This window comes from Ctenopharyngodon idella, chromosome 17, assembly GCF_019924925.1.
Source record: "Ctenopharyngodon idella isolate HZGC_01 chromosome 17, HZGC01, whole genome shotgun sequence".
Lineage (NCBI taxonomy): Eukaryota > Metazoa > Chordata > Actinopteri > Cypriniformes > Xenocyprididae > Ctenopharyngodon > Ctenopharyngodon idella.
The window spans coordinates 27577195-27721373 of NC_067236.1; the positions used below are offsets into that span (position 1 = coordinate 27577195).

At 37.0% G+C, this 144179-nt stretch overlaps 8 protein-coding genes and 1 pseudogene across 16 annotated transcripts; 7 read left to right on the plus strand and 2 right to left on the minus strand.

Annotated features, from left to right (window-relative positions):
• Nucleotides 1-8144: 8144 nt before the first annotated feature.
• Nucleotides 8145-24078, minus strand: rragd (ras-related GTP binding D). The gene is made up of 7 exons (XM_051869206.1): nucleotides 23672-24078; nucleotides 18779-19074; nucleotides 17890-18089; nucleotides 17675-17789; nucleotides 16034-16176; nucleotides 14781-14929; nucleotides 8145-8719 (listed from the first exon to the last, which is right to left on the minus strand). Exons 1-7 carry the CDS (start codon nucleotides 23796-23798, stop codon nucleotides 8568-8570), a joined length of 1182 nt encoding a protein of 393 aa, XP_051725166.1. The 5' UTR covers nucleotides 23799-24078; the 3' UTR covers nucleotides 8145-8567.
• A 7109-nt stretch (nucleotides 24079-31187) lies between these two features.
• ankrd6a (ankyrin repeat domain 6a) lies at nucleotides 31188-42505 on the plus strand. Of its 2 annotated transcripts, none has more exons than XM_051869279.1 (14): nucleotides 31188-31580; nucleotides 31815-31913; nucleotides 32144-32242; nucleotides 32490-32592; nucleotides 32710-32804; nucleotides 33170-33268; nucleotides 33475-33552; nucleotides 36081-36185; nucleotides 36395-36520; nucleotides 37527-37688; nucleotides 37770-37922; nucleotides 38764-38877; nucleotides 38972-39284; nucleotides 40370-42505. In XM_051869279.1, the coding sequence occupies exons 1-14, from the start codon at nucleotides 31578-31580 to the stop codon at nucleotides 40933-40935; spliced, it is 2115 nt and encodes a 704-aa protein (XP_051725239.1). In that variant the 5' UTR covers nucleotides 31188-31577; the 3' UTR covers nucleotides 40936-42505. The 2 variants fall into 2 exon arrangements, with proteins under 2 accessions (XP_051725239.1, XP_051725240.1); XM_051869280.1 differs by having other exon boundaries at nucleotides 31189-31580; nucleotides 38975-39284; nucleotides 40370-42504.
• Nucleotides 42506-47056: 4551 nt separating this feature from the next.
• gja10a (gap junction protein alpha 10 a) lies at nucleotides 47057-49899 on the plus strand. Its single transcript, XM_051867142.1, is given in 3 exon segments — nucleotides 47057-47801; nucleotides 47804-47822; nucleotides 49857-49899. Coding segments are annotated over 3 exon segments (801 nt in total). The 5' UTR covers nucleotides 47057-47062.
• Nucleotides 49475-78623, minus strand: bach2a (BTB and CNC homology 1, basic leucine zipper transcription factor 2a). 5 transcript variants are annotated; one of them, XM_051868592.1, is made up of 7 exons: nucleotides 78350-78623; nucleotides 64944-65007; nucleotides 62547-62642; nucleotides 60384-60637; nucleotides 56382-57809; nucleotides 51985-52191; nucleotides 49475-51895 (listed from the first exon to the last, which is right to left on the minus strand). In XM_051868592.1, the coding sequence occupies exons 4-7, from the start codon at nucleotides 60621-60623 to the stop codon at nucleotides 51449-51451; spliced, it is 2322 nt and encodes a 773-aa protein (XP_051724552.1). In that variant the 5' UTR covers nucleotides 60624-60637; nucleotides 62547-62642; nucleotides 64944-65007; nucleotides 78350-78623; the 3' UTR covers nucleotides 49475-51448. The 5 variants fall into 5 exon arrangements, with proteins under 5 accessions (XP_051724552.1, XP_051724551.1, XP_051724553.1 ...); XM_051868591.1 differs by having other exon boundaries at nucleotides 64944-65011; XM_051868593.1 differs by lacking the exon at nucleotides 64944-65007.
• A 455-nt stretch (nucleotides 78624-79078) lies between these two features.
• Nucleotides 79079-87484, plus strand: manea (mannosidase, endo-alpha). Of its 3 annotated transcripts, none has more exons than XM_051868631.1 (5): nucleotides 79079-79355; nucleotides 83044-83661; nucleotides 83747-83856; nucleotides 83944-84020; nucleotides 86303-87484. In XM_051868631.1, the coding sequence occupies exons 2-5, from the start codon at nucleotides 83160-83162 to the stop codon at nucleotides 86937-86939; spliced, it is 1326 nt and encodes a 441-aa protein (XP_051724591.1). In that variant the 5' UTR covers nucleotides 79079-79355; nucleotides 83044-83159; the 3' UTR covers nucleotides 86940-87484. The 3 variants fall into 3 exon arrangements, with proteins under 3 accessions (XP_051724591.1, XP_051724590.1, XP_051724592.1); XM_051868630.1 differs by lacking the exon at nucleotides 79079-79355 and adding an exon at nucleotides 82216-82356; XM_051868632.1 differs by lacking the exon at nucleotides 79079-79355 and adding an exon at nucleotides 82268-82376.
• A 2142-nt stretch (nucleotides 87485-89626) lies between these two features.
• fut9a (fucosyltransferase 9a) lies at nucleotides 89627-99544 on the plus strand. The gene is made up of 3 exons (XM_051868633.1): nucleotides 89627-90040; nucleotides 92128-92222; nucleotides 94167-99544. The coding sequence occupies exon 3, from the start codon at nucleotides 94175-94177 to the stop codon at nucleotides 95252-95254; it is 1080 nt and encodes a 359-aa protein (XP_051724593.1). The 5' UTR covers nucleotides 89627-90040; nucleotides 92128-92222; nucleotides 94167-94174; the 3' UTR covers nucleotides 95255-99544.
• Nucleotides 99545-114980: 15436 nt separating this feature from the next.
• fhl5 (four and a half LIM domains 5) lies at nucleotides 114981-118892 on the plus strand. Its single transcript, XM_051868261.1, has 5 exons — nucleotides 114981-115148; nucleotides 115325-115499; nucleotides 115623-115792; nucleotides 117175-117361; nucleotides 117474-118892. Exons 1-5 carry the CDS (start codon nucleotides 114990-114992, stop codon nucleotides 117623-117625), a joined length of 843 nt encoding a protein of 280 aa, XP_051724221.1. The 5' UTR covers nucleotides 114981-114989; the 3' UTR covers nucleotides 117626-118892.
• A 7873-nt stretch (nucleotides 118893-126765) lies between these two features.
• On the plus strand, nucleotides 126766-137503 carry si:ch211-266g18.9 (transforming growth factor-beta receptor-associated protein 1). 2 transcript variants are annotated; one of them, XM_051869024.1, is made up of 11 exons: nucleotides 126766-127417; nucleotides 127801-127995; nucleotides 128674-128828; nucleotides 131259-131341; nucleotides 131649-131993; nucleotides 132082-132139; nucleotides 132223-132366; nucleotides 132745-132885; nucleotides 135575-135731; nucleotides 135988-136409; nucleotides 136512-137503. In XM_051869024.1, exons 1-11 carry the CDS (start codon nucleotides 127045-127047, stop codon nucleotides 136656-136658), a joined length of 2220 nt encoding a protein of 739 aa, XP_051724984.1. In that variant the 5' UTR covers nucleotides 126766-127044; the 3' UTR covers nucleotides 136659-137503. The 2 variants fall into 2 exon arrangements, with proteins under 2 accessions (XP_051724984.1, XP_051724985.1); XM_051869025.1 differs by having other exon boundaries at nucleotides 126766-127995.
• LOC127499236 (uncharacterized) lies at nucleotides 134198-134314 on the plus strand (annotated as a pseudogene).
• Nucleotides 137504-144179: the final 6676 nt, after the last annotated feature.

The following is a 144179-nucleotide window of genomic DNA, read 5'->3' on the forward strand; positions in this document are numbered from 1 at the left end:
TACTATGGGATAATTAATAATTCATGAGCATTTCTAACTCAGGTATAGCAAATAGTGTTTAAAAGTACACTGAATCCCATGCAGAGAATTTTAGAGATTATATATTTATTATGATTAAATTCACATGAGTGTAATGAAACCAGCAAGTATAGCTGCTGCTTCTGAGTAAATAATGTAGATATTTTTACAATGCATATAGTGTATTCAAACATGTTTGAAATGCTTAAAATGAATAAAAAATGTATTAATTATTAAACAGTTCAAAATGAAAACTCTGCATATTATTTTAGTAGGGCTGTTGCTGCCAAAGAAAAAAAAGGCTGACCCAGTTTTTTTGTTTGTTTGTTTGTTTGAGAACCTTTCATGTCCATACGTTTTTTATGTGAGCCTTTGACACAGACACCATAACTAAAGGCTTTTTTAAAGTTGGTGAAAAAAAAAGTATGACATATAAACGACTTCACAATGCAGTCTCTCTATACACTAAGAAATAAAACAGAGAAACACGTGCAATGCTTCACAGAGCTCTATGAAGTGATCTTCAGTTGCCTTCAATAGAAATCCGTTTCCAAGGTGATAAACATCAAGAAAATTATTCAATACCGAAGGTTAAATATAGAGATTTTTTATATGAATGTGCAGTTTGTAACAACTAACTGAAGAACAGCTCACATGTGACGAGTTCTCGTTGTTTTGTGCCTGATGTATGATTACTGATCTGACATTTAATCTAAACTCGAGAAACATGTGACATGCTGCATAACTGAAAAGAACAAAAAAGTAAAACATCTGTTGTCATTAACCTTTAAAATAAAGGCATAAAACATGCAATCTCTGTCAATAAAAGAGAAACTAAGGACTGTTGTTACCATTGCTAATACAAAGGAACATAAAAAATGTAATTGAAAAGTTTTAAAATCATATATAATCTCATTTTAAAATAATTTATTTATGTAGGCATATTGAACTGTGTTTTTTTTTTTTTTAGCACAACCTTCATTTCTTCTTTGCGGGGTTGCAAACAAATTGTGGCATATTAAATTTAAAAATGGGTCACAAAAAATAAGGTTAAATTGTTAAATTGTTAATTTATAATTAAATTAAATGTTTGCCTCGGTTGCTGAAAAATTGAAATGGTTCTTAGATTTGCTGGATGCTGAGAGTCTAAATTATAAGTTATCTTTAATGAGGCACTTCTGAATTGTTAATAATAATATTCGGGCTGCATATTCATGTGTCAGCGGGAGGTAAATTCACAAGTCAGATCTGCTGTTTTTCCTCCAACTTTTTCATTCCGTCGGGGAAATAGCGAGGTCAAAGAAACGCAGGCTGGTTGCTGGGCTGTCCTCACTCGTCACAGAATCTGGGGCTGTTGATCAGGGCCAATAGTTATGCAACAACAAAGATTACTTTTAAGAGAGGTTGAAGCTGAAGAGAGTTCCTCTGGACTTGAAATCATCTCTCGAGCCATATCCGCTCTCAATGACTTTCATTTGAAATCAGAAACTGAAAGAACATTGAGTTAGTTATATGTACGTCTGTGTATGTGTGTGTGTGTGTGTATATATATTATATCTTTTCATGTGACAACACTGAAGAAATGACACTTTGCTACAATGTGAAGTAGTGAGTGTACAGCTTGTATAATAGTGTAAATTTACTGTCCCCTCAAAATAACTCAACACACAGCCATTAATGTCTAAACCGCTGACCACAAAAGTGAGTACACCCCTAAGTGAAAATGTCCAAATTGGGCCCAAAGTGTCAATATTTTGTGTGGCCACCATTATTTTCCAGCACTGCCTTAACCCTCTTGGGCATGGAGTTCACCAGAGCTTCACAGGTTGCCACTGGAGTCCTCTTCCACTCCTCCATGACCACATCACGGAGCTGGTGGATGTTAGAGACCTTGCGCTCCTCCACCTTCCGTTTGAGGATGCCCCACAGATGCTCAATAGGGTTTAGGTCTGGAGACATGCTTGGCCAGTCCATCATCTTTACCCTCAGCTTCTTTAGCAAAGCAGTGGTCATCTTGGAGGTGTGTTTGGGGTCGATATCATGTTGGAATACTGCCCTGCGGCCCAGTTTCCGAAGGGAGGGGATCATGCTCTGCTCATTCATTGTTCACTCAATGAACTGTAGCTCCCCAGTGCCGGCAGCACTCATGCAGCCCCAGACCATGACACTCCCACCACCATGCTTGACTGTAGGCAAGACACACTTGTCTTTGTACTCATCACCTGGTTGCCGCCACACATGCTTGACACCATCTGAACCAAATAAGTTTATCTTGGTCTCATCAGACCACAGGACATGGTTCCTTAGTCTGCTTGTCTTCAGCTAACTGTTTGCGGGCTTTCTTGTGCATCATCTTTAGAAGAGGCTTCCTTCTGGGACGACAGCCATGCAGACCAATTTGATGCAGTGTGCGGCGTATGATCTGAGCACTGACAGGCTGACCCCCCCACCCCTTCAACCTCTGCAGCAATGCTGGCAGCACTCATACATCTATTTCCCAAACACAACCTCTAGATATGATGCTGAGCAAGTGCGGTTTAGACATTAATGGCTGTGTGTTGAGTTATTTTGAGGGGACAGCAAATTTACACTGTTATACAAGCTGTTCACTCACTACTTTACATTGTAGCAAAGTGTCATTTCTTCAGTGTTGTCACATGAAAAGATATAATAAAATATTTACAAAAATGTGAGGGGTGTACTCACTTCTGTGAGATACTGTACATATATAATAACCAAAAGTGATGTCTGGAGGGGAGTGTTTTTTGTTGTTGTTTTTTTTAAAGACCCTACAAGTTCGATTAAGCAATCATCAAAAATAAGAGGAAAATATTTTATATTTTTAAAATATTTTAAATCTAAAGAAAAAACAAAACACTACATTTGGTTCAGGTATTTATCTGACAAAATTATTTGGCAAAAAAAAAAAAAAAAATACAGCTACAGGTTTGATTTTACTATGCAAAAAAAAAAAAAAAAAAAAATCTCACAAGGAAAAAACATTAGACTACAGCATAAAATGTATGACAAAAATTACGTCCACACATTTTGCCATGTTTTTTATATATATAACATGCCAAAATGTGTTGACATATGGGGCATTCTACAGAATTGGTGCAAAGTCAGAGTTGCAAACGTCTTGAAAAAAAAAATTGTCTTTCTCCACAAATTTTGTATGTATGCAAATTGTATAATATCAAAGCTACACATTTCTAGTAATTGTGCAGTTAATTCTCATATTGTCTTTTCAGAAAGTTTTGGAATATATTTCCTCTCCCCAAATTTGTCACTACCGAAACACAATAATAAATCATTTAATAAGAAGGGTTATATTGGCCTATTAACAAAATGTAGTTTTTGCTATTTTTAGAAAAAGTTTTCACAGGTAAATCAATAATAATTACAATTTTAACAGTATTTCAAGTGTAATTTATGAGATTTGTTGTATTTTGAATCTAATTTTTCTTTGTAAAAGGCATAAAGTTAATCATACTGATTTCAAAGTTAAGGATTCATTAGTTTGAATATACATTGAACCAAACACTATAATAACATCTTAGTTGATAATTCAATATACTTTATTTTTGACAAAACATCCCATGTTTCGGTCGTGACTGCACATTTTCGGTAGTGACAGTGTGTTGTTAGCCACCACATCACAACCCAGAATTTTAACTCACACACTAAAACATATTAAAATACTAATGATTTGCATAATTGTACTAAAATTTAGTTTTTTTTCCCCCAAATAAATGATTAATTTATTTTTTTTATTTCTTAATTTATTCCTTTTGTCACTACCAAAACAATTATGACATGTTTCAGTCGTTACTGTTTCGGTAGTGACAATTTTACATATTTTTGAGCCTCGCTCAAAGATGCTAATCAACACATAGTTACCTAGCACAGTTCTGAACATTTGTATACAGAAAACAAACTAAATTTGATCAAATAACACTCAAAAAACAATGATGTCACTACCGAAAATTCACCACATGTTTCGGTAGTGACAATTTTCCATACTTTTGAGCCTATACTCAAAGATGATAATCAGCACATAGTTACCTAGCACAGTTCTGAACAGGTGTACACACATATAAACTAAATTTAATGGAATAACACCCAAAAAAGTTTGCTTAATTGCAGAAAAAAGGTGTTTGGTAGTGACGTTCCTTAAAGTTACACACAGATTTTCAGACTTTTGAACGCAATTAACTCAAAATGATGGTACCCATCTATGAAAGAGAGGCTATGGGAAAGAGGGACACAGGAATATTTCCTGATCAAAAATGTAGAAGTGTGGAATCAGTCTCAGCCAATGGACTAAAACATACACTGTTTCGGTAGTGACATGAAAATGCGGGAGACATTTTTTTACATAAAGTTTCATGGTTTAAAAATAAAATATACTTCACTTTAAAAAATAAAATAAAATAAAAAAAAATAAAAAATATATTTTTAAAAACAACAATGGAAAAAAAAAAAATGCAAAAATTATTTCAATATCTTTTTCACAAGTTGAAATTAAGGGGTTAGGGTTCGGGACAGCCACCTCCCAATGGAAAGTACCCAATAAATGATGATTTTATATATATATTAAGCTTACTGATATTTTAAATATTATTGTGGTATTCAGCAATAGAAGGATCTTAGTAAACATCTAAAATTTGAATACTTAAATGCTTTTTAAATGCACAGTAAAACCTACAGTGTTAAATGTTTTTTGATTGTGGGACAGCAGTTTGCACCAATTCTTTAGAATGGCCTATACTATATATATATATATATATGTATAAAACATGCCAAAATGTGTGAACACTTTTTGCCCAAACAGTGTCCCAATCAACCTGAATTCACCCCTATATTTTGAGTTATATATGCTGATAGTAAAGTATAGTTTACATTCAGAGTGTTAGGAATGTCATCAAAATTTTATTAATATTTATCCAATGTGTACGTTTTAATGACTTATTAATGTTCATTATCATAAAGCATTACTAATGAGTAACTCATTAGTAATGCTCTTCAACTCATCACCAATGAGTGACTTTAAAAAAAAAAGTCAATGTGCTTCACTCATAGTGTTACACAAAAACAAGCAATTTGCAAAAACTAAATTAAGAAGCTTAAATATACATTAAAAATCCATCAACAGTGTTTGTGTACTTGGAAGAACGGGAGCGGAAGTATCCGGATAATTTGACATGTGTCTGGTGTGTACTCCATGTCTAACAGCACGAGTTACATGAAGACTGCTCTCTTTTCACCCAATCACTGAAGACCTTGTGAAGAGCCCATAAAGCCTTTTCTTAATGTGGAGCGACAGCTTAAGTCTTGAAGCAATCTAATCCTCTATGACAGCCTCTGATTGGTACGTTCACTATAGCTACTGACTAGTTGTGACTGAGAACTATGGCTGATAGATTTAATTTACACTCGGTTTGACAGCAATGCTGCGAGGAAAGAGTCTTTCCTAGATTCTAATATGTTCATACTAGGAGAGAGTTCCGACTTTCACTTCAACCTCACTTGTGTGCCTAAACAATGCACAAGCGCAATGGGAAAAGCCCTCAGTCACAGATGCGTCCTTGCTCTCGCTGAGTAAATAGTGCTTGGCCCGCTGATAGAGATTATAATACTAAACATGAAATTGTCTTACATAACACATTGTAGTTTCACTACAGATGATTTAGTGTCCATCCAGAGAGGAGCAGCTCTTGCGTAAGCGGCTCTGACCTCATGAGATTTACCCATCAGCCCTCATTGCTGAAGCAAAGGTATCCCCTGGGATTAGCGCTGGTTCTCTAACCCGCAGCGAGACACTTTCACTGCGTAGGCATTAAAGCCCTGACAACACACACCAACCTCTGAAATCAGTTACATGATATTAGCGGCGGGGCGGAGGCGGGACCATGTACTTCCTGTGGCGCCAAAGAAGTGAATTGTTCCTTGCGAGCAAAAGCTAAGTGTAGATGGCCTGAAAAGGGAAAAGTGTTTGAGAGAGAAGATACAATGCATCTTGCATTAGTCAGAATGAGAACATTTTAGCAACAATACATTTTCAAATATGTTGGATATGTGGGAGTGAAATAAAAGTATTTTTCCATATTGTGAGTGATAAAGTAAGAGACTTTTTATTATATATTATATATATATATATATATATATATATAAAGCACTAATTTTTTTAAACAAAACAAATAACTATTCTGCAAATTACACTTTTTTTTTTACTTTTAATGTAGGCAATCTGCCAACTGTATATGCAAGTGGTTCTCAACCTTTTTGACTGGAAGGCCCCCCACTGTCCGACACAATTTTCAAAGGCCCGTCCATATATGGTAAGATATTTTCTCCAGTTTTTTTGTTTTATTTATGACAAAGCTGCTTGTTTTTCTACTTTCTACATAAACCGGGAAACAAACAGAAACAATAAAAAAAAGAAATAGGTCTTCTTGATTTTATGTATTTTTTTAATATATTTGATATATATTTGATAATATATTCTTCTATATTTTATTTTTTAATTATAATATTAATATTAAAGTCAACATGAAACAGAAGTTGCGATAGTCTTTTCTTCTCTATTGTGATATCCGAGTGAAACGGCTTTTCGTAGAAGAAAAAAAAAAGTAGGGCGGGGCTTGATTTTGTCCATCGAGAATAGATTGGTTCGTTGTAGTTTTATTTCATGGTGACTTTAATTGTATAAATAATATGTTAAAGGGGTGGTATAATGCCACTTTTACAAGATGTCCCCCAGAGTGTGTATGTGAAGTTTTAGCTCAAAATGCCCTACAGATAATTTTTTATAGCATGTTAAATTTCTCACTTTCTGAGGGTGTGCAAAAACACTTCGTTTTTTTTGTGTGTCCCTTTAAATGCAAATGAGCTGCTGCTCCCAAAAAGAGGGCGGAGTTTCAAGAGCTCCTGTTAGCACATAGTACTGTTAGTAGTGCACTCACTGAAAATGTCAGAAACTGTTCAGCCTTTTGTGTTCAAAACTGAGTCGGACATGATGGAGAGACGCGAGAAGAAGTGACAACATTTTGAATGCAACAGGACGTTTCTGAATGGTTAGTTGATGAATTTATGTAGCTGATGTGGAGTTAAATATCTTAAAGTCATTGATTAGCATATTCTGTCATGATAATCTATAAATCGCTCGTGTGGGAACTGTTGTAAGATGCTTACAGAACCAGAGAATATATGCTGCATGAAGATAGAACAGGTATAGTTTAGTTTAATTACGGTTATAACTTGTCATCTTGCTTTTATGACATGCTATTGCATTTGTGTTACGTACTGTAATGCAGTAACATGGCCTCACCCCCTTTGTTGCGTGTTCTCGGGGGCGGGGTTTATGTAAATTCTAGGGTTAGTGATGTCACCAACCTGGGAAGAAACTCGTTGTAGTCCCTACCAGCCCCCTTGGAAGTTTTCTGTGGCCCCCTAGTGGATCCCGGCACCTTAATTGAGAACCACTGATATATGCAAAACAACCAATTATATGCTTGTTCGTTAACTTAAATTTGCTGGCACGCTTTTTACCATTTTAACTAAATAAAAAAAATAAAATAAAATAAAAAAAAGATCAAATCAGATCAAAAATCATCTTCAGGGGTAATAAAAATAAATAATTATGAATTAAAAGGGGAAATACATTTTTAATTTTAAGCAATTAAAAATTATCTAAAGAAGTCATTTTCTTGTTTTACAATGAATCTAAAAGTTAACTGCGATGTTTGTACCCTACATACTGTATGCGACAGTACTGTATGATCTTGAATTTGACTCTGGAAATGGCTTATACCATGTATTTTGTGGGAAACTGTAGCACAATTGATTGATTTTTTTCAGTAAATACAATGTTGCATTCTTTGCAAATAGGTAAAACATGGATGGCTAAGTTAGACGTGCAAGATATTTAATGCACAAAGCAGTCTGTATTGCCATTTTGGATTGCTGAAGAGCAGTAAGCGACCCCAAAGAAGTTTCTGACAAACTTAAATTACAATTTTAAGTTAATAAAGCAACTTATTTATGAAACGGAATAGCCACTCAACTATGAACAAATGACAAAGTAAAAAACATCAGCAGGGATAATAAATATAAATAATTCTGAATTAAAAGGAGGAATTCTTTTTTAATTTTGAGCAATTAAATTTCTTTCTTTTTTTATAGTGCATACAGAAGTTAAATGACATGTTTGTGCCCATCTAAACATGCGATAAATATCTTGCACTAGTGACTTTGGAAATGGCTTTTACCATGTATTTTGTGGGAAGCTGTAGCAAAGTTGATTTTTTTTTTTTTTTCTTCAGTAAAAAAATATTATTGAAAATAAAAAAAGTGTTCTTTGCGAAGTTAAAACAAGGATGGCTAAGTTAGACGTGCAAGATATTTAGTGCACAAAGCAGTCTGTATTGCCATTTTGGATTGCTGAAGAGCAGTACGTGGACCTGAAAAAGACTCAGAGCACAAGCAAAGTCTGTGTGAATCCTTCACACTCGAGTCACTGTAACAGGCTGGATGGCTTTCAATGCTCTTCAATGAGGATGCACCTGAGTCCCGTTTGGCACGGTCTGTCTGCTCCACCTCCTCTGGCTCAGAAGCTTCCGACTCCTCTGCACTTTCAAGCGCACGTCAAAAACCTCCTCTATGGCTTTCTTGAAACAGTGGAAATTGTAGTCGATAAGTCCTGCGTGAGCAAAGTCAAGTGTAACTAGCCTGCGGTACGAAGTCATTCGACCCATTCCCAAATTAGACCACTGCATAAATGCACTTTGAATTAAGACTGTGACACACATAACAAGAGATGTCATTTAGCTTTGATCCAGAGAAAGAAAAAAAATCAACATAAAACATTTACTAACACCTACATGCAGCTATAATATGAAAGCTAGTGTAAAACATTCAGTACCACATGACGGGTACCGACTGGCTTTATTAAATAGCAAATTATTAAATATTCAGTTTGAACCAAAGACTTTAGATATGTAAAACTGGTGAACACATATTACTATGAATGGGAGAAAGTGCAATGCGCAATATGGCAGAAAAAGTCCAGCATTCAAAATAAAAGAGCCAGTCTCCAATTGGTAAAGTCATTGCGTCACTGCAGCTGCTGTTAGAAGCTCTGGTTATTATAGTCAGTTTTCTGAGACACATGTTCATGATTGCATATATGCATTGACTGGTCCAGACTGAAAAATGCAGTTTTTTGTCATGATTTTATGATGAGACAGTTGTTGTCAAATTTCATTTGTTGTCAGTTGTCATTTTCAAAAGAAGAATTGACCAGTTCCCCACATTTTTCTCTTGATAACTGACTTAAAGTATTAATTGAGTGTCTTTTTACACCAAGTGCAAATAGCCCACATTGTTGGCAGAGGATATTTACACTAGCTCCTCCCACCATTGTCTGGTTAAGCCAGACAAATTAACAAAAGGAGCCCATCTGATAACAGGAGCAGTGGTGTGGACAGTAAGGCGGATGGCATTAGCTTCTGACACGACCCAAGTTTGAATGCACCTTTTCCTAAACTCATTCTTCTCTCTTTTCCCATCACATATCAGCTTGGAGAGGTGTTTATTTTAAATAAAAATAAAGAGGTTAGGGTTAGGAGTAGATGTAGGGGTGGGCTTTAGGGATAGGCCTAAGTAATGTCCTAACAAGGAGGCATCCATTTATGATTTTACTAATCACATCTGACATAAAAATTAGTAAATATATAATAAACAGTCATGGCCGGAATTATTGGCACCCTTGGTAAATATGATCAATGATGGCTGTAAAAATAAATCTGCATTGCTTATCCTTTTGATCTTTCATTAAAAAATGCAAAAATATAACCTTTCATTGAAGTAAAAGAATTGAAAGTGGGGGGAAATCACATTATAAAATAAATGTTTTTCTCCAAAACACAATGGCCACAATTATTGGCACCCCTAATATTTTTATGAGTAAAATATCTCTGAAGTATATTCCCATTCATATTTACATTTTTAGCACACCAGGGTGACTAGGAACATGAAATTGTTCAGCCATGAATTCTTGTTTCACAGGAATATAAATATGAGGAAACAAAAAGGCCAAATTCCCTTAATAACTAAAGAATATACATCAATCAGGCATTACATTATGACCACCTTCCTAATATTGTGTTGGTCCCCCTTTTGCTGCCAAAACAGCCCTGACCCGTCGAGGCATGGCACCAAGATGTTAGCAGCAGATCCTTCAAGTCCTGTAAGTTGTGAGGTGGGGCCTCCATGGATCGGACTTGTTTGTTCAGCACATCCCACAGATGCTCGATTGGATTGAAATCTGGGGAATTTGGAGGCCAAGTCAACACCTCAAACTCATTGTGCTCCTCAAACCATTCCTAACCATTTTTGCTTTGTGGCAGGGCGCATTATCCTCCTAAAAGAGGCCACAGCCACCAGGAAATACCATTTCCATGAAAGGGTGTACATGGTCTGCAACAATGCTTAGGTAGGTGGTACATGTCAAAGTAACATCCACATGGATGGCAGGACCCAAGGTTTTCCAGCCGAACATTGCCCAAAGCATCACACTGCCTCTGCCGGCTTGCCTTCTTCCCATAGTGCACCCTTGGTACCATGTGTTCCCCAGGTGAGCGACTCACACACACCCGGCCATCCACGTGATGTAAAAGAAAACGTGATTCATCACACCAGGCCACCTTCTTCCATTGCTTCGTGGTTCAGTTCTGATGTTCACGTGCCCACTGTTGGCACTTTCGGCTGTGGACAGGGGTCAGCATGGGCACCCTGACTGGTCTGCAGCTATGCAGCTCCATACGCAACAAAATGATGCACTGTGTATTCTGACACCTTTCTATCAGAACCAGTATTAGCTTCTTGAGCAATTTGATCTACAGTAGCTCGTCTGTTGGATCAGACCACACGGGCCAGCCTTCGCTCCAAACGTGCATCAGTGAGCCTTGGCCGCCCATGACCCTGTCACCAGTTCATCACTGTTCCTTCCTTGGACCACTTTTGATAGATACTGTACAATTATACTCATACACATACTGCTTCCTAATATAGCCCACCCACAAACAGGTGCCGTGATGAAGAGATCTTCATCAGTGTTATTCACTTCACCTGTCAGTGGTCAAAATGTTATGCCTGATCGGTGTAGTTCTGATGTGCCGCAAAAGATCGTTGAGCTTCACAAAATAGAAAGTGTCTGTAAGAAAATAGCTAAATCAAAAATTCCCATTTCCACCGTCAAGGCAATAATGAAGAAGTTCCAATCAACTAAAGACGTTACAAATCTGCCTGGAAGAGGACATGTGTCTATAGTGTCCTAATGCACGGTGAGAAGGAAAGTTTGAGTGGCCAAAGACTCTCCAAGGATCACAGATGGAGAATTGCAGAGATTAGTTGAGTCTTGGGGTCAGAAAGACTAAAAGAAAAAAAAAAAAAAAAAATCAAACAGCACCTACATCACCACATGTTGTTTGGGAGGGTTTCAAGAAAAATTCTCCTCGCTCATCCAGAAACAAACTCCAGCATATTCAGTTGTCAGACACTACTGGAACTTCAAAAGGGACCGGCTTCTATGGTCAGATGAAACAAAAAAAAAAAAAAAGAGCTTTTTGGCAGCAAATCCACCAGATGGATTTGGTGCAAACAGGGATAAAAAGTACCCCATGCCCACGGTTAAATATAACGCTGGATTTTTAATGTTGTGGGTCTAATTTTCTGCCGGAAATCCTGGACATCTTGTTCAGATACATGGTATCATAGATTCTATCAAATACCAACAGTTAAAAAAATAAAACCTGACCGCTTCTGCTAGATAATGGGCAGTGATTGGATCTTCCATCAGGACAATGATCCAAAACAAACATCAAAACCAACACAAAAATGTGTCACTGAGCACAAAATGAAGCTTCTGCCATGGTCGTCCCAATCCCCTGACCTGAACCCTTAAGAAAATGAGTGGAGTGAACTGAAGACAAGAAGCACCAACATTGAGCTGGGAATCTGAAGGATCTGGAGAGATTCTGCATGAAGGAATGGTCTCTGATCTCTTGTCAGGTGTTCTCCAAACTCATCAGGCATTATAGGTGAAGACTCAGAGCTGTTATCTTGGCAAAAGGAGGTTGAAAAAAGTATTGAATAAAAGTGCGAATAATTGTGGCCAACGTGTTTTGGAGAAAAACATATTTTTCATAAGAATATTTTACTTCAATGAAAGGTTAGATTTTTGTGTGTCGCATACTGTCTTATAATGTACTACAATTCACTGAGGTGCAAATAGTATCTGCCACTATTTGTATAGTATAAACCTAACTACTATTTACACTTAGTGCAAAGAAAATATTGCTGTTTTCACTTAGTGTAAAATAACCTGTGTCAAAAATGTATCAGTTCAGTTAAAGATTAGCGTGAATAAATAACTACAATGTGTATATTACTATGACTCCCTTTAAACGCCAAGTTAAAAGGGATAGTTCACCCAAAAATGAAAATTTGATGTTTATCTGCTTTATACAACTGACATTATATGACTGACAGACCGCAACGGTTGGAGTTAAAAATCATCATTTGTGTTCTACTGAAGAAACAAAGTCACCTACATCTTGGATGCCCTGGGAGTAAGAAGATAAACATCAAATTTTCATTTTTGGGTTAACTATCCCTTTAAGTCATCAAAGAAGTCAGTGCTGTAGGTTTCCTCTGAACAAATCCACGCCTATGTAAGAAGCCTTGTTTTCCCCACTGACTAATATGATTGCTCATGATACTCTCCCTAACCCCCTTAGTAATTCCTAGCATGAATATTTCAAACTTCATTAGCCTCCCAAGGATTTCACTAATTATCTCATTCTCTCATGTGAGAGCAGTTTACACCAGCAGGTTCTTTTTTTTGACTGATTGAAGACAAATGTACTGTAGCTGTAATTGCTAAAAACAGCTTTTAAGGCGAGACACTACAGGTGAATAGGGATTTTTTTTAAATGAGAAGATATCACTGTGAAACTTCTTCAGTTCATTACTGGCATAAACATAAGAAAAAAATGTATTACAAGTTTTGAATAAATTTATGTTTTAATATGCAAATGAGGCCTTATATACTTAAATATATGCTAATTTGCATACATTTCCAAAAACAAAATCTGGAAATTGGAAAGGTCCAGGTTTAAAATTCTTGGTTCTATTTGTTGACATATTAGATGAAAGGGCTTTTACAGAGAGGATTCTGGATATCTTATTTTGTGCTTTAGTAAATTAGAGAATACTGACAATAGCCTTAAAAAATCTATTTTCGCCATGTTTTTTTGAGTAAAAGGACCTATAACTCAGGATAGGAATGATAAATCAACAAATCCCTCTGTAAAAGCCTTCAGAATATAGATAGGAATAAAACTGTAAAGTTTGGTGTATATAAGTTCTGCTGAAGTGGAGATTTCTGACTCAGAGCAGGAGAAAAAACTCATTTTGAGAAAACGGCCTTTAAAGATATTTACTGTAATTGAAATCTATAGACGCAAATAGATAAAGTGCTATAAGATATACACTTAAAAATGTATTTTGGATGTTTTCTTTCCACCAGTCTGAAAAAACACTTTATGAAAAGCCAAAAAGTGCAAAATCTCAAAATTGACAGGTGCCTGAAAAAACAGTGTTTTTGCCTGTAGTGTCTCCCCTTAATAAAAGCTGATCTTTAGGTTATTACTGTTGTCCCTGTTGAATCTATATGTGCTGCATGAGAGAATGGTTAATAAACATATGGCGCATGCTAGTTTTCCTTTCAGCTAGGTCACATTTGATTACACTCAAAGAATGGATATTGGTAGAGCAGTAAAAAGAATAGCTATTGATAACTGGAGAGTGGGACTTGTTGACATTTTTTACTCTAGTGAGTATTTCTGTTTTAATTTTTTAAAAGCCTGTTTGTGTTTGGCTACATATAAAAAAAAAAAAAAAAAATCACATTTCTACCATCATTGCTCAGGAAAGAAAATATTCAGAAAAGTTCAATTAAATACATCTTAACTGTTAATGGAGAATGCCATTATATGTGGCAACTCATCACAATGATGAGTTTTTTTTTTTGAAAGAAATTAATACTTTTATTTAGCACAGATGCTTTAAATTGATCAAAGGTGACAGTTAAGACATTTATAATGTTACAAAATGTTTCTTGAGGACCAAATCAGCATATTTGAATGATTTATGACAGATCATGTGACACTGAAGACTGGAGTAATGGCTACTGAAAATTCAGCTTTGCTATCACAGGAATACATTATATAAAATGTATTAAAATAGAAAACAGTTATTTCAATTTGTAATAGTATTTCACAATATTACATAAGAGACTTCTTTCAAAAACTTTAAAAATCTTACAGACCCTAAACTTTTGAACGGTAGTGTATATGATCATGAGAATTGAAACCTGCCATAAAGCAATTGAACAGGCTTTTCAGTTACATTTAAACAGTAAAATGATTATTCAACACAAAAAGTCATGAACCATCAAAACATTTTGGAGTAAAATGCCTAAGAGGGTTGTGAACTAACTGACTGAAACCCACAAATAAAACCACTGCTAGAGAAAACATCCTTTTTTATCACTGGACTCAAAATCTCAATGTTACTGAGACTCAAAGAAGCCCTTGAGACTACTTGAGACTCCATGTGACAGCCAGATAAATGAAAAAAGGCAGATTTAAACAATAATATTACACTAAACATATTTCTTTGTTGTCCAGAAAGCTCACCTTTCCTCTCAAAACTCTCTTCCCTGAGGAAACACACCAGGGCAAGAAACTTGGTGACTTCTTTTAGGTACATGACTGTAGTGTTGTTCAAGTGGATTATGGCCATGGATTCTTTATCATATGGAGTTCCTGCCTCATCTCCAGTCAATCTATATATGTAGAAAAAAGAACAATTAAAACAAATAACAACCAAAAGCAAAACCACCTCTCATCATGTCTTCATTGTGTTTGGCAGTTCCAGAGGATGGGCGGCTTCCATCAGGAAGACACTTTCCCAATTCAGCTAAAGAACAGACTGTATACAGTTGGAAAAAAAAAATCTATCTGTGTGGAACAGATGTTGATTCATATCATAATTATCAAAACGAACAGATGCCCTGTCATAATCCCCTGCTTTTATAACCAAACAAATTTATGCCATTATGCATGGATATTACAAATATATAAATATTTTCACACAAAAAAAAAAGCACAGAAAAGATGATGAACAAATTGAGTCAACATAATAAAGCGTGTAATTTGAAGCTTCCTGATACTGAGAGCACGGATCAAGGACGTGAACATGATGAATAGGAAACAAATAAGTAGCTTATTAATTTCAATGAGTAATAAACAAGGCTTGCGGAAATTAATTCCACAGCAGCTCGACTAATCTACAAATATAAAAAATAAAAGTCATGTTCTACAAATTAGCCCACAAGCAGGCATGCAAAAATGGGCCGAACTGAATAGAACCATTTTGTGGCTGAAACTCCATGCCTGTCTAAGGCTAAAATTCGCAGGGTTAACAGTCCTGCCTGTTCCCCTATTCATGGGATAGTGCTGAGGTGGCCCATCTGCTCTTGCAAGCCACTGCGAACCGACAGCTGTGTGGCCCCGGGTCAGGCCTGCGTTCCTGTACCTACCCAGACCGCGGTGTCCCGTCAAATTACAAGATAAATAGGGTCAATGGTGCTGGAGGTGCAGCTCTCTACCCTTCCAATGTTTACAGCCAGTGTTTACATATCCCTGAGTTATATGCTGCTAATCCACAAAAGATTAAATCATAGCCTGCAACGGCTATAGGGAAACGAGCCTGCTGCTGATGTAGAATGTTGCATTTTATTGTGTATATTTAGATGTATGGCACAAAAGAATTATAGTGAGGGAAGGTGCAAGGCTTGCCCTGCTGCTTCATGTCTATGGGATAGAACTTGTTCCATAGTGTAATGTGATTGTGGAGGGAACTAGTGGGGAATCTTGGTGTCACTCACCCATAGATGCATGAGATGTCGATAACCACATCTATCATGTCACAACACAACTCGTAGGTCTGCATGTCCACCGGGCTGCTGTCGGTTGCTATGTAAATCTTACTAACCACATCAAAGAGAAAAGCCTTTTCAATCCCTGAATTCTGCAATGAGAGCACAGGATCAGGTTAGGGGTCAGCTGTTATTCTTAAGAAGAAATGCAGCGGAACAGGACATCATATCTAAGAACACTTTGAAGTGGAAATGAATTATGCAACCAAGTAATCAACTGCATTGCAAGTACTGTTGTTAGAAAATGCATCTAATTCTATAAAAGCTGTTGAAAGACTAGAAAGCCTCTTTCCAAGATAAAATGTGACTTTTTTGACTGATAAAAAGCATCACAGTAGGTTTTAAATTGCAGTTAAATTCTTTAAATAAATTAAAAATTAAATTAAATAATTTAAATAATATGTAAAAAAAAACAAAAACAAAAAAAAAACAACTGAAGATTTTTTTTAGATGTTTTGGAAAGATGTCTTTTATGCTCACCAAGTCTGCATATATTTGATCAAAAATACAGAAAAACAGTAATATTGTGAAATAGTATTACAATTTGCATCATTATTGCAGTCTTCAGTGTCACATGATGCTTCAGAAATCATTCTAATATGCTGATTTGGTGCTTAAAATATTTCTTCTTATTATCAATATTGTAAACAGTTGTGCTGCTTAATATTGTTGTGGAAACCATTCTTTGATAAATAGAAAGTTCAAAGGAACAGCATTTATTTAATATGGAAAACTTTTGTAACATTATAAATGAATTTACTGTCACTTTTGATCAATTTAATGCATCCTTGCTGAATAAAAGTATTAACTTCTTTAAAAAAAATCTTACTGAGCCCAAACTTTTGGATGACAATCTATGTACAGTAAAAACGTTTATTTTTAAATATATTCACAGTGTAGACATCAAGGACATGAATCAATCTATCAAACCAGACAATGCATAAAAAACAGATTAATATCACAATGCATTGAATGGCAGATGGTTAAGAGATTTCAATCTCCATAATGTCAAATCTATAAATTGTTCAGCTTCATATTTTGTATATGCAGACTTTTTACCATGTCAATTTACCCTCTGCTGCCACCAGCTGGCTAACTGCTCAAGTATTTATGATTCTGCTAAATGTAATTGCTTTCCTGTTCAACATAAAAATAAAACACAAGCATCATGAAATTATATCATGTCTGAATGAGATCATAAAAAATAATAATGGGTTTTATGATAATCATGTTTGTAGGAATATATTTTCCATTACACTTAAAGTGGCAAATCACAGGGCAGTGCAAATGTACCCATGCTAATGGATGAATGTGACCACTTATTGTACAACATGGTTATGCATCTATACTTGAAAATGATTAGCAAAAAACATCAAATACATAATTTCTTTTGACATGTTTTTGCATGATACTGAAACCACTTTGCAAGTTATAATTAGTGTATCGCACTTTTATTTCTAAGTAAGACTTCCCATGCATCATCATTTACAACCTATGGCATCATAATTGGTCAAATCTCGCTACCTCAGTTCATGATATTAAAACTAGTGAGGTGTGCCACAGAGAACTAAAAGATATTCAGCTACTCACAGATATGAAAATGTTAAGCAGATTCTCAAGGGTGGGAAGTTGAGGGATGAGTTTCTGCACAACTTTACTGAAGGCCTCAAAGATTGAATGATCATAGATGCTTGTCAAGTAGAAACTGAAAGAAATAATAAATTTCACATCACAAATCCAACATCTGAAGACGTCTTTGAACCTGCCACATAATATCTGAGCTGTTACAAAAAAATAATACAAACCTTAAGTGTATTCTTTCTAAGCTGGCGTCGGCTAGATCGTCATTGGCTCGTTTGTGTATGTCCCTCTGTTTCTCAATCTTGTGGTCATCTGACAGCCCATCCACCTTGTGGATGAACACCTCAAAGTTGATGTCTGGATTGACCTTGTAGGCTCTTGTCACAGTGAGGTGAAGTCTGCTCAATGCCTCCACATAATCATCCTATACAGGAAGACATGATAGTGTGTTTTTCAAACAGACAGATACACAGATATACAGATAGACAGATAGACCGATAGACAGACAGATAGATAAACAGACAGACAGACAGACCAATAGATAGACCGACCGACAGACAGAAAGACCGACCGACCGACAGACAGATAGACTGATAGACAGACAGACCAATAGACTGACAGACAGACAGAACGACAGAAAGAGAGACCGGCCGACAGACACACAGACAGACAAGCAGACCGATAGACAGACTGGCCGATAGACAGACAGACAGACCGACCGACAGACAGACCGACAGACCGACCGATAGACAGACAGACAGACCGACTGATAGACAGACTGACAGACCGATAGACAGACAGACAGAACGACAGAAAGAGAGACCGGCCGACAGACACACAGACAGACAAGCAGACCGATAGACAGACTGGCCGATAGACAGACAGACAGACCGACCGATAGGCCGACAGACAGACCGACCGATAGACAGACAGACAGACCGACAAACAGACCGACAGACAGACCGACTGATAGACAGACTGACAGACCGATAGACAGACAGACCGACAGACAAACAGACCGACAGACAGACCGACCGACCGATAGACAGACAGACCGACAGACAGACAGATAGATAGATAGATAGATAGATAGATAGATGATAGCCATTTCACCTGAGAGTCTATGACAAAGATGAGAGCCCCTGTGCCACGAAATATCATCTCATAGTCAAATGTGGGGTCGAAGAAATCAATCTGACCAGGAAAGTCCCAGATTTGGAAGCTGACAAAGGAACTGTTGGAAACATCCTCTCGACAAATCTTATTGGTGCTCTCCAGAAAGAGAGTCTCATTGGGTGACATCTTGTGGAATACAACTTTCTGAATGGAAGACTTGCCACTTCGCCTCAGGCCCATGAGCAGGATCCGAGGTTTCACCTCACTGCTGAACGGATCACTGAACCCCAGCACTGTAAAACAGCCGAACACAGAAACACTGCATGAGAATATGCATCATAAACACATTTTGGTTAATGGTAAACCAAAGGCAGAATTCAAACAACTAAACTAAGCCAAAATAAAATGCTAGTGACAGAAGCTACAATACAACTTATACTAATGTTCAAAAGTTTCCTCAAAAATATTAAACAGCACAACTGTTTTCAACATAGATTATAATAAGAAATGTTAATTGAGCACCAAAGGATTTCTGAAGGATCATTTGACCTTAAGACAGGAGTAATAATGCTGAAAATTCAGCTTTGCTATCACAGGAGTAAATGACATTTTAGAATATATTAAAATAGAAAACAGTATAATAAGGTTTTAAAAACATTACTGGCTTTACTGTATTTTTAATCAAATAATGCAGCCTTGCTGATCATAAAAGACATAAAATCTTACTGACTCCAAATCTTTGAACAGTAGTGTATATAAATTCAATATATAAAACTATATCCTCCTGAGAACCAGAAAAAAAAAAGTTTTTTTTGTTTTGTTTTTTAGGTCAATACATTGTTTGGAGCATAAGAAACAAGTGGAATAAAGACATTTTTGAAAAAATATATGTCCTCTGTACACCAGGATCCATTTATTAAGAAAATTAAAAGACATGAAAAGACATGAATAGACAAAACAATGGGGTTTTCTTTCATTCACCAATCAATTGCATACACTGTATTTAATTTGCATATTAATGTGCTCTTGGGGGAACATGTGGGAGTAATAATTGGGATTATTTTCATAAAAATATCTCATATTTCATAAGAATATTGATATATAATTTCTTTCCCTATTCACATGTTGTGTCTCCAAAATGCCTGATATACCATGATGTAAGTCCTGGTGTCTTCTACGAAATCAATGCCCTGTTTTGTAACAGAAAATCATATTCTGATTTGAAACCCCATAACATTTTCCTGAGATGTTGATTTCTGACCAACAATTTGAAAATGAGTCAGATTTAGTAGACGCTCATGTGGTCAATTTTGTTCGAACAGCCACAAAACACCACCTACTCTCCGCCTACTGACCTAACGTGTAAATATTATGGGAAGCACACTAACCAGACGGGATTTAAACTTTGTTGGCTGGAGACGCATGTTTGGTTTGAAGACAAAAAACATACCAAGCACAATGTTCTCTCACCATTCCTGATTTCTAACACACACTCACAGTGTTCAGCATGGTCTTGCGGCTATCAGAGCAGAAACGAAAGTTGATGCTCTCTATTTGTTTTTCCGTTGTCTCCGTGCGCGTTCATATGTAAACTGTGTAAGCTTATTTTGTCCATTAGCTCGACAGATCTGAAAACCCCCATATATTTACCCACCCATAGACCCTCCCCTTGAAGAAGTCAGGACAGAAGTGGATGAAAGTGTCCAAAAATGACTTAAAACACCAGGTGTAAACAGGTATGTGTCTCAGGCCCGTCGCCAAGGGGGGGCATTGGGGGGCAAATATCAAATATATATACACAGTCAAACCTAAATTTATTCAGACACCTTGAACATTTCATTCATTAATACAGTTTATTCACTATAGTTTAAAAAATGGTAATAAAATATGACAAGATCTCAAAGTTAAACTGTGTCAGAAAAAAATAATCTTCATTATGTCAGATAACACTTAAGCAAAACATGGTCAGGTCAAAGTGTCTGAAGAATTTTTGGTTCCAAATTTTTATCAATTTTACTGTTAGTCCACAGTATGAAGAATTTATGGGTATAATATGTCACAGTTTACTTTATTTTTCCTATCCTCACTTACATAAATGAACTATAGTGTCCTGCACCCACTAGTAAAAATATATAAAAAATATCTGAATAATTTTTGGTTTGACTGTGTATATATTATATATATATATATATATAAACACTATAAAATGTCTAAGATAGATAGATAGATAGTTTCAGTCTCTCTGGCTGTCTTACATGTTTGTCATGTGGTTGGTAACCACAGGTAGCCTGACTTTCAAGAGAGTTGACAGTGAGGACAGTAACATTATGCCCTTGAGGGCAGATGACAACGCTACACAATAACACCTGATTAACATGCTGTCATCAGCCAGCAAAGGTTATTAACCACTTTAGTCAGAAGGTATGCTGCAGATTTTTACTAAACAGTTATGTATAGATAAGTTACTCCCCTGAAGAGAAAATGTATATGATAATAATAACTAGTCCAAAATGAAAGTACACCTAATTTTTAATGATGTTTTATTAAAGTTTGGGAGGAACACGCTCAAATGATCTATCCAATCAGCATGAGAGGAGGCATATATATATATATTCCCCAATGGGAATATATACATGGCCCACTCACCTATGTTCCTCGACAGTCTCCTCACACTTGCCTGGTTACTCTCCTAACCAGAGTTACTCTGGGTTCAGGCCAAAATACTGAGCTCAGAGCCCTCTCCTCGGACAGCACACCAAATACGCATACTACTCTATCTGATTATTTGTAAGTGTGAACTCGGAAAAAGATCTGATTGAAAATAATTTCAACTCAGCTCTAATTTCTACACAACCCTAAAAAACCATATGACAAAACATTTTGACATGAAACATCTTATAGAAAGATTAAAGGTAGCATTAGAATAATTGTCATTTTTATTTATTTTCAAGAGAGTTTCATTCTGCATCATTGAACATACATCAAAATCTAAATAAGGCATGAACATTGCCACAAACTGCCGCTAACAACATCTGCTGGGGACAAGTTCATACACTCTCAATTATGTAGCTAAGGAGTGAAAAGAGAAATGGCACACTAATCCCATCAGTTTAAATCATATTAGCAGGATGACTGGTAGAGGGCATGAGTGTGGATTTGTGGGCACAGCCTACACTGGCATTCCACTCCTTCATATCACATGCTGCAGCTGATTTGATGACTGTGACCTTGCTAGCTCTCAGCTGAGGAATGTCAACTGCATTTGGTGAGACTGAGGGACACTTCTAGTCTCAAAATACAGCCTGCAGTGTTTATCAAAGTGTCTAACTGGGGCACCACATAGTGAGCAGTGTGTTTGTTAAATTGGTAAGCAACTAATTGTAAAAAAGAAAGTCCAGGAAAACTTCAGCTCACTAAGCTGACAATCATAGTTTGCATCTAAAGTTGTGTAGAAACAATGGAATGAACCATAAGAAATGCTTAACTTAAAAATCTAACTGCTTTCTAAGAAACCCTGCCACTAGTTAATTTATACCATGGTCTTTCTAATTGCTTGATTCTGATTGGCTGGAAGGTGTGCAATAAAACCGTTTAATGCACACAGAGATCAGAGATTGTGCTGCGCAAACACAGAAACGCTGCGCACAAGTTGTTGTCAATGCTGCCCTGCGACTTTTATTAATGAATTTACTTCGCTACTGAATCGCTACATTATATTACGCATCAAGGAGGTTGTATCATCACTGTTTTTGAAGTAATTAAACTCACAGCTTCATTGCTTATAGAGAGACGGAAAGAACCGCCCGACGGGAAGCTTACATTTTGGTGTTAATATAGAACTTGGTCTATTTCAGTAATAATATGCTATTGTTTTGGTCAAAGTCCGTTTCGAGAATCATAAAAATGTGTGCCCCCCTATGAATATGTTCTGGCGACGGCCCTGATGTGTCTCCCTCATCAATTTGCGATACGATCGACCAAAACGCATAAATTCACAGCTTCATTGCTAGTAGAGACACAAAGAACCGCTCGACAGGCAGCTTACGTAAAGGTCAAACAGCCAAACTGATCAGAAAATACTCCAAAGTCACAAATCCATACACATGCTTATATAACAGATAATCTAGATGGTCTTTAAATAAATCCAGGTGAGGCAAGAAATGTGTGCACTCATTAATAACCTCTTATAAATATTTACCATAGTATTTCTACCAATTAGTGGTACCAATTTCTAAAGTACCACAGTTACTGCAGTTTGTTGCTACTTTCAAACCCATATTTGTTGTTTCAAGTAGCTACATTTTATATGAAACTGGTGGCTAATGCCAAATCACCACAGTTTTACTGTAGCAACACAGCCCCTTTTTTATAAATCTCTCATAAACATTTACCATGGTAAACAGTTTCAACCAAAACACAAGTTATTAGCAGTACTTTTAAAATCATAATAAATGGGATCTCAAATACAGTAAGCAGCTTACAAAACTGTATTGAATATTTAAATTTAAAATAATATCAAGTTACCAGTTTATTAATAAATCCCTTATAAATATTTACCAACCAAAGTTTCCACCAAAACACCGTAGTTACTTAAATGATTGTTGGTTTCAAAACCATAACAAATTTAAATATGATATCAAACAGTGTAAGAAGCTTACGGAAAATTTAATTGAGTAGCCTATTTATTCTTTAATATTTATTATTTTGGTGGCTAATATCAAGTTACCACTGTTTTGTAACTAGTAGTAACAAATTAACTTGTATTTTAAGAGGGAACTACGGTTACCATGGACGTTTTTTGTATTGGAAATACACTTTGCGCCGGTTTAGAAACATGTAAAATATACACGAGCCCTTATTTATGAGTGCTACATTAAAACTATCCCTAACCTCCTTCATCACAGCAGTCTCCGTCCCCGTCAGTGAATGTGTCGAAATCATCATCGTCGTCATAATAATCAAACGACAGCGCTTCGTTTTCTCCGTCCACTTCAATGTAGTTCCGTTCGCTTGTCATTCTCCGAGTTTAAGAAATTTAATCTGAGGAGACAGCCAAACTTTTCCACATTGTCACCTGATATGGCCAAGCCATGGTGAACTTTCACCTCCCCCCTCTCTCACACACTCAAAGCAGCCCGCCTGCGCGAGGAATCACAGCACACTGAGACTATTCATCACCATCATCACAGAATGAAGAGCTGCAGTGCTGAAAAACTTTGTCAGAGAAGAGTGAGAGGACGCCTCCCGTCCCTTCCCCAAACAAACAGGCTATGCATGGACTCCAACGATGGCTGAGGATCTCGGGAGGTGTAGTTTTACATTCACACTGAGAGAATTGATTTAGTAAACTTCTTCTTGTTATTATTATTGTTGTTGTTTTATTATATTACATAGAAATGCTAAAGTAATAGCAAAACAAACATTAAAATAATATATAATGTAGGCTATAATAATTAAATGTGTAATAATAACACAACAATAATTATAATACAGTTATTTATGTGTATTAAGAATATTTAGTATTTTAGTATTAATATAAATTCGTTATATATATTAATTTATTAAATAAATTAAATATCTTAACAAAATAATACTTTTAATTATTATTATATTTAATTTCTACAATAGATGCTAGTCGAAATTATCTAGGCTACTTCTGTTTTCTAAAATAAAAATATTGATTTCAAAGCCAAGGACAGATGGCCTGTTATTTGATTATGAGCTGTACATCTGTCGCTGGATGGCGCTGTGATGTAGCGCTCAATAACTGTTTAAATGGAGAATGTTCAAGCACGTTTATGAGAGACGAGGCTCATTCTCTCACCATGTTCACCACTGAACATCTGTATAATTAATAATTGTTATATTAAGATGAATTCACTAGTTAATTTTCTAGTTTAGCTCTCTTTCTGTTGGGAGCAAACTTTATTATTGTGCACTATACTTTGTCCTGATGTTTTAATGTGAGCCTTACAACCAATAAAGGGAATATTCAACGCATTGCCTAATATGGACAATTGCATCAGAGAGCTGCATGCTCTTATAGCTGCACAAATATATAAGGTAGTAACATATGCATAGTGACTCCAGATTGAACTTCAGCCCATCATCTATTGAATCATCTCTCAGCTACTTGAAGCTGTCTGCAGTCTCACGTGATTTGCCCTTGCTTCTGTACTGCCACAAATCTAGACTGCCTGCTGATGTTGGTAATTTCCTTTTGGACAGCATGTGGTGAGTGTGGTTAGGTGGTGTAGTGCAGTGTTTCTCAACCAGGGGTCCATGGACCCCTAGTGGTCCTTGACGTAATGCCAGGGGGTCCTTATAAAATATCTGAATATGTATATTTTGACATTTGACATGTTCCCATAAAAGAAGATAATATATGTATAATATAACTGACAATATGAAGTCAGTTAACGTAGTAGTCAAGTAACGTAGTAGTAAATTATATTTGATTGCATTTGGTCGTCACAAAGACATTGATGATACTAATGAGCCAATATTATTCTGGGGTCCTTGAGGACGGTTCTAAATATGACGGGGGTCCCTTACTCAAAAAAGGTTGAGATTCACTGGTGTAGTATGTTTAGTGTGCACTGCTGTAAGTAGGCTATATGAAGAAATCTGGCCTCTGCTTTTTCAGTCACTGATGCTGTGGAACCAGTCATGCCAACAGAACCCAACGCAACCCAAAGGAAACTTTTAAAAATAATAATTTATTAATTTTATTATTACCATTAGTCATCTTTGATTATCGTTTTAGTTGATTTTATGATGATTATTCAATCTTAAAGGGTTAGTTCACCCAAAAATGAAAATAATGTAATTTATTACGCATAAGGTCTATAGACCTTATTTACCAGAGAAACAAGCGCGCCGCCATCTTTAGAATATTGTCTTTGAACTTCCGTTTTTGCGTAGCTTTGTATATTTCTATGGCATCGCTGTTGAAGAATAATTAGCTGGTGAAGTGGATTTACCTGTTGTAGAGTTAATGAAAGTTATCATGAGCGTTGTTATGTTTAAAGCAGATGTCTTAACAAATGTCAGTAGACCGGGAAGATTTTAAAATGAGCAGTTCTTTCATAAATACATAAGATCGCTGTGGAAATACAAGCCGGAAGTCAAAAGACAACGAGCGCAGCGCTGAAAAGGGGCGTGGTATGCACGTGACGTCACCGTCGGCCGTTATGATTGCGGTTACGCCCACAAAGTGGCAAAAAGACTGAGTGGCAGCATTGGTTTTCAGCGTGAATACCGCGAAAAACACACAAAACACATCCAAAATGGGAAAGAGCTTTGCGATTGACTGTACAAATAGCTTTTGGTATATTTTTACAGACTGCCGCAAGCTACAGAAAAAAGAAGCAAATGGATCGCTTAAATTCACAGATATAACTGGACTCCAGGCAGAGAAACATGGATTTGTAGTTATCATTTTGTGTCAAAACGTTGGATTTTGCCGTAGAATCATACCCTGTATATTGTATTGTTATAAATTGTGTTGACAACTCATCAATTAAATACCATCTTATATTCTGCATAATAATAGGATATTTTTAAATAAACACTTACAAAAACTATACAAGTTTTAGGGCTGGACGATATAACGATATATATAACTGATATAAGTGATCACTGTGATTTAGACCTACCTATATTGTAGTTATATAAAGCGTTCACAGGCTGATTTTCTTTATGTATTTCCCCGGCGTCGAAATCAGGCTCACATAAATGTCAGGAAACACGATGGCTGCATGTCAATATCCATGAATTAGGTTTCTTTGACATATTATAAAGAACACTTTCGAGCCCAACGTTTAGTGTAATCGGTTGTTTTACTCGCGTTTTTGCAGTTTCCCCTATTAAATCCAGTCATGCAGCAGGTACTTTTGCCACTCAGTCCAGCTGAGGAAGCGTGTTCCAGCGGGAAAGTGACGTCGATGGATACCCTCTATATCTCAATTTGTGTTCTGAAGATGAACGAAGGTCTTACAAGTGTAGAACGACATGAGGGTGAGTAATAAATTACATTATTTTCATTTTGGGTGAACTAACCCTTTAAGTAGCCTAAGCTCATACAGGAAAGTGTGTTTTCTTTTCAACTGGTTAATGGTAAAAAAGCAAAAAATAAATGAGGGATTAGCTGTGCATGAAACTATTTTGGTGGCAAAGAACCGCCCGACGCCAAGCGGATTATATTAGCGTTTATTTGAATTCATTACTGAGAGAGAGAGATGCATGTGTGATTATACGTCTGATCAGCGTCTCTATTAACAACAAAGCTGTGAGTTGAATTACTTTAAAACCAACGATGTTACCCCCTCGTTGCTGAGAAATACAATGTAGAGATTCAGTAGCAAAGCTATTTTATTAATACAAGTCACGGAACAGCGTTGATAAGTTGTGTGTCTCAACGAAAAGAGCGCATTAAAGGATTAGTTCACTTTAAAATGAAAATTATCTGAAGCTTTACTCACCCTCAAGCCATCCTAGGTGTATTTGATTTTCTTCTTTCAGATAAACACAACTGGAGTTATATTAATAAATATACTGACGCATTCAAGCTTTATAATGACAGTAAACGGGAAACAACGAGTATGAAGCTCAAGAAAGTGCATCCATCCATCATAAATGGACAAGAAGATGATATGCAAGTTATTTATTTTTTTTGTTTAGAGATCATATTTTTTCATTTAGTACTGCCCTTCGGAAGCTATATGCTTTCCAGGAGACACTATTCATCCCGTTCATCCGATTCAAAAAGTTTTCACCCCCTTACTCTTAATGCATCATGTTTCCTTCTGGAGCATCATGAATGATTGAACCTTTTTTAATAGTTGTGTTTGAGTCCCTCAGTTGTCCTCAGTGTGAAAAGATGGACCTCAAAATCATACAGTCACTGCTGGAAAGGGTTCAAATATGCAGAAGATGCTGGAAAATCAAAGAATCTGCAGGACCTGAAGGATTTTTCTGAAGAACAGAGCTCAGTTTAACTGCTCATTAAAACATCTATCACAAAAAACAAACAAAAAAACAGTCGTGGATCATCCAGCCACACAAGAATCAAAGATATGTAAACTCATTTTTATAAATTCAGCTATTTTTTTGTCTTGTGGACTGTATGTAAACATCTGTTATGTGAAATAGCTTATTCAGGACAGTACTAAATAAAACATAACATGCAATTTTCATGATCCTTCTTATTTTGTTAAAACATTGCAGATTCTGCAAGGGCAATGTAAACTTTCGAGCTCAACTGTAAGCTAAACGATATATACTATTTCATAACTATATTGCATTGATATATTATACATGGAACATTGATAGTGACAGCCAGGTAATGAGTGATTTCAACAGCACAATTTGAGCCTGCTATATTTTCGTTTTGTTCTTAGCAGAGTGGGGTTCAGTTTAAGCTTCGAGGTCAGTTGTTTTTTTTATTCAGGATCAGAAATGATCCATGAGGCTTGGGCTATAAGCAGAAAGGCTGCAATAACAGGAGCTGTACATCTGTTCTGATTTCAATTTCCATATAAAATATAGACTATAATATGCTAAAGAACCACAATATATGCTGAAACATTACATGTTATACATAGATTTTAACTGAAGCTGAATTAAAATTATGGTGTACATGTATAAATTAAACTATTAAAACAACACAAATGTTAAGTTTGATATTTATTATTATTATTGGGTCACTTCCTGGTTGTGTTCCTTAGATGTACAATCTGTCAAAGGAAATGCTATGAGCAGAGATTTCATCTTATTCTTAATTATTTTATGACCTAATACTGATCTGCCCTGCAAACACTTTTAATTTTCGTGTAATCTAATATGCATAATTTCCCTGTGGACGAAGTAATGCAATATTCACGAAAACATGAGTGCGGCCTTGAAAACAACAAAAACTGCATGAGCAAAACACACAAATCCATAATTGCTGTGTTCTTATGATTGCATCCAACCCACCTTAAACTCCCAGAAATTGCTTTTACATCATGATGACTTCAAAGGAAATACATTGATAGTAGAAGGTCATTAATGCAGAAGTGCTGTGTTAAGAGCTGACGGATTTATTTTAAGATCTGAGAGATGTTGAGAGACATTGACATCTCTGTCTCCTTATCTGTTTGTTTTATCATTTAAGAGTTGTATCCTTTTATCTCAAGGTAATGTGTTTTTCCATGTGAATGCATAACATACCTCCTTCAAACACCTGCTTTTCTTTGCTTAAAGTGATTTTATTTGACAAATATTTAAGTATATGTTCATGCATAAATCTCAGTATGATATATTCAAGTAGAATGTGAAATCTTCACATCTTTGACATACGTTGTTGTATGATGAGCGAGTGCTGGAATGGATCGATTGTGTTCAAGCAGTATGATCAAGCAGAGGCTTCTGTCAGAATGAATGTGAAGAATTTATCTAAAAGTGTATTATGTATTATTAATTCCAAATTTGTGAGCTATACTTCCAATATGAACAAGTCTGAACTTAAAGAATTTTAAATATTTAAATACTTGTTTCAGTGCAGCATGACATCAATATGCATGAGCTATAGCCTAAAAGAGGTTATTGCACACATGAACTGTTGAGCAGCATGCAACAGTAGTATTCTCTGGGGATTTTTATTATTTCTATTTGACTAGTAAAAGAGACACCAGAGCTCTTCTCCATCTGTCCTACTATGTCCCAGCTGTAGCTCATAGGACTCACATCTGGGACATCTTAAACCCAGATCAAACTCTGCTACTATACAATCTAGGTCTTTTTTTTTTTTTTTTTTTTTTACAGCACATTTGGTCCAGGCATTTAATGTGTCCTTTGTTTAATGCATATTTTAAGCTGTTTTCCCCAGACTTCAGTGCAAATCTCTCTAATGCTGTAATGTTACTGTGTGCAATCCAGATCTCTGTTTAGTGAGAGAATGAGATCATTACATGCTCTTTTCTGAGATACTTATTCTTGAGACACGGGACAAAAATGTTCCATTCTCATTTTGAAATTAATCAGAAAAGTGGTATTTTAGTATTATAGTATTTTAGTATTTATTGTGAAAAAATATTAATAATAACAATATTTTAGTATTTACTGATATTTATTATTAATATTTTAATAAATATTTTAGTATTTATTAATATTTTGAATTTGCTTTTACTTTTATATTTTAGTAATTATAGTACTTAGTTTTTCATATAAATGTTTTCTGCTTTATTTCAATTAATATTTTTAGTTAACAATAACAACAAAATATCATCAAGCCATCAGATATTTATAAAAATATGAATAGATTTATGTTAATTTTAGTGCTGTCAAACGATTAATCGTGATTAATCACATCCAAAATAAAAGTTTGTTTACATAATGTGTGTAGTGTTTATATTTATTATGTATATATAAATACACACAACATACATGTATATATTTAAGAAATATTTACATGTGTGTGTATATATATATATATATATAAAATGGTTAGTTCCTGTTCTTGATTCTGATTGGTGCACTCAAAAAAATGATACGTTGGATTTACTTAATTTTTTTATGTCAACAGTTTCCACGTAATTGGGTAATGTTGCATTTAATTTACATTATATATTTCAGTTAACTTAAATTTATTACATAAGGTTAACTCAATGCCGTTTAGTTGAATCAGGTTAACATTCTTAATTTTGTCCAAAACCATTAAGTTTAATTATCCTAAAATTAAAACAAATAATCCAGTTTAATTGAATAGTTTATTTAGTGGATGCGTTCAAGAACAATTTTCACAACTTTTACAAAATCTTTACTCTGTAAAGACTCTTGTTAGGTGTTAGCCAGAAGATGGTTTTATTCCATCTATGGCATGCCCAAAATAGTTGTTTTTATTATTAAAACAACTTTAATTGTTGTTAGCAGGTCCTCAACCCAAACACACGTTTTTTGAGTGTGTGTTATATTCACGATAAAACACGGCTATGACCACTTCACCCAACGGTTCTGTGTATCACTACACAACACCCTTAGCAACCACTCTTAGCAACGTAAACTGTAAAAAATATAAGTATTTTATATATGAATATAATATGTTTTTGTTAAATATATACAGTACATGCATGTGTGTGTATTTATATATACATAATAAATATACACACTAGACACATATATTATCTAAACACAAACTTTTATTAAAAATTAATTGATTTTCAGTTTGACTGTGGTAACAGTTGAATCATTTACTGATTATTTATTATAAATAAATATTTTCCATAACCATACACATTATTATCCTATGCACTAAATTACAGAAAGGGAAATTTTGTGAAAAAAAAACATAAGTGAATCCTCCGTTTATAAACATTTATTTTCTCATTTCTTGTTCTGTCCCAGTTTAATCAAAAAAGAGGAGCATAATGTCACACAAAATGTACAGAGACAGACCTGAATTTAAAGCAAGAGCTTAAATCATAGAGTTTTATGCTTATCCAGAAATATTCCCTCTTGCCCATGTGCAAGACTTAAAGGAAAGACTACAATGAATCTCTCTCTGTTCCTGTGCAAGGGATTACCCATGTGACTTTTTTAATGTCAGTAAAGCCAGCTGGTCATACACTCTCAATCCTGCGTGCGGGATTGTGGCACATCTGCATGTGATTTCTTTTATGTGAGCATGCGTGACTTGTTTTCCCCAGAACGTTTGCTGTCCAGCTCACCTGGTCTCGCTTAACGGTCACACGAAGGCAGCGCTCACTCCGCAGGGGGCGGTTGGCGGTTACCAAGGCGGCCTGGAAGATGTAAACTCATGGTCTATCTCTTTTGCTTCTCTTTTTGTGTCTGTGTCATTCCATTAATAATGTTTAAGCCCATATTCCTAAGATTTGTTTTTTTGCTAAGTCCACAATTTGCAATCTTCTAGGAAAGTTTAAATGTGGCTGAAATATGACCTCTGGTGGCCTTTAAGCTTAGATGGAAAATAGGCCTACAGAACAGTGCAAAATGTTAACCACAATCAAACTGGATGTGTTTTTCTTTTTTCTAGGGTCATCAAACAGCCCTGCACCGGGCAGCTGTTGTGGGAAACCGTGACACCATCTCTGCCCTCATCCATGGGGGCTGTGCACTTGACCTACAAGACAAGGTCTGCTCATTTGCAATCTGAAAATTGTTACATTATGAATATTGAAATATCAGAACTATGGCATGTTGTTGTAAATTATATAGAAATTTTGCTAGCTGTAAATAAACCTGTTCGACCTACGTAAAAATCCAGACTATAGTACGCTATTGTGCTGGAGTCAATTTTGCCTACTGAAAAATGATTTATTTGTGGTAAAATCAATGCTATAGAATCTGATTTTCTTTCATCAGGAAGGAAACACTGCTTTGCATGAGGTATCATGGCATGGCTTCAGCGAATGTGTAAAGCTACTGGTCAAAGCTGGTGCCGATGTCCAAGTGAAGAACAAAGTAAGTTGAATTAATGTGCATTATTTTCAAGGATTTTTTAAAATGGATATACAGTATCCACTAAAAGTTTATCATTTTACTGTAGATCAACTGAAAGCAATCAGATATGGTCTAAACCTAGTAAAAACTCAACATTTTGAAAACCGGAGATGTTCTGTTAAATCTCTTTTGGTGTATTCTGATTAATGGTCATTATGCAGTCCATGAATGCAACGATTTATTTTGCATTATTATTTTATTTTTAAAGGCAGGAAACACTCCTCTACATTTAGCCTGTCAGAATGGACATTCCCAGACTGCTCGAGTGCTGCTGCTTGGTGGAGCTATGCCTGACAGCAAAAACAATGCATGTGCACTCTTTTAAAATCATTACAATTTATTTTTAACAATTATATATATTGCAATGTGAAAGTAAAAAGTTTTAAAACCTGAAAAACAAGAGGAATCATTTCTTTCCTTCCAGGCAGGTGACACATGTTTGCACATTTCTGCACGCTACAATCACTTGTCCATGATTAAGATCCTCTTGGGTTCTTTCTGCTCTGTGGCTGAGAAAAACCAGGTCAGATCCTCATTCTGATTGTTTTTTATCCAGCACCAATGTGGTTTATTTGTTATGCTACTGCTGTGTCCTAGTTTCAAAATTATTTGTCTATTAAGTTAATAGGCAATTATTTTTTAAGATGTCAAAAGATAACAAAACTACATAAGTGTTTATGAATGATGAATTATATTATACTTCAACAAACCATAAGAAACTGGCACACAACGAAAAATTCAGAGACAAATGAACACAATTAAATAGTCTTTGTCTGCTTTAAACTCCAAGATTGTGGTTTAGATTACAGCAGCATTCCCCTTTTAATTCCATATACAATTACAGATGTTTTTGGTCATAATCTTGAGGAAAATCTACATATTTTTCAGACAGGAGACACTGCGCTCCATGTCGCTGCTGCTCTAAATCACAAGAAAGCTGTCAGTCTGTTACTGGAAGCAGGAGCTGATGCAAACATCAGAAACAATGTAAGTCATGTAATCTCATGATAGGCCTGAATATTGTATGGTCATTATTAAAATTAGTTATAATGTAGGTGTCTGGGGCTGCATAATGCTACAGCTAAACTATCACTATTGCACCCTTGACCATGGCATTTAGCCTGATAGTAAACTGCTTTGGATGACAGCATCTGCTAAATGAAAACTTACTTACATGCCAAAACTATCAACAGACAGGCCACACTGCTCTTGATAAAGCCCAAGACAATAACAACCGAGATTTGGCTATTCTTCTAGCAAAATCTAATCAGGTAAGTAATGTTATGACATTTAAAGATTTTACATTTAGAACCAGTTCATTGTCCCATCAGACATACTCTTTTTTTAGTAAAGCATTACATGAACACTTGATTCGCTCCTGAATAAATCAGCTCTATTGAACGAACCTGTTTAATGAATGATTCAATGACTCATAAAGGCAGTCTCTTGATTCATTTTTGAACAAATCGGTTGACAAATAAATAATTTGACTCACTCATAAATACAGTCATGTGCCACCGCCTAAGGTGCGTTCACGCTATGTTGTAATTCCCATAATAATGAGATTTCAACTTCATGTCCTCAGAGCAAGTAAAGCATAGTTATGCAAGCTTGTTTCTGCCACCGAAAAATTAATTGCAACTTTTTATCTCACAATTCTGAGTTTGCGAGACTTTTTGTAGAATTGCGAGATTTAAACTCAGCAATTGCAAGTTATAAAGTCAGAATTGTGTGATATAAAGTCAGAATCACGAGATATAAATTCACAATTCTTACATTTTTTCTTGCAAATGCGAGTTTTTATCATGACTTTATAACTCGCAATTCTGACTTTTTTCTCACAATTGCGAGTTATAAGGTCAGAATTGTGAGATATAAACTCACAATTGCGTCTTATGAAGAGATATAAACGCAATTCTGACTTTCTAACTTTCAATGCTGACTTTATACTGTCACAGAATGGTTGTATAAAGATGCACATGACGAAGGAGATCCTTTGGAAGACTTTTAATCAAATGAAAATACAACCAGGAGAATAAATTACAACCAAAAACATAGTGACCGAGCCTTGGCCCGGACCCCAGGCTCGGTCACTATGGCCATGGGCATATCCCCCCAAAAAAAAATTCTTGGGGAGATCTAGGCCTCTGTAGGCCAGTAGGGATTCTGGAGAACTTTCTGGAGTGGACTCTGGAGAACTTTCTGGAGCGGACTCTGGGAAACATACGGGACCGGACTCTGGAGAACATATGGGGCGGGCTCTGGAGAACAACCGGACTCTGTAACGTGCTCAAGAGCTGGAGCCATCAATGGGCTCTAGTCAGGGGCTGGAGCAGACACTGGAGCGGACTCAGGGGCTGGAGAAGACACTGGAGCGGACTCAGAGGCTGGAGCAGACACTGGAGTGAACTCAGGGGCTGGAGCCATATCTGGGTTCCAAGACATCTCCTCATACTCCACCAATACTCCTAGGGGTACATTGCTGGCTGCCATGACAGGACGAGACTCAGGAATGGCGGCCATGACGGAACAAGGCTCTGGAATGGCAGCCATGTCGGGACAAGGCTCTGGAATAGCGGCCATTTTGGGACAAGGCTCAGGAATAGCGGCCATGACGGGATGAGGCTCTGGAATAGCGGCCATCTTGAGACGAGGCTCTGGAAGGGTGACCTGCAGGCTAGCGTAAGGTGCAGCCTGCGGGCTAGTTTGAAATGCAGCCTGCATTTTCCCTGGGCTGAGGACTGGGATGGTCTTAGGAGCTGTAGACGGAGGAAGAGAGGCAGACTTCAGCGCTTACCTGACAGATGTAAACGCCGGGTCTGCAACTTTGATTTTTAACTGCCGCAAAATACAGCGTATCACAGATCACATCAGGTCATCTGTAATATATCTGCTTGTTTTACACTTTGACCACCAGGTAGTATTGTGAGCAAATGAAACCTTGAGAAATTAACCCTTTTGTGAACTGTTTGGCTGAAAAGCTTGAGGCTTCATCTCGCTACTACTAGAAGGAGATCCTTTGGAAGACTTTTAATCAAATGAAAACACAACCAGGAGAATAAATTACAACCAAAACCACCATCAAACAACATCAACGCAAGACAAAGAACAGACTGAAACTAAGGGCTTATATACAAAGGAAACAGAGGAGTTAATTAGGCTAATTATTAAGACACACCTGAACTGAGGACACTAATCAAATCAGTAACCTAGGATACAAACAGGCTGGTACTGGTAGCCTATAAGAATGTAACCCATAGGGGCCATTCCCACCAAATGCGTTTTTACGTTGAAAAACACAAGACGTTTTAATTATACTGGGCAAGGTTTGAAGAGGTCTTTTATAAAAGTTAAACTTCTTTTATCTCGAGCACTGAGTTTCAAAAATGCTGTGTCGTGCGTGAGATGCTGCAAAAGTTGTGAGGCGCGAACGAAAGTGTCAAACATGCCTGTTTAGTACATGTTTACATAGAAAACAACGAAAGATTAGCGCAGTGGAATGCAAAAACATTCTGTGTGAATGACCCCTAACCAGTTTCAAAGACCGAAACAAAGTGTTATATAAACTATAATATAATGAAATATATACAATAAAGATTTAGCTTGCAAATAATTTTTATGTAGTCAGAATACACGCTTACTTTTGAATGGCCATTGATGGAAAAAGATGCTTTGTGCCTTCAAATAGTGTAGTTATTGCATCTACCAGCAGGAGCTAACAGAACTATATTTAACCATCCAAACTTCAACCCTATTCTATCAATAGCTTCTCTAACTCAAGTTGTATGTCCCTATTCAGGTCCAGAGGTTTGCTCGTGGAAAGACGGTGAGAAAAAGAAGAGATGTGTTGCAGGCCCAGAAGAGAACTCAGTCCCTCCCCAGAGCTCAACCCTCCCGAGAGAAGGTGGAACATTCAGATAAGATTCACCCATCTAGAATGACATCTGTGCTGCTGCAGATTCATCATTTGTTATATGATTGGGGTCTAGAGGCCAGTGAGAAGAAAATGTCACATGATTACTAAGCTTCCATAACCCTAAAAGAGATCAGAGGTCATGTGATTGTTTTTGCCTAAAAATCCCTCTCACGCTGAGCACTGCCATCATTGTGCAGGACTGTACTGAAGTGGCTGAAGACACAAACAACAGCGATCAAGTATTTCACAGGATACAACCTGAACGGAACACAGCAACTCTGAGCCCCTGCACAAGGAGAAAGATCAGGAGTCCGAGAAGGAAGGTAGTGATATTAAATTCATATCATGATCAATTAATACCTATTATAATATTGAATACTATAATATATCATACTATATACCATGTAAGAGATGATGTAAAGTAATAATATACGGTGATGTTAGAGAGGTTTATTTTGCAATAATGCTGACATGCTGATTGTATAATATTGTCAATTAGATGGCTTAATAACTTAAACAAATGAAGTTATCCTTTATTTTAATATTAATAAAATGAATTTTAATAATATTAATATTAAAACGGTTTACAGATCATTACAAAAATTCCAGAGAGCTATATATTAAACTATATCCACTGTAAATAGTAAAAGAAACCTATTTCTTTATGATCTGAATTACTTTTATTTGGCATAACCTAATATAATCAGGTTAATTCAATATATATATATATATATATATATATATATATATATATATATATAATTAAAGGGTTAGTTCACCCAAAAATGAAATTTCTTTTATTAATTACTCACCCTCATGTCGTCCCAAACCCGCAAGACCTTCATTCATCTTCGGAACACAAATTGAGATATTTTTGATGAAATCCGAGGGTTTCTGAACCACACATAGGCAGCAATGTCATTGCACCTTTTGAGGTCCAGAAAGGTATTAAAGACATTGTTAAAGACATTGTTGTTTTTTGTGTGCAAAAACAAAACTAAAATAAATAAAATAACGACTTATTTAGCAATTTGAACTGTTGTCATACGTAGTGCAGGCTTCCGTGTTTACGTCCAAATACGTTGTTGTGATTCAGAAACCCTTGGATTTCATGAAAAATATCTTAATTTGTGTTCTTATGGGTTTGGGATGGCATGAAAGTGAGAAATTTAATTTTTGGGTGAACAAACCCTTTAAATCCAGTTTTTTAATTACCTGACAAAATATTTTCTATAGCGTACAGTTACGCTATTAAGATCATTCCTGCTCTATTACATGAACACTTAAAAAAGTACAACTGTTCTAAATATGTTTTTCCTGTTAAAAAAGTTGGAACATGTGTCCCGGAGAGAGTATCAGCTCCATGAGAGAGGATCTTCATCCCAGAGAGTGAAACACAGCAGCCCCAGCTCTCAGGAGGAAGATCAAACTCCGGGAAAAGTGTATCAGCTTTATACACTATACAGAGACAAAGATGGACAGATAAAGCAGGTAAACTCTACATTAGAGCTATAGTGCAATGCGTTTGTTTGTTTGTTTTAAACCTCTTAAACAGTGACTGTCTGCTAACAGGCTCCTGCAAATGACTGTCATTGTAAGCCCCTCATTAAAACGCTGGAGAATAAGCTGAAAGCCACAAAGATGGAGATGAGGTCAGAAATTCACACTGTCCAAGAGGAGATGAACTGCAGGCTCGGCAGAATAGAACAAAAACACAAGCATCAGGTTTGTCTTTTTCTGTGGTTTTGTAACTTTTTTTTTTGTTGTTTAATTTTTCCTTTGTAACTCACCTGCCATCTTTTGAGAAGAAGCATATAATATACATACTGTTCAAAAGTATGTTTTTTTTTTAATGTTTTACTCACCAAAGCTACATTTATTTAGTAAAAAAAATACAGTAAAAACTGTAATATTATGAAATAATGTTACAATTTTAAAACAATTGTTTTTTATTCTAATATACTTTAAAATATAAGTTATTCCTGTGTTGGCAAAGCTGAATTTTCAGCATCATTACTTCAGTCTTCAGTGTCACATGATCCTTCAGAAATCTTTATAATATGCTGATTTGATGCTTAAGAATCTTATCATTGTCAGTTTTGAAAACAATTTTGATGCTTAATATTTTTGTGGAAACCTTGATCCTTTTTTTCAGGATTCTTTGATGAATAGAAAGTTCAAAAGAACAGCTTTTATTTGAAATAGAAATATTCTGTATCATTATAAATGTCTTTACTCTCACTTTTGATCAATTTAATGCATCTTTGCTAAATACAAGTATGTATTTTTTTTTTTAAAAAAGTCTTACTGACACCAAACTTGTGAACAGTAGTATAAAAAAGCAACTTATTGTGATTTGGAATGGTTTGAAATTGAATAAAAAATTTAATAGAAAAATTTTGATAAGTAGTACCATTTAATAACTTAGATTAAGAAAGACTTGATCATGGTTGATTTTAGTGCATGGCTCATTATTGTAGATTTCTTTGTAATCCCTATGGATAAAGTAAATTGGAAAAAGCAATGAAAACATGGGTATTAGAGACTTAGATCTCCTTCTGTTCAGATTAAAGTGCTTGAGAAACTCACACAGGAGCGTGTGTCGGCTGAGAGGATGGAGTGTCATTATCGAATCAATCAGAGGGCCACACTGGAACGCATGGAGGGCGAAAGAAAACAGGTACATCAGCTCTAGTGAAGAGATGCAAGACTATTATCGCATCAGTCTAGACATGATTAATCAAGCTGATTTTGCTCTGTTTTTATTTTTCAAGCAGTTAGCTGCTACCAATGCTGTAAAAAGCTGGTGCATGTCTAAGATTCAGGATTTTGAGGTGCAAAAGCCTGTCGAGACACAATACTACAAACTCCTGCGCTCTCCATCGGTGGATCACTCTCTGGTGGACTCAGATCCCGAGGGTCTCCCGCTGCTGTCGCTCGTCTCTGAGGAGAGCTCCAGCTCACTGGCCACCTACGTCAATGTGTTACCCAGTCCAGGAGCAGCTCCTAACACCGATGTGAAAAGTCTTGAGTTTGGGGATGCATTTGGGAGGAGATACTTTGAGATGAAGCTGAATGGTTCTTCAGGTGTAAAAAAAAAAAAAAAAATTGATCAGTATCATTATTTCCAGTAAAATATCTAAACATCCTTAAAGGGTTAGTTCACCCGAAAATGAAAATAATGTCATTTATTACTCACCCTCATGTCGTTCCACACCCGTAAGACCTTCGTTCATCTTCGGAACACAAATTAAGATATTTTTGATGAAATCTGATGGCTCAGGGAGGCCTGCGTAGACAGCAATGCCATTCAAACTCTCAAGGTCCATAAAGGAACTATAAACATATTTGAAACAGTTCATGTGAGTTCAGTGGTTCTAAAAATTATAAAGCGACAAGAATACTTTTTGTGCGCCAAAAAAACAAAGTAATGACTTTTCAACAATGTCTATATGGGCCGATTTCAAAACACTGCTTCATGAAGCTTCTGAGCTTTATGAATCTTTTGTTTCGAATTAGTGATTCGGATCTCCTATCAAACGGCTAAACTGCTCAAATCACGTGACTTTGGCGCTCCGATTCACTGATTCGTAGAACGACATGAGGGTGAGTAATAAATGACATTATTTTCAATTTTGGGTGAACTAACCCTTTAAAGCAATTTGTACATTTAACTAAGAAGCATATTGCATTTATTAAATATAATATAACATAAAAGAAAATTGATCTACAATGCATTTTTTAATTATATGTTTATCTATCTATCTATAAAATTTACAACCCCCCAGTTTAGTTACTGCCATAATATTAAATATTATGAAGAAAAATATAATGAAGAAACATTTTTCTATGAAATAAATAATGAATCATTCATAAAGACCAGAAACATACAGTATCAAAAAAAGTAAATAGGGTTCATTTTTGATGTCATGTTGACTTTAAGCATTAGGCTTTAAATTTATTATTTTAAGTGATTTTTTTCAGTGTGTTTTGTAATATGATGTACTCTAAAATAAGACCATATTTAAATTAGCAAAATGTATTTAATGAGAGTATGACTCTAAACAGTAAAACAAACAAACAAACAGATAGACAGATAGATAGATTGATTGATTGATTGATTGATTGATTGATTGATTTATTGACTAAAATATCTTTCCATATTCACACAGATGATTATCTTAACCTGACAGCTCCTTCCATGGTTAAACACAAGCCTCTTTCACGGAAGCTGGCGACTGCTGACCCCAAGTGGCATCGAGCTGAACTGCAGGAGGTTGATGTCTCAAAGTCGAGGTCAGACAAGGGGGATGAACTCTGTGACAGCAGTGCCAGCAGTAGCCTGTCCACATCCAGCAAGCAATTCAATGACAGCGATACAGAACCAGCGCTCGGCCCAGCCTGGAAACACAGCAGGCACCTGAAGGATAGGATTAAAGCACACCACACTCAAACCCAGCAGCGCGGCACCATGAAGACCCTGGAGTTGTTTTCCCAGCGGCCCGTGGAGGTCACCTTCACTCAAGAGCGGGCAAACTTGCACGCCATGGAGGTGACGCAGCATTTCTTTGAGACGGTCTCCACGCAGCTGGAACACTGGTATGAAAGGAAGATCCAGGAAGCGCAGAAGGTGTCGGAACAGAAAGCTCTGCAGGATAGAGCCAGTCTACTGGAGAAGATCAACACGCTAGAGGAAGAGTTACAGAGGCTTCGCACTAACACTAAAACCGACTGTTGACACATACGGTACAATGACCACATACCTGGATTCCACTTAATATGAAAGTCGTGGCAATATAAACTAGTTAGGGGCTTTGTAAATTGTGGTAGAGTAAACTTTAAAGTAGAGTTTTATTGTACTATAGTAAAACACAGGGGTGCAGAACTTATTTAAAATGTATAGGACTGTCTCCAAATCAAAGTTTCATTTTGACAGGCATCATTATATGTAGCTTGTGGTACTTTTTTGAGACCACAATGCCTTGTTACCTGATTAAGTATATCTTTGCTGAGTGTTTAGTAAAGGAGAAAAAAATGTATGGACTACGTATTTACAGCTTATCAAAGTGAATTCACCTCAGGTCACCCATGGAATAGTGTATTCTGTCATCAGAATAATAAAATTCTGTCATCATTTACTCACCATCTTTGTGACCATCTTTCATAACAGGGTTGATAAAGATTCAGAATTGAAAAATTGGCTTCCTTTCATTGAGCTGGAATGTGAGTTGGATTGGCCACAGCCCACAAGAAGTTCATTTGGGATTTGAATTGGAATGACAGGGAGAAGAAATCAAAACAGGTAATGCATTCTGGGAAATGAAGTGTTGTACCTTTTTGGAGAAATATGTAAAGTAATTTAGTTTTCTATACAATGAAAGTTAATAAGGACTGGTCTATCAAAAAAAAAAAAAAAAAAAAATAGATATAAACATACAAATATAAACAATACAAGTTGTATATATTGAGCACTAAATCAGCATAATGATTTCTAAAGGATCATGTGACACTGAAGACTGGAGTAATGGTGCTAAATATTCAGCTTTCCCATCACAGGAATAAATTATTAATATCTAATTATTAATTAAATTCTAAAATATATATATATAAAAAAAAGATTTTTTTTTTTTAAATCACTAAAATACTTTACAATATTACTGTTTGTACTGTATTTTTGATTAAAGCCTGGATGACCATAAGATACTTTTTTCAAAGACATACTTATCGACCCCGAACAGTAGTGCGCGCGCGCGCGTGTGTGTGTGTGTGTGTAATTTATATATTCATTATACTGGATGGCATCAGGGTGAGTAAAAATGACAAAATTTTCATATTTCACGAGTTGTAGCTTGTGTGGATTGCAATATTGTGAATTAGGAAACCTTTTTTTTTTCAGTCAATTATTAATGGCTAGATAAATAGTTAAGATATATATTTTCTATTTACCCTAGATAGAATTACTGTAAGTTACTTGTTGTTGTAAAGTATGACATATTGTTCATTTCTTCAGTCTGTGTACCTGTACATGCAAAATATAAAAATAAATGTTGTAATTAAATTACAGTGGTAGCAGTTTAACTTGAGAATAAAGAGAAATGTATGCAAAGAATGCAGTATTTTTTGTTGTGATTGATGATACATGTGAAAGCTAAAAAGTTTGGCGAGGCAAATGTTGTATAACAGGTCATGATCCGCCATGACCTCTGCAGCACCACATTTCTGTTTTGCAGGGGTCCAACAGGTCGCATAATCATCCTATATATATCACGTATGATTTCATCAGTTAATCTCCTCGTTTCATACTTTTCATTAAGAATTTATATCTTTTCCACTAAATAATTAACTGTGTCTATAATAAATCTGAGGTTGAAAACTATGTAATACTTTAAAACTCAAGTACAAGAAAATACTAAACTAAACAAATAAATAAATAAAAAATACAATCCTTGAAGTCTAATGTTATTTTTAAATGTTTTCAAGGGAATGCTATTCACGTTCTGTTTGTTACCTCATTCACACCCAAAATCTGTTCTCGGTAAATATCCGCAGGCGTGCTGGAATCTCATTATCTCCAAACAGTCAGATCAGGGCTGCACGAGTCTGTATTGATTGAAATGGATCAGAGTGAAGTAATCTATCAGCATGGTGGACGGCCATCCAACCGCCTCCATCCATTTTCGAACTCCCGCCCCAACAACAAAATGTTTTTACACTTCAGCAAAAACAAAAGGCTGTTACATTGTTACCAATTTAAATATTTTTATTTTTGAATATTTAAATTGGCAGTGAAAAAACTCTAACAAAGGAAAATATATATACTATAAAATTAATGACTTGGCTCTCTGAAATACTTGATTCTGATTGGTCAATATGGAATTCTGCTGACAAATATTTTCTCTAAACTGCATATCAGAGCATTGTGCCTGGCAACCAGTCTTTCACATTGTGCAACCTTGATGTCTCTTGTATAACTCTACATTCTTTTCTTTTTTTTAGAAGCCCTAAGGAGCGAAGGGCCCTATTGTTTTCCTTAGGTAAATTTTTTTTCCCGAACTTTCGGGCACTTTTGGGTCCCTTAACATGCTCAAAAACTCTTGAAACTTGGTACGCATGTTGGAATCATCGGCCATCAGGGCCAGACACAAGTTGTCGTGGGGGTCGTGGGGGGCTCTGTAGCACACCCTTATATATTGTTGTATTTGAGGGGCTCTGCGCACCCCTTTTCACCTACAGTAACCAAACTTCATACAGTTATAGAGCTCATCAGCACAAACAACTTTCGCACTCTGATTTTGACGAAACTTTAGCTGTGTGTTAGTTGTAGTAGGCCGATCACATGAATGTGACTATTGTGAGTTAAAGTAATAGTGCCACCAACTGGCAGCAAGAATTATCACTTTCAAAGTGCTTTGAAATCGCCCTCTTATTTTTGCTTCAGTCTTCATCAGAATAATGTCAAGACACCGCAGATGTAGACCTGTGAAAGTATTCTTGATATCTTGAATACTGTTGTCATGGCAATGCGTCAAACTTTAATATTCTTTTCGGGGTTTTTTGAGACTCTTAGCATTCAAATTGCATGAAACTCAACACACCTAAGAGTTGTCAGCCAGAAGACATGGGAAAAGCCTTAGAAATGGGTGTGGAGGAGGGGCTCTATAGCGCCACCTTTTGACAAAAGTGTTAGTTTTACCTACAGTCACCAAACTCGGCACATATATTGTCCTCATCGAGCCGGACAACTTTCTAATTTAGTCATTAGCTCCAACCAACAGGAAGTCAGCTATTTGTGATTGAATGTGGATTTTTTTAACCAAGCTCTGAATTTTTAACTACTGCCCCAAAGGCTATCATACAATTCACACCAAACTTTCTCAAAATGAGTCCAATATACTGAAGATGCTAAATTGTGAACAGGTATTGGGTATCTTAAAAGGTGTTACCATGGCAAGGGATTAAAGTAATGACAAAGAGTCTCATATCTTGTAAATAATAAATTATACACCATTTATTTCTATATAAAATAATACAAGTATTAGAAATAAACACATTTTATTCTATTTTTTTTATTAAAGCAGCATTTGTAAGATAAAAATAGGCAGATTAGTGCTATCTGGTTAAAATAATTCAATAAATTCACATGTCATACATAGTACAACCACTAGATGGCAGCATATGCCTATTTTTAAACGTGCGCGTGCGTGTTTTTGTGATTGATGAGGACACAAATTTGTATAATGACATGGGTATTACACTGGTATTACGACCTAAACATGAAATATGAGGACATTTCATGAGTCTCATATTTAAAATAGCTTTAAAAAACATACTAAACAATGTTTTATTAAAAATGTAAAAATGCAGAATGTTTTCTGTGATGGGTAGGAGTAGTGTAGGGGGATAGATTGTACAGTTTGTACAGTATAAAAACCATTACGCCTATGGAATGTCCTCACTAAGATAGCAAAACAAACCTGTGTGTTTGTGTGTGTGTGTGTGTGTGTGTCAGTTACACTCTTGATGGTTTAGAGTTGAACCCTTTCATTGCTATGTGCTTTTGCCTGCATTAAAGAATAAGAAATCACATTGACTTTCACTATGCATGCTTGAATCACAAAATAAAGCCATAGAACTATCTGTAGGGCACTGACAACATAGTTTTATAATTAAGGTGGTAACGTCCTTATTTGCATATTTGCGGTGTCAGTGTCACTGATTGGACGAACCCTGCACGCAATATGTTTAAAAGTGCACGTCCTCATATTATATATTGCCGATTGTACTATCAAGTTTACCCTGAAAGGACTTTTCGGACTATAAAGGTAAAAATGAAACACCATCTTCTTCACTCCAATTGTTTTCTGTAGCCGTTTGACACTTTTCCCCTCAAACGCTGAAACTACTGTTAAGCCTACACCGCACAGTGTTTTCGTGACTATCCAAAGGATGTGAATACGAGGCACACTATTGGTTGTCCGTCGCTAAACAATGTAGTATATTATGTACCTTTAAGATACTAATATGCACTGCAGGTAAAAGTAAAAACTAGCTTTTGAAAGGGTTACTTATTTTTTGTTGTTTTATTACTTATTTGATGAGGAGCCACAAGACTGTCAGGGTTTATTTTAGGATAATGACCAGCTGACATAAGGTTTCAGCACATATGACTATTTTTGCACTTTAAGTAGGCTACAATTTTCCCTCAATTGCAATAAAACGGTTCCTCAAAAAGGAATTCACTCTGCACATTTTGGCCCCCATCAAGGCAATTAGATCAAATGAAGCACCACAGAACAAAGACCAATAGATGATGTTCTGCCATTCGCGCTCTCTCTCTTTTTTTTTTTCTTTTTTTTTTTTACAGTCTATGCTTGTTACCGTATGAACTCATTATGTAATGCAACGTCCCTGATGTGACTTCTGGCATTTGCAGTTCAAGCTTCTGCAAGGGAAAATCAAATCAATCCCCCATTGACTCTGTCAGCATGTGATGGAAAGCTAATTAAAGGCCCGGAGGGACGGCTGGTCATTTTATGAAGCATGTAGTGTGATCTGCGAGATGATCCAGTTGTGCAGTGCCTGAGAGGTTTGGGCAGGGACGAATCAGGATAACAAAATCACGTGCACGTGCTGATTGGTGGATCATGGCTTGCCACGTTCCCTCCTGTTATTTCAATATAAAACCATGTTTTGTTTTGTTTTGAATCAATCGCTATTGGATTCACAGGGTAAAAGCACAATATTGTGCAAATATGCTTTTAATGAGATTTGTGGCACATAAAACCAGAAAAAAGAACATGCTAAACAAATCACTGCAGTATTGATGGATTGAGTTTAGGAGGGGGGGCCTGATGCAATCGAGTGCAAGGTCTTTCATTTGACATTGAGTGCTCACAAACGTAAACAACATGGAAAGCTTCAGCACAAACTCAAAGGGGAACACAAAGGAAAATGGTGAAATAGAGTTGATATATTTCACATGTATCGTTTTGTGCTAGGTCCGATAAAAAAGATCAACTTTTGAAAATTCCATATGAAAGACATGCACAATCAATGCAGGTGGCCATGAAACTGGGCTTGACTAATTGGCTAGCTTATTACACGTAAAATTAATGGTTAAATAGGATGAATATGCAAAAGTTTGAGACCCATTTTGTTGTTCGAGTCAACCCGGTATAGTTGAGCCAAAATGAGTGGGATTGCATGAATACGGCTTGCATGATATCTTGATATTTTGTGTGGCAGAACATTGTATTGACTGCATGAGGGACATTCGGTTGGTTGGCATCGCGGCAACTTTTTATGTGTGTGGGGGTGCTGTTTTCAGCAATTGCTTGATAAGATCTGCCATGGGGCATTGTCCCGTCAGCTTCTGATCAATTTCTACATCCTGTGAACTCGCTGCATGCAACAACTGTGGGGAACATTCACTGTAGCCGACATTATGCTGAGAGACTAGCTGCGATTTAATGTGCAAACTCCATGGCTGTAAAATGAAGGAATAATTTTCCTTGTTGGAGAAAACATGCTTGTTTATATACCAAGGAAACTAGACAGCAAATCCCACTGAAATGTAAGTGCGTTTTAGTTTGGTTTTGCGGATAATGCTTTGATTAGCTTAGTTAGTTTGTTTGTGTCTACGAACTATCATTTTGTGCAAAATTAAATACGAGCAGTTTGTTGTTGCATGTGCATGTCTGATAGTCTTGCAATTTATGTCAAACATCCTTTTTTTTGTTTGTCGAATACCTAATGCACGTCGGCTGATGCATAAATGCCAAAAAATAAAGAATAGTCCAACTTGAGAAGTAGGCTAAACTCATATTTTTTTGTCTTAAACTAAGCACTGACATGTGGCGGTGAAGATGGGGGACTGGAACTTGTTGGGGAGCATTTTAGAGGAGGTTCACATTCACTCCACCATCGTGGGTAAAATCTGGCTGACCATCCTGTTCATATTCCGGATGTTGGTTCTCGGCGTGGCGGCCGAGGACGTTTGGGTGGACGAGCAAAGCGAGTTCATCTGCAACACGGACCAGCCGGGATGCAAGAACGTCTGCTACGACCAGGCGTTCCCAATATCGCTCATTCGCTTCTGGGTACTGCAGATCATTTTTGTTTCCTCGCCTTCGTTGGTCTACATGGGACATGCTCTGTACCGGCTGAGGGCTTTGGAGAAAGAACGGCACAGGAGGAAAATCCAGCTGAGAGCCGAGCTGGAAGAGACGGAGCCCCTCTTGGAGGAGCACAAGAAATTGGAGAAGGAACTGAGGAAGCTGGAAGAGCAGAAGAAAATGAAGAAGGCTCCTCTGAGAGGCTCCTTGCTGCGCACATATATTATTCATATCCTTACCAGATCAGTGGTGGAAGTGGCGTTCATTGTGGGGCAGTATATCTTATATGGCATAGGACTGGATCCTTTGTACAAGTGCGAGAGGGTGCCTTGCCCGAACAGCGTGGACTGTTACGTCTCCAGGCCGACGGAGAAGACCATCTTCATGGTTTTCATGATTGTCATTGCAGGGGTTTCGTTGTTCCTCAACCTCATGGAAATATCCCACCTGGGGGTGAGAAAAATTAAACAGACACTAAGCGGACTCAAGTTTGTCGAGGACGACAGTCTTTGCAAACCCAGGCATTCGACCATTCAGCAACTGTGTGTGATGTCGGACTTGTCGCCTCACAAAAACCCGCAGTTGAAAACTTTTATCCCGCCGGGGCAAACGGACCCACCGCTGTTCTTTACCAGCGCTTGCGTCGGCTCGAGCAACGACATGCTGCGGCACAACAGTTTCGCCGCGGCCACCCTCCCGGTGTCCTGCATAACCCAGCAGCCCCGCCAAATGCGCCAGCCTAGCCAGGGAATGATCCATGAACTGCACTCCCAGGCATCCATGGAGCTGCTAGAGGACCGGGAAAACCGAGACCAGCATCTTGAGAGCAGTAACGGCTCAGAAAGGGACGTTAGACCTTTTAACTCGGGTCATCTGGGTTCTGAGAGTCATACCGAAATACCAGCCTGCCTTCGCAACGCTCTGCACAGGCCCAGCCGCTTGCCGGACCTGGGAAACGATACTTTGGAGTCCTCCGAGAGCGACTTTTGTCAACCAAACAGAAAAGCCAGTTTCATGGTCCGTATGCCCTCAGACAGCATGTCTGGCAGTCCGTCCTGTCCCTCCACTAGGAGTTCAGAGTCCGAGCTGGGCTCCCTCAACGACCTGCCCATGAACCCACCACCAGGGGGGGGACGACGGATGTCCATGGCAAGTAGACGCACAGATGGTCAAATAGACATATAAAAGCTTTCATATCCAAAATTATTTTTTTGCGTACACTCTCAGAAAAAAAAAAGGTACGGCACTGTCACTACGGCAGTATCCAAAGGTACAAAAGTGAAAAGGTACATCTTTGTACCTTACTTACCCCTAAATGGTACATATTAGTACCTTAAAAGTGCATATTAGTACCTTAAAAGTACATGTTAGTACCTGAATTAGTTCACTTTTGTATCTTAGGGTACTGCCCCAGTGACAAGCGCCGTACCTTTTTTTTGACAGCGTATATATTTATATATGGCATTTACGTATTTATTTTAGAACAGTAAAATGAATCGATTTTGTGGTTATTAACAAAAGAATTCTGCTAAAACTCTTAGAACTAACAGAAATTGTGTAAATAATGAATAATTATAATATGAATTATTGTTTTTCAAATGTGTGCCTAATTTACTGACATGAAAATGTCCTTTTTTTACAGAGTGTATTCTTGGATATCTCTTCCATCATGAAAAAGTGAAAGTGAGAAGGACAGAAGGACAACAGGAATGTAACAGGCCGTTCATGAGCAGAAATGAATGGAGATATCAACAACAAATGGTTTAACTCTGATCTGCTCTGCTGGGGAAGCACTGGTTTAATGCAGCTTTATTGTGATATAAATAGTGCTTTTTTTTGTACCGTTCGTTTTTTAATTGCAAGCACCTTAATTTACCAGTAAAGCATGGTGTATAGCTTTTCCATGTCTAATTATGGAAGCCAAAATACATCTATGCATATTTATAAAAGCTTCAGACCTTCAGACAGCTGGCAAAAAAAGAGAGAACATTTTAAATCATTTAGCTTACATCCATAAAATGTGATGCAAGCTGATGGATCCTTACATCAAATTACAAAGAAAATAAAAAGTTTTCTTATTTCCAAAAGTGTTTGTGTTTGAATTCAAAGTGAATACAGATCATGCAAATTTTATATTCCTCAGAGCAAATGATGCAAAACACATTCAATCTGCATAAAACATGCTTGGCAATTTATTTAATATCCTAGTAGACAAATTCAATGTGGACACATTCAAGAATGTAACAAATACAGATTATGAACATTGAGGTCACAACTTTTCAAGATTTGATTAACAAAAGAAAGCAAAACAATCGTTTTCGAAGAATCCCACAAATAACTATAAACAGAATATGTACAATACATACAAAATCTACATAAAAGAAATGATTGTAAAACGTCTTTTAAAAAGGTTGTAAACCAGTTCTGCTACAGACCTTGTCCGAGACGAGAGGTATATCGATTTTACAGGTAGATCTGCGAATGTCCAAACTCTCCCTACTGCATGTAAACTAATAATGAATATTCATATTTGCCCTTATCACAGTATTCATATCACAACTGTGGTGCATCAGATAACAAAGGCATGATCCAAATCCAAATTCAAAGGTCATGAGAAAAAAAAAAAAAAATCTGAATATGCACAGAATTCTTAAGAATTTAATCTGGTAATTTGTAAGACATTTGAATTCTTGACAGTGAGTCGTCATTTATGGTGCACAAATTAACCCACATGACTATATGAGATTTTTTTAAGGCCAAAACTGTTTGATTTTTGGCCAATACAAACAAAATATTAAAAACACAGCTTTAATCATGTCTTATCTGTCATTAAAGTCATGCAGTTCACAATAATCTGAAGTAAATAGACTTAATTAAAACAGTAAAACATATACCCCATCTCACCTTTGAACTTTAGTATTGTGACGATACAGATGTGAGTCACTTAAAGCAACAACAATGTAATGCAGCATTGAGATTTTTCCAACTGTTGTCACCTTAAGGCTTGAACTTTCACCTCATGTTATTAAATCAAACATGTAAAAGTGTTATAATTACACTATACTGAAGGAGGGACAGTATTGGAAAGTTTTAATGGTGAAAACATTAGGACTGGGGAAATAATCGAACACCGGAAGTGGAGTGTGGTTAAGTGTACAAACTTTTTAACATTTAAAAAAAAAAAATGATAAAGGTCCGCACCCCACACCAACATATAACCAAAACATAAGACTATTGATTTGCTTAACAACAGTAAAATGTTAATGTGCGTAACACCCTGAAGGAATCAAGTCAGATCGGAGACATCTATATGTGAGCTGCCAAAATAAACAGAATGAGTAATTTACTAAAGTTTGCTTGGAGAGTTTTATATACAACAGACATCCCTGATCAACCATTTTAACAGTCTAGAAAACTGAGCTTCGGAAAAATCTGTAGAAAAAAATCTGGACCGTATCAAATGGTGCTTCATCACAAAATATTGGAGGGGACAATCATATAGGCAGCTAATCGTCATTTATGATCTTTTGTAGAGAGAGAAAGAGATCAGATGTTCATTTCTCTGTGTGGAAAAACAGATTGCTCAGCTTCTTGCAAATCGAGGTGAGCAGCTGTTTGGTTTCTCTGTTATCCTTTTTAGTTTTTTCTTTACGCACATTAGGAATGCTTGAACGCACAATAGGTGCAAAACACTTTCAAACACTCAATATCACACTTGCATATGCTGCTTGATTTGAAGTTGCCTTGCCACAAAAACAAACTCTTCAATTCCTGAGATAAATCTGAGAACCATATTATATATATATATATATATATATATAAAATGTATGTATGTGTGTGTATGTATATGTATGCATGTGTGTGCGTATGAATTCATATATATATATATATATATTATATATATATATATAAATGAATGAAAGTGATAAATGATTTTAGCATCCTATACAGCATGTACGAGAACACATCCATTTTTACACACAAAAACAAATCAGGTGCAACATGTAAACAGAACAGTCACCTAAAATAGCAACAAATAAAACTTAACACTGGGAAAAAAAGAAGAAAAAAAAGTAACATTTGAACACGTACTGAACCAATACTCGTGTTAAAAGATAAAAATGCAGTTTACCAGACTCAGTTTCTCTCAGGGAGCTCTTCTGTCGTACACTTCTCGGTCATTTCCTGGCAAAAATCAATCGTCACACTTGAGCTGCCCGTCTGGGAGGGCCCTGACCTCACAGAGGTGACAGTGTCCTGGGGCGGCACAGCCTCTCTGTCCACTCTAATGTGCGGGTGTGAAGGATTGGCTATGGTGTGACAGTCAGGGGATGACACTACGCTGCCATGTGAGGTGAGGGTGATGTCTATACTGGTTGGACTGGGAGATATTCTAAGGTCTATACCAGCTGAACCAGATAAAACTGGGTCTGGTTGTAGATTATATAGAGATCGAGACTGATCTGGACTCAGTTGTTCCTCCCTGCAGACCTCCTGAGACAGAAAGGAGAAGTTTTCCCACAGCTCCCCCATGCAGGTCTTTAAATGGCTGCGTTCGGTTAGGAGCTTCTGTCTCTCGCAGACCTAACGGAGGAGAAACACACAACAATGAAGGTGGTGCAGAAAAATCTAGATTCTGGTGGAGTGTGCAAGCAAATGCTTGTGTTGCCTACCAGTTTGTGAATCTCACGCTCCAGGTTCTGGATGCAGTCCAGCTTTCTTTTCCTGCAGCGCTGAGCTGCGATGCGGTTTTTACTGCGGCGTCTCATGTCGTGGATGAAGTCTAGCTGATCCGAGGTCAGTTTATGCATCTTTATCATCAGCTGAAAGTCATTGCGTGGAAGCTCTGTGATCTGGTCGACCGAGAAAGGCAGTTTCACCTGTAAGTGTACAGCGCGCATTAGATGCATTTATTGCAACATATGCTACTTTATATACTGGAAAAAGCAAATATAAACAAATTACAAAACTATTATAATATATTTATTTGGCAAATTTCACACATCCTTCACAGAAAATATGGTGCTTCACCACTAGATGACACTGCCATCTAACTTGTATGAAGTGTTTTATTTATTTGCGTTCAGAGCACTGATAGTAAAGGCCTCGTCTCCTCAAATGAGAAAACTTATCAAAGTCATCAAATATAAAACAAAAGTTTAGGAAGAAAATATCAGAATATGAAAAATATCAGAATATATATTAGTTATTAGTAAAATTCTTGACAGATTTTCACATAAATGCTATATGACGATAAAATTATTCAATAACAGATTGAATCGATATTTTTGGTCTTTTACACATGATAAAGGATTTTAGGTATATGATACCATTCAAAAGTTTGGGGTCAGTAAGATTTTATGGATTAAGATTGTTTTGAAATAAATTATCACTTTTATTCAGCAAAAACACATTAAATTGATCAACTGAGTGTCAGATAAAGGCAGAGTAAAGGCATTTATAATGTTCAAAAAATTCTATTTCAAATAAATGCTGTTTTTTTTTACTTTTCTATTCATCAATGAGTCCTGAAAAAATATATCATAGTTTCCACAAAAATATTAATTAGCGCAACTATTTTCAGCAATGATAATAATAAGAAATGTCAGCATATTAGAATGATTTCTGAAGTAACGTTGCTAAAAAAAAATTCACCTTTGCCATCACAGAAATACATATGTTTATGTAATATATTATAATATATTTCATTATATTAACTGTTTTTACTGTATTTTTAATCAAATACATGCAGAAATTCTTGACAGATTTAAATTTCAGATCAACTGTTGGGTCAAAATTTTGTTCTTTATATGTGATGAAGGATTTATGTAGGGTGCTTGTAACAAGTTTCAGAAAAGAGCTTCATTTCACTGTCTTTAGATGGTTCAGCCAATCACAGTAGCTCCGCAAATGTCATGCAAATGAAAATGTACACAGGACACATTATGGATCAATTACAAATTGTTGTTTCAGTGCAATGACAGAGATGAAACCTGACTTAAAACTCTGCCAAGGGAGTCCGTCATAGTGATCACCATGACGAATACTCCCTCTCTCTGCGGTGACCTTGTGCCACTGCTCAGTCTGTGTAAAATGGAGGTCTATATTTAACCACTCTACTACACAGAGCTCTGTAATAAGGCTAGAATGACAGATTAGGCTTCCAGCAGCACAGGCACGTGTTCTCCTCTCCTTCTCTCTGAAGTCAGGTCGTTTCTGGGAGAAGACACTCATACTGTGAAGTAGGGCTCATCTGTTAGCCAGTGAGGTGAAGCGGCCCATCATCAGATGGGAGCCTGGGGGCCGCTGCCCCACTTCTGTCTGGGGACCTGCAGCTGGGAGCTTTGAGCTCCGGCAGAATGAAGGACAGAATAAAGACAGCTATAGAAAGATTGTTTCTGCAGAGATTTCTACGCTATATTGGGTGGAAATTTTGTTATAACCTCATTTTCCTTTTATTTGTGACTAATAAAAAAAAGTGTCTAAAAGTAGCATGGTATTACCCTTGGACATTTACTATTGTTTTCTTACAATTGTTAAATAATAAAATAACATTTATTATTACTGACAATTATAATAAACAATTATTCTGAAATAATATAGCATAAACTGCAAAACAAGTATTTTTGTTTAATTTTTGTTAAAAAAAAAAGCCACATTCCTTAAGATAGTAAGACTTGTCTTCAGAGAATGTCTTTATTTTGTCCTACTTTTATGGAAAGTAATGCGTTATGTTACTTTTGCGTAACTTTTTCTCATCTGGCTTGAGCTAGCTCTTTTGTCAGGCAGAAGGAAATGCGAATTCATGCCTGTACAGTAGAGGGCGCAGCTCAGAGTCCTGCATGCGGGAGAACCACTAATGCGTTGGGTGAACCACTAATATTTGACGTAACGGGTGAAATAATATTTACGTTGTCATTTGCGGTGTGGTTGCGGGTCGGGAATCAATAGGCACGGGCGGACTGCGGGTCCAGTAGCCAAGACTATTTTGACTCAATTCGGTACCCATTGATAGGCAGATGCTTTCAAACGGTCTTGTGCTTATTTGTGTTCACAGTCTGTAGTCTGAAGATCATCAAAAGGTTTCTAATTACAACGCGATTTGCAGCATTTGGCAAAGGCTGTGATTTTTTTATTCGCAACTTGTTAGTGAAGCACAGTTCTGTGATCATTAGTAAATGATGCTCCATCTGAAAGCCAGAGGGCGCTCTCGCGCAGAAACTCCAAATATGCCCCAAAGTACGATAACGCATGTCATTCCATGGTATTTTCATGATAATAAAGTATATTTATAATGAAATGTTAATCGACATAGCCTTTATCACTAATGTTTGGAAAGATGTTTGACGTGTGTTGCTTTTTCAAATGCACGTTATAAGCCACTCAAACTCGCAGTGCTTTCAGATGGAGCAGTACTCTTTGCTTTCTGTATATATAATCTATTTGCAGCTTGAATAAAAGTTTTATTTTTCATGCTGCTAAGAGGACCAATGGCCACATATACACTTGCATTTAAATGCAGAACGAATCTGCTAAAATATCCCCGATATTATATGACAGTAAAGGCTCATATTTGGTTATATGTTCTTTTAATTTATGGAGATCTCTAAGTGTCTGTATAGCCTATGGTGTGCACATTTATGTACATTTGTTCAAAATAGCCTGTATGGGCAGATTGTTCTCATGATGTAGGCAAAAGATTTGTATTGTTTACACAACGGAAGCACATTTTCATCTTTTTTTCTTTTAAATATTACCATGTTGGGCTGCATGTCCATTTTTCTTAAATGCATCAACACAGAATGCCTAATGTTGGTTTGATTGCTGATGTGGCAGATTTAATGTGGGTGCGGTTCGGCTCTTTATGTAAAACAGGACGGGTCGGTACGGAATTAAATTAGTGCTGTTGTCGGATAACTGGTCGGGTGTTTGGTTAAGTACTGCAGGTGCGGGGCGGGTGCGGGTTTATCAAACAGGACCCGTGCAAAACTCTGGCTGGCATTCTGGATTACAGAAGAATAAGATAGAGGAGATGAAACTTCAACACTCTTGCTTCAGCAATAAAAAAGATATTTTATTGTAAATTTAAAAGTATTGCGTTACTTTACTCGCTAATTGAAAAAAAGTAATCTGATTACGTAACTTGCGTTACTTGTATATCTTATTCAGTGTGTCTTCAAGTAAATTTATCTTGTTTTATCTTGTAAATTTAACTTTTTTTTTTGCAACGCATTTCCCTAAGGTCCCTAACTTGGCACATTGAAATAGAACAAATGTTTGATCACAGCTGTGCATATATCAGCTATTTTACAGCAGCTTAGAAGGCAGCTCATCCAATTAGATTGTAGAATCTGAAGCTATCGGTTTCATAAAGCTGCTGTGAAAATATCTGTGATTTATGCAGCTGCTTTCAAAAATCTTTCTGAGAATCCCATAAAAAAAAAAAAAAAAAGCTTGATCTCTGTAGTCACTTGTATACTGACAACATTTCCTCAATTGGGTCATCAAAAATCAAACGAGTCAATGAGACAGCAAATTATCATACACAGATTCTTGAACTGGCAATGTGTCAGTGTTGTTAGGAGGAGGAACAATTATGTCATTGGGACCTAAGGAACAAGAACGGCTCAGAGCTTATTGCCATGGCAACCCTTCAGTGTTTGCCAAGTTCCTGCAGCTTTATTCTCAATCTCAGAAGCTCGGGAATCATGTGGGAATGTTTTGTAATGATTATATTTTTCATATTTATTCATGAAGATTTTGCTTTTAAATGGGATCAAGTACCAGATTTGAATTTGTGGCCATCAAAAGCTCAAATGTCGACAACAAGTGCGCTAACCACTGCAACAGGGTTGCACAATTTTGAGGGATGAAAAAAATTATCAAATTGAGATTTTTCTGATAAAAATTGTGACTGCAATATGAAAAATATGAAATATATTTGGTTTTATTTCGATTAATAGTTGTAATTTCTACTTATTTTTAGTTTCTACTTATTCTTAATTATTTGGGATACAGAATCAACAAAGTGAAAAATCTTTCCAAAAAAGGGACCAAAGTGTATACAAACCTCTTGACTGTGCTCTTTGGTGGGAAACAATTCACTATCTCCATCAGAAAAAGATCCAGATTCATCACTGGAATTAGTGTCATATGACTTCTCACACTTGATTTTTGGTGTCCCCGACGTGCTATTCTCCCGGTGTTCGAACGCCAGGCATCGCGCCATGGTGGAACAAGGAGAGGTAGAGAGCTCAAACTGGGGCAGGCTGGAAGGAGATCCTCCACTTCCATCCTCAGCGTAGGAGTAGGAAGAGCAAGAGCTGGAGGTTCTGATGTGACTTTCGGCACGAGACGAGCGAGGACACATTTTAATGGGCACCGGACAGCTGCTCTTTGGGCGGCGGCGGTAGGGCAACTGGGGCTCTTGAGAGACAGAAGTAGGGGACAGTGTTTGGGAGCAGGGGAATGACTGGCTGGAACCTGCCCATAGGTCTTCCGGGGTTTCCTGCCCCAAACAGTTCTCACCCGGATAAGAGTGCGCAGGTGCCACCAGATGGTAGGAGGTCCGAGAGGAGAAGATGACGCTTTTTCGGTCGCTCTCCTGTTCAGCTTCCTGCGAACAGATCCTCTCGAAGGAAAGTGACTTGAGGGACACCCCATCAGTTAATTTCTCAGCCTTCTTTGAGGACATCACATCAAGTCCCCCAATGAAAGCCTGATAGTCCTTTTGAAAGTCACCCGGAGCAAATTCTTGTTCTCGAATGTGAGAGCTTTTGCTGGCGCGTTGCAGATCAGTGGTAAGATAATCATCTGAAGAAGTGACTTCCTTTTTAACAAGGGAGCTCAGGCACACTGGTGAACTTTTGCTCACAGGCAATTCAGTGGGTGTTGAACTAAGTTGCCTTCCTTCCAACTCCATTTCGATGTCCATCTCTATGTCACAGCCTTTACCCCTGACCAGACAGTCCTGCTCCAACTCAGCCAATTCTAGTGGTACACAGACTTCTCCACTGGCTGGCTCTGCCTTCACCTTTGACAGATCCAGGCCCCGAGCATTGCTGCTGGTGACGGTGTCCTGCAAGGAGCCATGAAAGCTTGAGGTACTGCTGTGTGAGGAGGTGGTTGCGTTGTGCTTAGCATGAACCTGATGGTACTTTCGATATTTGGGATAACGAGGGAGGTCGAAGGTTGGAGAATGGAAGTTGTCGGTGACTTTCAATTGCTCAGCTTCAGGGTGCAGCCTTGATCCGAACAGTTGAGGTTTGGAGTCACTCGGCTGCACGTTTCCGTCTTCTGATGGGGGATTCTGGCTGGTGTGCATGCCTTCAACCTCACCTTTCATCTCGGCCTGTAGGAAATGGAAGCAGGAGTCTTCGAGGTTGTGCATCCCTAGGAATTCTGCACAGCACATGACATCCTGGATGTTGTCCCTGTTGAGTAGCAACTTGGCTGTGTAAGCAAACTGCAACAGTGGGGCAAAGCCTTTCTCCGTGATCTATAGAAAGAAAACGATACAATATTTCAGGGTCATCAGTGGTATTTTAATCATATTAAAAGGGCCACTTTTGTAACATTTTATTTGTTTCCCCAAAGACTACTTATACTGTTACTCAAGGTTTCCTGCCATAATTTCCATACATTCTCTACCCTCTTTATGACCTCTAGAATTACAAAATGCTGTTTTACCTTTAAGACCTTTAAGTAATAGTGATGCACTGATATTTCTAATTAATGGCAGACATAAAAAAAAGTACTACATTGTCTAAATAAATACATTAAAAAAAGAACACAGCAAATGAAAATGATTTTAAATCCTACATGAACATTATAATGTACAGTATGAAAAATAAAACTATTTTGAGATTTGCTAGAGATTAAATAAACAGTGTTATCATTTTGAACAATTAAGTGAGTGTTCAATGATGACAAGTGTAGTTTAAATGTAAAAAAATAAGGAAATGAGCATTAAATGAGCATGAAATATTAATTGATATTTATAGACACAACCTTTTACAAGTTTAAGGTCAGTATAGTTTTTGAAAGAAGTCACTTATACTTACTAAGGATGCACTTATTTGATAAAAAATACAGTAAAAAGTAATATTGTGAAATATTATTAACATTTAAAATAACTGTTTTATATATTAAGATGTAATTTATTTCCAAAACAGAATTTATGGCCGGACGGTCACACCACATGATATTCTGACACTTTAAACAACAGAAAATTATAAATAACTAATGTTTTTTGAAAAGTTAAAGTGAGCACATGCACGGGAGAGGTACTACATGATATCTTTTTCTGCATTTAAACCAAAATGCGGACAGAAAATCTAGGCGTCACGCCATTGACCCATATATTTTTGTAACCTCTTTTCAACAACTTCTTTGAAATAACCTCTATTTCAAAAATTTAAGTGAACCCCTATTATGAACCCTATGATATCTCCTTCATATTCAGAAAAGTTTTCACAATCAAGAGGTATTTTTGAGACTAAAAATGATCTGCTTATCCTCAAATCAAATTTGAAAAATAGTAACTGTGTCTATCAAGTGTGTGAGCTTCCTATCAAGGTCTTACAAGCTTTATGCCTAGTAATAAAATGTAGTGAACCGCATAGTGTCAGGAACAAAAATAAATCGCCCTTCTCATCACTTTCAATCACTCTATCGCTCTCACAGGTTTCCACAAATGCTCGGGGCAGCGCTACTACATCAAGAACATCATCGTTAAAATAGAAAGTCATCCTGCTGAAAATACAGCTCCTCCAGACATTCAGTCAGTCCTCCCAGAGCTGCTAATAAATAGAAAAGCTAGGGGGGGAAAATGCTGAGCATTCTGTGGATCTATTTTCAGCTGGCATCAGCAGCTGCCGCCTGCAGAAGCATGTCTTTATGGAAGCCAAGCGCCATATGAGACTCCTTTAATGTTATAACCAGCAATCCTAATGAGGGCAGCAGGCAGGGACGCATGTACACACACAAAGCAGAAAGCAAAGACTCCACACTATAAAGCAAGACAGAAGCAGCACAGCACGACTCTGAGGAGAGAATGAGATATGAAGCCAATTTCCTGGTCATTACAGAATACAATTTGACATTAAGTGTTTTGAAGATGAACGATAATTAATATATAAGCAGTGGCAAATGGGGGCCTTCTGACGTAACCGGGATATTGTAATATAAGTTTGAGCTTTGAGATCGCAAAGCACCTAAAGTATTACAACACAGAGAATCAGCCATGAATAAATCATACTTCCAAGTTCTGAGAGGGAGCGCTGCTAACACTCCTGGCAAACACAACATCATAAGCAATTATACCAACTCAAAGCTGCAGACGATGAACATGTTTTCTCCATAGACACATTCCTGCCAGACTGCTCGATCTATCAGTGCAATAAAGAAGCACTTGTTGTTGAAACACAACATTCCTAAAATAGAAATCTTTTAAATCACAATTAATATTGTGAAATATTATTAAAATTTAAAAGAACTATTTATTATTTTAATATATTTTAAAATGTAATTTATTCCTGTGATGCAAAGCTGAATTTTCAGCATCATTACTCCAGTCTTCAGTGTCACATGATCCTTCAGAAATCATTCTAATATGCTGATTTGGTGTTCATAAGAACATTTCTTATTACGTTTTTTTCAGAATTCTGAAAAAATCATAAGAAAAGCATTTATTTGTGTGTAACGTTTTAAATGACTTTACCACCACTTTTGATCAATTTAATGTGTCCTTGCTAGATAAAAGTATTCATTTCTAAACTTGAGGTCTTGAATTTCAAGACTTTTTGAGGCCTGGGTATTTTAAAATGACCTAAATATCTTCAATGACAATCGGTACACAAAATTCAGTCAAAAATTCAAAAATTATAAATATTTTAATACATAAAATGTATTGCCTCATGAATAGGCCTTTTAATTTTCATCCAGGTGGACAATGTTATCAGACAATGCCGATTATCTCTGCTAAAAATCGTCAGCACAGGTAATTTAGGTGTATCCTTGCAGGCTGTTAATGTATTCCGATTCTGTACCTCTGCCAAATGAGGACACTCACCTTCTGTGGCAGGCTGATGACCGGCTCATGCTCCGTCTGGCCCCTGAGCAGCAGGGAGAAATACTGGCTACAAGCTGCCAGCACTGCCTTGTGGGCACGGATCTCCCTCCCCTCCACCAGTACTGTCACATCACACAGGACGTCCTGCTTCCGCTGTTCATTCAGGCACAGGAGGATGTTGGCACAATGCACTGTCGACTCATACACATACATGGGAGCTTCAGGCTTCTCCGTAGACATTCCTTGCTCAAAGCCTGGGGATGAAAGCAAACCAACGAGATGCTTTTACAAAACAGGGTTACATGACTTCTCCACATTATTTAGGTTTCAAAAAATTAACGCACACAAACACACTTAAATAATTCTATCACAATTGCTGATACAAGTGCACAGAGCTGATGACCAATTAGCAGCATGTGTCAGCTCCAAAAGTGGACTGATAATTAGTAGAACTTTGATATGCGAATTCCCAAAGTAACACAAGACAGCTAATAGAGTTTCCGCAAAGTGGCCGTAGCAAACAGTACATGTTTTAGCAAGGGCAATAGTCTCAAAAATAATGACAGAATATGTCAAACAAGGACACTGTAGCAGTTGCTACATAGAAAGCCAAAAATGTGTTGCCAACTGTGAAAAATGTGAGTCTATAATAGTATACGCAGCCATCTCAAGGGAGTCTAATGATGGCTCTACATGGCCATATAATGGCAAAAGAATATGAGCCTATTTTGCAAGACCAGGTTGCAATAGTGGTAGCCTCTGTTGCACTATTCCCGCTGTTCCTATTTTCAAGATGATAACATCGACATTGTTAAAAAAAAAAAAAGAAAAGAAAAAAAGTTTCATACACACCAACTTTAAATCAAATGTCTTCTGTGGCCTCCCAAATAATCAGAGCCAAACATCATTGAGGTAAACTGATTTACAGGAAATTTTGAAGTGTAGAAATTAATGTAAATTTTATGTCACTTTTGATCAATTTATTTCATTTTTGTTAAACAAATATATTTCTTTCAACAGCAACAACAACAACAAAAATCTTACTGACCCCAAACTTTTGAATGGTAGTCTATATATAATAATTTTATAAATTCCAGTATTAAAGGATTAGTTCACTTTAAAATGAAAATTACCCCAAGATTTACTCAATCTCAAGCCATCCTAGGTATATATGACTTTCTTCTTTCTGATGAACACAACCGGAAATATCCATATTTAACAAGTTATAAAGTAAAATATCTAGCTTCCGCCAGACTGCTTTCCGTATTCAACTTAGGAAGAAAGTGTAATGCCTCTCGCAGTTCAAAATGCTTACGCTACGTCCTACGCCTTCAGTATTCAACTTACGAAAAAAGCGTAACTGACGCAACTTAAGCTTTTTCCGTTTTTTCTTGAGCTTCATACTCGTTGGTCCCGTTCACTGCCATTATAAAACTTGGATGCGTCAGGATATTTATTAATATAACTCAGATTGTGTTCATCAGAAAGAAGAAAGTCATATACACCTAAGTAAATCTTACCCAGGTAAATCTTGGGGTAATTATCATTTTAAAGTGAACTAATCCTTTAATGTTGACTATGGTGAGCATAAACCTTTTAATGATGGTCAGAAACCATGAAAACATGGAAAAGACAAAATTTAAAATAGAGGAAGAATGTTACATTAGCTAAATATGTTAGAAAACTAATCCAAAGAATAAACTTGCCAAATTTATATTGTGAAATTATATTGTACTATTTATACTCTTTTCTAAGTGAAAGCTAATCTGTAAGACAATACTAGAAATTTCAACAACATGTCCATGTTTATTTGATAAACAGTCATAAGTGGGAATATTTACAGTCAGCCTGTTATTATTGCAAAATAAACCTCTTGAGGATGATAGAAGACCTGATCCAGATTTATTTAGTGATTCTACAACACTAGATATGGTTTCTCTCTGTTACCCCACTTTATTTAGTTCATTCCTAGAGGTATTGAAAAGTTGAAAGGAGGAACTAGGAAGGGGGATATTCCAATTATTTTGAACCAGTCTAGTGAAGATGAGCTGTTGAATCGCAATTGCTCACTCTAACACACAGAATACATCACAACACATTTCTCAGCATCAGCTCGTGAATCATTAACACGTTTCCCAATAAATCACATACAGAGACACTCACACTGACAGAGAAATGTCTGATAGCAGCTGTCATTCGCTTGCTTTGCCCACACTAATGAGATATCACCACCATGTCAATTCATTCAGAGATGTCGCTCTGAAAAGCAAAAATACCATGCAAATAAACACAGGGAATTACAGCATGTTTCATCATCGACACTGATGCATGACTATGTCAGACAACCATGACCATAATGCAGATGAGCGTCTTCACAATGGAGCTCAAACTATGGTGTACTGTGAGTGCTACACGAACAGTACAATGAAATATGTTATCAAAAGACAAATTACTCTGAGAAAAGTGATACACTGAAAACTCATTCAAGTGCAAAACTGGTCGCTGTGGAAACAGATCGTTGTGGTCTCTACTACAGAGCCTATTCTGTTTCTATTCCTCCAGGACTGAATGGAAATATAATTAGAAAGCATTTTTTAAAATGTCCACGATGTTGACCAGCCTTGCAGTCTCCCTAATTTATTAAGCCCCTAATTCCCCGACCTAGATCCACTGCCAAAACCAATATGGCTTTATAATAAGGAGTAATAATTTCTTTGATGGAAAAGAGACTGTAATGAGCATTTAGATAAAATGTAAATCTAAAATGTATAAATCTGAATAATTAAGCTTAATTTATTGAAATTTACAGCACAATTATTTTCAAAAACCACACTCTAAAAAATATAGGGTTAAAAACAACCCAAGTTGGGTTGAAAATGGACAAACCCAGCAACTGGGTTGTTTTAACCCAGCCAATGGGTTGTTTTAGCCCAGCAGTTGGGTTAAATGTTTGCCCAACCTGCTGGGTAGTTTTATTTAACTCAACTATTGTTTAAAAATTACTGTATTGCTTGCTTAAAAAAACCCAAAGTATGTTGGAAATTAACATTTATTAATATGTTTAATAAATAGATGTTCACCTTTTTGATTATTATTGTTGCCTCTAGTAATTGTGTGTCTGATTTTTAATTTCCAACCTATTTTGGGTTCATTTTAAGCTAGCCATATAGTCATTTTTAAACAATAGTTGGGTTAAATAAAACTGCCCGCACATTGGTCAAACATTTAACCGAACCACTGGGTTTTTCCATTTTCAACCCAACTTGGGTTGTTTTTAACCCAGCATTTGTACATTTTACATTTTCTGAAGAAAACGTGAGTGGTGTAAAACATGCCACCACAATGTTAGTGAGTTATGGACGTTTTTAAGCACATTGCTATGTTGTTTCTACTTTATCTAAAAAATGCTGGGTTAAAAACAACCCAAGTTGGGTTGAAAGTGGACAAACTCAGCGATTAGGGCGCTTTAACACAGTGGTTGGGATCAAAAGAATATGAGCCTATTTTAAGCAAGCAATACAGTAATTTTTAAACAATAGTTGAGTTAAATAAAACTACTCAGCACTCTAAAAAAATGCTGGGTTAAAAACAGCCCAAATTGGGTTAAAAATAGCCCAAATTGGGTTAAAAATGGACAAACCTAGCGGTTGGGTTAAATGTTTACCTAACTTGCTGGACAGTTTGATTTAATTCAAATATTGTTTAAAAATTACTATATGGCTGGCTTAAAATTAACCCAAAACAGAAAATTAAACTTAAAAAAAAAATCATTTATTAAACATATTAATAAATGTTAATTTTCAAAATACTTTGGGTTCATTTTAAGCAAGCAATACAGTCATTTTTAAACAATAGTTGAGTTAAATAAAACTAACCAGCAGGTTGGGCAAACATTTAACCCAACCGCTGGGTTAAAACAACCCAGTTGCTGGGTTTGTCCATTTTCAACCCAACTTGGGTTGTTTTTAACCTAGCATTTTTTAAAGTAAGGTTAGGCAAACATTTAACCCAATTGTTGGGTTTGTCCATTTTCAACCCAGCATTTTTTAGAGTGTAGGGTGTTCTGGGTGGTTGCTTATTGGTTCACTTCAAAAGAACCCATCCACAAGTCTCTCTGTTATTCTGGTCCATATAGCTATGGCTCAGATTCCTATACTCAGCATAAGTTTATGGAAATGTTTTAATCGCCCTAGAGACCGATTAAGTCCAATTACTCAGAAAAGTATCAGCAGACCTCTCATCAGCAAGCTGCATGACTTGAGGCATCATTCCATAGCACAAATAGAACAGGCAATGGTTTAATACTTAAGGTTTGTTCAGTGTGCTTTAGTGTTTCCAATTTAAACTAAACAAAAATTAAGTTCAAGAAAAGAAGTCCATTGGATCCCACATGTAAAAACATTAAATAATTGATTACACAGCACAAATGCGGTGACCCCATTTTCCCCACAATCACCAAGACATTAATTAAAAAGTACATATAATTCAAGGCCTCCTTCTTCAGGGGGTAATATGGCCGTTATGACCACCAAGAGAAGCCTGGCCTAATTTCATACTGACCTGATTACAGCGGCTCTTCTTTCAGTTCCAACCATCGAAGAGCTTTCTGAGAATAACAAGAGAGCTGTCTTGTAAAAAAAAAAGAAAAAAAAAAAAGCTTAAACGAGATGGTGAGATGGTTTAACATGTGAAAAAAAGAGAAACGTTCAGTAAATAACTTTAATATAATTTAAATGTTCTTTAGAAACAATTATTGGATAAGGATTTTGCCCCCCAAAATCATTTATAGCGATTGCGATTGCAAATTATTACCATTTGCATTTCAGCTAATAGTCTTTGGATATATGGATGGAGATTTTTACTCTACCCATTAAATACATCAAACAATATATAAATATAGTACTATTTAAAATATAATTATACACAAATTTGTAAAGTACCTACCACCTTTTAGTTAACCAGTACACTGTATCTCATCTTTAGAGAGCTGTCATTGACCTACACATGAACTCTACGCCCGTCTGATGCTCTCGCTCTGAGAACAGTTGATGAATACTTGAGCATATCCTCGTAAAATATATAGGCTAACCGCTATCTGCAGATTCCATGAGCTCATGGTTTCTGTTGCAGGACGTGGCAGAAGCAGAGATCCAGTGCTGCCTGCTGGCTGATGCTTTTAAGCCCACAGGTCAGGAGAGAAACCACACAGAACCAAACAAAATGACACAACACACCTCAGATAAGAGCTCATCTTGGGGGATTTTCCGGCAGGAAATTCAACAATGACATCATTAGTTTCAACAATGGACTATTGTGCTCAAAATAAGGTTAGCTGTCTCTTTTTCAGAGGGTCACTCTCATATTCACAAGCCAGTATAAAGGACGCGAACAAATGGTGTTTGAAAAAAATAGATCTTATTGAAAAATGCAAGCTATTTTTGATACTCCATGGGAAATGTCCCACAATGCATTCACGATTGCCTTCACATCTACCCTGCTTCAGTTCCCGATACAAGTTGGACACAAAATGCCAATGAAAAGTCCTTATTATGGTCAATCTGGAGTAAATGCACTTGTGCCAGTTCACGTACTAGGCCTATTTAAATTAAATACAGTTATGCAAAATATAGTTGTTCATTAAAAGACAATCAGGTGTTAGCTTAACAGCTGAAATATCACTCCTCAAGTCAATCAGGGCATTCCTAAGAAGGCTTTTCAGTGTAAAGATAGGGGGTGACTCCATGCTAGAGTATTTTGGGCACTGGTTGCTGAAACAGAGCTTGAATGAATCATGGTTTCCCAGACTGAAGTGAGAAGTGACTCATAACTGTCTTTAATATGGGCAGAGACAACCGTGACACAAAAACACAGCAAGCAGGCTATAAATATACAGAAGCTCACAGTTAGGTGGATAAACATACTTCAGTACAAGCAGTACATAATACAATAAGCAGATGGTCAGGATCTAGGCATTAAAACATATTATTTTAAACTAAATTAATGAGTCACAAGAGACATTACAATAAATTTACCATAAATAAGGGGTGTTAGGCACACAGACTAACAGTTTACAATGGCTTCAAATGTGATACAGTCATACAATTAAAACAGAGAGTCAGAACTAATTAGAAAGCTAGAAAGAAATATACCATATATTTAAGAGCTAAGTCAGTTTTCAATATCTATTTATTTGCTGTTCGATGGCATAAAACAGTTATTTTAATCCCATCACTTCAACCAAACCACCATCCTATGGTATCCTATAATAAAAACTCCAGTTAAAATAATTAATTTACTTAAAGTACAGTATATGTTCAAAGAGTTTTTTTTTTTTTTAAAATGTTTTCATAAAAAGAAGTATGCTCATTAATGCTGCATTTATTTACAGTAAAAACAGTAAATTGTAATAATATTTCACAATATTAACCTGTTTTACGTTTTATTTAAAATGTATTTCTTATTATCATCAAAACAGTTGTGCTGCTCGATATTTTTGTGGAAATCCTGATCAAATTTTTTCAGGATTTTTGTGATAAAATAGAAAGTTAAAAAGAACAGCATTTATTTGAAATAGAAATCTTTTGTAGCATTATGTGTTTAGTGTAACTTTTCATCAATTTAGTGATAAAAAAGTATTAATACACTGTAAAAAATAATTGTTGGTTTAACTTAAAAAAAAAAAGTTACCTGGTTGCCTTAAAATTTTGAGTTAATTGAAATTAAAAAATTTAGTTAATACAATGAAGGCGATTGGTTTAATCAACAGAAACTCAAAATATTATGTTATCTGAACCACACTAATTATCCAAATTGATTTGACAAAAGAAAAAATGTCGTGATAAATCATGAAAATAATTTTTTGTGTACTTTGCTGAATACAAGTTAAATTTTTTTTAAACCTTTTTAAAATTTTACTGACCCCGAACTTTTGAATGTTTAAAAAATTGTCACACTTCTATAAAAAAAATTGAGCGACAAGGAAAAGTTGAATCAATTTATTCAATGAGACAGTTTAAACAGCTTTTATGTAATGAATCAAAGTTAGCTAAAATTACATTTTTGCAATTCAAGTTTAAATCAGTTTAAAAGACACTACTAAAGGCACACTGTGTAGTTTTAGACCTCACTAGAGGTCGCCTATTCAAAACAAAGGCGTAGCTAGATGACGAGTTTTAGTGCGGATTCTTGGGAGATTTCGTCTTCACCTCACAGCCGATGGAAAAGAATTGGGACGGGGCTCGGGCAGAAATCATGTTCATGGATGAGATTATTAACGTTACTGTAGTATGAAGCAGAGCAGGGCCGAGTGTTGTGAGAGCTGAATCGCTGGAGCGATTGTGTGGGGTAAAGCAGTGCTCTTTACATTTGAGTGTGTTGAAAATGATTTTATACCGTTACTCTCAGCGGCTGCTATGAGACACTTGCTGCACACTGCAGTAAGCTAGATCGATATTAGTCATGGTAAAACATGGTACTCGCTGTAAATCAAGAAAGAGAGATTCAAACAATAAGAACGATTGATAACAATGATTAGTTTTCTATCTATAAATGTATCCAAACAGTTGTTCCCTATCTAATAAAACATAATATATTAAGCGTCTCTGGTGTTTCCATGGTTTATACAAAATAAAACCGGAAATCGAGGGTAACGCAGGTATGATGTCATTGATGACGCACTGACACGGTCTGTGTCCTATGTAAAGATTACATATTTCTCTGAATTTAAACATTCTTGGAAACATGGGATAATGTAAGTTCTGGGATAAACTGGGATAATGTAAGTACACAAGTCAACAAAATATATTACCCTGTTCTAGCGGTTTTTAGATATTTTAATACAAAAATCTTACATACTGTGCCTTTAAAACATCTCGTCGTACACTCCCATACACACAAATCGAGACATTGTGAAAATAATCTAATGACACGTTCCTTAGCAAACTTGGTAACACTTTACAATAAGTTCCCATTACTAAACTTTAGTTAATGCATTAACTAACATTAACTATCAATGAGCAATACATTTATTACAGTATTTATTGATCTTTGTTAAAGGGTTAGTTCACCCAAAAATGAAAATTCTGTCATTAATTACTCACGCTCATGCCGTTCCAGACCCGTAAGACCTTCGTTGATCTTCGGAACGCAAATTGAGATATTTTTGTTTAAATCCGATGGCTCCGTGAGGCCTACATAGGGAGCAATGACATTTCCTCTCTCAAGATCCATAAAGGTACTAAAAACATATTTAAATCAGTTCATGTGAGTACAGTGGTTCAATATTAATATTATAAAGCGACGAGAATATTTTTGGTGCGCCAAAAAAAACAAAATAACGACTTATTTAGTGATGGCCGATTTTAAAACACTGCTTCAGGAAGCTTCGGAGCGTAATGAATCAGCGTGTCGAATCATGATTCGGATCGCGTGTCAAACCGTCAAACCGTATCTTAATTTTTGTTCCGAAGATCAACGAAGGTCTTACGGGTGTAAAACGGCACGAGGGTGAGTAATTAATGACAGAATTTTCATTTTTGGGTGAACTAACCCTTTAACTTTAGTTAATACAACTGCAACTGTTCAATGTTAGATCATTCATGTTAGCTTCAAAACATAATATTAACATATACAACTTTTGATTTGAATAATGTATAAGTAAACGTTAAAATTAACAAGGTTAATATATGCTTTAGAAGTATTTTTCTTTATTAGTTCATGTTTACTAATGTAGGTAACTATTAGTGTTAACAAATGGACTTATTGTAAAGTGTTACTGGAAACTTAATTGCAAAACACACAAAAAGACATCAAATACACTGCACTATTGACAATGTGGCTTAATTTTCAGCTACTTAAGTGAAGAGATTAAGAAAGCAGATCTTTTTTTTCTTGTTTCCTATTGGAGCTTATCTACACTATGAGCAATGCTTGACAACACAACAAAACTAGAACACTCCCGATATAATCAACACAGCTGCCTAGACTGTGGTTTTGCAGTTTGACTTCACACGACTTGATTGTAACTGGAGCATGCTAGTTTTGTCACGTCATGTCACTCGCATGTAGTGTAGATGGGATGTCAGCATGACCATGTCCTGGACATCCTTTCTAAACAGATGGTAATTGAGGCCAGCATGGGAGGCAGTAACCATCTGAGGGTGACTGATGGTTCAGCCAGCAGGTTGCACCTGATTTGCTCACTACAGTAAAATATCATACATTTCACACAAGTATCACACAAGTACTGTGGGTTCAAATAGCTCAGGAGACATTATTAACAATCAACTAGGAAACACTGAAAAGCTTTGAAGATTTAATTCTGCTGTCATCTCACAAACCCATCATGAAACATCAAAAAGAAGGAATGCAAAAAAAAAAGAAAAAAAAAAGGCAAATGCTGAAAGGTTTAAGAGCTCATTAAAATTGCCTCATGCTCTACAAATTTGACGAGGAACATAAACACACATTTGAAGACAGTTTACTACTTTTTATCCATGTAAGACAACCTAGACATTTGCAAAGGCATGTCAAAACAAGAAACTTTTAAGACACGTTCAAAAAAAAAAAAAAAAAAAGTTTTTGTGATAAAATCTGTTTCTGTACTAATTAATATGGAAGCTTGTTTCTGCCACTGAATACAAAATAAAAAGGTAATTGTGACTTTTTTTCCTCACAATTGTGAGCTTAGCCTACATCTGGCAATTTAAAAAAAAATTCAGAATTGCGAGATATAAACGCAATTGCAAGTTATAAAGTCCAATTCTGAGGAAAACAAGACTGATTTTTTTCCTCAGAATTGGACTTTATAACTCGCAATTGCATGTTTATATCTCACAATTCTGAGAAAAGAAGTCCGAATAGCAAGATATAAACTTGCAACAATAAACAATAAACAATTGCGAGAAAAAAAAGTTAGAATTGTGAGAAAAAAAGTAAAAATTGCGAGATGTAAACTTGCAATTGTGAGAAAAAAGTCAGAATTGTGAGATATAAACTCGCAATTGTAAGACAAAAAGTCTGAATTGTGAAATATTTACGATTAAGAGAAAAAAACTCAGAATTGTGAGAAAAAGGGTCAAAATTACGAGATGTAAACTTGCAATTGTGAGAAAAGAAGTCAGAATTGTGAGATATAAACTCGCAATTGTAAGACAAAAAGTCTGAATTGTGAAATATTTACGATTAAGAGAAAAAAACTCAGAATTGTGAGAAAAAGGGTCAAAATTACGAGATGTAAACTTGCAATTGTGAGAAAAGAAGTCAGAATTGTGAGATGTAAACTCGCAATTACGAGAAAAAAGACAGAATTGTGAGAAAAAAGTCAGAATTGTAAGATGTAAACTCGCAATTGCAAAACAAAAAGAATTGCGAAATATTTACGATTGTGAGAAAAGAAGTCAGAATTGCAAGATATAAATTCGCAATTGCCAAACAAAAAGTCAGATTAAAAAAGATGCAATTATCTTTTACATTTTATTATTCCGTAGTGGAAACAAGCTTCCATAAATTTATGACATGTGACAAGGCAAAAAGGTTTGCATGAATGATACCATGAACCATGTTAAGTATAGTGTCCTTAAATGTACTGACTTTTGATTGATTTCCTTTTTTGTACTGTCATGCTTTGGTCACTAATTCGGCAAAACTACTAGATTAATTAAAGCCTTAATTAATGAGTAATTCTGGTATAATTTCAATTTCTGCGTCCATGTTTCCAGGACTCAATTGTGCTCCTTAAACTGCTGAAAGCAATATTACAATGACATTTAGAATCATCGCCCTGAAGTTGAGCTGAAGTTCACTGTTGTCATTTCAATAGATCTTTCCTAAAAAAAGCACACGTATATCAATCCACTGGGAATGACCTTTCTTTCCTGTCACTCCATTTTCTAGGATGTCGTCTTCTCCTCTCTTATTTCAGCTGAACCACTGACATCACATCTCGCCTGAGGTGTGTTTCCTCTGTCTGAAGCGAGAGTATAACTGGACCACTCAAGCCAGTCAAAGCGAAAGATAACAACAAAAGAGGTAACAAAATTCAGTGAAATCTAGGATATTCATGATCAAATTACACATTATGAAATGGATAGTTCCCATCCTGGAAGCTGATTTTTCCAATACAGCTGCACATTGTGCTTAATGTCATTTAGCCGTGACTACATTCAAAATACAGTATAGCATCTTGTACCTTAACTGAAGTACTATAAAAACTAGTAAGAACGACATGAACCGCACATGTCATAAAGAGCACAACCAAAGAGTTTATCAGGTTAAGTGCAACCCACATGTCATACTCAAAACCATGCGTGTTTACTGCTTACTACGCAGCTGGTTTCCTGCATTCATATTCAGCTGTGTTACTTTAACCTAAGTCAGCTGATGACCTACTTCAAACAGAGGATAAGAGTCACAACTCCTCTTTCATCTGTCTGTCAAAGCGGAAGATTCCGGTAAAATACGCAAAAAAAAAAACAAAAACCGCAGCAGTAAGCATCGTGACACTTATATTCAAAAGAATAATAGAGATGAGATGGGGGTGTAGCTGGAGATTTGTGCTTGCTACTTCAGCATGAATGCATCTTGAGGCTATACATTTGGATTTGCAGACTGAAACTGCAATGGCTGAGATATGCATAATTTCATAAAATGCATGGTAACACAAAGAACCGTTTTGGGAATCTTTTGTCAAATATGCAAAAACATTTGTAAAGAAACATTAGTCTAGCGACTATTATTCTGCACCACTAAAATGTCACTATTGCACCATGTTGAGAATAAATTATGGATTTGAATATACTCCATTCCATTATATCATTCAATATTAAATATAAAGTATTTATATAATAGGTTGCAAGTGAACACATGTATGTTTTGTATCATTTAAATATCCAGTTTGTCAAGTGTTTTTTTTTTTTGTATTTTATTTTTTTTTTCAGACAAATGTAACAAATATTATACATTTTTCTATATAACTAACCCCTCCCCCACCCCAATAGCCAAAAGCCACAATAAATATATATATTTTTTAATATTTGTTTACTGTTTTTTTTTTTTTTATTTGCTTTTTATTTTCAAAGGCAAAATGCAACAAATGTTATACATTTTTCCTACATTACTAACCCCCCTCACACCACTCCAACATATCAAACACCGCCATTAAGTAATAAATAACACTTTTTTTTTTTTTTTTTTTAAAGGGGACCTGTTACGCCCCTTTTCACAAGATGTAAAATAATAAGTCTCTGGTGTCCCCAGAATGTGTATGTGAAGTTTCAGCTCAAAATGCCCCACAGATCATTTATTATAGCTTGTCAAATTTGTCCCCTATTTGGGTGTGAGCAAAAACTCGCTGTTTTTGTGTGTGTCCCTTTAAATGCAAATTAACTGCTGCTCCCGGCCGCCTTTCCAGAAGAGGGCAGAGCTTTAACAGCTTGCGCTTCGGTTGCTCAACAACAAAACTGGAGAATCTCACGCAGCCAAAATGACGAATGTCAGTTACGGTGTTCAGCCTTACCTGTTCGAACCGGAGTCGGACACTGATGGAGAAACTCAGGAAGAAGTTACAACTTATAGAATGCAAGTGGACATTTCTGAATGGTTAGTGGATATATTAATGTATCTGTTGTGGAGTGAATTTGATTCAACTCATCAAGCAGCATGCTCCGTCATGTTAAGGTACTGAAATTTGTCACCGATTAATTTAATGTGAATTGGTACCTGGTAGTACTGACGTAATTTGGTCGGCGCCCTTAAAAGTACCGAGTTCGGTATCCATCCCTAGTGCTACCTACTGTTTCAATAGGAGGCAGCAAATTCTGAGTGGGTAGCAAAAACCATCACACCGGTGTAAAATGATTTGCGCAAATATACAACACTTAACCTACTTTCTTTGGTACATTTCCTTCATAAATGAAATTCAACCACGGTGTCCTCAGTGGCTCAGATGCCAGGAATCTATGGAGACTCCTATGCTCATTGGTACATCCAATATCATAACAATCAAACCAATCATTTTTGGTGCAGACTTTGTACATCTTCAGCTGCTACAGCGAGTAAACAGAAATAGTGGACTGCTGCGGCTTTCTCAGGGCGGTGTCTGTGGTAATTGGACAAATTGTCACCAGTCATGGGCGGGGCTTCCCTACTCTTACGTATGAGTAGGGGGAAATCTAGAACCGCACGTTTGGAGAGACTGTTCATGATTTATGGGGATTATATAAAAAGGAGTGGATGGATTTTCATCATCATAAACTGGTTGTTTACACACACTGTGGACACACATCTGTGTACAAACACCTTATAAAAGTGAATTTTGCATAATAGGTCCCCTTTAAGTTTTTGGCGGAATCCTCCGAACTGAGCTTTGAATATGGAAGAGTGACATTTTGGTGGTTCAGTATCGTTATTACAACAACATTTCCCATATTAGACCATCCTGTGTAATTTAAATAACTAAGGAAATCTTCACCACTAAGGAAATCTCTTAATGGCCCCATTAGCTGTGTTTATATTCTCTTGGATTGAGTCAATTTCTCAGACTAACACTGCTCTAGCTGTCCAACAGGAAGTGAATCAGTACTCAATGGGTTCATCAAGTCCACACAGTTAATAAATGACAGCTGTGGCCAAGTGCATTCCAGCTCTGTTTCTTTCACCCTTTGGTCCTTAAGAGCATTAGAGGCATTAGTATTATCATATCATGACCAGGCACTTCATTATTAGCTGTGAACTGCTTTAATCGCAATATGTTTGAGTACAGAAGGGGCATACAAATGATTTAGCAATATTGTGGTGAAAAACGATACACGCAGTCAGCCAAACTGAAACTGAATGAGCAAGAACACAACTATGAACACATCATTCAGTGATTTGACAGTGCAGAGATTGAATAAAATTGACATGCACACACAGTAGTGCAGTCCTTGGGCTTTTTGTGTTTGTTAATATTAGTGTTTGCCAAAGAAACACTATTATTAATGCTCATACTTATGCTTATATACCTTATGCTACAGATATTAATTATACCACAAATCATGATTGAGGAAAGGTGCACTATTTCTTTTCAAAGCGATCAAACAAAATGGGCTAAAACTTCCCATTGACTTGCATTGAATTGGGCCAGAAACCCACCATCTAACAACCACTCAGAAACCCATGCAGCCCCATACAATGCACAAAAAACACTGAGAACACCTTATAACTGTATAGAGAGTCATTTTGGGTATGATTATTTCTTCTAAAAACTAAATATGTTGCATCTGAGATGCTGATCTGTGTACAGTGCAGCTTTTACATTGAGAAATATGTCACCTTCCACTGCTGAACACTATAAATGTCATGTATAGGGTGACTCAAGCATTTCATGACACAGAACTGGAGTTCTGTTTGCTTTATGAAACCATTACAGAAGCAGTCTGTAATAGTTTGAAGAAACATCAATTAATGAAGAAACATCTGTTATGTTGCAAACACAAGCAGAAGACAAATAGCATCTGTTTCTCAACCGGTGATAAGTGACAAACCCACAACTGCTGACAAAACAGGTGCTTTCATCAGAAGAACAAACCACTGTTACATGACTAAGGAGAGGTTTCTGCACAGTCAACAGTGAAGATGAGCCATTGATTAGGCTGTGGCTATTGATTTCATCTGTCTGATACTTCTTATGAAGACTGCATATGGGAATTGCAAAGGCTTTGGAGGAAAAAAGAAAAAAAAAAAATTCAAGAAGAACACTAAAACAGATTCAAGTCCTATAAGCCAGATCTTTACTGTCAGCTCTGAACATCAGTAATTGGTACTGAAGAGTAGTTGAATCTCATTATCACATTAAGACCAAGAATGCTTATGATATTACCACACTAAGGTCACAGCTCTAAATAAAGATGTGTCAGAGAGATAAAGCTTCCCTATGCAAATCGAAGTTAAAAGGTAAAGGTGGTTAATCCATAAATAAACCTGAATACTTCTAGAATATGATGGAAATTTCCACAACAAACACAGGAAATCAGCTAGTTTCTTTGCTTCACCACAAAGACCTGTGAACATCTCATCTAACAGGATGTAAACCACAAACACATCCACCCATAACTGTATCTCATACACTCCCTGCTTAATCAAAAACACATCAAATCTAGGTCTATGTGGTGCAACGCAATTGGTTTCATAAATAGTTACGAAATAGATATGATAAAGATGATATTTCAGAAGAGATTCTGTAGCATATGGGTATTAAAACTAGCACAGTTCAAGAAAGCAACACAAGCTTGTTTTGGCAGGCTGACAGTAAAGATTCACAAAACCACCAACCAATGCCCTCTCACACTCTCGCAACATAGTGATGCAATTCCTCAATTTTTTTTTTATGTGTGTTTTACATCCCCACATAAAAAAATAAATAAAAAAAAATTATATATATAAGAAACTTTAAGAAACAATAAAGTCTATTATTTCTTGATTTACTTTTGCATTTTAACAATGCCTTGGTTATCAGTTGATGATCTTTACTAGCTTTACTTCCCCCAAAGTCATTACTAGACATGTGCCGATATTCGGTAATGCGATATATCAATTAATAAAATTTTTATAATGCATTTAAGAATACTTTCCCCATCAACTGTATAAAATATTCTGATTATTTGTTCAGTAAAACTTTGAGACATACGGCTTCATTAGTTACCATGTTAATTCATTATTACCAAACTGACAATGAAAAATACTTATAAAGCATTAATTATTCTTAGTTAATGTTGATTTCTTACTGTTTAATAACATTACTAAAATCAAAAGAACTTATTTAATGGACCTGAGATAAAATTTCTTAACCTTAACAAAAAATAATACTTTCTGTAACAAATGTAGCTATTTCTCAATCTTAGTTAATGCATTAAATAATGAGACCTTATTGTAAAGTGTTACCTGTTGTTCTTTATAGCCTAATTCTTTTGCACTTTAATCTGTTTTAAAATTTTACTTTATATATTTTTGGTGTATTGTATTTAAACATTCAGAGTTCTTTTTGTTATAACAAAAAGAGTTCTTAAACTTATACTATATCGTATACTTTGACAACACTTTTTTTGCAACTTATTTCAATACCGTGATAATACCGTATACCGTGATAAAAGCTTCAGCAATTAATCGCAACATGATTATGCCTAGTCATCACACCTCTATTTAAAGACATGACAATTTCTAGATAATTTCATGGTTAAAGAAACATCAGCATTAGTGCACTTTAAATACAGCACATATTCAGACCTATAAAGTCAGAATGGAGTAACTACACCAGCACTGAGTTCAAAAAAAGCTGCATTTTGATTTACTTGATATCAAATATTCAAACTGTTTTCTCTAAATTTGAGCATAAGTAACAGTTTATGATTTCAGTCAGCTTTTATACATATAGTATCTATTATAGTTTTTATTTATATTTTGAATGAGTTTGTATTTTTATATATTCTGTTGTCATAGGGTGACCAGACGTCCCGTTTTTCCCGGGACAGTCCCGTATTTCAGCTGTATTTTTAGTGTCCCGACTTATTAGAAAAAAATCATGTTTTGTCCCGTATTTCATCTTTCCTAAAATTTCGTTACAACTGGGTGATCATAGAACGAGTCAGAACACCCCAATCAATTCGTCGGAGAACAAAATTACCATCCAATCACAATTCGTTATCGATTAACTTGAAGTTAGTGAAGGCGGGATAGGCGGAATCGCGCTAAATGACACACACCAGACTGTATTTTTTTTCAAAAACAAAAAATGTTTCCAGACTTTAAGATGGTAAAAACAAAGTGGTATGTATTTTTTATTTTTTTATTTTAAAGAGACAATTACACTTTTCACGCAAAATATTGACCCAAAAGAAAAGAAAAGAAAAAAAAAAAACATCCAATTTAATGAAATTCAAACATTTTTAAGAATGTCTCACCATTTTCAAACGCGCTCTCTCTCTTTTCATGCGCGCGATCCCAGTTCTCAGACAGTGCGCGATCAGTTCTCCTCGCGCCTGAATGTTCAAATGCACACAGTTGTCAAAATGTCCATCGGAGAATCTCACGTAAATACAGTCGGTTATGGCTTAAGAGGACGTAATCAGGTGGGTGAAAACCGGATATGTGTCAGTATATGGAATTAGGGTCTTAAAGGGACAGTAGCCTAATTAAACATTTGTCTGACATTAATGTTAATCAGACAACAAAAGAGGTTAAATAAATGTATACATGGTAAATAAACTTACTGTATCTAAAAAACAAGTTTATTTTGTTATATTCGTATTTGTCATATTGTTTATAATTTGTTTGTAAATGTCTTACATATTACATATATATATATATTGCCCACCCCTTGCTCACCTGTCCCGTATTCCACCGTGAGAAATCTGGTCACCCTATGTTGTCATTGTATATAATGTTTTTGTATTTTTTTTATTTTTATTTTTTTATAATTTTTTTAAATGTCTATATAGTTTTAACTTCAGTTTTAGTACATCAAGTTAAAGTCTTGCCTTGGAAACTAGCTGAAATAAAAAATAAAAAATTTTTTTTTAATTTCAGTCAGCGTTTATATTAAGTAAGGAAATGGTATGGTTTTAGTTAACTATAACCCTGTGATGAGCACAACATTTTGCCTTTGATTTAGATAGATAGATAGACAGATAACACAAAATGCATTAAATGTGGTCTTGCTGAATCACTGTTTCCTATTGTCTCAGTCAGAGTGCAGTCGGTCCAACCCATAATTGTACCTGCCATCTACTAGTGACTAAATGCAGCACGAACCTCCAGACCTAAAAATGTCAGTGCAGCCCCTCTGACTGACTGTATCCGAAAACGTTGACGTAAGCTTTCTCTCTGTGCTGAGACATTGCCTCTTCTGGTACCGCAATCAACTTACTCCTATCGACAAGACGCTCACACCCAAACAGACATAAACTGCAACGAGCAGACAGTACCACACTTACCTAAACTTTCACTCGTTCCTGCACGAAGATATTCTGCAAGACGCTTTCACATGGTCTCTTTCTTCGCGCTTCGTTAACAGCTGGAGGAGCGTGCACGGCGATTCGTTTCTTTGAAGCAGGAGGAATGATGTGTTCGGTCTCCGTCTGTGTTGGATTACATTCGAGACCGCGTGCTTTTGCTTTGCTCTTTGCTGATTGTGGCATTTCCAGCACGCGCCTCCTCTAAATTGCTACATTGTTGACATTGGGGCGATGACGTCATGGCGATGCGCCCATAGTAGAGATAAAATAGCACGAGCCATTCAGTGTTTCTACAATTTGTGAATCTAGCTAACATCTTCACACCTGTAAATTAATCACCTTCTGAAGTGCTACATAGTGAGGATAGGTGTATAACGCATTTTGCGTGCTAATGATTTCACAGATAATGGGATTTTGACACCTTATACATGCAGCATTGACTCGAAGAAACCCTCTAGATCTACATTGCGACTTCTTTTTAAAACAAATAATATTTTATAACTTATTGTTTATTACATTATAATAATAACAACTAATTTTTAATTATTCATCACAATTGATTAACTAATAATTATTATTTTATTATTATTTTCCTTATTTTAATTATTTATTTTATTTTATTTTTTATTTTAAAATTCATGTCATTCATTTAAATCCTTTTTGCTGGACCACATGCACTCACTGAAACAATGAGAATAACACTGAGTAATAAATGTATTGTCTAAAAACCTATTTTTGTAAGTTCCCAAAACCATGAATTGCTTTTTATTTAAATCACGGTTTTTCAAAAAAAAAAAAAAAAAAAAAAAAAAAAAAATCAAGAAGGTAAAATTGACCGTTCACAAAGACCCGCCCCCTTTAGTTACTGTTGTTATGTCCGACAAGCCATGCCGCCCTCTCGCCACACATCATGTTCTCACGCAGTGAAATAATGCATCGCGGAGCAAAGAGGACACTGACAACGCGTCGACAGACAAAACAGCAGGTTACTTTTGATATGAAACAAAGCCTCAAATTTCAAATTTTGTCATTTTTAAAGAAATTTAAACAATAAATACCGTTTTGTGGTTTAATGTGTCGTGACAGATCGCTGTAGCGCCTCAGTTCAGGCGGTTCGTGAACCGATAATCTCTTCCTACTTGTTCATTTATAGCATCAAATAAACGTGAATGAACATCATAAGGAATGTTGTTTCAATCGCGGAAAGACGTCAGTACACGCCACTTTTCAAGTTCAAGTCCACCGAGTTTAATCTTCTAACTCCTGACTGCTTTGTCGGACAAAATGGCGGATTCGGCGTTATGATTGGTTAGATCGCCTGTCAATCAAACTCCTGGCGAAGGGTCAATTGTAACAGTATCCTATGAATATCAAAAATGGCAACCACAGTTCAGGTTATTCATACTTTAAAAATAGATTCAGTTTTATAGTGGTTGTATTTAGATTTGAGCAAGGCCAGAGTAAGCATAACAGCACTTAATCTCACTGTACCCCAAAGGAGCTGGCAAGCAATTACATGAATTATCAGGTTGTTGCAGACGGCTCTTGCTTCTCCTTTGATTCTGATCCAAACGAGCTATAATTTCACTGTTAGGTTCAAAAATAACTGTGACAGATTCTCAAAGGCGCAGAGTGGCACTGACATCAAAGTCCTCTTTATCGCAGAAAATGAAGACCTTAAGATGCGAAAAATGCCTCAGCTCTGCATCCATCCTTACAAAGCATCAGTGGAACCTGTCAGTGTGTGTATGGTGCGCGTGGGAAATGATTGCTTTCTAGCTTTGTTTGAGTCACTGAAGTCATTTCAAACACCAGGGATTGATTGTGATTTCTACAGCAGCTCGGTATTGATGTTAGAGTGTATATATATTTATACAACATTTTTTTCTGGTTCTTGAATATGATTGGCTGGGAGCCGTGCGATATTCTAGTGATAACGGCACTCTTTTCACCATTTGTTTCACTCCACTTGAAGCGACTGTGGTGGCCGAGCAAATCCACCGTATGTATTACAAATACTACACTTGTACCACGAACTGTAGTTTTAAGAGTTTTTTTTAGGCGAGAATGTAGTTGTTTAGACCTGAAATATGTGACTCATATTTAACCATAGCACCTATTTTACAATTTGTTTAGACGTTTTTGGAGATACGAGCTCCAGGCCGTCAGCGGCCGTTCAGGGGTCGTGTACCCGCCGAGAACAGCTTCATCTTGGCCAGTGCTTCGGGGATTTGCCGCTGACTCTTATAGTGGTTAAACATGAGACACCAATTCATTTTTGGTACATAAAACAGGCAATCTTTGGTCTTATTAATCTATTACTTGATCCTGAGCAAATCGAATTGAGCTATGTTAAATTTAATAATTTGATATTAAGGCTATATTTAACTTACATCCTGTATATTTAAATATTGTTGTTCAATAAATAGCATATATATCATTTGTGATTAAAATATCCTAAAATGTAATAAATGTATATATTTTATAAAATCATATATTAACATAGTGCAAAATGGTATTAAAATTATGTGTTATGAGAAAGAATGTCTGGAAAAATGAATTTCATTAATGTCATTCGGAGTAACCAATATAAAGGGACCATTTTGGATCAAGTCATATGGTCAGTATCATGTGACAGGATGTGACATCGTTCAGACACCTGCAAAGGACCACATGGTCGTGAAGCAAAGTAATAACTCTCTCTTAACTATGTGAAAAATTCATGTTTTCACTTGCTCATATCCAAAACATCAGGTCATTCGGGACAACAACTATAAAACATGGAAAATGTTGTAATTAGTGCTGTCAAAAGATTAATCGTGATTAATCGCATCCAAAATAATAATATATGTGTGTGTACTGTGTACAATTATTGTGTATATATAAATACACTTCAAAATTAATTATATCTCCATTTTTTTTAATACTTTTAAAAACCTTATTTGTCAATGACCCATATATATATATATATATATATATATATATATATATATATATATATATATATATATATATAATCTACATCCAATAACTAGATTTAAAAATGTAAATTGTGTGTGAATTGATTGTGCCTTTAATTTGAGGTGCAGACCCAGAACTTTATCTTTTTAATTGCTAGCCAAATTTTATTTTATTGATGCAATCTTGTGAAAATTCATAATGTATTTGCACATTATGATGTATGTGTACATTATGAACAATCAACGTTCAAGCAAACATTCAGATAACTGAACAAACATGTAACAATGCTTAATGCAGCCTAGTTGTTACTCCAACCTACACACTTTATTTTAATGCAAACAGTGCCCCCTCGTGGCTACGATTGAAAATGTGATTAGCTCGAAATTTTAAACCAAAATATCAAACTGGCCGAAGTTTAATTAATTAATTAATTAATAATAATAATAAAACTTCTATTTAGGGCTAAAACCTCAACACTCTATTACTATATTAAATTTTTATACCCTATTATTCAGTACGTGGCATATTATATTTAAGTTGCCAAAGGACATTTCGCACATTTTCATTTTGTTGTCATGGAAAATGCAAAACACAGCAGAGGAAAGGAAATTTGAACTTTCCAAAGTGAAACAGACAACGAGTAAATGAGACGACTGATTACTATCAACCGCCGCCTGACAGCTGCCATAGCAATCCGGGTTGATTTTCACTGCTCTCCAGCCAACGAATTTACGAATGCTACTATGGAAAAGGCTTAGCTCATGAATATTAATCAGGCTTCGTGATTGGCCCTTTGCCAGGGAACATAAACGCTAGCTAATTAATATTCAGCAGTTAAGCCTTCTCCATAGTAGGAGTCATAAATTCGCCTCCCGTCCAGTAGATTGCAGTAAAACTCATGTATATCTAAAACTGCCGAATAAACAGGACAGAAGAAAACACTGTTCGCTGATACTTCCGTATTAGATTAAAGTGTTAGATATTTTCTGTACACAAGGTTTGTCACTTGATGTCTGTCAAGAGAGGTATGACGCTGCATAACAATGTGTGTTTCAGTCTCAGTTACACGTTTCAGTGTTAAATAACTGCACCATGTATCTGTTTTCTATTATATTTTGTGTTCACCCTTAGTGTTCATTTTATGTCTAAAAATGTGAATGCTTTGTAACAAAAAATTATCGATTTTTTTTTATCATGGAAACCGTGTTATGTTGATTATTTTGATAGGTTAACCAATTAAATGCAATAATATCCATGCATTCATTCATTTATTTGTTATTTTGAATGTTAAAAAAGATTCTAACCATTTAAAAGCAATAATGTCCATGCATTTTTAGCATACTAATATTGCCTGTAGTATGTTTAAATGAATAAAGTGATTTTCACACATGTTGTTCCCTCAAATCAATGTGGGAATGACCTATACATTGAATACATATCTTACTGCATGTATACTCTGTATAAAACAGAGCATAGGTTAAAAAGTTAATGATTTGTAAAATCAAAGTAAGTTGTGCAATTTAAGTGTACAAGATGCCTTGACATGACCTATTGCCTTTTTACAGACTGTTTCATTTAAACATGTTTATTTATTAGTAGTAGTAATATAATAATTTTATTTGTTTATTTATAATTATTTAACTCTCTAAATAAATAAAAATTACCTATTTATTTAATGGATTTATTTATTTAATTCAATTTTATTTTTCCAGCTTTTCCAGCAGAAGCCTAAAGATGAAGAAGGAACCTTGAGAGCTTTTTTAACATATTTGTTCCACCAATGACTAAACATCTTCGGTGGAATGGACTTTAACTGTCCTCCAGGGTAATGGCACGGTTTAGGCGGAACTCATGTTGTGCACTTATCGCTTTAGCTTTGGTTGTGTTTATTATAACAGTCATCTTAAAGTCTCTGAGCCCTGAGGATAACAATTTTGGCAGTCAGTTTGCATTTAGACTTATTGAACCTCCAAGAGAAATGGAAAAAGATACCAAGGTTGTTGTATCCGCTAAACCTGTGCAGATGATACAGGCAGAGAAAGCTGATAGCCTGAAGAACAAAATGCAAGATTTCCCTGAACCAAATTACAATGTGCACGCTTTCTACTATGTGTGGTATGGGAACCCTCAGTTTGATGGAAAGTATGTTCATTGGAATCATCAACTCTTACCTCACTGGGACACCAAAGTGGCCTCAGGTTATCCCACAGGACAACACCAGCCTCCCGATGACATCGGGGCAAATTTCTACCCTGCACTGGGTCCATACAGCTCCAGAGATCCATCAGTTTTAGAGGAACACATGCGACAGCTCCGAACAGCTGCTGTTGGTGAGAAGCCTCTTTGAAGCACATATTATGATTACTTATTAATAGTTTCTCCATCCATCTACTGAATAAGCTTTGATTACTTCAGGTGTTCTAGCAGTTTCGTGGTATCCACGTAGTATGAAGGACGACAATGGTGAAGAAATTGATAACTTGCTGCCTTTGATTCTGGATGCAGCTGACCAATATCAGTTGAAGGTGCTGTAGATACAGATGAATCTTTGAAATTCATAGTCTTGCTTTTGCTTTTGTGTCTCATGCATTTTTTTTTTTTGTCCCCAACAGGTTGTTTTTCATATTGAACCATACAAAGGACGAGATGATGTGAATATGCGTGAAAATATTAAATATATTACAGAGAGGTACGTTTGATGTCTTTCATACAGCTCTCGCTATTCATTTACTTAAAGGGTTAGTTCACCCAAAAATGAAATTTCTGTCATTTATTACTCACCCTCATGTAGTTCCACACCCGTAAGACTTTTATTCATCTTCAGAATACAAATGAAGATATTTTTGATGAAATCTGAGAGATTTCTGTCCCTCCATATGCGAGTAAAAGCCTAAATTAAATCTTTTCATCATAAAAAGCAATCGAGTCTCTTCAGAAAATTTGGACTAAACCAGATAATTCATATGGATTAGTTTTACAATCTCATTTATGAACTTTTTGAAGCATCAAAGTGTCAGTTGAGAAGCTGTCTGTGGAGGGGAAAAAAAGCTCTCAGATTTCATCAAAAATATCTTAATTTGTGTTTTGAAGATGAACAAAAGTCTAAAGGGTTTGGAGCGACATGAGGGTGAGTAATTAATGACAGAATTTTCATTTTTGGGTGAACTAACCCTTTAAAAATCAAAAGAAATAACACTTATAATTTCTTAACAGTAGTTAAATTTATAGAGTGACCGCTTACAGTGGTGTTCCGGAAGTAAAAACTTCATTCATTTTTTCCATAAGGAAATTGATTTTGAATGATAACTTATAAACCTGTAAAGACAGACCTGCTGTGAGCTACGAGGCTGTTAATACATGGTGTTTGCTTCTCCTGAAGCCGTCAGCCTGCATTATTTCAGCTTATTTTTAAAATAATGTTCAACAGTGGAATTCCTGGTGAAAACTGCCCACAGAAAATTACACCAATCAAAGAGTTGAAAAAAGCTTCATGCTCCAAAATAGCTCTTGAGCTCCGCCCACTCCCATGAAGCACTGCGGTTGATGTAATCGAGTCTATCTCTCCAAGCTCTCAAAATACTGAAATAATGAATACTTGTGTGTGTATATATATATATATATATATATTATTGTTTTTATACATATAATCAACATTTCTAAATGTTTTTTTATTTTTCTCCATCGTTTTTAATTCGATTCTGCTGTTCGCAATGCTTCATGGGATTGTAAGTTCTTTCCCTCACTAAAACCATTACATACACAGTCTTGTACCTTTTGTCTTTTTGTCTGATTTTCAAAACCTTTTTTGCTTCAAATCAAAGTTTGTAATGTTGTGATTCACCTCGTAGCTGATTGGCTTGGTTCAGGGCTTAGAACTCTTTAAAGGGTTAGTTCACCCAAAAATTTAAATTCTGTCATTAATTACTCACCCTCATGTTGTTCAACACACGTAAGACTTTGGAACACAAATTAAGATATTTTTGATGAAATACAATGGCTCAGTGAGGCCTCTTTTGCCAGCAAGACAATTAACACTTTCAATGCCCAGAAAGCTACTAAAGACATATTTAAAACAGTTCATGTGACTACAGTGGTTCAACCTTAATGTTATGAAGCGACGAGAATACTTTTTGTGTGCCAAAAAACGAAATAACGACTTTATTCAACAATATCTAGTGATGGCCGATTTCAAAACACCGCTTCATGAAGCTTCGAAGCTTTACGAATCTTTTGTTTCGAATCAGTGGTTCGGAGCGTGTATCAAACTGCCAAAGTCATGTTATTTCAGTAAACGAGGCTTCGTTACGTCATAAGTGTTTCGAAATTTCAGTGGTTCACCACTTGGGGGTGTGACTTTGGCCGTTTGATACACGATCCGAACCACTGATTCAAAACAAAAGATTTGTAAAGCTTCGAAGCTTCATGAAGCAGTGTTTTAAAATCGAAAAATATCTTAATTTGAGTTCCGAAGATGAACGAAGGTCTTACGGTGTGGAACAACATGAAGGTGAGTAATTAATGACAGAATTTTCATTTTTGGGTGAACTAACCCTTTAACAAAGACTTTTTTTCAAAATCCCTATGGGAAAAATGAATTAAAAAAATACTTCCAGAACCAGCGCAGCTGAAAAAAGGGGCATGCGCTAATGCCCTCTATAGCAAACCACAACCATTCAATGACCAAACAATTCCCGATGGACAAAATCAAGTCCCACTGCACAATTTCTCTTGTTCAAGAAGCCGTTTCACTCGGATATACATCACATTAAGGAAGAAAAGGCTATCACAACTTCCATTTCATGCCGACTTTAAAGTAGAAAGATTGTATTTGCTATTTTTTCCATAAGAAAAGCAGTTATATTAATCTCTAATTATTCTGTAGTTATTCTAAATAATCTGTAATTATTCTCAGTAATAAATGATCAATGTACAGATTTGTGTTTAATAACACTTATATATTGCATTTTACAGGTATGGAAACCATCCTGCTTTTTATAGATACAAAACAAGCACTGGCAAATTTCTTCCACTGTATTATATATATGACTCCTACTTACAAACTCCAGATGTTTGGGCACAACTGCTTAAGCCGAATGGTTTATCGACCATCAGGGACACACCGTATGATGGCATCTTCATTGCTCTTCTTGTGGAAGAAAAGCATAAGAAGGACATACAGGCTGCTGGATTTGATGGACTCTACACCTATTTTGCGACCAATGGCTTTACGTATGGTTCCTCACATCACAACTGGAGATCCATCAAAACCTTCTGTGGTTATAATGACTTGGTATTCATTCCAAGTATTGGACCAGGTTATATCGACACTAGCATTAGGCCTTGGAACTCCCAGAATACAAGGAACCGCATTAATGGGAAGTATTACGAGAATGCTTTTAATGCGGCCGTGGAGGCTAGGCCACAGATCATCTCGATAACTTCATTCAATGAATGGCATGAAGGAACGCAAATCGAAAAGGCAGTCCCCAAGACATGGGGTAAAACTGTGTATCTTGACTACCTTCCTCATAAACCTACAGTTTATTTAGAGTTAACGCAAAAATGGGCTAGAAAATTCAGCGAGGAGCAGAAGAAATGGCTGGAGTAAAGAGGAGTTATTGACTTCATAGTTAATCCTGAAAAAGCAATATTGCCCCTAAGTAGTGCTTACTAAGGCCATGGTTTGTTTAATTTCGTTCTGTTTGAGTTGTGTGCAGTTTGTTTTACTTACATGTTTTTTACCACTCTATATGACAACTTGACTGATTAAACTCATCAATTATTAATGCTAAATTGCAATCAGAGATGTTCCACCTGGAAGCTGTACATAAAATAACAGTCCTACTTTATACTAGATGTTTTTTAACTATTCTGTACTTAGCTTAAAATTTAAATGGGTTACATTTATTTTGAAATATGCATTTTAAACTGGCATTCTGTAAAAAGTCTTTCAAGATTCACATATGATATTCATGAACATTACAAATAAGTGCACTTTGTCACATGCTTTAAATTTTAATGTAAGTGCATAACATTAAACACCTAATATAAAGTGTGACAAATAATTCCCTGTGATGGTCATGGCATAATTAATTTATTATTAACTATATTAATGGGAGTTATTAAATGAACAATAAATTATTTAAAATAAAATCATTGTGTTGCATATTTTCGTATAGCATATGCGTATATCAGTAGTTTAAAGATTTTTCTGTGCATTGCAATGGATTCAAACAGCAATGAGGAATATAAAATATAATATATTTACTGAATTGTTACTCTTGAATAGTGCCTAATTGGTCCACAATTGGTTTTGTTGTTTTTGAGTCGTGTGCATTTGTTTTGCTTGCATGCCTATTTACTCCTTTATGAAATCCTGGCTCATTAAACTCATCAAATTGCATTCAGAGATAGTCTGACTGGAAGCTTTAATTATATGAATTGCCTGTGCACTCTAAAAAAATCTTGAGTTATTATTATTTTTTTTTTCTGGGTTGAGCAAAGCAACATACAGGGTTGTGATGTGAGTCACCTAAACGAGTGTTGCATCGGTCTTTTCACGTGATGTAAACGCCTGATGCTTTGCATAAATGTTATGATTTTATTAAAAAAGATACAGAATATAAATACTTAGGATCTTAAAATATGTGCTCAGAATTGTACACTGATTATTTATGGACAGGTTATGGAGCCAGTCACAGCTACGAGTGAAATGCAGGCGGCGGTCTAAAGTTATCAGTTTTCCCACCGAACGTGAGCCATCTCCGGCACGAGATCCAGCGGTGGAAACAGGACAACAGAGACTGGTCGATTACACTTGAATTACTTGTAAATGTTTATTTCTTTTTTCTAATATTTGTTAATCAAGCTTAAATGTAGGCATTATGTGGGTCATTGAAAAATAAGGTTTTTAAAAGTGTAAAAACAAACAAAAACATAATGGAGATATAATTAATTTTGAAGTTTTATTCAGTGTTAACAATGAGATTATGTAGTTTTAATAATCAATTAACACTGCTTTTGTCATCTTTTACAAGATGGACAAAATTTGTCACCAAAAACGTCATTCGGTTTAACCAAAATTTCAGTTTTACCGAATGACGATATTTTCAAACAATGTTAACAAGCTGATATCTAGCTAGCTAAAATGACAATCAAACATTTTATATTTAGTATAAGTTTTTAAAATATTACATTTTCCTTGTTTTATAGTGGTTGTACCTGAATGACCTGATGTTTCAGGTCATGCGTATGAGCAAGTGAAAACATACATTTTTCAAATAGTTAAAAGAGAGTTAGTTACTTTGCTTCACGACCATGTGGTCCTTTGCAGACATCTGAATGATGTCACATCCTGTCACATGATATTGACCGCATGACTTGATCCAAAATGGTCCCTTTATATTGGTTACTCCGAATGACATCAATGAAATTCATTTTTCCGGACATTCTTTCTCATAACAAAGCAACGACTTTGCACTATGTTGATTTATGGTGTTATAAAATCATGCCAGAATAAAAAATATGTACATTTATTACATTTTAAGATATGTTAATCACAAATGAATTGGCTGTATTGGCCTTTGGACGATTAAACCGAATGACCTTTTGACACTTCAAATCTTTAAAATACCTTTATATGTAGCAAAATATAATTAAAACCTTTGGATTCAATAAAAAAGATCTAGTTTTACTACCTTACATACTTTGGATGTCATATCTTTGTTTTTTATTATTATTAAGGCTTTTGTACAAGAAAATGACCTGTCACGTCACTGACCCATGTATTAAAAACGATATAAAATATGCTATAAAATAAAGGAATTATCATGCAAACCATGGTTGTGTAGAGTATTTAAAAAAAAATAAGCTAGTATTATAGTAATAATGAATCAACCCATTATGCTGGGTTAAATAACCCAATTTGTTGAGTAAAATTAACCCAACATGTGTTCTGTCCTATATATTTACCCAGCCCTTGGGTTGAAAACAACCCGTATTTATCCATTTTTAAGACAATAAATTATTAAATTAACACTGATTATTCAATCCATGTGTTTTTTTTAAATAATTTTAAAAAGTTCATACATCACATGCACTTATTTATAGGCTAACTAATACACAGCTGACTGAAACAGGCTGCAAACTAAACCACTGAATCCAAACAGCAACGATGAACAAAGAAATAATCCTTGAGTACATACATAATCCAGTCTAACGCCACTGTTGCATATTTAATTTCCCATCCCATGCATTTGTTTGCATTCCAGCATTTGCATGTATTAACCGCACATGCACGCACGCTTGCACACGCACACACTAAATCTATTGCATCCATGCATATGAACAGCACGGGCACTGGAAAGGTATCAGGGCGCATGTGGGGAGGGGGACATTATTCTACATCACATCACACGGCGTTACATGGCGTCTTTTCCAGCGACGCACTTGCTCGCACTCTCCGTTTCTGACCCATAGGATTGTACGTGTTTTGTCTTGCACGCGCTGATTTGAGTCTGTCATCATTGCGGACACATTGCAATATGCAGTGATGCTCTGACGCGAAGGCTATGGGTTCAGGTGCATCCTATCCAAATATTGCCTCCATCGGAGATTTTTCAGCACCATTCCGATATGCGAAGTGTGTGGGATGTAAATAAAAGAAGCGCATGATGTGGCTTTCCCTCGAGGATGATTGCTGATGGAGAGGTGAGACAAACGATTTACCGATATGAAGGTTACCTGTATGCTTTGCATATGTTGCACGACACGAGTAGAGGCTTTAAATACCACGCACTGCGTGCACCATCATTTTTTCATTCATCTCTTTGGGGATTTTTGATTTATAATAATTAATCAAGGCACGAGCGCAGGGACATTCATTCTCATGGGATGCTTCATGCGTCCTTTTTGGATGCGGTTTTGCTTAAAATAGACAAAGCAGTCGAGATGGTATAGAGAGAGAGAGCATGTCATATTGAAAAAAATAGCCATATTTTCGCATAGTAAAATGTCAGATGTGACAGTCTGTTTTAAGATGACCTTCAGCATCAGTGGTGAAAGCACATAACCTTGCATGGTACCATATTCATTTATGATTTTATGAACAGCAGAAACATGATTTTAGATTAAATAGCCTGTATTAACATCATATCACTGACTGGATAGACACAAATTCCTAAAGCCTACTAAATAAGCTACACAAATGCTTTATATTTAATAATTTTGCATCTTCTTTTCATCTTCATGTCCTTCATCCACATCTATTTATTAGATGTGAACACTCAAGCCAACTATAGCAGCGTGCAACTCTGTGTCCCAAATACATCACAATACATTTAAAACAAATGCCTTTCTTTTTCGAAGACTCCCAGAGAGACACAAACAAGCAACCTCTGTTTACTTAAACAGGATCATGCACCATATTTGTATTGTTGGCCAAAAATATAAAATGTGCAATAGTTAGCGGTTAGGAAACAGGATATGCCAAACACTTTGCTTATTAAAAGACCCTCCCCTCAGGACATTTAAATCCCCCTTAAGGGCTTTTAAACAGCTGATTATTGCCCAGTGTTTCTAAACCTTTAGAAATATATATCGTGCATTAGTAATAATTACATTCTATTATGTACTGGATGTGACTGATGTTTTATTTACCAGGTGTATAATCTCCCTGAAGCCTTTATGTGTCCCGCTCGCTTGCAAAGAGGTTTTGCTGTGATATAAGATGATTGAGTCACAAATGCACTGATAAACCTTTTAAACAGCTCTTATGTCCACATGTGGATTAATGGTAAATGGACACTGGAGATGACACGAAGCTCATTTCTCAACCACAGTGTAGTGTAGATGTAAAACCCCACAGCTGAAATCCAACATAAATATGTGTAGAAACAGGTGTATTAGAATATCTCACGAGCTGGGCATTGGCTTATGAGAACACTAAATCACTTTATTATATAGCTATAGAAAATGTCATTTTCATTGTCATGTTTTTTATTACTCCCTGAGATCCATATATGCTTTTATTTTTTAGTCCACATGACTAAGTTTATAATCAGTCATCAGTTTGTTCATTGATTTCTTCCGTTATTAATTCACTAATATCTGTCAGATTAAATATGTTAGAGATTTGACGTTAAATAGAACATGATGTTATTAAGTGGAAGCGTGAAGATTTGTTTATCAGCATATTTCACAGTCTCTGCATGTGAAATTGTACAGCTAAGTTGTTTATTCAGTTCATTTAAGTTTACTGAGTAAGTTAAATGAATGTGTATTTGCTTTTTAACGGTGTATATTATTGGTTTTAAGTTGAAGACATTGGTTAACTTTTGAAGAATGTGCATAAAATGTACAGGGCAGTTTTAAGGAAGACCTTTAGCAGTATGGGAATGTAGGAAACCGGTACAAAAAATGGATTCTGTATACAGAAAAACAAAATCTAGTGTTTTTTGCCATTATGAATATTTGGTGTAAATAGGCCTTTTCATTCTATTATCTCTTGACATCCTGAAGATGGCAGTGTTCCTGTGTGTAAAACTGATTGTCTGAATGTTCTTTGTAATGATCCAGAATTATTTTACCAATTCAATTAACAGGGCCACAGTACCACCTGAACAGTGATCAATAAATATGTATTGATAAGTTTCTGATGACGAATTTGGTTCCCCCAGTCTAAAATGTTTAGTTACACCGTTTCTACACAAAGTGTTGTTTGATATTCAGCTTTAAAGTCAGTGATTTGATTGTATAGTGATGTAATCCATTTTCTGTCTTTTTTCCCTCATGAGAAGACCTATGATTTTAAGACTGACATTCTTCTGGTAGTAAAAAGAAGAACCTGGAACATATAATCATTTTACCTATTGGATATCAGCAAATCTGTCAGGTGAATTTTTAAGATTATTTACTTTGCATATACGTTGGATTTCTCAGTGCTTGTGATTAGCTGACTTTGTCTTCTGAGGTAATTAACTATTTCATAAACTATTTTGGGACTATTCAGTAAGTCTTACAATGTCATATTTGGATCCCCACATATTCTACTGTCTATAAATAATCTGATTTCAGTGAGTAAACCAGACAGTATTTTAATATCTGAAGTGTCCTTGTACAGTTTTACAATGCAAACGTCCTAGACATGTAAGTGCTAATTTAGTCAAGGATGTTTCCTGCTTATGAGTTATGTTAATCTTCATTACAGTAGCATACATATGATCAGCTGACAGACAAGACACAACATATGTATTGCAAATGTCAAAGATCTCCTTTTGAAATCTGAATAGATTTAAATGATTTTTTAAGGTATGTGCAAATTAATTCGCCTTGCACAATCAATGTAGTTATGTAATTATATTGTGTTAGATAATGTTTTTATTAGTACAGTAACTTACTGTACATTATATTTTGTTAAATATTGCAGTTAACATGCAGCATGTATTGAAAGCAGTTAATATAACAACTTAAATGTTGGTAAAGTTAACAAACAACATATTAAAAACTCTTAAGTGAAAAAAGCAGTAAAAAGCCAGAAAATTTAAATATAATATAATATAATATAATATAATATAATATAATATAAGCTTCACATTATAATGTAATATAATGATATATATGCTTCATATTATTCAGAGAAATAACACTGGCTGTTTCCAAACATTTATTCTGCTGCTCCGAGCAAGATGATGCATGCTATAAGACCTTGAATTTTAATGCAATATATTAATACTGATATATTCTGCATAATTATTTACATACAGAAATAAGCTATATTTTTTGTTATCAATCACCTGTTTTGGCAGTGTGCAGTAAACACACCAATCATGCAAAGTAATAATTTATTTATTATATATCCTATCCTATCCAACGGAAACTTTGCACACGGGTCATTTTAGGTCAAAGAATCGTCTGTGGTGGATGGGAATACTAATATGGACGCTGGAACACCGGTTGCTGACAGTTTAGAAAATATTTAACAGCAGTCTCAGGATATTAAAATGTATTAATTTAGCTTAAGATGGCACATTGCAGTTCATTAACACTTTATTTGTCTAATAGAATGTTCTGAATCTTAAAGGGTTAGTTCACCCAAACATGAAATTTCTGTCATTATTTACTCACTCTCATGTCGTTCCACACCTGCAAGACCTTTGTTAATCTTCGGAACACAAATTAAGATATTTTTGATGAAATTTGAGAGGTTTTTGATCTTCCATAGAAAGAAATGAAATTACCACATTCAAGGTCCAGAGAAGAAGTAAAGACATCATTAAAATAGTCCATGTGACTACAGTGGTTTAACCTTAGTGTTTTGAAGGGAAGAGAATACTGTTTGTGCGCAAAAACAAAACAAAAATAATGATTTTAAAAAATTCTCTCTCTACCCTGTCAGTCTCCTGCGCTGTTTGTGTTGTAAACACAGTGCAGCACTTCCTGGTTCTACATCAGAACGCCGGCACAGTATTGGCCGACGCTGTTCACATGAGCAGCACGACGTATTTTTTGTGCACAAAAAGTATTCTCGTTGCTTCATAACACTGTACCACTGTAGTCACATTGACTATTTTAACAATGTCTTTACTACCTTTCTGGGCCTTGAAATTGCTATCTATAGGTAGCTCAGAAAGCTCTCAGATTTCATCAAAACTATCTTAATTTGTGTTCCAAAGATGAACGAAGGTCTTTCGGGTGTGGAACAACATGAGGGTGAGTAATTAATGACAAAAAAAAAATAATTTTTGGGTGAACTAACCCTTTAATTTCATTTCATATAATGACTGATAACCTTTTTTTTCTGCCCTTTTTTTGCCTTTTCTCTGTTTCCTGTTTAAAGGCCAGAGTATGCCATCTGCACCAACTTACAGAATCCTACGACCCCTCCTGCTTGGTATCTTTTTATTGGGATGCTTTGTGACTCTGTTTTTAATGTACATCAAACCGTCTACGAGCTGGTTGTCAGGCCCCGTCGAGTCGGAAATGTCCACAGCCCGAGTGAAAAGCCTCCTTTCCACCAGAAGTGAACAGAACCAGACCACAATCCTGGTCTGGCTTTGGCCTTTTGGCGAAACCTACGACCTAAACGTCTGCAGCTCTTTGTTCAGTATCGATGGCTGCTTCATCACCGCCGACCGAAACCTTTACAACAAATCTGACGCTGTCGTCATACATCACAGGGACATCACCAGCGACCTCTCCAACATGCCGCCGGCTTATCGGCCCAAGTTGCAGAGATGGATTTGGATGAACTTCGAGTCACCGTCGCATTCATCTCAGTTACCTGGAATTGAAAACTTGTTTAATTTAACTCTAAACTATCGGCAGGATGCTGATATAGAAGTGCCTTATGGATCAATTGTCGCAGCCCAAGGAGAGGAGGACTTTGTGCCACCAAGCAAGAACAAGCTCATTTGTTGGATCGTCAGCAATTGGAACCCAGATCACGTCAGAGTGAAATACTACAATGAACTGTACAAGCACATCGAGGTTCATGCATACGGACAGGCTTTTGGTGAGTACATTTCCGACCAGGACTATTTCCCCACAATTGCCAGCTGTAAGTTCTATTTGGCTTTTGAGAACTCGATTCACAAAGACTACATTACTGAGAAATTGTACAACCCACTTTCCGTTGGCACCGTACCTGTGGTGCTCGGACCACCAAGGGAGAACTATCAGAACTTTGTGCAGGGAAACGCTTTTATTCACGTCGATGACTTCCCGTCTCCGAAGGAGCTGGCTGATTACCTCCTGTTCCTTGACAAAAACGAGGAGCTTTACCTGAAGTACTTTGATTGGCGTAAACATTTTAAGGTTAAAAAGGCATACTTCTGGGCTGAACACACATGTCTGGCCTGCGATTATGTCAGAAGGCACAATGAGTACAAGGCAATTAACAATCTTGACAAATGGTATTGGGGTTAATCCGCACCTAAACCACTGGACCAGCTTAATGAAAGTTGCTTGACAATAAGAGCTTCGTGTAACTTAATTCAAATGAGGGTCTGTTGTGAGCACTTACAGACTTTTATTTTTGTAAAATGTCCCAAAGTAGCTGTACATTTACTTCGTGTTCGGTTTCATGTGTTTATTAACCTGGATGCAAATCATGCATTTTAATGAGTACATATTTATTAGGAAAGCAGATTTTGACGAAAATGCGCAAGATGCATTTGAATGGATAGTTCACCCAAAAATGATGCAAATCATGCATTTTAGAGTTTAAAGGGTTAGTTCACCCAAAAATGAAAGTTCTGTCATTAATTACTCACCCTCATGTTGTTCCAAACCCGTAAGACCTTCGTTCATCTTCAGAACACAAATTAAGATATTTTTGATGAAATCCATTTCTTTTTATCTCCCATAGAAAGCAACGAAATTACCACATTCATGGTCCAGAGAAGTAGTAAATACATCGTTAAAATAGTCCACATGACTGCAGTGGTTCAACCTTAATGTTATGAAGAGAATACTTTTTGTGCACAAAAACAAAACTAAAACAAAAATAATGACTTTATTCAACAATTTCGTCTCTACCGTTAGTCTCCTACGTTGTTGATGCAGTGAAGCGCTTCCGTGTTTACGTCCGAACGCAGGCTCAGTATTGGCCGACTCTGTTCACGTGAGCAGCACGACGCATATGTGTGATGCTGACGCAGGAGCCGGCCAATAATGAGTCGGCGTTCTGACGTAGAACCTGGAAGCTCTGCAAAATTGTCTTCAATGTAAACTGCATATTACAATGACAGGGCACAAAAAGTATTCTTGTCGCTTCATAACATTAAGGTTGAACCACTGGACTATTTTAACAATGTCTTTACTACTTTTCTGGACCTTGAATGTGGTAATTTTGTTGCTTTCTATGGGAGAAGGTCTAACGAAGGTCTTTTGGGTTTGGAACGACATGAGAGTGAGTACTTAATGACAGAAATTTCATTTTTGAGCAAACCAACCCTTTAATAAGTGTGTATTTATTTGAAAAGAAACATATTTATTTTGACCAAATGCACAAATCCATTTAAATGTCCATTTAAATCTCACCTACGAACTTGTATGACTTTCTCTCTTCACAAAAGAAGATATTTTGTAAATGATATTTTGGATGCAAATCATGCATTTAGAGTTTAATAAATACATGTACTTAAAGGGATGTAAAAATGCACTTAAAGGGATAGTTCACTCAAAAATGATGCAAATAATGCATTTTAATAAGCGAGTTTAATAAGTACTTATTTATATATCAAAAGAAACCTATTTAGGTTGAACAAAATGCACAAAATCCATTTAAATGTCATTATTTACTCACCCAATTGTTGTTCCAAACCTGTAAGACTTTCTTAAGTGGAACACATAAGAAGATATTTTGTTAAGTGTTTTTGCCTATACAGTGAAAGTCAATGGGGTCCAAAATAACACACAAAAGTTATTTTTCCAAAGTATCTTCTTTCGTGTTGATGAGAGAATTTTCATTTCTGGGTGAACTATCCCTTTAAAATTTCACTGTTTTCATACATGACATCACATAGGAAATCTGTTTAATGAGAACCGAGCACTTTCTGAAACTGAGATTTTTATGCTTCATTTATATCATTGGTTATTGTGTAAATGTTAGTGCTAGAGACATCTATGCAGTGTTTACAGAACTTATGTTGTGCAAAATGTCTATGTACTGTAAATGTAATGTGTATAGTATGTATTTTAAGACAACCTGCCTTTCATTTCCATGGTTTTGGATGTTGTTTTGCGCATTCATATTTTACCATGCTATGTTGGACCCCATAGTGACCAACGTGCACTTGCTACTGAAAAACATACCAAGAGTGCGTTACTGCTGATCATGTTTTACTGTACTGAATAACTGCTGATAATATCACTGTTAAGTAGCTTACATGGCTTGGATATGTGATACTGTGAAGTATCAATGTGTACTGTGAAGTTCTGTTTTTGAAATATTTAAATGTTACTTTAACAGTGAAGTGTTGAATAGAGAGCAGGAGGCTAATATACATAAAGTCATATGTGGGTGGTGCCATATTCACAGGAATGCAAAAGACCTTTTTCCAAATGTTGCCAAATGAGTAGACGCACTCGATGTATGAGACAAACGAAATCATAATGTGAGAAGCATAATGACTCGCTTTTCTAATTCTGAAGTTGCTTTAGCTCTAAACTTAGAAGATTTGTTCGCTGCCAAAGTTTTCTTTCTCAAAAGAGATGCTTCTGATCTTTTATCTCTGGGATTCATCACATTTCTCAGATCGGCTTTCATTTCATGGTGAAGGACTGTTTTTGATGTGCTTACATACATGTAGTCAGTCTAATATTAGATGAGGGTAAAGAACTCTATTATTGATCAATGAGCATTTTTTTTTTTTTTCAGCTGTGGATCACAGACTGTGCTGCTGATACTGTCACTGCAAAAAATCACATTCTCAAATGTTGTTTTGTCTTATTTCCAGTAAAATAAAATCTAAATCTGCTTAAAACTTAATATTTTTTCTCTGAGAGAAATATTTAATTTACTGTTTTAATCATAAATCAAACATAATTTTCTGAAGTTTATGTTTAAAGAGATAGTTAATTGAAAAATTATGTCATTATTTATTCACCAATTTTCATTCACTGTCCCCTTAAAACAAGAAACAAACCATTTTTCCCCCTCATTTTAACCATAAACTTCATTAAATTTTGTATTTATTCATAAAGCATGAAAGAAAAAAAAAATCAAAATGGATAAAAAAAAAGTACATTATTTTCATTTACACATTTGGCAAATGCTTTTATTCAAAGCGACTTGTAGGCCTTGGTGTTGCAAGCGCCATGCTTCACTGTTTAAGCTTCTGGAATGCATTTGACAGATAATGATCTATTATATATTCTGTGAAAACAGGTCTTATTATCTTACACAATTTTGATTCAAGCTAATTTATCTTATTTTAATGATTTTACTGGGAAATAAGACAAAAAAGTGATTAGGAAACAAAAGCACACTTTTAATAGATGATATAAATGGATGCCCAATTACTCGCAAGTTTTAAATCACTTACAGTACATTCTTGTTGTTTTTATGTCTGAAGCACACATGGTTGTGGGTTATTGCTGTTGTGTGTCCTATTGAACATACGGACATTAACACCATCATCAGTGGTTAAATATTTCATGCTTGGGTTTTTAACTTTTATATTCATGAGGGACCATCAGTTTTGAAAAAAAAAAGAAAAAAATTGTGCTATTTTAACAATGTCCATCTGTATATAACTCAAATGTGCACACTTCAATGAGCCGGACTTTTTTATATGAACTGAGATCAAGTGTAGTAACAAAGCCAGCACTATACATCTCAGATCAACGTTTGTCGAAGATAATCGGTTTGCCGTGAATGCTCTTTATGCATTGTAAATAGCCGTATTGTTGGACGATCTCAAACCTGTAGCGAATGCCTAAGGATGAAATGCTGAAATGAGATGGACAAAGTAAGCCCTTTCTGAGCCTTTGCACCGAGGAAGAAAAGTCTCCTGCTGAAGACAAAGATGACAGTGTTACGGAGAGGCCATTTTCTGTCCCTAAAGCGGTTTTCACAATGAACATCCGTATCATTTTTTGGGGGGATTAGGAACTAGTCCTTTGAACACTGTTGGACTGGAAAAACTTTAGCTAAAAGTTTCTCTCATTCTCAAGTGTTTAATTTTATGAAACAATGACAGTACAAAGATGTATTGTGACTAAAAATGTGAAATAAGAAATGTTTATGGTTTCATCATGTTGTACAAAGTGAATCAGAGATTGCTTATTTATTTACTGACCATAATTACCGACTTGTATTGATTTGTGGTCTCTCTCTCTCTCTCTCTCTCTCTCTCTCTCTCTCCACCTCTGTATCTTTATCTCCTGTGCACGAATGTTGGCTGTGAGCTCTTGGTACCCTTTAAAACAGCCTTTGCATTATGAGTGTGTTAGCGGTGTCTGACTCAGAGCCCCTGCTGACTCACACATGTAGGCTGGTTGCACTGACGCCGGCATGGAGTATGATATCTCCTCTATGCATTATGGACTCAAATGCGAAATGAACCCACATTCCTATTGTGCTGAGGAACTCGAGGGTGTATAGAACTGTTCTTTGCCACGTTAATTGCCAAAACATTGTTATTTGCCAAATTATTTACTGTAGATGTCTGTTAGTAAAATAAAGATGCAGAAATAAAATTGTTCACAGAACATTTAGCTTCCCATCCTGATTATACAAATAGTTCAACCCAAAAATATTTACTCACCCATATGTTGTTGAAAACTTGTATGTTGTTATATTTTTCCAAAAAGTTCATTGTGACCACATCTGTCGAGATAACTGTAACCTTTCCCACTCAATGAGCTCACAGGTATATCATGTATAGAATTAACCAGCAGTCAAGATGATTTTGCTACAAAAGCTTTTACACAGCAGTTTTATGTAGAACACCAAAATACACTTTAGCATGGACACATTAAAAAAAAAAAAAAAAAAACCCTAATAAACAAAAGAAAACACAAACCAGGCAGTACGCCGAGGAACAAGTGGAGTCAAAAGTTAATAATACTTCAAACCAATAATTCACCACAGCATTTACCTACTAATGTGAAAACCCTCACACCAAACCACTGCATCCACAAAAACACCCACTGCCCCTCGAGTGCAACGGCCTGGGAAAACCTAAAAAGAAACAAACAAAAAAACATTTAAACAAACAACTCAGCAGTCATCATTCCTTCTCATGAAAACCATGCTGTCATTACCTCCCAATACATGTAGGCCTATCGAAAAGAGGGACTCGACATATGCTGAGCAAGTTCAAAACTCATTAAAACACCACATTAAACACAGTAGAATACAAGACTCTAAAATAATCAGATAACAATCGGTGCCAGTCCTTGTCTTAGTAGCTTGCACTATCCACTGATATAATAATCGTCAGCCCCGCTCCTGAACCATCAAAATGCTTAGCAGCTTGCATTATCCACAGCTATAATCATCATCAGCCTGCTCCTGAACAATCAAAGAGCCCAGCTTCACATTCTACTCTGATCGTTTATCTTCCTTTAAAATAGTTATTTTCACCTGGTCTGACAATGAATTACTTGCACAACTACTTCCGCGTTCTGCTTATTACGGCTCGAGCGTTTCCGGTCAGCGTTCAGCGCACTTATATACAGAGAGCTTCTCGTGAAAACGCAGATTATTACTACGTTTTAGGGCTGCCAAATGTTTTTTAAACAGTTAATCATATTCTCTGCATTAACATTAATTATCTTCAACCTGCTGAAATGTTTATTAATATATTTCCCTTCCAAATGCGCTTTCTGAATAATAAATAAATATATTTCCCCACTAACTTACCGCTGTCAAGTGCTCGTCTTCTCATAAGGCAGTGTTTTTCTCTTAGTCATCATATTTCATACCTGTTAAATTTACATTAAAATGAATTTAAACGAGCAGAAGAGCATACAAGCACAAACAAACCAAGCTGACAATTAAACAGCAGTATAACCTTTCATAGTTATAATTAATCAAATACTTATGAAGGCGAACCACTAAGAGTTTTACTAAGAGTGTAGTAACTATGGTTAATTTTCGTACGAGCAGTAGCTATCGCTTGCTTTGGTGCTCTTTTATTCCAGTGTTTGAAATAGTTGAATGAATGTGATAACTGCCTTAACGATGTTAAATATTTAATTAATCTTAAAGAATAACCAATGACAGCGCAACTACTTTGAATATTAGGATTTTTGGAATAAATGTGTGAATTACATACAAATGATTGTCAGTGAAAAAATGGCACAGAATAGTGACTAAAATTAAATTATAATATTATGTTCGTTCTGATCTTATTCATCACGTCTCACACTGCAGCATCGCGATCACTAGTAGAGCGCTGACACCCTGTGGTGAAAGAATCACGGCTTAAAACTTAAAGTTCCGTTGAGTTTGGAAAGGTCTGTACACGGAAATCATCAGAATATCTCTCTTGTCTCTGAATATGTCTGGAATTTAAAATCATCCCGAGGACACTCATTTTAAGAGGGGTTTAGTTAGCTATATGATAGCAGCCCATTGAAAATAGATATAACCGGAAACAACTGAGCCTAATACATCAAACCGGATGTGCGTCACGAGGCTCAGTGCAAGTAGTCCATTGCTGTTTTCGAAATCGCCCCCTATACTCTCATTCACTATTCCCTACATTACTCCACTAATATAGTCCACTAGAAGGAGTGAATGAAACGAGTGTGTGAATTCGGACACTAGTGCACCGGAAGGACTGCCGATTTCGCATAGTTTGTGCTGTTGTTTAATAATCTTTTGAAATGTAGCAAACTGGCAGCTCCAGTAGTAATGAATATTTATGTTGTACTAGCATGTTCAAACCTTTTAAACAATTTAATGATCAATTAAAAAGGAATTTATACCTGTATGATAATGCTGGACCAGCACGGTTTGGAAAATGAATGGATGATTGATTCAGCTGCGGGCGCCATCTCCTGGCGAGACACGGGAATTCATTAGGCGCGCAACTCACAGTGCATTATGGGTATTCTCTAGCCGTTGAGTGTGCATTGTTTGTACACTCATTATTGCGGTGCATTGTGGGATTGAATGAGTGCACTCAACATCGTCCACTATGGTTTCGGACACCACTACAAATGGCTGTCCCCTCAAATAGTGCCCTATTTAAGGGTATAGGGGGCGATTTCGGACACAGCCCATTATTAATCCTAACAACCTTTCTGGTCATGCCTCACACAATTCTCCCCCAGGTCTTAGTGTCCCCCTACCACATAACAAACAATAAAACCAAGATACCAGAGGTAATCTGATCTGTTGACCTAACCTATAAAGTGATATCATATAGTCTTATGATAAATTTGGGTGAGGAACAGACAAAATTAAGTTGTTATTCTTTGATAATTTTTTTCTCTGATAAGTGGAGGGGCTTGAGGAAGCAGCTTCAACTCGAGCTTAGATATACCCCCAAAAAAATTAGATTAATTTTTGAACAGCAAGGTGGGAAAGACATGGTCCAAGCAGGTGGCAGAAGTTGGCATAAATAGCCGCTTTTCCACTGTCAGGCCGAACAGTTCTTTGAATGGTAAGGAACAGTTCCAGTTGTGTTTCCACTACAGATTCCCCAGATTCTTCCGCTACAAGACCTCACACGCCTCCTGCTTCGGCTCTGCTTTTCACCGCGGCTCACCCTGCCGCAGCACTATATGCAGCCGGCCCTCCCTCAGCCTCTCAGTTTTTTCCTCCCGCTGTTTCCAACCCCTTTCCTTTGCAGTGACCTCCAGCTCCTGTAGCAGATGCTAGCGTGAGGCTGCCTCCGCAAGCGACGCAGGCTCAATCAGCACGACACATTAAGCTTGTTCGACTTCATGCAGTGCCGCAAAGATCAGCTGCCTCCTGACAAAAGCAATGCATTCTGGTTAGAAAATTTGTCCGACTTTGATCGGCGCTGCAGCCGCCTTACGATCACATATGCCATCAAAGTCCTACGAGAGCAAAATGAGACCAGCTGCCTAGGTCAGGGGCTGCAGTTGCTTAAAATTGGCTGCGAAATCCTTGATGATGACACATGCCCCCGGTTTCACAGACAAGGCTTAAGCTAGTCCTAGACTAAAATGCATGTTTGAGCTGTTTCAACTGAAAGCAACTTGCACTGACATATCTTAAAATATGCCAGTGTTATTGTTTTGTCTCAAGATGCACACCAGTAAAGTTTTTTAGCTACTTAAATACCCTAATTAAACTAAGGCCTAATCTTGGCTTAGGCTAAGGCCTGTCTGTGAACCCGGGCCACGATGTTTTATTAACAAAGTTCGGGAGGAGCAGGTTCAGATAATTAACCTAATTAACACGAGTGGAGAGCATTCAGTTAATCAACTCATTAATGACAAGAGGTGTATATATACAACAGTCTTACCTCCGTTTGTTGACAGTTTATCAGTATTTGGTTTGCCCGCTGCTATGATGTCTCAAATTCAACTCTTCCCGTCTGACGACGAGGCCAACTCTTCTCCGGATCCTCCACCACAATCTGCCGGCCTCAGGACCACTCCTTCTCCACCTGATACCGCCACTGAGCCCCAGGCTTCATCACGTGGGTGCCGGCCTGCTCGAGCAGCCACTCGCTCGCCAAGGCGCCGAGGCCTACCCTGGCCACCACCGGTGAGAATTCCAGCTTCCTCCCCGGCGTCCTCTTATCGTTTGGCCGTGCCAACGATTCCACCTATTGGAAAGTGGACAGAACTGAGTCTGAGGCAAGTGCTGATTAAATTCTGACGTTCAGCCTTTGCGCAGGATGAACAAAGCCGATTTGTACAAACTATACATTACCTTGCAATCAGCCAACCTCTCTCCTAAGTCCACCCCAGCCTCCAAGGCAGCCAATAGGCAGACGAAATCCTGTGGGGCCTTGAATTCGCCTAGCGTACCACCACCACCTTCCTCCCGCACAAGATCCGGTGCTCTGCGAGCGTCGGGCCGCAGCGGCAGATTCCCCAGATTCCTCCGCTACAAGACCTCACGCACCTCCTGCTTCGGCTCTGCCTTTCACTGCGGCTCTCCCTGCCGCAGCACTATGTGCAGCCGGCCCTCCCTCAGCCTCTCAGTTTTTGCCTCCCACTCCTTTGCAGTGGCCTCCAGCTCCTGTAGCAGATGCTAGCGTGAGGCTGCCTTCGCAAGCGGCGCAGGCTCAGGCATTCCATCACCTTTCTGCGACTACCGCTAACGCCTCCCCCTTTTAGTGGCCTGCAACTCCAGCAGCACAAGCAAGCATGAGGCTGCCTCTGCTTGCAACACAGACTTACACATCTCAGTCTTTTCCTCCATTTCCTTCTTACACTTCTCCCTCCTCAAGCCCCACAGGCCGACTCAAGCGTGAGGCTGCCTCCGCTGTCAGTCAGATATTATGGATAACATTCCTTAAATAGTGGAACGGCCTATCATTTTTCTAGAATAATCTAGTCTCTTCCCCCGTGGATATCCAGCAGTTCACAGACGCAGCCCCCTCAATCAGCTTCGGGGGTTTTTACCAAGGATGCTGTTTCGCGTCTCCAGAAAATCAAATCGCTGACTCTCTGTCTCACTTTCTGTTTCAGAAATTCAGGATGCTGGCTCCAGAGGCAGACCAACTCCAGTACCTCACTATTCAGAACTAATATTCCTGTAACCCACCCATTAAGACCCCTCCTTGACGCGTCGCTCGACACTATCCACCAAGCAGTTTCCCCCAGAACCCTCCAATCCTATGTGACAGCATGGAGATGTTTTAAAGCATTCCACTTGTCATATAACACGCCGTTTCCCGATTTTTCTCTCCTTTCAATCACCTCCTTCATTTCCTACCTTAACAGTGTCAAAGGCCCAAAAGTCGGGTCCATCAAAGGCTACCTGAGCGACGTCCAATTTTTTCACAAATTGATGTACAGCGCTCCTTCCCCTGAGATGAATAATTCTCAAACAACCTCCCTCCTGATCAAAGGGATCCAAAGATCCCAGCCCACCTGTCCCGATGCCAGACAACCCATGCTGTGAGTCTTGATCTCCTGTCGGATGCTGCGAGAGCCCTCCCGTTTTACCATCTATGTTTTCTCCTTCTCCGTCCAGTTAGTATTGATCTCCCAGTGGACGCAGCGACAGCCCTCCCAGTTGGGCATCTATGTTTTCTTTCTCCGTCCGGCGAGGCTTACCAGTCTGATGCTGTGAGTATTTATCTCCCGTCGGATGCAGTGAGAGCTCTCCTGGTCGTGCATCTAGGTTTTCTCCTTCTCCATCCAGCGAGTATTGATCTCCCAGTGGACACCGCAAGAGCTCTCCCAGTCAAGCTTCCATGTTTTCTCTTTTCTCCGTCCGGCGAGGCTTACCTGTCCGATGCAATGAGTATTGATCTCCAGTCGGATGCCACGAGAGCCTCCCGCTCAAACATCTATGCCTTACTCTCCGTCAGTCTGCCAGCGAGGCTTACCCGTCCGATGCCGTGAGTACTGAACTCCCATCGGACGCTGGGAGAGCTCTCCTGGCCGGGTGTTCCAAATTTACCCTGCAGTCGGCCGATAGGACCCGCTCACCCGACGCCGTGAGCCGCTCCCGTTGGAGGCTACATGGGCCCTCTCGGGTTGGTCGTTCGAACCTCGCCACTCCCCCATCCATCAATCGGTAGCGTTCATCGGCCCTCCTTGGTCAAGCAACCATGCTTCTTGAAACGCCAGCTTGCCAATTCTCAAGGCTTTTCTTTGGGGGTATTTTAGTCTGGCGGCTGTCCTTTGTTCTTTAGCTTTTTGGGGGAGTACTCTGGGTTCGGGCCAAAATTCCGAGCTCGGAGCTCTCCCCCTGGACACACGCCAAATACGCTTAACCTTTACTCTACTTAATTATATGTAAGTGTGAATTCGTGAAACTTTATTCTCATTGGTCAGATTCTGTGATGACAAGTACAACGTGAGTTGCGTGTTTTTTCTTAGACAAGTCCCTTTATTTAACCAATCTTGATATTGAATTTCTGATATTCAAAACATGGGAATTTAAATCGCATCCACTTCTTCGGCTACAATCAATGCAAAAATGTCTGCCATGAATGACGTAGGTTCAGCACACTACGGAAAGCACGAAGTGTCTGACCTGACGGCTGTCTCTGTACTCCTCCCCCACCTGCAACCGGCAGATCTCGCCAGCCAGTGGCAGGCTAGTGTAGGGAAGCACAGAACAAACAAGCAGCTTGAAACAAACTACAAAATAAAAGACATGAAATCATAAACATGAAACAAGACCCAAAACCAACTGTGACGCACGCACATACAAACAGTAGCATGTACATCACATGCAGATCGTGAGCACACAGAAACATTCAGTAGCACACAAATGCATTGTCAACACTGTTCTGTGATTTATCAATACAAATTATAAGTAGAAACTGAAAAGTTCTAGCATGTATTTCTTAGTTACTAAATCCCACAGCTTCAGTAGAGAGACGCTGCCAAGTAGAATGAATTAACACGCAATGAGCAGAAATCAGTGAGAAATATGACCCAAAGACAAAAGAACTGATAAGCTGTTATGTAAGAGCAGTGGCCTTGTGGGAAGTGCTGTGTCATATGCCATAGCTGTGCACGAGGCAACCCGCGTTCGTGTCTGAACCTAAACCTCAGCTTGATGATGATGAAATGATGATGATGATGATCCAGGTTCCTCCAGTCTGCTGTTTGGATAGGAGATCCCACACTACGATCTGAACTGGAGAGCCTCAATGGACTAGGACACAAGGATCACATTGCAATTCAGAAAGAGAGAGCGCCCACTGCGCCAAAACAAAGGGCTCATACTGCGATTCAAAAGGGAGAGCCCACGCTGTATTTCGAACGGGGGAGCCCATGATAAATATCTAAGACATGAAAGCTCCCGCTGCAGTTGAGCGAGAGGGCCCATACTGTGATTCGAATGGGAAATCCTACGTTGCATCTGGATGGATATGAGCCCTGTGGGGCTTGGCAAGCAGCGAGTTGTGTCCCTTTTTTTTTTTAGCTTATGTGGATGTGAGAGTTTGGTGGGCTTGTCTGATGTGGAAGAGGTTTGATCTGAAAGTGTGGGAGGCCAAGCATTTAAATTTGGTGTTCTGATGGTGTTCCGGGCTGCTGTGGAGGCTGCTCCTATGTGGAAAGATTGGGAGGAAAAATATTTTGTGGGGATGCCGGAGCTGGTGAGGACAATTTTTAGTTTCTTCTGGAACCAGTGCTTTTTGGAGCATGAGAATGGCCTTTGTTGATGCAATGGACTGTTGTTTGGTTATCACAATAGAAGGCAATGCTTTCTGTTGACCAGTCAAAGCCCCATAATGGTGACTGATTCATCAGAATGAGTTCAACGAGATCATCTAGACCTTGAGCTGCAGTAGCAAGAATCAGAATATGCAAAATGAAAGGCAGGTCTTTCTGTCTTATACCTGGAAGATGAGGATCTCACGCCCCAAAAGAGGAGCGTGTGGGTTATTGAGAGCGGGATTGGCTGTGGGACTATGTTCAGCGGCTGCTAGTTGCTGGCCTAGACGAGACAGAAGCAGAACAGGAAGTACGAGCGGCCACTTTGAGATTAGCGTGCTTAGAGTTGTAGCATCTATTCTGCTGCAGCTGAGAAGAACAAGGAGCTAATGGATGCTAAATTTTGCCCTTAGGGATTTTTTTTGTTTAGGAGGGCTGGGAATGTTTTGAGAATGATCATATAATTGGATCTTTAAGGATCTGCGGAAAAAAATGGTTTCTGGAGGTAGAAAGTGCTTGACGGAGGCTGTTTATGGACCATTTTGAAAAACCAGGAAATTGACAAAGAGACTAAGCAAGTGGGTAGAGACGAAGTCTGAGGAGAAGGAGAATGAGAGACGGAGGAAGCTGTCAGTCTTGATGGAGGAGGAGAGAGCAGTCTTCCTGAACGCAGCTTGTACGAGCGCTGGAGTTGGCTACCTGGGCACTCGGGCATTGAATCAGGTTCCATGGTGGAATGATCTGGTCTTGGTTGAAGTAAGATAGCAGGCGTCTCTAGGATGCTGGAGAATTCATAGTTGGACGGGAATATGTGGATTTCCAGGAGACTGGACATGTTTCGGTGATGGAATATTATAATTAATAATATATTTTATAATTAATAATAAAATTTAAAAAAATACAATTAAGGCCCATTGATGATAGGACCATAAAGATATAGTTTGTTTACGTCACAACTATAGTGATAATGACACAGAGGAACAATATCATTGGAATCACTTTCAGAATGATTTTTTTACAGTAGATGAATGATAACATCATTGACAGCCAATTAGAATTCATCCTGCTTTAAAGAGATCAAGCATTTAAAGTGGCAGACGACATAACTGCACTGTGCTTATAATAAACAGAACGATCTTGTGCATTGGATGCTGATATAGTTATTGTTATAGTTATCTTTATAGTGACTGTTTTTGGTGTAAACGAGCCTTTAAAACTTTTATTTTTTTTCCAGTATTAAGATATTGAATATAAAATATCTTAGGTCCCCCTTTAGGACTTTGACAGGCATTTTCCCTATAAACTGTCATTGTACTATATGTAAAAGACCAGTGTAAAGATTACTACTTTTAAGGTTACACTAAGGATGAGTAAAAAATTTTGTGAAATTGTTCTTTAAGCAACTGCATTAAAAACACAACTGCAAGCTTACAGAATTTCACCACCTGCATTAGTCAAACAGCAACATGCTTTTTCAGCAACATCTCAGACTGGTAAAAATAGCCCACCAAATCCACTGTACACTGAATGATGACACCACAGGGGCAGTTTGGTGTGCTGGCCATCAAATCCCTCGCTGTTGTTGTTACGACTTCTCTGTGTTGATACTCTGGCATTCAAAACAATAGGACAGACAGTTGTTCAGGTTATATGCCAGATTAAGTGGTAAAGTTCATCCAGTTACTATATATTTCCGTATTACTTTGAAGAGGGAATGTGTATGTTTCTTTGCATGTTGTGTGTGTGTGTGTGTGTGTGTGCGCGCATGCAGAGGACAAGAATATAATCAGTGTGTAAATCCATATAGGACTAAGCTTAGGCATTAAATTCTATTTTGCACTGGGATATTTAAAGATCTGAACAACAAAATCCACAAACAGAGAAATAATGTAGATCACTAAGCAGATTTTACACAATACCATCTGAAGCATTACTGCCACAATTCAATGAAAACCACCCATGAAATTTAAGGCCCTTTCATTTTTCTGAAGGATCATGAAAAGGCATATTTATTATGAATTTATAAACAAAATAAATGTTTGCTTTAGCTAGATTATTTCTAAAGGCTTCTCCAAAGAACCCAAAAAATCTGGAAAAATAAAATTAGCTAAATAAAATAAAATAAAATATTGAAAACAATGCAGTACACTACAGTATTTGGTTACATGAGTTACAAAGCTACATGATTAAATGTCAATACACAAAACACTGGTGTCTATAAAACAACAATAATAACAATAATAATAATAATAATAAAACCTTTACACTTTTATGCATATCTTGTCATACAATGTTTATGCTTTGTACATTACACAGCTCTCTGGAACACTTATTTCTGATTGGTCAATCTTGGCATTCAGCCGACAGATATTTCGAAATGGCAACTACTCATGAAGATAATATTGTCAGGGTTATGTTTAAGTTTTATTGTGTTTTGGTTTCTTTTTCCCTATTCTCATTTTGCCTGTGTTCCTGGTCATTATTAGTTGCCATGGTTTTTGATTAAACACGAACCTGTTTCTGTTCCAGTAAATTACCTCACTCTGTGTACTTAAGGACTTAGTTCCTCTCAGTTCTTTGTTAAGTCTCATCTATGTTGAACGTAGTTGTAATCTCTTGAATTTCTCCTTGGATTTATTATTAAAGACTGTTTATTTCCTTGAATCTCCTGCATCTGACTGAACCATAAGATCATTTTTTTCCTGCGTCTATAATAATGGACTTACCAGCAGTCCACCTTCTCTGCTTAGAGCAGGAAGAGCAAAACCTTGAGGACCACACAAGTAAATTTTTAGACCTGGTGTGCTTCACCCACTACACAGATCCAAGGCATGCCTTGCCCGGTGATGGTCCTCGGGGGAATTTCGTCACATTTGCAGGGTGGGTGCTGGTGAACAATGGATCACAATTCACTATCTGCCCCGCTAAGGAGGACATCACAAACCCCACTCCGGATCCAGAGCCCAGCCAGCCGCCTCCCACACCCTGCACGGAGCCTATGCCAGAGCCCGCCATGATGCCAGCACCAGAGACAATGGCTGAGCTGATCATCGCCCCGGAGCCCAAGCCTGACGGAAAGTCTGACCAGGTGTGCGAGCAGGCAACACCGTCTGTCCCAGTGGGCGTGTTCGTGGAGCACAAGGGAATGGAAGGGAGCCCCGTCCACACTCCTGCCACTGAGGGTGGGCTGCAGCTGGCCTCTGTAATATTTGATGAGGATTTGGAAGAGGATTATCCCCGTAGTCTCCCATTTTCTCCGGTCCTGCCCAGCTCCAAGTCTCCAGCGTCTCCGCTGGTCCTGCCCAGCCAGTTCTTTGGCCCCGCTTCCGCTGGCTCCCTTCAATTCTTTGGCTCCTCTGTCTACTTCACTCTGCTGCGTGGATCTGCCTCGGGTCTTCTGGTCTCCAGCTATGCCTTGGTAAGTGATCCCCCTGTCTCCACCTCGGGCAGCCGGGCCAATCACTCCACCTCGGCCTGTCGACCAGTCGGCTCCACCTTGGCTCCTCGACCGCTCAACTTCACCTGGGTCTGTTGTCCTTACAGCTCCACTGGGACTCCCTCGTCCTTCCGGCTCCACCTTGGTCAGTCATCGCTCTGCCTGTGCCACAAACTTTCAAGCCTTCAGCTGCTCTTCATCCCTCCACCCCTTCGGCTCAGTCAGGCTGCGCCTTCCCTCCGGCTCCGCCTTGGTCCTTAGTCCCACTAGCTGTGCCTCAGTCCCCCGGCACCCTGGCTCCACCTCAGCCACTCGTCTCTGCCTTGGCCTCCATGATTATTAGAAAAAAGTATAAAGGTCCTCCCCTTACAAAACCCCTAAACATAACAATCATTGGGGCGTAAGCAGATTGTATGAAAATGTAAATATGAGATCATATGAATTAATACAAATTAGCCACCAATTCAGCAAAAAGTATAATAGTTACTAATTGACATGAGATTTTGTTATATCAAAGACTTGAGGTGGGTCAAAAAAACAACACCCTATCAAACATGCTAACAACACCTTAGCAACTGCCTAGCAACACCCTGGCAACTACACAGAGCATCCTAGCACAATGGTAGCACAAAGAAAATGTGAAAATCTACTTTATAACTGCAAATTTTGCAGTAAGCATTAGTGAACTCTGTGTCCTACAAGTTAATCAGCTTTTATTGCATATCCTGTCACCTTGTCCTCCATCAATCCCGCCTGGGCATAGCTGAGAGAGCGTCTCAGGGTCCCTGAAGGGGTGTACAGTTCTGCAAGATCATAGGGTTTGTGATTTTGCCTCTTTGTCTCTTTGGCCACCAAGCCTATCTTATTTCCAACTGAGAGCTCTGCCGAGGCTTGTCTGCTCGGAGCAGCTGGGAAAGGCAGTCGTCAACTCAGAGAAGCTGAATGGTGTGAGACCACTTATTGCTGTGAAGGCCACCTGATCTCAACACAATGACTCCACTTATGCTGTCAACACTTTGTTAAGCATCTTAGTCCTGAGTAGAATGTGTGAGAATGAAGTAGCTGAAGAGATGCCTTCTTATAATCAGTGTCAGATCAGCAGATTTTACAGCAGATATGTCACAACAGATTAAATAGACTGTTGGTAAGTATACAATTGTAAGATGGGCTTATTGTTTCTGCCATTATTACCATTAGGATTGTAAATATCAGATTTTCAATGTGGTCTGAGACTAAAACTAACTAAAAAAAAAAAACCTAACTGTTTATGGTAATTGAAATAAAGCTGAAATAAAATAAAATACAAAAAGCCTGACATGAAAATGAGAAATATTCTCTTGGCAACTAACTGAAAAAAAGTGTAAGTTGAAGTACTAAAATAATTAAATAAAGTAAAAAATAAAGTAAAAAAACTAATTAGAAAGCACTGATGCATTAAAAGATAAAAGTGCTTGCTTTCATGCTTTCAGATACTTGCTTAGAATATGTTTCTGGCTGCAGCTCATCATTTGCTGTCATAACCTCAATTTCTATAAAATGGTAAAAAGTCTAGAAATATCAAAAACATTAGTAAATTGTTATGTTTTTGAAATCCCAATTACTTCCTTTAAAAGATTCCAGCTATTCATATTTCAATTCAAAGAGATTTTCTCCTCGCCGACATTTCCTTCTCTTAATCTTTCAAATCACACAATCACGTATAAACATAAACACATACACACATTTTAATCTGAACTCGCTTGTCTAGTTTCTGACAAACAAGCTGCATGCTCTGGGATGCCTAGCAACCAAAAGTCTGTCCATGTTTGTTTATTCCGGGATGAGCTGCTAACTTCACAGCTGGGGGTTAAACTATGGTCGCAACAGCCGTGCTCGGAGCTTAAAACGCCTGGTGACGGATGTTCATCAATTCAAACATCTAGCAGGTCATGCTGACACCTGGTAAAGAGAACGAAAAGACAGACATGAATGCTTGGGAAAGATAATGAGACTCAAAATACTGCTGTCAAGAGTTACATAATTGTGGCATGCAGTTCTGCAAACTGTCACTTTTGGCATCCAGGAGACTTCACTTTACAAGACACTTTTGCAAGAAGGATCATATAAACTGAATGTCATCACACTGAATAAATCACCAAGAAATGAATGCAGTTCTGTTCATTCATCACCAGGATTTAAAACAGATTATGTGAGCTAGAAACTGCAGAAAAACTAAGGTAGCACTGATCTCTGCTTTCTCTAATAGACGGACCTCCCTTTATGCATGCATGATGGATTAAGTTCTTTAACCGCTGATCTTCAGAGCTATTTTTGCACAAGATCATTTCTCTCATCCTCTTGATAAATGATATGACTACAAACTCAGAGACACATTTTTAATTAGTTGGATGCAGCTCAAGTGTCAAGTGCAAAATACTGCAAACAAAATGGATCTGTTCATTATGGTTCTTTACATATAATGTAAATATTAAATTACTGCAAACTTTCCACAAGCATCACAGGAATAAATAAAGCAGTCTTTGGATGTTGGCTTGGAAAACGGCTTGTCTGAAAGTTTAAAATAAGTTTGAATTTTGAAGGTTTTAGGCCTTAAACAGCCTGATTTGAGAACCTACAAAGAACTACAAAGAATATTGCATTGATTCTTACATGCTTTGTTCATCATGATATTTCACAAATAAATGCAACTTTATGAATTTTGAAGCCTAAATATACAAAAGAAGACATTTTGAAGAATGTCGGTAACCAAACAAGTTGATGGTACCCCATTGACTTCCATAGTTTATATATATATATTTTTTTCCATACTATGGAAGTCAATGGGGTCCATCAACTGTTTGGTTACCCATAATCTTCAATCTTTGTGTTCAGCAGAAGAATGAAATTCATACAGGTTTGGAACAACCTGAGGGTGAGTAAATGATGACAGAATTTTCATTTTTGGGTGAACTAACCCTTTAAGACGTATTACGGAGCCCCGCACACGACATGCAGGAAAGAAAATAGTAGGCGCACGATTTACTAATTTGAGGGAATGGATTAGTAAATCGTGTGCACAATTTAGCAAATCGAGGGAACGAAATAGTAAATCGTCTGCACGATTTAGCAAATTGAGGGAACGAATTAGATAATCATGCGATTTAGCAAAACGAGGGAACTAAATATTAAGTAGTGCGTACAATTTAATAAATCGAGGGAACGAATTAACACGATTTACTTTTTTTCTTGCATGTCATGTGCGGGGCTCCGTAAGTTATAATAGTTGGCAAAATTATAAACATAATGAGTCTATAGTGATGTTTAATGTCCCAGACAACATGCAGTCCCATTTAGCCACTTGTTAGCAACTGTTTTTCAAGAAAAGTGAAAGCTTTAAAAAATTACTACTGATGTATTTCATGTAGAATAAAAGGTGAAAATATCTTGAGCTTTGCCCACAGACCTTATTTCAGGCATTTAACCCCTTTTAAAAACACAATGACTTTAAGATGTTGGAACATAGCCTATAATATACAGGATACCCCCAACTCAAGAACCAACTCTAGATGACATTTACAGTTAAGGCATTTAACAGAAACGGAAACCCCCTATTTGAAGCCTGTTAAGCTGTGGAAATCGCTACATATTTTTTGTAAACAGAGGTCCAATCACCCAAAAGTAATTTTAGTGGTCACAGAGAAGCTTGGCATACACTGCAACATTTGCTTCAACTCTCTCTAAGCCTTCAGCAGTTGCTTGAAGGCTCAGATGTGGATACAGTAGGATATCAGATATCTGAGGTCAGAGCAATTGCTAATTTCACTGATATTTGAGACACAAAGTATTGTAACTATGAAAATAATGTGTTAAAGATTAATTTGACACAAATTCATTTGGCTAAAAGGATGATTTCTGTAACTCTTACAGGAATAATATGAAAAGTAGAAGAAAAAGTAAAGAAAAGTACTTGTCCAAAGGTCTCAGAGTCCAATTACTGATTTAAGAGTACACAAAGGGAATAACATTTCATTGGCACCATTCACTTATCATCTTGACCATAAGGCACACGTTGTGATTGGACTCCCATAAAAGGTGCAGAGATAAGCAACTGGACCAATCTCCCCGGGGATTTCAGCTAATAAGAGCGACCGTATTTATAGAGGGTCATTTTAATGCATCCTCTCAATCACTGGCCGTCTCACCCTGCAGCCCCTCAGAAGCCCATTGAGTCACTGAAGGTGAGTTTTACTCACTATTACAAATGGCAGTCTGCTCTTCTGATATCTTCAAGGTGGTTTAAGATGCTACAGAAGGGATCTAGTTTGCAGAGACCATCATTTTAGCGTGTTGTGTCTATTTTAAGAGGAGTTCGTATTTCGTCGATGACACCTTTCTGATTGCTTTAGCCTAGTATGTTGTAACATTTTTATGGTTCTGTTTACTGCTTTTAAGACATAAACAACAATGTCTACGGAACGTTTTGACTGCCATTACTGCAAGGACACTTTGCTCGGAAAGAAATACATCCTAAAAGAGGACACACAATATTGCACGAAATGCTATGAGAATCTGTTTGCTAACTGCTGTGAGGTGTGTTCTTTGCCAATTGGATGCAACTGTAAGGTAGGCATAAGAACACATTTACTTCCATCATGTTATTAATTCAATTATTTTTTAATGCAATTGAACCAAAAATCAAAAATGTTTGTGAGAGCAATTAATGAAGATTTAAAATGAGTGACAGAAAGTCAGAACAGATTTGTAAGCTTCTAACTACTTTCTCTGCATGCATAATGAAGGACCTTTCCTACAAGGACCGGCACTGGCATGAAAACTGCTTCAAGTGCGCCAAATGCAGTCGATCATTGGTGGAAAAACCATTTGCTGCTAAAGATGACCTTATGCTTTGCACCGAGTGCTATTCTCATGAGTATTCCTCCAAGTGTAGCACCTGCAAGAAGACTGTCATGCCAGGTAGGATACTTTGTATTTTATATTTTTTGAAAAATATAATGGTAACATTATTTATTTCATAAAATGTGGAATGAAATGTTAAGGATCTCAGTGTATAAAGGTGGTCTTCTGCTCATGTGTTAGGAGCACGAAAAATGGAGTACAAAGGGAACAGCTGGCATGAGACGTGCTTTCTGTGTCAACGCTGTCAGCAGCCAATAGGAACCAAGTCTTTCATCCCTAAAGATAACAATTACTTCTGTGTCCCTTGTTTTGAGAAGCAATTCGCCTACCAATGCTGTGCTTGTAAAAAAGTAAGTTGCATATGCTTGCAAGGAATCAGACATTTGAAAAACAATATTACATGTTCATTAAAGTTATGGTTCACCCAAAAATGATACACCTACTTACCCTCATGTTGTTCCAAACTAGTATGGCTTTATTTCTAATGTGGAATACATACAAAAGCAATTCAACTGGGGCTTTTGAGGTTCAAAAAGCATGCAAAAGCACCACAAACGTATCCAATTTCTCACACAAAGCTATCATTTAGCACCAAAGACGTGGAATATAGTGCATGAAATGTATGAACTACTGTACTTCTATGATACTTTATATTGCTTTCGCATAATTTTCCAACCATGATAGCTTTGTCCCCATTCATTGCAATTGCATGGAAAAAGCAGTACATATAGGTTTGGAACAACATGAGGATGAGTAAAAAATAGCTATGTTTCCATCCACCTATTTTTATGCGAATTTTGAGATATTGCAGTTTTAAAAAAACGCTAGATGCTAAGATGTGCATAAATTCGAAAAGTTTGCATAAAAAACATACACTCTAAAAAATGCTGGGTTAAAAACAACCCAAGTTGTGTTAAAAATGGACCCAGCGGTTGGGTTAAATGTTTGCCCAACATTCTGGGCAGTTTTATTCAAACCAACTATTGTTTAAAAATTACTATATGGCTGGCTTAAAATGAACCCAAAACAAGTTGCATTTTTGCAAAAACCCAGCATTTTTTTAGAGCACATGCACTCAATTGAGGCAGGTCACTTTTTTATCCGTTAAGATGTGCCGGCTGGGTATATTTTATCTCCCAGAACTCTCACACGTGATTGCATTTCCAAACAGGCATCCACCTCCATTTATTGAGCCACAGTGGCTTCCCCGATTGTAGCAACTTCAATTTTTATTACAGATATTTTGCACCAATTTCCCAGGAAGTGACAATTTTGTTCTCCTGAACACACGGGATGAAAATGGTGCTTTATTCGCAAATATTTTATGCGCCATTCCAATTTTGCACATAAGTTAAATTCGCAACTTTGGATGAAAACATAGTTAATGACAGAAATTTTTGAAATTCTCATGTCACCTCATAACTATTTTACGTTTTGGCAAATTGGTGGTTAATTCATTTGAATTTGTATGATCTTATTCATACATTTTCGGACAATCCTTTAACACTACACTGACAGTTTGGGGTGGAAATTCATGCTTACTTTTTTTTTTTTTTTAAATCATACATTTCCATATGAAACACATCGTTCAAATTCAGATGAAAATGGCACCTCAAAATAGTTGCGTTTCTCATGTGATTGAGTTTTTATTTTTGAGTGAACTATTCCTTTAAATGTGCAATATTGTCCAACACTTATTGTACTCTACTGAGATCCACTTTCAATTCTGTAGGCCATTACAACTGGCGGTGTCACGTATCAAGACAAGCCCTGGCACCGCGAGTGTTTCACTTGCATTGGATGCAAGAGACAACTGGCAGGCCAGCGCTTTACCTCGAGAGAAAACTACCCATACTGCCTGGATTGCTTCAGCAATCTGTATGCCAAGAAATGCGTGGGCTGCACTAAGCCAATTACTAGTATGTTTTCATTCTTTACATCTGGTGGCTATTTTTATACACCTCTAAATTAAAATTAAAAATTTCAGCAGCATCGTACTTGACTGGAAAACAACTATGTGTGTGTGTCCAGGCTTGGCTGGTGCTAAGTACATCTCGTTTGAAGAACGACAGTGGCACAGTGAGTGTTTCACGTGTATGCAGTGCTCTGTGTCTCTGGTGGGCCGTGGATTCCTCACCCAGCGGGATGACATCCTGTGCACTGACTGTGGAAGGGAGAAGTGAGCTCATCTGACAGGGTCAGAAAACCACAAGAGGAGCACAGTTGTCCAACTGTTGCAGAAAAGCTGTTGAGGGCAAAATAGATTCAGATTTGGATTTCTGCTCACATAAATGGAATGATGAATAAAAATGAACAATGAATAGATTAATTATCTGTGTCGCCTGCTGATTAAGATGCTTAATGTTTTGTTTAATAAGTTCGCTGTTATTAAAATTTGGAAACAATTGTCCTCATAAAGAATGGAAAAATATTGAAAATGTTTGAAAAGTTTAAACGTTCAAGCACACACAAAGTGCGCTTTTAGTTAATAAACTTGTGTTTTCATCTTGTCTACTGCCTGTTTTTTAAAGTCTAAAGATACGTAAACATGCACTTCCCCATACTACAACTACAACGCATACGTTAATGGCCACTATGAATTAGGTGAATGGTGGGAATGATTCTCAGGGATCTACTGTCTATTGTCACGATCACTGTCTGTGCCTGTCAGTTCCTGGACTCCACTTCCCATAATCCTCCCTTCCAATCACATGCACCAATCACCCATTGCCACACACACCTGCAGATCATTACCTGGACTATTTAAGACACACACACACACACACACACACACACACACACACCCCCTTGGCGAAGTCTTGATTTGCTGTGGTGATCATTACTGAGCGTTTTCTTGTGGACCGTTTCCTGGTTTCCGGTTGGATTGTTTATTCTTTGTGATTCTCTGCTGCCTGCCCTGAACCTTGCCTGTGTACTGGACTGTGTTTGTTTGCCGCCTGCCCTGATCTCTGCCTGTGACCCGATACTGTTCGTCTGCCGCCTGCCTCGTCCATTGCCTGTCCCTGTTTATGTTCCTGCCTTTGCCCCTGTCTACCTGTGTAAATACTGTTCTTAATAAAGCTTGCAAATGGATCCCCGCCTGAGTCTCGCTTCGTTACATCTATAGTGAGAAACTAAGCTTAATTAAACTTGTATGTTTCTGGGAACAATATCAGTCATTGATATCTTTGGTTCATTTTCCTTTGATAGAAAGACTGTACATATAAATACATAAAACTGCTATTTTGTTGAGGCATAATTATACAAACATTAAAAAAAAAAAAAAACATTTTTGATTCCATGGGGTTGTTTAAAGGGGAACTTTTCTGTTTAAGTTTCACTAGTGAAATAAAATGAGAAGAGGTGCATTCAAGCCATGTCAGAATTACTGTAATTATGATATTATGACTTGTAAAAAGCATTCACGTCCTGTAATTACAACTTGTAAACTCTGAATTATTTGAGAGCTGCCTGGTACCTGACCGCTGCAACGTCATGCCTGCGGCTTCAACTAAGTAGTGAAGTAGCTTGTTATATCGTATATTTTTATGTAATTCCTATAATTGACTATTTGTAATGCAAAATTCAACTGAAAATAACTAGACATAAAATACAGTTTAGAGACCCACACTTGAGCACTGTCCAAAGCCACGCCTCCTTTGAAACACATGATTCTGCAAAGCGTCACAAGAGACCTCATGTTTCAAACCACACAACATTACAATAATAATGAATGTAAACAACTTACAGAGCTCTTGTACTTGTACTTGTACCACCTGACTGCTGCAGATTCATTTCGGCATCTGAGGACGTGAACAGCTACGTGTAGAACGCAGTGGCGTCTTTTCACCAAAAGCCAGGGTATGGCAGTCAGACCCTGATGACGTCATCCAATCGTACTCCCTCGACGTCACAGTCCCACTTTCTTCACACAACTTTTTACAGCACTTCAAAACTCAAAAGTCTGAATATTATCCAATTTAAGTGTTATTTTTAATATGATTACCAAAAACATTTTTGTTCATCCTACAAAGATTGTCCTCATTTGTAAAACTAAAAGTCAATCAATCAAAAACCACAGCCAATCAGAACACAGCGTGGGCGGGCTCTCGCAGTATTTGCATTGCACCAGAGATTAAACTTGATGGCACTCGCAAGGGATGGATAAGTACATAATCAATTTCACAAATATTACACCATTTAAACATTATTAAAAAATACATACTGAGCTACTAAAACAAACTTTGTCATAGAATACACTTGTTTGTTCACAGTTTGAACATTCTTGCTTCCGTTTGTTGAATTTCAAGATCTGAGGTGAATTATCCATTGTGGCTTTTACTACAGCTGCAAAGCTGGGAGCACTAAATGATATTCAAAGTCACATTACATGCTTTCAACAGTGAATAAACATTACCTGAGATTATCATTGTCATACTTTGTGTTGTTCCAGCCGCAACTTCCCCCAAAAATAGAAACCATTTCTGCGTGTCACCTTCGCGGCTTGGTTAGGACAACCGGTAACTTAAACACCTCTGATTGGTCATTATTTTCAACAGAAATCCCTGTGATTGGCTACAATACTCAACGTTGCACAATCACATTGTGAATAGACATATTGGCAGGGCCGTTGATCTTACATGACACGATTATAACAACCAGGTCGCTTTAATTTACTTACTTTTCTGTTTTATTTAACAATACAAATTATTTATTACACATAGTAATATAGGTAACTCCATTAATCCTGCATGCAATGAATACAATTATATAAGTTGCATTGACTTGACCAGGCAGCCAAGGTATGGCAGTCGCCATACCCTGCCATACCCAATTGACGCCCCTGGTAGAACGTCACGAGTGGCCATCTCGTAATTACGTTTACAATATGCCGTGAACATAGCTTGCTTTGGTTCAGGAGGAACTGTAAAAGGAGGCTGCTGTTCGTTTGTGGCACTCGGACCGAATGCAGTGATTGGACGAACCAGTATAACAAAAAGTGTTTATAAAAATTGCCTACACTACCTTTGATAAGTAAGTAAATTTAAAAAGGCATTTGTCTATTATTAATCAAATTACATTCATACATTTGGCATTGATAGTTCGATCCAAACAAATAAGTCCGAGGAGCTCCGAGTAGTGGTAATCATGACATGGCATGAATGCACCTCTAATCCCTCTAATTTACACCTCTAAAGTGTAAAAGACATATTTAAACATATTTGTCAAATACTATTTATTTATTAATAACTACTGGTTGCACCTTTAGCTATAACCTCTGAACGGAATGGAGAGAACTTTGGGTACATAACCATGCCTTGGCTTTAGGACCACCTTGGAGTCACTGGGCCTGAACTCAAGGCAGGTAGGGCTCACAGAGAGCGCCTGTAGGTCTCCTACTCGCTTGACCGATGCTAAAGCTAATAGCAGAGTGGCTTTAAGCAACAGGGGTAATAATAATAAGTGCTTCTCTGCAACATCTACTACAGTGGTAATTTATTGTCTTTTTTTATTTCTAAATAAGTATTTGCTTTCCTACATCGTGAAACTTTTAGTTTTACAAATGGAGACCAACTATGAAGGATGAACAAATAATGTTTTGGATGTCACATTAAAAATGGCATTCAAATCGGGCAATATTTAAAGCTTTGAAGTGCTGGGAAAAGTTTTGTGAAGCACTTAAAAGCAATCGAAAAAATTAGACCATTTCTGCCACAAGTTATTTCTGTTAGTGTTAGTGGCACAATGTTTCTCATGGTTTCCAGATTACACAGCGCTGTGAAGAAAGCGCTTGAATTCACCGCAGAATTAATAACACCGCTGTGAAATCTAGTGAGAAGCATTTACCTTCGTCGCAGAATTCTCTGGTAAACCACAGATATCAGATCAAACAGTTTCCACTCGGCACTGTTTGATCTGATATCTGTGGTTTAACAGAGAATTCTGCGACGAATGTGAATGCTTCTCACAAGATTTCACAGCAATGTTACTAATTCTGCGGTGAATTCAAGCGCTTTCTTCGCAGCGCTGACTGGAAATGGTGTCGAGATTAGTGATGGGAAGTTCGGTTCTTTTCCGCGAACCGGTTCTTTCGGACAGTTCGATTCAATAAACCGGTTGAAAAACCCGGTTCACCTGTTCTTTTACACTCCGACGTAATTACGTCATCCCGATGACGTCGTCTATCGCGGGCCGGGATGAAAAACACATTCAAATATATAAAGTCAGTAATCATAACATCAGTCAACTAAAACATCATTATAATCTGAAACGTTTCTTACCATTTAATTTTGCATCTAAAGCATCCATATATACAGGTAGTGATGTGCAAACGAAGTTTTACAGTTATAAAGTGAATAAATTAGTCTTCATCAGTGCAGAAACCATGATCCCCTTACATTACGATTTATTTGTAATTACATAAACTTGTTTCGCCAGATTGGCCCCTCATTCCTCTCAGTTGTCCTAGTTAACCGGTGCTATGACAGTCATTACTGTTCTTTAGCTTCAGATCACACGCTGAATCACGCATGCGCAGTATCATCAGCTCATCGGTTCTCAAATCGGACACGTCCGAAAGAAGCGGTTCTCAGTTGTGTACTGGTGATCCGAAAACCGTTGCAACCGATTCTACTCGAGATTGAGATTGGAGAACCGCGAGAGCGATTCAAAAGGAGTCGCTTGTTTGCTCGCTGTAGTTTGATTACGTCATTTTTTATATTTCTATCACCTTGTTTAGAAATGAAATAAGCTGTACATGGATTATTTATGAAACAAATAAATGTTTAGTTTGATAGTTTTACATACAATTAATTGTTTCCAATCTTTAAAAAAAATAACTTGAAAGCACAACTGCACAACTTTTACTATATTGCTTTTTAAATAACATTAATATAGTATTAGTAATATTTCTGAACATTATAATTGATCTGTGTACAAAATATTGTTCATGTTGGCATGTAGTTTATTATGTACAGTATTTTGTATGTTATTAATCTGTTATGGTGTATTTGGAAAAGCACAATAAACTTTTTGTATTTTGAATTAAGTCATAAATATTTTCAGTATGTTTTATGTTATCACACTTTCCGATGTTCAACAAAACTTGACTAATGTACTTTTCGTTCTCTTGAAAAATTACACGCACGCGAAGTATCATCAGCTCATCGGTTCTCAAATCGGACATGTCCGAAAGAAGCGGTTCTCGGTTGTGTACTGATGATGCGAAAACCGTTGCAACCGATTCTTGACTCGAGAACGAGAACGGTGACAGGCCGTGTACGTTCGTTCGTGTACGCCGCGCATGCTCACTCATATCAGCTGCTCTGCTGCTCGTGCTCATCATCATTTCTCTCTTTACAGCAGGTTAAGTCAGTGTAGCCTACTGTTGGAGTAACTGAATAACTCCGGGATGTTGGTTTATTTCGAGAGGTAGTGTCAGGCACGTCAAAAAGTGAGTACCAAGCACTACCAATGAAGTTAAACACCTCATTCTCTAGCTGTTGTCAGTGTGCAGTAGTTTAAAGGTGCAATATGTAATATTTTCTGTCCGCTAGAGGTTGCTAGAGGCCTATTCAAAACAAAGGCGTAGCTTGATGACGCCAAGTTTGAGCGCGGAATCTTGGGACATGTGGTCTTTACCTCAACGGATGGTGCAAAAGAATAGGGATAGGACTTATGTTCAGAAATCATGTTCATGGATGCGATTATTAACGTTATTGTAGTATGAAGCAGAGCAGGACCGAGTGTTGTGGGAGCTGAACGAGGCCGCTAGAGCGATTACGCAACACACGCCGCGAGCAGCGGAACTTTTATTATGCCACAGTCGCCGGCGCCGCTTCCGCTTTTCTGGTCATGAGTATGAGGTAACGCAGCTCTGTTTATCATATTAGATACATTTGAGTGTGTTGTAAATGTTATAACGTTACTCTCTGCGTTCGCTCGGCGGCTGCGGTGAGACACTTGTTGCACACTTAAGTAAGCTAGATCGATTTTAGAATATCATATTAAATGCTGGATGGCTTGTGTTGATAAATGGCATGCAATTAATTTTAAAACGTATTGTATCATGGAGAAAATGCTGTATTACTGTTACTAAAAATAAAGCTGCATTTGATTATGCTATGTTAGCTACTTCACAAAATAGTGTTTTTCTCTGAGGCATGGTAAAGCATGGAACTCGCAAAAAATGAAGAAAATTAGATTTAAACAATAAGACTAAACGTGTTGAGCTATATAACAATAATTTCTGTCTATAAATGTAACCAAACAGTTGTTCCCTTGTCTATTAAAACATGTAATATATTAATTTTTTCTCACGATTTACAAATAGTTGGAAACATTTGGGATATTTTGAGTACTCAGGTGAACAAAATATATAACACTGGCCTAGTGGTTTTTGGATATTTTACTGCAAAATTCTTACATATTGCACTTTTAACTGCAAAACTCTCACTATCTGGCCTCTGTTACACACACAATGCGAGTCGATGTCTGTTTATCACAGCTGACGCGCAACAAAATTGCAAACAGAAGACAATCAAAGACAATCAAAACCCAGTGTTACTTACATGATAAGGAATCAAAGCAGCCTCCGTGTCTGTTTTCTGGCCTTCCTGCTTAGCTCTCTCCAGCGCTGGAAAGCGTTTCTATAAACGTGGGTCCTAAAGTGCTTGCCCAGGCATAAACCTTCATTCCAGTGATATTCTTTTGAGCTCTTTTGTATTGTGTCCCGTCTCTCGTTCTGCAGTTTTTTTTTCTTATTTTCAAATCTCCTTCTTGCTCGTTCTCTCTCCTTGACCGCCATACGCCCCCTAATGCTGATTGGTTAGACGTTTGTTGTTGGTATCGGCCGACTAACTTCCAAACAGTGTATTTGAAATAATACTGAGTCCACCTTTAATGTATAAATTAAGATATATGGCCATAAAAAACGGTAAAGAAATGCTACATACTTTGTTATCGTGGCGTAATAATCTGTTTGGTTGTAAAATGTCGGCTATTGGCTGTATGAATTGAAATCAAATGAAATCGATATCTGTGGAATTGTTCACAGACAGCATACACAGTTCAACTAATAAAGATCTTCATCACTGGCAAACAGTAGGATGCATTTGCAGATTTGCTTTAATTGACGTCGGTCCACTGCCACTTCATCCAACGCTCCGAGTGAGAAATCGCTTCTATTTTTTCCAAAAAAAAAAATACTCAAGTAAATGTAACGAAGTAAATGTACTTTGTTACTTCCCCCCTCTGTTCGTGTCACCGTGACGTCACTGAGGTTGCTATGAGGGAACTAACTGGTACAATATCTAAAAGCCCTGTCAAAAACTACAAATAAAAAGATGGGATTTTGCTGGACTTAGTTGATAAAAACCATGCATTATAATATTTCCCTTGTGATAAGCTTGTATTCATTGCTAATTTTGTGTTTAGAAGGTTATTATTTATTTATTTTTTGAGCCTGTGCAGATATTTGTATTTATTTATTTTTACTTCCCTTCTAATTTATTTTTGTGTCTAAGCCCTTGTTTTATTGTTGAGTAAATTGACTGTAAATTGATTGCAATCTTGTTATATTTTTGGTTTTCTTAATCCCTTCATAAGCACTGGTTAAAAGGTTTACCTGGTTTCACACTCTCCATCTGTACTGTACTGAGGGCAACTGAGAATTCTGATTAATTGCCCTTACAGTTGTATAATGCTTTATGGAAAGTTCTGAAATAATGTTTATTGATAATACTTTCAAAGCTGTGCAGTAGTAGCTATAAACAAAAAATAATACAATTCATTATCTATTTCATTACTTTGCCTTTTAATAACCTGATCATACACATTGTGTTTTTTCTTATACAGATCTACATTGAGCACACACTTCATGCAGCGTAGGTACTGTGAATACACCTGCGCCAGTATTGGCATTGGAACCCAGGCCGATTGTTGTGCCTGTTCCCTGAGAGTGCACTTTCAATACACCAGATATGTTGAAAACTCATCTACATAGGGTCCACTCAAATTCTGGCCCTCCCAGTTCAGAGCATATTTGCACACTATTCAACTAGCCTTGTTGGGTAAGAGAAGTGACATAAGAGAATTTGGCTATGGCATATTTTTGAACCAATAATGATTTACAGACACTTACGATGTAGTCCAAAATCCGTTTGTGATTGTCTCTAGACAATCTTGGGGCACATGGTCTAGCAGGATTCCATGAAAGTTGGAGTACAGTGTGTTTTGTGTCGTAAGAAAAAAATTGTTGTCTGTTGTACAAAATTTTGTCCTGATTGTTTATAGACTTTAGTGTTCATAGTTTTTTTTTTCTCTCTTTCACTCCCTCAGGTTTGTGGGCCTCAAAACAACAAAATGGCTTTCATGACCTCTTTTAACAAACACATAGCAACTCCATCATCATGATGTATCGAGCAGAGAGTAAAGACCTTGCAGATGAGATATAAACTATCTGGGACAATTTTGATAAGCAGGTATGATTCCTATACTTATGAATCCCTTGGAATTCGTGGTTACGTGGTTAATGTGACACTTTTGTGACAGTCATTTTATCTTCTTGAGTACCTTAAGAGAAATATAGTGGTCAGTTTTTGTGGAATTTTCATTTTTGACCCTCTTCCCATCCCTAATACATATTCAATGACGCTCAATTATGATTTGTAATTAATCATGCAGGAGTAAATCATGAATAAAATTATTATACAATTCCTACAGACATCAGACATCATATCACACAGATACACTACTACTAACATAAGTTATTTACAAAAGTTTAGTAAACAAGAAAAGGCTAGGGGAAATTAGTACTAAGATATTTTTTTGTTGTTGTTGTATGGGCTTAAAACTTTTTACAGTGTAGGGTATACAAGAAATATTTAACTAAAGGTTTTATGTCTCTGTGTCTCTTTCTTGGATATTTGGCATTGTGCAACCAACCATCCAGTCAGAGCCATGCGAGTAAAAGCAGTAAAACTGCTGACACCAACTTCCTCTCAGGATGAGAGTCACATGGCAAGGTCAAAATACACTTGAGAAAAAATGCAACGTCCGTAACACTGACAGCTTCTACGCTAATGAGGTGAGACCATTCTTTATTCGTTTCATTTAGCATTGTGGCTAATAAACCCTGTATATCTTGAAAATATTATTTGAATTGGTTGTGTTTTTATTATTTAACCTAATTGTTTGCTTTCCAGCATAGATTTCTGAGCTAATGAAGGCTGTTTTCTCTCTCTACCCAGTTTACTAGGTTTCTCATTTATTTTTAGGTGCCACTGAGAGCTAAATTAAGAGTAAATAACCATGAAAGTCTTTACTCCTGTGCTAGTCTGTCAAAAAATGCCCTCAGGGAAAGGCAGAGACAAATCCAGCATTCAGTGTTTGGAGTGTTTTGGTAAAAACCTCTATATTGGGACCAAAGAGGGAGTCGTCGAGTACCTCACTGTAAATAGCGTGAGTGGTGAAGAAAGCCTTTCAGTGCGGGAGGTGGGGAAGAGACAGATGGGCCGAAGCGGAGCAATCAGCCAGCTGACGGCAGGTCCCTGTTCTGAACCACCTCTTAGTTCTCTGGGATGGTTCGGTCACGGTGCTCAACATGTTCTCCCTGGAACCTATTCCTGCCCTGAAGAAAATCCAGAATGTGTCACTCTTCTGTGTCCGTGAGTCAGCGGCTCAGACTGATTCCGTGGAGCTCATTGCAGCTTCGACCAAGAGGAAAATAGTGAGCGTTTATAAGGTGTGTGTGGACAGATGGGAGTGTGTAAGGCAGGTGGCTCTGCCGCAGGAGCCTGTGGCTCTGGCTGCGCATGGGACATGTCTGTGTGTGGCCACTTGTGACAGATATTTTCTCCATGATTATCATAGCCAAACCACCCTAGATCTTTTCCCACATAACCTGGCAAAACAAAATATCATTGCCAACAAATATGGAAAAGGAGAATTCATTTTAAATGGGCCTGGAAGTTTGGGTAAGAATTTTCCCTAATCTTATATTGGTCAAACACAAAAGAGTTAAAAAAATATATAAACTCAAACATTTATCATTACATTTTTCCAAGACCAAATGATCTTAGCTGTTATGCACCTTAATTTTGTTTTTAGCAATTATATAGCTGTATTTAAATTTATTTCTGTTTTTATACCCTTTTATTTTCAATTATTTAGTCTAAAGGCATTTTAGAATAAATAACTCATACTACTTAATTGACACATAACTGAATAACAACTTCTGAATAATTAATTTTTTTATAATTTAATGAATGTAAAAAAAACTTGACACACTTGACACATTGAGAGCTAATTATTGTGCAAATTAATTATTTGCTTTAACAGTAGCCTATATGTTACGCAGGCATGTTTGTGATGAAGAATGGTACTTCCCAGCATCCTCCTGTACAGTGGCCTGATGGAGTGGTGGACGCTGCAGTGCATTTCCCATATGTGCTAGTTCTACAGAATCAGACTGTTCATATCTACAGCATTCTGGACCAACAGCTGAAGCAAACTGTACCTTTACAAAGTGCCAAATCTCTCATCTCAACAGAAGGTTCGTTTTACAATCCATCATAAATCTTTCACAAATCATTCATCAGTCAATTCAGAGGCGCCATAATCGTTCTTGATTGCTTGTATATTGTATGTTTAAAATAAAATCTGAAATCAAATAGTCTAAATATACTGTTTCACACAAAATATGCCACATCACAGAAGTAAAATGGGTTGCTTCATACTGACAATATTTAGATTTGAGTATGCAATTTGAGCTTGTTGTAGTTGTTGATTGATGCCATAATTTGCATACACTAAGGTACGTTTACACGACAACGATGTACTAAAAATGAAAAGGTTTTTCCTTTGCATTTTTTTTGTGTACAGACTACAATGTTGTCAAAATGATCCCTGTTGACAAAGATACATGGAAATGACTAGAAACTGTATTATGCTGCCAGGCCAGTAGTTGGCGATGTCACTTTGTAAAAAAACACTACGCGCCTATTGACACGTAATACGCATGACGTCACTGTTTTCACAAATTCACGTTTTTGTAGTTTACACAAAGACAAAAATGATATTATCAAAAACTTGCAACTTGCAAAAGTTTTCCTTTTTTTAGTTGAAAATGGTGTCAATGACCCTTAATAATAATATCTTATCATACTTTTGATTATATAGTCATTTCACTATTTCCTAACTCTTTCTTCTTTACTTCTCTTTCACTTTATAGAAAGTGTTTTCGTTGTTGCTGACAAAGAGATTCATCGGCTGTCACCAGTTCCGCTGGAGGATCAGATTCAAGAGCTGGTTAAGAGACAGAGAGTTGATGAAGCCCTGACGCTGCTGGACAGGGTTCAAGATCTCTTGCCAATGGATTCCTATAAGGTAAGACTGATGATAAAGTACTAAACAAAGTGGATTTATGTCTTATTTTCCTTTAACACGTTAAAAAGACTTTTTTTGGTTAAAAATTATCCAAAATCAATTTTTTGGAGCAAGTACATAACCAGCCAGTGTTCAAAACTATCTCCTTACCTTAGCCCGATTCACAACGGTAAGCTTGTAATAATGTGTTCTAATACTAGTGGTACTGGTGGGTTTCCGCAGGAAATTTGAGCATGCAGTCGTTCATCTTTGCGTCATTAACGTCTGTTTACATAAAGAAGGAGTCCCAGCTAGTAGGCTATATCGCATGTGAGGCAAATCATTTATAGCCTTTTCTCACAGCACCTGGAATAATTAAACTTATCATTTTGATAGCGGATTGTATGGTATGACAAATTAACGTTAGAGATTAGACTGTACAGAAATTGAAAGTTAATGCTAATACACACTAAATACACGTAATCATGCAATGCTGTTGTTGTTGACATTAACAGTTTGAGAACAAAGTATAACAATAATAATAATTTGCATGGTTTGACGTGAACCGAGCTAAACGATCGTTAGATTTAATCACTATTAGCAGCGTGATTTACTGTAATGCTTTTTTTCCTCAGTATGAACAAAAGTGGTAGATTTGTTACTTGTTCAGATGACATTTTCCGGTGAAAATTCTTACTTTGGTCATACATCCAAGACTACAATCTGTGATTCCGAAGTTCAGTATCCACACCGATGTGGTGATTGACAGCAAACATTACATTCATCTGCGCTGAGGAGCCGTGCCGAGGCACAACCCACGTAAAGATGATAATTACGCAAACAACTGCAATTTCAGGTTTCAAACAGAGATGGTGACAAAGAGACAAAACTTACGGACTGCAGCTTTAAGCCAGTGTAAATCAAGGAAGTCTACAATACCCATCATTCATTTCAATGGCACTAAATAATAATAATAATATTAATAATAATAATAATGAACTGATAGATAGATAGATAGATAGATAGACAAGCACACACATGTAAGTGGTCCTACTTGCATACATACATACATATTGTCAGCGTACACTGCTACTTTTGAATGGTCATCAATAAAGAAACAACACAGATGAATGGTGTAGTTACAGCATCTACCAGCAGGGGGTTATGGACCATGCTCTTTGACCCATTGGTTTCAATAATACCTCATTAAAGGATTAGTTCACTTCTGAATGAAAAATTGCTGATAATTTACTCACCCCCATGTCTTTTTTCTTCAGTCGAAAAGAAATTAAGGTTTTTGATGAAAACATTCCAGGATTATTCTCCTTATAGTGGACTTCAATGGCCTCCAAACGGTTGAAGGTCAAAATTACAGTTTCAGTGCAGCTTCAAAGGGCTTTAAACGATACCAGACGAGGAATAAGGGTCTTATCTAGCGAAACGATCGGTTATTTTCGAAAAAAATAAAACTGTATATGCTTTATATAAACAAACGTTCGCCTTCTAAGTGCTTCCGCCAAAACCGCATTTACCGCTGTATGTCCTACGCCTTCCCTATTCAACTTACGGAACGAACGAAGCGCCAGTTACATTTTTTCTGTAAGTAGAATAGGGAAGGCGTAGGACATACAGCGTAAACTTTTTGGAGAATACAGAAATGCGGTTTTGGCGGAGGCACTTAGAAGGCGAACGTTTGTCTATATAAAGCATATACAGTTTTATTTTTTTCGAAAATGACCGATCGTTTCGCTAGATAAGACCCTTATTCCTCGTCTGGTATCGTTTAAAGCCCTTTGAAGCTGCACTGAAACTGTAATTGTGACCTTCAACCGTTTGGAGGCCATTGAAGTCCACTATAAGGAGAATAATCCTGGAATGTTTTTTCTCAAAAACCTTAATTTCTTTTCGACTGAAGAAAGAAAGACATGAACATCTTGGATGACATGGGGGTGAGTAAATTATCAGGAAAAGTTTATTTGAAAGTGGACTAATCCTTTAAATAATCCATTCACATGCTAACACGTGGATTGTTTAATGAGTATGTATATTCATATGAGTAAATGCTTAAAGCATAGAAACTACACATAATACCTTTTAATAGAGCCATGGGGTCAGTGAAAATAAGTAGGTCTGTGACAAAGCGTCTTAGACACACTGAGCAAAGTAATTCATATGAGCACTTGAACAAGATGCACAGATGTCATTCCATCAAGATGAAAATCACCTTACAGTGGTATTAAGCAAAGATCAAAGATGCATTAGTTCAAGGACTGAACGTCTGAGCTCACATCAAATATGCTACAAGATTTTAAAATTAAATGTGCTCTAAGTTTACTATTTAACATATATATTGGAGTGGAAGCTGATACATGGTTATGACAAAACAATAGCTCAGCTAAGATATATCTCATATATCTCAATCCTTCATGCCATCCATCACTTTACTTTTAGGATCTACATAAAAATGTCATCTGCACATCTGGAATGATAAAGTTCTACAGAGAGGCTTTTGTGGAAGCAAAAGAGCTTTTTATGTAAGTAATGCTTTAACATGTAATGGTATTTGGGAAACCAATTTGACAGCTTTCGCTTTAAAAATAAATGAATACAATGACCACCCAGCTACACTGTAAAAAAATGATTTCTAAGTTGTAAATAGAACAGATTATTGGAGTATATTTTTAAGAAATGCTATTTCAGTCTTTCACATTTCACATATAATTCAATGTGTTGCTGTTTCTTTGTAATTAATTGTGAAATTTACTAGCAATTTCTGAGTGATCACTGTAAGTGCTGTAAATCCTAAACCAGTTTTTTTTAGTGTAATCTTTTATCTTCCAGTAAAGGTGAACTAGACCCAAGGGAAATCATTAGCCTTTATCCAGCTATGCCTGTTGTGAGTGAAGACTTTACACCTCAGACAACAGCAGTCAGCAATGCCAAGGACCTGTGGATGTTAAGTCGAGACGACTGGCCGACATTTCAGCAATACTTAAGCTTTTTGGATGATTTCTTGAGAGAAGTCAGGCCAACAGGACAGGGCCAAATGTGTCCGCAGGACATTGACTCTACACTTTTTAAGCTGTATTTGGAACAAGGGGAATATGGAAAACTGGACCAGCTTGTGTCTTCACAGAATAACTGTAACCTCCAAATGTGTGTGCCTGACTTGGAGCAGCACAAAAGGTTTGTGCTCATCATTTGAGGCTACTTCAGCATTTACAGGTTATTTTCTAGTGCACTCAAGAGCCAAACTAATTTTCTGCCATTTCAGGTTTTTCACACTTGGATTGCTCTATGAAAGCCAAGGCCAGCATGTCAAAGCAATTCAGGTATCTTTGAATCATACTGAAAGATCCAGAGCAATGGCTAAAGATGAATCAGGAAGGAAAGTAAGCTTCTTATTTTTTTTCAGACCTGGGTTAAAATTGTGGAGGATGAGAGCGAAGACCCCTCAGACATCAATGTATTCCAGCATATAGTTAATACTCTCTCAAATCTGAAACACAAACCCATCGTCTTGAAGTTTGTAGATTGGGTTCTTCAGAGAGAGCAAGAGGCAAGTATTTTAACTATTATATACTATTTATCAACAGCAGAGGGCAGAGTTACACAGATTTCATTTAGTTCAGTTCCCTCTTTTGCCCCTGGCATGGCAATATAAAAGAAACAACATTATGTTTCTTGAATTTGAACAAACAAGCTGCAGAACAGCAATTTATCTGAAATGGATTTTTTTTGTTACAATGTAAAAGTCTTTACTGTCACTTTTGATCAGTTGAGTGCATCCTTACTGAATAAAAGTATTGATTTCTTTAAAAAAAAGAAAACTCTTACTGACCCCAAACAGTGTTTTGAACAGTACTGCATTTGATTTATCGCATTGCCAGCAATGTGTTTGAAGTGCTTCTAAATCATGTTCTTTATTTTAATATAGGCTGGAATACTGATCTTTACAAAGATGCATGCAAGCAGCCACATTATATTTGCACCAGAAGAAGTCCTTACCATTCTCACCAACTACTCAGTTGCCACGATTCTTTACTTGGAATTTTTAGTCAATGAATTACACAGCAAGGTACTGTTGCAGCCTTATGAGGATTTGTAAGGAATTAAATTTACATCTCATCTTTTGAGATACAAAAAGCTTATATGTATGTCATTTTGGTATTTACATACTACCTATTCATATTTTGAATTCTATTTTATTATTTATATTTTCAGTTTTCATTTTGATTTCAGTTTAATTTTTAGTAATTTTGCTGTGTGCTTTTGTCATTTTTATTTTTTTTAATATATATATATATTTTTAATACTATATTTTTATTTTGTTTCAGTTTTATTTTACTTAACAGAAATTAGTTTAAAGATAACAACACTGGTATAAAAACATTTTTTAACATTGATAACCAAACGCTTCCTCCTCAGTCCAAAAAAAAAAAAAAAGATTTACTGAAACTAACTTGCAAAAAACTTATCCTGAACTTCTGCAATTGTGTGGCATTGCATCAACACACGACCTTCCACGTTTACACATCAGTACTGGGCGATCGGAAACTTTACCCGGTCTTTCACAGTGATGTAATAAGGAGAAAGCAGGATAAATGCTATTATTTCTAAGTCTCAGGAACATATTACAGAAAGTTAAGTCTTAAATTAAAGACCTAACAAGTTTCAAACAGAAATCACCATGGTTACTAAACAGATAGGACTCTAGAATTTGGATGTTTCTGAAGTATGGTCCCAGAAGAACAATCGATAAAGGCCTGTTCAAACCAAGGACGATAACTACATTGATAAAAACATTGACAGAATTTATCCTGCTTTAAAGAGCTCAAGCATTTAAAGCAGCAGATGAAAGAATAGCAGAGTGTGCTTATAATAAACAGAGCGATACGTGCATTGGTGTGGACGCTAATATAGTTATCGTTATATCTATCTTTATAGTTATCGTTCTTGGTGTGAATGGGCCTTAAGAGTAAAATTATTTTCTCATTATATAACAAACACAGCAGCAAAATATGGACAATTTAAAAATGGTTAGTGAGCCATCTGCAGTGTAAGGCCAAGGAGATGCCCTTCCCCTTTAAAAACCCATTTAAATAGATTTCCTATAAATAATTTTAAGTTACATTTCGCCTAGCAACCATCTACACATCCCAGCATAAACGCTTCCGAAAAATTATTTGTTCACAAATCAATTTTAACAGAAAAGCAAGCACACTGTGGGATTTGTCATGGCAGAAAGTGCACAAGAAGTGCTCCCTTTATAATCACTAAAAAGCAGTCACTCATCTTAGCTCATCGCCAACTCACAAAGTTCCGTTATAATCAATGAAGCTGACTGCACACAATAAATCTCTCATTTACATAATTGTGTGTTATAATTGTCCAGCAGCCATATCACCCTGTAGCCCAAGACTGGTTGCCCACTGAAGCTAAGCAGGGCTGAGCCTGGTTAGTACCTGGATGGGAGACCTTCTGGGAAAACTAGGTTGCTGCTGGAAGAGGTGTTAGTGAGGCCAGCAGGGGGTGCTTACCCTGTGGTCTGTGTTGGTCCTAAGTAACACCCCAGTATAGTGATGGGGACACTATACTGTCAAAAAGCACCGTCCTTCGGATGAGTCATTAAACCGAAGTCCTGACTCTCTGTGGTCATTAAAAATCCCAGGATGTCCTTCGAAAGGAGTAGGGGTGTAACCCCGACATCCTGGCCACATTTGCCCATTGGCCTCTGTCCATCATCATGGCCTCCTAATCATCCCCATACACTGATTGGCTTCATCACTCTGTCTCCTCTCCACCAATAAGCTGGTGTGTGGTGGGCGTTCTGGCGCAATATGGCTGCCGTCGCATCATCCAGGTGGATGCTGCACATTGGTGGTGCTTGAGAGATTCCCCCTTCCATATGTGAAAGCACTTAGAGTACCCAGAAAAGTGCTATATAAATGTAAGGAATTATTATTAATGATTATTACTATTATTATAATGAGAGGAATCAGCAAGTGTGCAGAACTCAGAATCCACTCACCACTCAAAACACCAGAGTTTTTGTTCAGTGCTAACTTTAACACGTCTGATTGGCCATCACGTTCAAGAAATCAACAGATATGTCTCCGATTGGCTACACTGCACAACGCTGCAAAATCACATTGTAAACAGAAAACTTTGACATTCTCCAAAGCGCAAACACAGATACGCACTGGATTGTTTGCCAAATATCTTTCGCCAATATGCTATTATTATGAAGAAAACTGATCCTAGACCAGCAGTTATCCTAGACAAGCAGCAGCAGTCAGTGGTTTGAGTGAGAAAATTCCACTAGTCTTAAGTCCATGGCCAGGGGAAGGCTAGGCCCTGTCCCAAATGGCACACTTGTGCACTTGCGGTCTTGTGGACTTAGAATGGCCGCCGCGTGCGCGTGTCCATTCAGTCCACAAGACCGTAGGGTGTCCCATTTCAGAAGGGTGCGGACACTTTGCGGTCGATATGTGCTCTTGATGCTCCACAGCAGACTTCTTCCCGACAGTCAAAGCAGCGTTATGTCACGAAAGTGCAGACTTGTAGGAAGACCGCAAGTGTTTTGGGTGCTATTTGGAGCAGAGCCTAAGACTTGCCCAGCCTTACACAAGCTCCAGTGAGGGGGTGGAAAATAATTGTGAAAAACTAAATTACAATGCAAAAACATTATTTAGTGGATCTCAGTGACAAAATGTATGTACAAATGAATTACATGTCCCCTTTAATGTCAGTTTGTCTATTCACAGGAGGAAAAGCATCATACCATGCTCATCACATCATACATCAAATGGATACTGCAGTCAATCGAGGGTGACTGTAATGAAACAAGCAGGGAAGAGATGAGACATAAACTACAGAAGTTACTCTGGCAGTCTTCTTTCTATAATGCTGATACTATATATGGTGAGCACAACATGCAGATAAAGACCTTTGATACGCTGTCAGAAAAAAAAAATGTACAAAAGCAGTCACTGGAGCGGTACTTAAAAGCTACTACTTTAGGGGTAAATAAGGTACAAAGGTGTACTTTTTGGAAGGGTACCGCCCCAGTGACAGCTTTTGTACCTTTTTTTTTCCCAAGAGTGTAGTTTAAATTGTTTTCAGTTCCTTGTTCAGCGTCCATGGATGAAACAAACTGCTATACCTTTTATTGTCACAGACCAAATAACATCCTCGTTTCTTCATGTGGAGAAAGCAATTTTGCTTGGGAAATCTGGTAAACACAAAAAGGCCCTGCAGGTTTTGGTCTATGAAGAAAAAGACCAGCAGGCTGCTGAAAGCTACTGTTGGAGGACCTCTGCTGGACGAGACAGGAAGTTCACACAGGAAATGTTCCTCACCCTGCTTCAAATCTACCTCGAGTCCACTCATCATGTGATCGCAGCAGTGGACCTGCTGAACAAAAATGCAGCATCTTTTGATTTAGTCAGTGTGTTGAGGGTGCTGCCGGGCTCCTGGTCTATGAAACTGGTGTTGCGGTTCCTTTCTGAATCACTGAGAGGAACGGTGCATGACAAAAGAATGAGAGGTCTGGAGATGAGCCTAGCCAAGGTGGAAACTCTAAGACACAAGCATGCCTGGGTGAGACACACTATAAATGAAGCCAATTATCATGCAAAAAGTGCATCTCAAATAATCAGTAAACCCAAACAGCAATGCTAATGTTATTCTTTATGCTCCCAGGTGGAAGCAACGCATGAAAAAATCCGAGTTGACAGAGGATGTGTTTGCTATTCCTGCCAGAAACGTCTTACAGGGCCTGAGTTCCTGCGCAGGCCGACTGGAGAGCTGACACACATATCCTGTCATGGTGGTGAAAACGGTCAATGAATAACAGAGACACTATTATTCACACCTATTCCCATTTACACTACATTTATACTCCTAGCAGATGCTGTCTTACTAGGTTGCGTACAATAAAGACTGTAATTACTTGGACAGCAAGGCAATTACTAGGACAAATTGCTGAGAATATATGACACATGCAAAGCTAGCCAGAAACACCAACTGGAAACCACAACAACTGTACAAATATACTTGTACTACACAATATAGCTGGGATGATACTGTTAAATTTAATAAATACCTGTATAGGACAGATGACAATGTGCACAAATCATTTGTATTATTATATAAGTATCAATATATAATATTATTGCAATTTAAAATACCATTTTTTTATTTTAAAGTTGTCTATTTCAATAGATTTTATGGTGTAGTTTATTCCTGTGATTGCAAAGCTGAATTTTCAGCATCATTACTCCAGTTTTTAGTGTCACATGATCCTTCTGAAATCATTCTAATATGCTAAACATTTCTTATTATTCTTAATGATGAAAACAGTTGTGCTGCTTAATATGTTTGAGGATTCTATGATAATTTTTTCAGGATTCTTTGATTAATAGAAAGTTCAAAAGAACAGCATTTATTTAAAATAAATCTTTTGTAACATTATAAATGGCTTTACTGTCACTTTTGATCAATTTAATGCATCCTTGCTGAATCAAAGTATTAATATCAAATTTCATATAAAATCATTTTAGCATTAATGTTTTTTGTTTGGTTTTTGAAATATGTACTTTCTCTGCAAATAACAGACATACAATTCAAGTGCAAGCCAAAGCCTTGGCATGCCAGTATAAATAATAATAAACTATTCTTTTCAACCATGTTCATTCATGCTTCATATGGATTCATTGAGGCTGTATGTCTTATGACTTGGCTGAAATGACCTTTACATACTATAGTCCTCGAGAAGAGTGCCAGAGAACAAACTATATAATAAACAAGTCGACATCTCTTTTACACCCACTGGACTGGGTTGGCTCAGTGTTGTCTGCTTCTAGCCCAAGCATGGTGTGGAACTGGCAGCCTGACAAACCCAGGCTCCACACCACTTCAGGACATGGTGCTCTCCAGACAAGCCACCTTATGTGGACAAATTCTCAGACCAGACTGTTTAGTTTGTGGACATGAAAAAGTAAATCACAAAACACCTCAAATATGTTATCCACATGAATCATAAAATATATACCGAACAGACTGTGATATGTCGAAGTTAAGCACTGTTGCATGAAGTCTTCTGCTTCCATTCCTATTTTGAATAAATGTCTTGTCACTATTCCTATTGCACTAGCTGGCTTTCAGTGGTGTTTAAACTAAGCTTAAAGATAGATTGATGTGGTAAACTATATATTTGTATATAAATATATATCTAGTGTCTTTATAGTATTCATAGCTTTATTCATAGGTCAAATTAGCCGAACGGATGCATTTTGAGAGCATATGTGTATTTTTACATTATTAAACTTACTGGTCAAATCTCACAAAACCATGTCTACAGTAGGTCACACACACACACACATATATATATATTTATATATATATTGTGAGTATTTTATTCACAATAGAACATAGATAACATAACAAATGTTTAAACACAGAAATGTTACAATTTTATGCACAAAATGAGCTAATTTCAAATTTGATGCCTGCTACAGGTCTCAAAATAGTTGGGACGGGGGCATGTTTACCATAGTGTAGCATCTCCTTTTCAAAACAGTTTGAAGACATCTGGGCATCGAGGTTATGAGTTTCTGGAGTTTTGGTGTTGGAATTTGGTCCCATTCTTGCCTGATATAGGTTTCCAGCTGCTGAAGAGTTTGTGGTCGTCTTTGACGTATTTTTTGTTTAATGTTGCTCTAAAACCTTTATATACCTTTCAGCATTCATAGTGCCTTCCAAAACATGCAAGCCACCCATACCGTATGCACTTATGCACCCCCATACCATCAGAGATGCTGACTTTTGAACTGAACGCTGATAACACGTTAGAAGGCCTCCCTCCTCTTTAGCCCAGAGGAAACGGCGTCCGTGATTTCCAACAAATGTCAAATTTGGACTCGTTTGATCATAGAACTCTTTTCCACTTTGAAACAGTCCATTTTAAATGAGCCTTGGCCCACAGGACACGACGGCGCTTCTGGACCATGTTCACATATGGCTTCCTTTTTGCATGATAGAGATTTAGTTGGCATCTGCAGATGGCACGGCGGATTGTGTTTACCGACAGTGGTTTCTGGAAGTATTCCTGGGCCCATTTAGTAATGTCATTGACACAATCATGCCGATGAGTGATGCAGTGTCGTCTGAGGGCCCGAAGACCACGGGCATCCAATAAAGGTCTTCGGCCTTGTCCCTTACGCACCGAGATTTCTCCAGTTTCTCTGAATCTTTTGATGATGTTATGCACTGTAGATGATGAGATTTGCAAAGCCTTTGCAATTTGACGTTGAGGAACATTGTTTTTAAAGTATTCCACGATCTCTTTACACACTCTTTCACAGCTCTGCCCATCTTTACTTCTGAGAGACTCTGCCTCTCTAAGACATCCCTTTTATAGCTAATCATGTTACAGACCTGAGGGCTGTTTCATAAAACAAGATTAGAAAACAAGCCAGGCTTATTTTAGTTAGTCAGACATATTGTCAGTGAATTCTGTTTCATAAAACAAACTTAAATTAGTTCAAACTCAGTTACTCTGGCAACTTATGCTGGGAAACTAACCTGGTCTGGAGCGGGCTAACTGTCAGGCTAAGCTGAGCTTCTCTAACACTGATCAATAGGAACGCAATGACATTACAGCTGACTCTCTCACATACAATTATTTGACTTTATTAACCACTATCAGTCACTATCAGTTGTGTTGCAAAATTGAGCACCCATTTACTAAATAGAGATAAATAAAAAAAAATTGGTGTAAGTTTAAGGCAATTTTTTGATTAAAATGTAAGTATGATTAATCAAAACATTTAAAGAGAAGTAATTTCTTAAAAATTAAGTGTTATATAGCCCACTGAATCATTCTCAGACTTAATACTGACAAAAATGGAACCACTTGGGAGAGAACTGTCAGGAAAACTTATTTCTTAGGACAAAAGAGGACACTGGTAAAAGAGGATTACCAAATCATTGTTTTAAGTGTGAAAATATAGCAAAAGTAACACAGAAATTCAAAATCAATGGACCTGTGACAAGGCCCCTAAAACAATTAGGTCTTCATTTTTAAGCTTTTATTTAGTGATGAGGGATTTTTTTTTTTTGCTTGACAAAGAGCAGGAGAAATACCATGCAAGTGCCTCAGAGTCAGCAAAAGCTATGAAAAGAGTGACAGAGTAAGAGGCAGCCTGCAGAAGTGACATGCATGGTTGTTGTTCACACTAGAAATAGGCCTGCCTACTGTAGTCAAAGCACAATAAAGTCAGCTAGCCTTCTCCAAGGCCCATATTTACTCAAATATAGACCTCCGGGAATCTATATATCTGTAACCTACAGGTTTTCTTTTCTTACTGGCTAAATGTTTTGTGCCCAAGATTTAATTAGATTGTTTTAAAATATATGAATACATTTCTCGCTGGTTTTGTTTGGCAGCTGTAGTACATTTTATGGTTATTAGAAGAGCAGAAGTTAAAATCACAAAATTAAAAAAAAATATGCACAGACTAAATTTTAATTGGTAAGATGAATCTAAACTCAGTAATTGGCCTACAGTATATTAGCCTTGATTTACCCCATTACAATAGTCCATTTACAGTTACTGCTATCATAAAAATACACTTACTTGTAGGTTTAAAATTGTACATATGGCACATTTGATGTCCAACATCAAATATTTTAGCAAAATGTATATTTTATTGCGCTCCTATGGCGTTCTGTCTGTTTGGAGCGCATGCGCGCAGCAGCGCTCGCTCACTGTGAAGTTTAGCAGCAAAATGGAAATATTTGCATGACTTTCTAACATTTACAGATGGAGAATAAACTTGTGAAATGTAAGTTATGCACTGAGGAAAACACCATGTCTCAAACGCATAAAATAGCACAAAAATGTATGCTGTTTCCTATGGTGGATCGATTTGATCCATGATCGACCTCTAGGGCTGCTTAAGAAAAGCGTGAATGCGCAATTATCTTGACTAGGTAAACCTGGATCAAATTAGCGGGACTTTAGCAGGACGTTTTTTGAACTTTTTTGAGACCTATAGCAGGATTCAAATTTATATATATACACACACACACACACACATTTGTGATTCTAATGGTGTTCAACTGTGTTTTTTAATTTTAATCAGCATAAATTAAAGGCAATAGAACAAATACCTCTATGATATATAAATATTTTACATTTATTTATTTATAAAAAAGGATTTTCACACTGGTGAATGAGTAATGTTAATGAGAATTGTTGGGAAATGTGCTAAATTGTGACTGAAACATGTTACAATGCAAAAAAATCTTAATGGTCCCAAAATAAATAGGCATCAGTTTCTTTAAGTAAAATATATAAAAATGTTAAAAACTTAGGTAAAACCTACACCAGACCGGATGTAATTCATTTGTGTGAAGTATGATGCGAACAGTGTGCACACATGCTTTAGTGTGCAATTGTGCATTAGGGAAAACAAAGTGATTAAAGTATTTGCATATGTGTGCATGTTCAACAAAGAGTGTATAATATTCAATATGCACTGTATTTATGTGTTGACCACACTGACTGTGACTCATTCTGCCCCCAGTTAAAGTTGTCCATTTGCGTACAGGGCCGGGACTGGTTATTTGGGTGGACTCTGAGTTTACTTTAGGATCCCTCCCTTCTTTGATAGCTGCCTCTTGAGGCGTTCAATGTTTTGACATTTCAGGGCTAAGGAGGCTACAAACCCACAAGCTTGCAGTTTTGCAGCAGTTTTAGTAGGTTTGATTTAAAAGCTTTCAGGTGTTATTTATGCTCACCAATACTCAAATAATAAAGCAATCTGGTGCAGATACTTGCTTATATGGCCGGTCAGCATGTCCCCTGGAGAGGAGCCCGAGATCTTTAAAGGCTTTTGCACAGATGGTCATTTTACACATGAGGAAACAGGATGGATGCAAAAATCAACAGTTACAGAACAAATTGTGGTAGAGAACCAGGCACTGGTCCCTCTTTATAAATATCTATACCACAGACAGTGGAAAAGAGGAAAAAACAAAAACATTTTCCTTTCATGCTTCTAAATATAAAAGCAGACATTTAAAATGCTGGTGTTTACTTCAAAACATTTTTATTTTAACAGACATTTTGAAATGCATTGGAAACGTACCCTGCATTTTAAAACGAAATCGGTTTTATACCGTGTGTTTATTCATAGCAGAATTTAATGGGGCATATAGATTAAGTGGTGCCATTATATGATTCACATATAAACATTGATCAGCGAACGTAAACAGAAGCTCAACCAAACCTAAACAAATCTCTTGCGGAAGCTCAAATGTGCTGCGTAACATTGGTTCTCATTGGTTCTCGCATGTTAAGTAAACATGCTTGAGCTTCCGTTTACCATATCTGATGTGTGTGTTGATGAATGTTTATATGTGAATATAAGCCTAAATTCAATATGTTCATCATACTGTATAAAGCAATCATGTCTCTTCAGAAACTTTGGACTAAACCACTCAATTCACATGGATTAGTTTTACGATTTCTTTATGAACTTTAAAGTGTCAAAGTGTCAGTTGCGTAGCTGTCTATTGAGAGACAGAAAGCTCTCAGATTTCATAAAAAGATTTTCATTTGTGTTCTGAAAATGAACAGGTGTGGAACGACATGAGGGTCAGTAATTAATGACAGAATTTTAATTTTTAGGTGAAGTATCCCTTTAAGACACACAATGAAATGTGTCGTGACAGACTTTATGAGTATATATAGTAAAACCTGTGTCACTAACCCGCACAATAAAAAAAATACAAAAAAATGATAATATATGTTCATTATATAATGTTGTTCCAAAAAATGTATGTTTATAATCACTGATATCAATGCTTTATTTTTTTTATTCTAGGCATGAACACAAGCTTTGGCAGAAGTAAAAATGATCCATTTTAAATTTCTAAATTTCAGTGTGGCTTCAGAAGACAAGTCAACTACTTTTTCTTTTCTTTTTGGATCTTGACAGTTCCTCAACATCATGAACTCTGTTTTTTGCGTTCCTCTGGAATACTGTAAACCCGAATAAGTTGGCAAAACTCAAAAAATTTGAGGTAATCAGTTAAGAAATTCAAAGTTTAAGTAAGCAGAACTGGCAGATTTCAATTCTGTACTTATACATTTTATTTGCTCTTAACTTGAAATTATTGAGTAAGTTAATTTATATATTAAACTTAAAATTACATAATCAACATATTTTTAGTAGTGGAAATTTAGCTAGCTATAACTAGCTAATTCAGCAAATGCTAATTGGTAACACAATGCTTTTAATAACATTAGCATAGCATAGCAATTGCTGAAAGAAACGTTGTACAATCAATGTAGAACATACACCCACATAGCAGAAACTTTTTTAATTTGGGATAGCAAAGCGTTAAACACTACTAAGCCCCTTACTTAACATTAATCTTGCACACAAAAAAACATATTTTAGCATTAATTCTCCCTTTTGAGTGTCATGGAAAGCATGCTAGGAAATAGAAATCCAAGCCCAGTTTTATGTAAATTTAAGTTTGTCTAAATTAAAAGAAACGAGTTCATAAAACTCAAAACAATTAAACAATTCAGATTACTGCAAATGTGTCAGTTTCGTGAACTCAAAAGAAAAATAAAGTTCTAAATACTTATAAAAGTTAATTTGATTGAACTAATTTGTTTAATTTGAGTCTGCCCTACTCAAACCAATTAATTATTTTGAGCGTTAGGGTTTACAGTGAAATTTACTAACATAAAGGTTTTGAAATGCATGAGGGTGAGTTAGTAATGACTGGTGAACTATCTCTTTAAGGCAAACACAGAGATGCTCAGTCAGCTGTTAGTACCAGCGATGCCAACAAGAAATAATCCTGAGACATCTGTTGGGCATGTGAACAAAAACACATCACACTGTGAGCGCATACTGGTAGCGTCAGGTAGCTGCTTAAATACAACCATGGGAACCGGTACTGTATAAAAGAGGAAGTGCATCTTGGACACTTTTAGCAAATACGCCACAAATGATTGCAACATATTCTTTATGACGCATTTTTATGGCCTCAGTGGTTGCTGAAACACAAGGGGAATCTTAATTTGCAACCTTTGGATAGCAATAATGGTAAGGTACCAAAGAAACATAAAGATAGAACCATCTCTAATTTGCAGTTTCCTTGAAGAAGCTAATGCTATAGTGAGTAATGTGAGTAGTGATCAAAACATATCTATTTTTCAACCTCTATAAGCAACGCTGTCATTTCCATAGCTTTCTTTACCTTTGGTTTTGGAGCCAGGCCACCAGGGGATAGTCACAGGATAGACCACTGGAGACACCGGGGGAGAGGCGAAGACCACAGGCT

Bases quoted from the DNA above. Each gene is read 5' to 3' on its own strand.
- bach2a (XM_051868593.1), bottom strand. From the start codon at position 60,623: ATGTCTACGGAGAAGCCTGAAGCTCCCATGTATGTGTATGAGTCGACA. The intron at 57,810-60,383 runs GTGAGTGTCCTC...TTCTTTCTATAG, and splicing joins TCATCAGCCTGCCACAGAAG to ATCACGGAGAAAGGCTTTGC. The intron at 52,192-56,381 runs GTTTGTATACAC...GTACACTTACAG, and splicing joins CCAAAGAGCACAGTCAAGAG to GTGAAACTGCCTTTCTCGGT.
- rragd (XM_051869206.1), bottom strand. From the start codon at position 23,798: ATGACAAGCGAACGGAACTACATTGAAGTGGACGGAGAAAACGAAGCG. The intron at 17,790-17,889 runs GTTTGTATTATT...TATTTCTTTCAG, and splicing joins TTAGAAAGAATACACTTAAG to TTTCTACTTGACAAGCATCT. The intron at 14,930-16,033 runs GTGAGTGACACC...CTACATATATAG, and splicing joins GACATCTCATGCATCTATGG to ATTGACTGGAGATGAGGCAG.
- fut9a (XM_051868633.1), top strand. From the start codon at position 94,175: ATGCCATCTGCACCAACTTACAGAATCCTACGACCCCTCCTGCTTGGT.
- ankrd6a (XM_051869279.1), top strand. The intron at 37,689-37,769 runs GTAAACTCTACA...GTCTGCTAACAG, and splicing joins AAGATGGACAGATAAAGCAG to GCTCCTGCAAATGACTGTCA. The intron at 38,878-38,971 runs GTACATCAGCTC...TTATTTTTCAAG, and splicing joins TGGAGGGCGAAAGAAAACAG to CAGTTAGCTGCTACCAATGC.
- manea (XM_051868631.1), top strand. From the start codon at position 83,160: ATGGCACGGTTTAGGCGGAACTCATGTTGTGCACTTATCGCTTTAGCT. The intron at 83,857-83,943 runs GTGCTGTAGATA...TGTCCCCAACAG, and splicing joins CTGACCAATATCAGTTGAAG to GTTGTTTTTCATATTGAACC. The intron at 84,021-86,302 runs GTACGTTTGATG...TGCATTTTACAG, and splicing joins ATTAAATATATTACAGAGAG to GTATGGAAACCATCCTGCTT.
- fhl5 (XM_051868261.1), top strand. From the start codon at position 114,990: ATGTCTACGGAACGTTTTGACTGCCATTACTGCAAGGACACTTTGCTC. The intron at 115,149-115,324 runs GTAGGCATAAGA...TGCATAATGAAG, and splicing joins CAATTGGATGCAACTGTAAG to GACCTTTCCTACAAGGACCG. The intron at 115,793-117,174 runs GTAAGTTGCATA...TCAATTCTGTAG, and splicing joins AATGCTGTGCTTGTAAAAAA to GCCATTACAACTGGCGGTGT.
- si:ch211-266g18.9 (XM_051869024.1), top strand. From the start codon at position 127,045: ATGTTCTCCCTGGAACCTATTCCTGCCCTGAAGAAAATCCAGAATGTG. The intron at 128,829-131,258 runs GTAAGACTGATG...CTTTACTTTTAG, and splicing joins TGCCAATGGATTCCTATAAG to GATCTACATAAAAATGTCAT. The intron at 131,342-131,648 runs GTAAGTAATGCT...TTTATCTTCCAG, and splicing joins GAAGCAAAAGAGCTTTTTAT to TAAAGGTGAACTAGACCCAA.